At 50.1% G+C, this 143,782-nt stretch overlaps 1 protein-coding gene and 1 long non-coding RNA gene across 9 annotated transcripts; one reads left to right on the top strand and one right to left on the bottom strand.

The window, feature by feature from the left end:
* Positions 1-95,455: 95,455 nt before the first annotated feature.
* On the bottom strand, positions 95,456-112,784 carry LOC120404202. 6 transcript variants are annotated; one of them, XR_005597858.1, is made up of 9 exons: positions 112,500-112,784; positions 105,102-105,518; positions 102,867-103,036; positions 100,255-100,311; positions 100,069-100,158; positions 98,934-99,030; positions 98,058-98,182; positions 97,358-97,446; positions 95,456-95,977 (listed from the first exon to the last, which is right to left on the bottom strand). It is a non-coding gene; the product is annotated as an uncharacterized LOC120404202 (long non-coding RNA). The 6 variants fall into 6 exon arrangements; XR_005597861.1 differs by having other exon boundaries at positions 98,058-98,176; XR_005597859.1 differs by lacking the exon at positions 100,255-100,311.
* Positions 112,785-115,549: 2,765 nt separating this feature from the next.
* TAPBPL (TAP binding protein like) lies at positions 115,550-141,898 on the top strand. 3 transcript variants are annotated; one of them, XR_005597830.1, is made up of 8 exons: positions 115,550-115,702; positions 117,020-117,271; positions 127,475-127,750; positions 128,709-129,050; positions 129,252-129,581; positions 130,337-130,432; positions 131,500-131,755; positions 141,651-141,898. XR_005597830.1 is itself a non-coding variant. In XM_039536077.1 (7 exons), exons 1-7 carry the CDS (start codon positions 115,654-115,656, stop codon positions 131,538-131,540), a joined length of 1,386 nt encoding a protein of 461 aa, XP_039392011.1. In that variant the 5' UTR covers positions 115,550-115,653; the 3' UTR covers positions 131,541-133,459. The 3 variants fall into 3 exon arrangements, 2 of the variants coding, with proteins under 2 accessions (XP_039392011.1, XP_039392020.1); XM_039536077.1 differs by lacking the exon at positions 141,651-141,898 and having other exon boundaries at positions 131,500-133,459; XM_039536086.1 differs by lacking the exon at positions 141,651-141,898 and having other exon boundaries at positions 117,023-117,271; positions 131,500-133,458.
* Positions 141,899-143,782: the final 1,884 nt, after the last annotated feature.

Genomic DNA, 143,782 nt, shown 5'->3' with positions numbered 1-143,782 from the left:
CTAACCCTAGCTCCAGGGCCCCTACCCATAGGAACCTAACCCTAGCTCCAGGGCCCTACCCATAGGAACCTAACCCTAGCTCAAGGGCCCTACCCATAGGAACCTAACCCTAGCTCCAAGGGCCCTACCCATAGGAACCCTAACCCTAGCTCCAGGGCCCCTACCCATAGGAACCCTAACCTAGCTCAGGGCCCTACCCATAGGAACCTAACCCTAGCTCCAAGGGCCCTACCCATAGGAACCCTAACCCTAGCTCCAAGGGCCCTACCCATAGGAACCTAACCCTAGCTCAAGGGCCTACCCATAGGAACCCTAACCCTAGCTCCAAGGGCCCTACCCATAGGAACCTAACCCTAGCTCCAAGGGCCCTACCCATAGGAACCTAACCCTAGCTCCAAGGGCCCTACCCATAGGAACCTAACCCTAGCTCCAAGGCCCTACCCATAGGAACCTAACCCTAGCTCCAAGGGCCCTACCCATAGGAACCCTAACCTAGCTCCAAGGGCCCTACCCATAGGAACCTAACCCTAGCTCCAGGGCCCTACCCATAGGAACCTAACCCTAGCTCAAGGGCCCTACCCATAGGAACCTAACCCTAGCTCCAGGGCCCTACCCATAGGAACCCTAACCCTAGCTCCAAGGGCCCTACCCAGGAACCTAACCCTAGCTCAAGGGCCCTACCCATAGGAACCCTAACCTAGCTCCAAGGGCCCTACCCATAGGAACCTAACCCTAGCTCAAGGGCCTACCCATAGGAACCTAACCTAGCTCAAGGGCCCTACCCATAGGAACCCTAACCCTAGCTCAGGGCCCTACCCATAGGAACCTAACCCTAGCTCAAGGGCCCTACCCATAGGAACCCTAACCCTAGCTCAAGGGCCCTACCCATAGGAACCTAACCCTAGCTCAAGGGCCCTAACCATAGGAACCCTAACCCTAGCTCCAGGGCCCTACCCATAGGAACCCTAACCCTAGCTCCAAGGGCCCTACCCATAGGAACCTAACCTAGCTCAAGGGCCCTACCCATAGGAACCTAACCCTAGCTCCAGGGCCCATAGGAACCTAACCCTAGCTCCAAGGCCCTACCCATAGGAACCTAACCCTAGCTCCAAGGGCCCTACCCATAGGAACCTAACCCTAGCTCCAAGGGCCCTACCCATAGGAACCTAACCCTAGCTCCAAGGGCCCTAACCATAGGAACCCTAACCCTAGCTCCAGGGCCCTACCCATAGGAACCCTAACCCTAGCTCCAAGGGCCCTACCCATAGGAACCTAACCCTAGCTCCAAGGGCCCTACCCATAGGAACCTAACCCTAGCTCCAAGGGCCCTACCACCAGGAACCTAACCCTAGCTCCAAGGGCCCTACCCATAGGAACCTAACCCTAGCTCCAAGGGCCCTACCCATAGGAACCTAACCCTAGCTCAAGTGCCCTACCCATAGGAACCTAACCCTAGCTCCAAGGGCCCTACCCATAGGAACCTAACCCTAGCTCCAAGGGCCCTACCCATAGGAACCCTAACCTAGCTCCAGGGCCCTACCCATAGGAACCCTAACCCTAGCTCCAAGGCCCTACCCATAGGAACCTAACCCTAGCTCCAGGGCCCTACCCATAGGAACCCTAACCCTAGCTCCAAGGGCCCTACCCATAGGAACCTAACCCTAGCTCCAAGGGCCCTACCCATAGGAACCCTAACCCTAGCTCAAGGGCCCTACCCATAGGAACCTAACCCTAGCTCCAAGGGCCCTACCCATAGGAACCTAACCCTAGCTCCAGGGCCCTACCCATAGGAACCTAACCTAGCTCCAAGGGCCCTACCCATAGGAACCTAACCCTAGCTCCAAGGGCCCTACCCATAGGAACCTAACCCTAGCTCAAGGGCCCTACCCATAGGAACCCTAACCTAGCTCAGGGCCTACCCATAGGAACCTAACCCTAGCTCCAAGGGCCCTACCCATAGGAACCCTAACCCTAGCTCAAGGGCCCTACCCATAGGAACCTAACCTAGCTCCAAGGGCCCTACCCATAGGAACCCTAACCCTAGCTCCAAGGGCCCTACCCATAGGAACCTAACCCTAGCTCCAAGGGCCTACCCATAGGAACCTAACCCTAGCTCCAAGGGCCCTACCCATAGGAACCCTAACCCTAGCTCAAGGGCCCTACCCATAGGAACCCTAACCCTAGCTCCAAGGGCCCTACCCATAGGAACCTAACCCTAGCTCAGGGCCCTACCCATAGGAACCTAACCCTAGCTCCAAGGGCCCTACCCATAGGAACCCTAACCCTAGCTCCAAGGGCCCTACCCATAGGAACCTAACCCTAGCTCCAAGGGCCCTACCCATAGGAACCTAACCTAGCTCCAAGGGCCCTACCCATAGGAACCCTAACCCTAGCTCCAAGCCCTACCCATAGGAACCCTAACCCTAGCTCAGGGCCCTACCCATAGGAACCTAACCCTAGCTCCAAGGGCCCTACCCATAGGAACCTAACCTAGCTCCAAGGGCCCTACCCATAGGAACCCTAACCCTAGCTCCAAGGGCCCTACCCATAGGAACCCTAACCCTAGCTCCAAGGGCCCTACCCATAGGAACCTAACCCTAGCTCCAAGGGCCCTACCCATAGGAACCTAACCCTAGCTCCAAGGGCCCTACCCATAGGAACCCTAACCCTAGCTCAAGGGCCCTACCCATAGGAACCTAACCCTAGCTCCAAGGGCCCTACCCATAGGAACCTAACCCTAGCTCCAAGGGCCCTACCCATAGGAACCTAACCCTAGCTCCAAGGGCCCTACCCATAGGAACCCTAACCCTAGCTCCAAGGGCCCTACCCATAGGAACCCTAACCCTAGCTCCAAGGGCCCTACCCATAGGAACCCTAACCATAGGGCGGGAAGCCCTACCCATAGGAACCCTAACCCTAGCTCCAAGTGCCGTACCCATAGGAACCTAACCCTAGCTCCAAGGGCCCTACCCATAGGAACCTAACCCTAGCTCAAGGGCCCTACCCATAGGAACCTAACCTAGCTCCAAGGGCCCTACCCATAGGAACCCTAACCCTAGCTCCAAGGGCCCTACCCATAGGAACCCTGACCCTAGCTCCAAGGGCCCTCCCCATAGGAAGCCTAACCCTAGCTCCAAGGGCCCTACCCATAGGAACCCTAACCCTAGCTCCAAGGGCCCTACCCATAGGAACCCTAACCCTAGCTCCAAGTGCCCTACCCATAGGAAACCTAACCCTAGCTCCAAGGGCCCTACCCATAGGAACCCTAACCCTAGCTCCAAGGGCCCTACCCATAGGAACCCTAACCCTAGCTCCAAGGGCCCTACCCATAGGAACCCTAACCCTAGCTCCAAGGGCCCTACCCATAGGAACACTCACCCTAGCTCCAAGGGCGCTGCCCATAGGAACCTAACCCTAGCTCCAAGGGCCCTACCCATAGGAACCTAACCCTAGCTCCAAGGGCCCTACCCATAGGAACCTAACCCTAGCTCCAAGGGCCCTACCCATAGGAACCCTAACCCTAGCTCCAAGGGCCCTACCCATAGGAACCCTAACCCTAGCTCCAAGGGCCCTACCCATAGGAACCCTAACGCTAGCTCCATGGGCCCTACCCATAGGAACCCTAACCCTAGCTCCAAGGGCCCTACCCATAGGAACCCTAACCCTAGCTCCAAGGGCCCTACCCATAGGAACCCTAACCCTAGCTCCAAGGGCCCTACCCATAGGAACCCTAACCCTAGCTCCAAGGGCCCTACCCATAGGAACCCTAACCCTAGCTCCAAGGGCCCTACCCATAGGAACCCTAACCCTAGCTCCAAGGGCCCTACCCATAGGAACCCTAACGCTAGGGCGGGAAGCCCTACCCATAGGAACCCTAACCCTAGCTCCAAGGGCCCTACCCATAGGAACCCTAACCCTAGCTCCAAGGGCCCTACCCATAGGAACCCTAACCCTAGCTCCAAGGGCCCTACCCATAGGAACCCTAACCCAAGCTCCAAGAGCAACACCCATAGGAACCCTAACCCTAGCTCCAAGGACCCTACCCATAGGAACCCTAACCCTAGCTCCAAGGGCCCTACCCATAGGAACCCTAACCCTAGCTCCAAGGGCCCTACCCATAGGAACCCTAACGCTAGGGCGGGAAGCCCTACCCATAGGAACCCTAACCCTAGCTCCAAGGGCCCTACCCATAGGAACCCTAACCCTAGCTCCAAGGGCCCTACCCATAGGAACCCTAACCCTAGCTCCAAGGGCCCTACCCATAGGAACCCTAACCCTAGCTCCAAGGGCCCTACCCATAGGAACCCTAACGCTAGGGCGGGAAGCCCTACCCATTGGAACACTAACCCTAGCTCCAAGCGCCCTACCCATAGGAACCCTAACCCTAGCTCCAAGGGCCCTACCCATAGGAACCCTAACCCTAGCTCCAAGGGGCCTACCCATTGGAACCCTAACGCTAGGGCGGGAAGCCCTACACATAGGAACCCTAACCCTAGCTCCAAGGGCCCTACCCATAGGAACCCTAACCCTAGCTCCAAGGGCCCTACCCATGGGAACCCTAACCCTAGCTCCAAGGGCCCTACATATAGGAAACCTAACCCTAGCTCCAATGGCCCTACCCATAGGAACCCTAACCCTAGCTCCAAGGGCCCTACCCATAGGAACCCTAACCCTAGCTCCAAGGGCCCTACCCATAGGAACCCTAACGCTAGCTCCTAGGGCACTACCCATAGGAACCCTAACGCTAGGGAGGGAAGCCCTACCCATAGGAACCCTAACCCTAGCTCCAAGGGCCCTACCCATAGGAACCCTAACCCTAGCTCCAAGGGCACTACCCATAGGAACCCGAACTCTAGCTCCAAGTGCCCTACCCATAGGAACCCTAACCCTAGCTCCAAAGGCCCTACCCATAGGAACCCTAACCGTAGCTCCAAGGGCCCTACCCATAGGAACCCTAACCCTAGCTCCAAGTGCCCTACCCATAGGAACCCTAACCCTAGCTCCAAGTGCCCTACCCATTGGAACGCTAACACTAGGTCGTCTTGCACTACCCATAGGAACCCTAACCCTAGCTCCAAGTGCCCTACCAATAGGAACCCTAACCCTAGCTCCAAGGGCCCTACCCATAGGAACGCGAACGCTCGGTCCTGAAGCCCTACCCATAGGAACCCTAACCCTAGCTCCAAGGGCCCTACCCATAGGAACCCTAACGCTAGGGCGGAAAGCCCTACCCATAGGAACCCTAACCCTAGCTCCAAGGGCCCTACCCATAGGAACCCTAACCCTAGCTCCAAGGGCCCTACCCATAGGAACCCTAACCCTAGCTCCAAGTGCCCTACCCATAGAAACCCTAACCCTATCACCAAGAGCCCTACCCATAGGTACCCTAACCCTAGCTCCAAGGGCCCTACCCATAGGAACCCTAACGCTAGGGCGGGAAGCCCTACCCATAGGAACCCTAACCCTAGCTCCAAGGGCCCTACCCATAGGAAACCTAACCCTAGCTCCAAGGGCCCTACCCATAGGAACCCTAACCCTAGCTCCAAGGGCTCTACCCATAGGAACCCTAACGCTAGGGCGGGAAGCCCTACCCATAGGAACCCTAACCCTAGCTCCAAGGGCCCTACCCATAGGAACCCTAACGCTAGCTCGAGCGGCCCTACCCATAGGAACCCTAACGCTAGGGCAGAAGCCCTACCCATAGGAACCCTAACCCTAGCTCCAAGGGCCCTACCCATAGGAACCCTAACCCTAGCTCCAAGGGCCCTACCCATAGGAACCCTAACCCTAGCTCCAAGGGCCCTACCCATAGGAACCCTAACCCTAGCTCCAAGGCCCTACCCATAGGAACCCTAACCCTAGCTCCAAGGGCCCTACCCATAGGAACCCTAACCCTAGCTCCAAGTGCCCTACCCATAGGAACCCTAACCCTAGCTCCAAGGGCCCTACCCATAGGAACCCTAACGCTAGGGCGGGAAGCCCTACCCATAGGAACCCTAACCCTAGCTCCAAGGGCCCTACCCATAGGAACCCTAACCCTAGCTCCAAGGGCCCTACCCATAGGAACCCTAACCCTAGCTCCAAGGGCCCTACCCATAGGAACCCTAACCCTAGCTCCAAGGGCCCTACCCATAGGAACCCTAACGCTAGAGCGGGAAGCCCTACCCATAGGAACCCTAACCCTAGCTCCAAGGGCCCTACCCATAGGAACCCTAACCCTAGCTCCAAGGGCCCTACCCATAGGAACCCTAACCCTAGCTCCAAGTGCCCTACCCATAGAAACCCTAACCCTATCTCCAAGAGCCCTACCCATAGGAACCCTAACCCTAGCTCCAAGGGCCCTACCCATAGGAACCCTAACGCTAGGGCGGGAAGCCCTACCCATAGGAACCCTAACCCTAGCTCCAAGGGCCCTACCCATAGGAACCCTAACCCTAGCTCCAAGGGCCCTACCCATAGGAACCCTAACCCTAGCTCCAAGGGCCCTACCCATAGGAACCCTAACGCTAAGGCGGGAAGCCCTACCCATAGGAACCCTAACCGTAGCTCCAAGGGCCCTACCCATAGGAACCCTAACCCTAGCTCCAAGGGCCCAACCATAGGAACCGTAACCCTAGCTCCAAGGGCCCTACCCATAGGAACCCTAATGCTAGGGCGGGAAGCCCTACCCGTAGGAACCCTAACCCTAGCTCCAAAGGCCCTACCCATAGGAACCCTAACCCTAGCTCCAAGGGCCCTACCCATAGGAACCCTAACGCTACGGCAGAAGCCCTACCCATAGGAACCCTAACGCTAGCTCCAAGGGCCCTACCCATAGGCACCCTAACCCTAGCTCCAAGTGCCCTACCCATAGGAATCCTAACCTTAGCTCCAAGGGCCCTACCCATAGGAACCCTAACCCTAGCTCCAAGTGCCCTACCCATAGAAACCCTAACCCTAGCTCCAAGGGCCCTACCCATAGGAACCCTAACACTAGCTCCAAGGGCCCTACCCATAGGAACCCTAATGCTAGGGCGGGAAGCCCTACCCATAGGAACCATAACCCTAGCTCCAAGGGCCCTACCCATTGGAACCCAAACTCTAGCTCCAAGGGCCCTACCCATAGGAACCCTAACCCTAGCTCCAAAGGCCCTACCCATAGGAACCCTAACCCTAGCTCCAAGGGCCCTACCCATAGGAACCCTAACGCTACGGCAGAAGCCCTACCCATAGGAACCCTAACGCTAGCTCCAAGGGCCCTACCCATAGGCACCCTAACCCTAGCTCCAAGTGCCCTACCCATAGGAATCCTAACCTTAGCTCCAAGGGCCCTACACATAGGAACCCTAACCCTAGCTCCAAGGGCCCTGCCCATAGGAACCCTAACGCTAGGACGGGAAGCCCTACACATAGGAACCCTAACCCTAGCTCCAAGGGCCCTACCCATAGGAACCCTAACGCTAGGGCAGAAGCCCTACCCATAGGAACCCTAACCCTAGCTCCAAGGGCAATACCCATAGACACCCTAACCCTAGCTCCAAGGGCCCTACCCATAGGAACCCTAACCCTAGCTCCAAGGGCCCTACCCATAGGAATCCTAACCCTAGCTCCAAGGGTCCTACCCATAGGAACCCTAACGCTAGGGTGGGAAGCCCTACCCATAGGAACCCTAACCCTAGCTCCAAGGGCCCTACCCATAGGAACCCTAACCCTAGTTCCAAGGGCCCTACCCATAGGAACCCTAACCCTAGCTCCAAGGGCCCTACCCATAGGAACCCTAACCCTGGCTCCAAGGGCCCTACCCATAGGAACCCTAATCCTAGCTCCAAGGGCCCTACCTATAGGAACCCTAACCCTAGCTCCAAGGGCCCTACCCATAGGAACCCTAACGCTAGGGCGGGAAGCCCTACCCATAGGAACCCTAACCCTAGCTCCAAGGGCCCTACCCATAGGAACCCTAACCCTAGCTCCAAGGGCCCTACCCATAGGAACCCTAACGCTAGGGCGGGAAGCCCTACCCATAGGAACCCTAACCCTAGCTCCAAGCGCCCTACCCATAGGAACCCTAACCCTAGCTCCAAGTGCCCTACCCATAGAAACCCTAACCCTAGCTCCAAGGGCCCTACCCATAGGAACCCTAACGCTAGGACGTGAAGCCCTACCCATAGGAACCCAAACGCTAGCTCCAAGGGCCCTACCCATAGGAACCCTAACCCTAGCTCCAAGGGCCCTACCCATAGGAACCCTAACCCTAGCTCCAAGGGCCCTACCCATAGGAACCCTAACCCTAGCTCCAAGGGCCCTACCCATAGGAATCCTAACCCTAGCTCCAAGGGCCCTACCCATAGGAACCCTAACGCTAGGGCGGGAAGCCCTACCCATAGGAACCCTAACCCTAGTTCCAAGGGCCCTACCCATAGGAACCCTAACCCTAGCTCCAAGGGCCCTACCCATAGGAACCCTAACGCTAGGGCGGGAAGCCCTACCCATAGGAACCCTAACCCTAGCTCCAAGGGCCCTACCCATAGGAACCCTAACCCTAGCTTCAAGGGCCCTACCCATAGGAACCCTAACCCTAGCTCCAAGGGCCCTACCCATAGGAACCCTAACCCTAGTTCCAAGGGCCCTACCCATAGGAACCCTAACGCTAGGGCGGGAATCACTACCCATAGGAACCCTAACCCTAGCTCAAAGTGCCCTACCCATAGGATCCCTAACCCTAGCTCCAAGGGCCCTACCCATAGGAACCCTAACCCTAGCTCCAAGGGCCCTACCCATAGGAACCCTAACCCTAGCTGCAAGTGCCCTACCCATAGGAACCCTAACCCTAGCTCTAAGGGCCCTACCCATAGGAACCCTAACCCTAGCTCCAAGGGCCCTACCCATAGGAACCCTAACGCTAGGGCGGGAATCACTACCCATAGGAACCCTAACCCTAGCTCAAAGTGCCCTACCCATAGGAACCCTAACCCTAGCTCCAAGGGCCCTACCCATAGGAACCCTAACCCTAGCTCCAAGGGCCCTACCCATAGGAACCCTAACCCTAGCTCCAAGGGCGCTACCCATAGGAACCCTAACCCTAGCTCCAAGGGCACTACCCATAGGAACCCGAACTCTAGCTCCAAGTGCCCTACCCATAGGAACCCTAACGCTAGGGCGGGAAGCCCTACCCATAGGAACCCTAACCCTAGCTCCAAGGGCCCTACCCATAGGAACCCTAACCCTAGCTCCAAGGGCACTACCCATAGGAACCCGAACTCTAGCTCCAAGTGCCCTACCCATAGGAACCCTAACCCTAGCTCCAAAGGCCCTACCCATAGGAACCCTAACCGTAGCTCCAAGGGCCCTACCCATAGGAACCCTAACCCTAGCTCCAAGGGCCCTACCCATTGGAACGCTAACGCTAGGGCGGGAAGCCCTACCCATAGGAACCCCAACCCTAGCTCTAAGTGCCCTACCCATAGGAACGCTAACGCTAGGGCGGGAAGCCCTACCCATAGGAACCCTAACCCTAGTTCCAAGGGCCCTACCCATAGGAACCCTAACCCTAGCTCCAAGGGCCATACGCATAGGAACCCTAACCCTAGCTCGAAGGGCCCTACCCATAGGAACCCTAAACCTAGCCCCAAGGGCCCTACCCATAGGAACCCTAACCCTAGATCCAAGGGCCCTACCCATAGGAACCCTAACGCTAGGGCGGGAAGCCCTACCCATAGGAACCCTAACCCTAGTTCCAAGGGCCCTACCCATAGGAACCCTAACCCTAGCTCCAAGGGCCCCACCCATAGGAACCCTAACCCTAGTTCCAAGGGCCCTACCCATAGGAACCCTAACCCTAGCTCCAAGTGCCCTACCCATAGGAACCCTAACGCTAGGGCGGGAATCACTACCCATAGGAACCCTAACCCTAGCTCAAAGTGCCCTACCCATAGGAACCCTAACCCTAGCTCCAAGGGCCATACCCATAGGAACCCTAACCCTAGCTCCAAGTGCCCTACCCATAGGAACCCTAACGCTAGGGCGGGAATCACTACCCATAGGAACCCTAACCCTAGCTCAAAGTGCCCTACCCATAGGAACCCTAACCCTAGCTCCAAGGGCCATACCCATAGGAACCCTAACCCTAGCTCGAAGGGCCCTACCCAGAGGAACCCTAAACCTAGCCCCAAGGGCCCTACCCATAGGAACCCTAACCCTAGCTCCAAGGGCCCTACCCATAGGAACCCTAACGCTAGGGCGGGAAGCCCTACCCATAGGAACCCTAACCTTAGTTCCAAGGGCCCTACCCATAGGAACCCTAACCCTAGCTCCAAGGGCCCTACCCATAGGAACCCTAACACTAGGGCGGGAAGCCCTACCCATAGGAACCCTAACCCTAGCTCCAAGGGCCCTACCCATAGGAACCCTAACCCTAGCTTGAAGGGCCCTACCCATAGGAACCCTAACCCTAGCTCCAAGGGCCCTACCCATAGGAACCCTAACCCTAGCTCCAAGGGCCCTACCCATAGGAACCCTAACGCTAGGGCGGGAATCACTACCCATAGGAACCCTAACCCTAGCTCAAAGTGCCCTACCCATAGGAACCCTAACCCTAGCTCCAAGGGCCCTACCCATAGGAACCCTAACCCTAGCTCCAAGGGCCCTACCCATAGGAACCCTAACCCTAGCTGCAAGTGCCCTACCCATAGGAACCCTAACCCTAGCTCCAAGGGCCCTACCCATAGGAAACCTAACCCTAGCTCCAAGGGCCCTACCCATAGGAACCCTAACGCTAGGGCGGGAATCACTACCCATAGGAACCCTAACCCTAGCTCAAATTGCCCTACCCATAGGAACCCTAACCCTAGCTCCAAGGGCCCTACCCATAGGAAGCCTAACCCTAGCTCCAAGGGCCCTACCCATAGGAACCCTAACCCTAGCTGCAAGTGCCCTACCCATAGGAACCCTAACCCTAGCTCCAATGGCCCTACCCATAGGAACCCTAACGCTAGGGCGGGAAGCCCTACCCATAGGAACCCTAACCCTAGCTCCAAGGGCCCTACCCATAGGAACCCTAACGCTAGGGCGGGAAGCCCTACCCATAGGAACCCTAACCCTAGCTCCAAAGGCCCTAGCCATATGAACCCTAACCCTAGCTCCAAGGGCCCTACCCATAGGAACCCTAACCCTAGGGCGGGAAGCCCTACCCATAGGAAACCTAACCCTAGCTCGAAGAGCCCTACCCATAGGAACCCTAACCCTAGCTCCAAGGGCCCTACCCATAGGAACCCTAAAGCTAGGGTTGGAAGCCCTACCCATAGGAACCCTAACCCTATCTCCAAGGGCCCTACCCATAGGAACCCTAACCCTAGCTCCAAGGGACCTACCCATAGGAACCCTAACCCTAGCTCCAAGGGCGCTACCCATAGGAACCCTAACGCTAGGGCGGGAAGCCCTAAGCATAGGAACCCTAACCCTAGCTCCAAGGGCTCTACCCATAGGAACCCTAACCCTAGCTCCAAGTGCCCTACCCATAGGAACCCTAACCCTAGCTCCAAGTGCCCTACCCATAGAAACCCTAACCCTATCTCCAAGGGCCCTACCCATAGAAACCCTAACCCTAGCTCCAAGGGCCCTACCCATAGGAACCCTAACCCTAGCTCCAAGGGCCCTACCCATAAGAACCCTAACGCTAGGGCGGGAAGCCCTACCCATAGGAACCCTAACCCTAGCTCCAAGAGATCTACCCATAGGAACACTAACCCTAGCTCCAAGGTCCCTACCCATAGGAACCCTAACCCTAGCTCCAAGGGCCCTACCCATAGGAACCCTAACCTTAGCTCCAAGGGCCCTAACCATAGGAACCCTAACCCTAGCTCCAAGGGCCCGACCCATAGGTACCCTAACCCTAGCTCCAAGGGCCCTACCCATAGGATCCCTAACGCTAACTCCAAGGGCCCTACCCATAGGAACCCTAACCCTAGCTCCAAGGGCCCTACCCATAGGAACCCTAACGCTAGGGCGGGAAGCCCTACCCATAGGAACCCTAACCCTAGCTCCAAGGGCCCTACCCATAGGAACCCTAACCCTAGCTCCAAGGGCCCTTCCCATAGGAACCCTAACGCTAGCTCCAAGGGCCCTACCCATAGGAACCCTAACCCTAGCTCCAAGGGCCCTACCCATAGGAACCCTAACGCTAGCTCCTAGGGCACTACCCATAGGAACCCTAACGCTAGGGAGGGAAGCCCTACCCATAGGAACCCTAACCCTAGCTCCAAGTGCCCTACCCATAGGAACCCTAACCCTAGCTCCAAAGGCCCTACCCATAGGAACCCTAACCGTAGCTCCAAGGGCCCTACCCATAGGAACCCTAACCCTAGCTCCAAGTGCCCTACCCATAGGAACCCTAACCCTAGCTCCAAGTGCCCTACCCATTGGAACGCTAACACTAGGGCGGGAAGCCCTACCCATAGGAACCCCAACCCTAGCTCCAAGTGCCCTACCAATAGGAACCCTAACCCTAGCTCCAAGGGCCCTACCCATAGGAACGCTAACGCTAGGGCGGGAAGCCCTACCCATAGGAACCCTAACCCTAGCTCCAAGGGCCCTACCCATAGGAACCCTAACGCTAGGGCGGAAAGCCCTACCCATAGGAACCCTAACCCTAGCTCCAAGGGCCCTACCCATAGGAACCCTAACCCTAGCTCCAAGGGCCCTACCCATAGGAACCCTAACCCTAGCTCCAAGTGCCCTACCCATAGAAACCCTAACCCTATCACCAAGAGCCCTACCCATAGGTACCCTAACCCTAGCTCCAAGGGCCCTACCCATAGGAACCCTAACGCTAGGGCGGGAAGCTCTACCCATAGGAACCCTAACCCTAGCTCCAAGGGCCCTACCCATAAGAACCCTAACGCTAGGGCGGGAAGCCCTACCCATAGGAACCCTAACCCTAGCTCCAAGAGATCTACCCATAGGAACACTAACCCTAGCTCCAAGGTCCCTACCCATAGGAACCCTAACCTTAGCTCCAAGGGCCCTACCCATAGGAACCCTAACCTTAGCTCCAAGGGCCCTAACCATAGGAACCCTAACCCTAGCTCCAAGGGCCCGACCTATAGGTACCCTAACCCTAGCTCCAAGGGCCCTACCCATAGGATCCCTAACGCTAACTCCAAGGGCCCTACCCATAGGAACCCTAACCCTAGCTCCAAGGGCCCTACCCATAGGAACCCTAACGCTAGGGCGGGAAGCCCTACCCATAGGAACCCTAACCCTAGCTCCAAGGGCCCTACCCATAGGAACCCTAACCCTAGCTCCAAGGGCCCTTCCCATAGGAACCCTAACGCTAGCTCCAAGGGCCCTACCCATAGGAACCCTAACCCTAGCTCCAAGGGCCCTACCCATAGGAACCCTAACGCTAGCTCCTAGGGCACTACCCATAGGAACCCTAACGCTAGGGAGGGAAGCCCTACCCATAGGAACCCTAACCCTAGCTCCAAGTGCCCTACCCATAGGAACCCTAACCCTAGCTCCAAAGGCCCTACTCATAGGAACCCTAACCGTAGCTCCAAGGGCCCTACCCATAGGAACCCTAACCCTAGCTCCAAGTGCCCTACCCATAGGAACCCTAACCCTAGCTCCAAGTGCCCTACCCATTGGAACGCTAACACTAGGGCGGGAAGCCCTACCCATAGGAACCCCAACCCTAGCTCCAAGTGCCCTACCAATAGGAACCCTAACCCTAGCTCCAAGGGCCCTACCCATAGGAACGCTAACGCTAGGGCGGGAAGCCCTACCCATAGGAACCCTAACCCTAGCTCCAAGGGCCCTACCCATAGGAACCCTAACGCTAGCTCCTAGGGCCCTACCCATAGGAACCCTAACCCTAGCTCCAAGGGCCCTACCCATAGGAACCCAAACCCTAGCTCCAAGGGCCCTACCCATAGGAACCCTAACCCTAGCTCCAAGTGCCCTACCCATAGAAACCCTAACCCTATCACCAAGAGCCCTACCCATAGGTACCCTAACCCTAGCTCCAAGGGCCCTACCCATAGGAACCCTAACGCTAGGGCGGGAAGCTCTACCCATAGGAACCCTAACCCTAGCTCCAAGGGCCCTACCCATAGGAACCCTAACCCTAGCTACAAGTGCCCTACCCATAGAAACCCTAACCCTAGCTCCAAGGGCCCTACCCATAGGAACCCTGACCCTAGCTCCAAGGGCCCTACCCATAGGAACCCTAACGCTAGCTCCAAGGGCCCTACCCATAGGCACCCTAACCCTAGCTCCAAGTGCCCTACCCATAGGAATCCTAACCTTAGCTCCAAGGGCCCTACACATAGGAACCCTAACCCTAGCTCCAAGGGCCCTGCCCATAGGAACCCTAACGCTAGGGCGGGAAGCCCTACACATAGGAACCCTAACCCTAGCTCCAAGGGCCCTACCCATAGGAACCCTAACCCTAGCTCCAAGTGCCCTACCCATAGAAACCCTAACCCTAGCTCCAAGGGCCCTACCCATAGGAACCCTAACCCTAGCTCCAAGGGCCCTACCCATAGGAACCCTAATGCTAGGGCGGGAAGCCCTACCCATAGGAACCCTAACCCTAGCTCCAAGGGCCCTACCCATTGGAACCCAAACTCTAGCTCCAAGGGCCCTACCCATAGGAACCCTAACCCTAGCTCCAAGGGCCATACCCATAGGAACCCTAACGCTAGGGTGGGAAGCCCTACGCATAGGAACCCTAACCCTAGCTCCAAAGGCCCTACCCATAGGAACCCTAACCCTAGCTCCAAGGGCCCTACCCATAGGAACCCTAACGCTAGGGCAGAAGCCCTACCCATAGGAACCCTAACCCTAGCTCCAAGGGCAATACCCATAGACACCCTAACCCTAGCTCCAAGGGCCCTACCCATAGGAACCCTAACCCTAGCTCCAAGGGCCCTACCCATAGGAATCCTTACCCTAGCTCCAAGGGTCCTACCCATAGGAACCCTAACGCTAGGGCGGGAAGCCCTACCCATAGGAACCCTAACCCTAGCTCCAAGGGCCCTACCCATAGGAACCCTAACCCTAGTTCCAAGGGCCCTACCCATAGGAACCCTAACCCTAGCTCCAAGGGCCCTACCCATAGGAACCCTAACCCTGGCTCCAAGGGCCCTACCCATAGGAACCCTAATCCTAGCTCCAAGGGCCCTACCTATAGGAACCCTAACCCTAGCTCCAAGGGCCCTACCCATAGGAACCCTAACGCTAGGGCGGGAAGCCCTACCCATAGGAACCCTAACCCTAGCTCCAAGGGCCCTACCCATAGGAACCCTAACCCTAGCTCCAAGGGCCCTACCCATAGGAACCCTAACGCTAGGGTGGGAAGCCCTACCCATAGGAACCCTAACCCTAGCTCCAAGCGCCCTACCCATAGGAACCCTAACCCTAGCTCCAAGTGCCCTACTCATAGAAACCCTAACCCTAGCTCCAAGGGCCCTACCCATAGGAACCCTAACGCTAGGGCGTGAAGCCCTACCCATAGGAACCCAAACCCTAGCTCCAAGGGCCCTACCCATAGGAACCCTAACCCTAGCTCCAAAGGCCCTACCGATAGGAACCGTAACCCTAGCTCCAAGGGCCCTACCCATAGGAACCCTAACCCTAGCTCCAAGGGCCCTACCCATAGGAACCCTAACCCTAGCTCCAAGGGCCCTACCCATAGGAACCCTAACGCTAGGGCGGGAAGCCCTACCCATAGGAACCCTAACCCTAGTTCCAAGGGCCCTACCCATAGGAACCCTAACCCTAGCTCCAAGGGCCCTACCCATAGGAACCCTAACGCTAGGGCGGGAAGCCCTACCCATAGGAACCCTAACCCTAGCTCCAAGGGCCCTACCCATAGGAACCCTTACCCTAGCTTTAAGGGCCCTACCCATAGGAACCCTAACCCTAGCTCCAAGGGCCCTACCCATAGGAACCCTAACCCTAGCTCCAAGGGCCCTACCCATAGGAACCCTAACGCTAGGGCGGGAATCACTACCCATAGGAACCCTAACCCTAGCTCAAAGTGCCCTACCCATAGGATCCCTAACCCTAGCTCCAAGGGCCCTACCCATAGGAACCCTAACCCTAGCTCCAAGGGCCCTACCCATAGGAACCCTAACCCTAGTTGCAAGTGCCCTACCCATAGGAACCCTAACCCTAGCTCTAAGGGCCCTACCCATAGGAACCCTAACCCTAGCTCCAAGGGCCCTACCCATAGGAACCCTAACGCTAGGGCGGGAATCACTACCCATAGGAACCCTAAACCTAGCTCAAAGTGCCCTACCCATAGGAACCCTAACCCTAGCTCCAAGGGCCCTACCCATAGGAACCTAACCCTAGCTCCAAGGGCCCTACCCATAGGAACCCTAACCCTAGCTCCAAGGGCGCTACCCATAGGAACCCTAACCCTAGCTCCAAGGGCACTACCCATAGGAAGCCGAACTCTAGCTCCAAGTGCCCTACCCATAGGAACCCTAACGCTAGGGCGGGAAGCCCTACCCATAGGAAACCTAACCCTAGCTCGAAGAGCCCTACCCATAGGAACCCTAACCCTAGCTCCAAGGGCCCTACCCATAGGAACCCTAAAGCTAGGGCTGGAAGCCCTACCCATAGGAACCCTAACCCTATCTCCAAGGGCCCTACCCATAGGAACCCTAACCCTAGCTCCAAGGGACCTACCCATAGGAACCCTAACCCTAGCTCCAAGGGCCCTACCCATAGGAACCCTAACCCTAGCTCCAAGGGCCCTACCCATAGGAACCCTAACGCTAGGGCGGGAAGCCCTACCCATAGGAACCCTAACCCTAGTTCCAAGGGCCCTACCCATAGGAACCCTAACCCTAGCTCCAAGGGCCCTACCCATAGGAACCCTAACGCTAGGGCGCCAAGCCCTACCCATATTATCCCTAACCCTAGCTCCAAGGGCCCTACCCATAGGAACCCTTACCCTAGCTTTAAGGGCCCTACCCATAGGAACCCTAACCCTAGCTCCAAGTGCCCTACCCATAGGAACCCTAACCCTAGCTCCAAGGGCCCTACCCATAGGAACCCTAACGCTAGGGCGGGAATCACTACCCATAGGAACCCTAACCCTAGCTCAAAGTGCCCTACCCATAGGATCCCTAACCCTAGCTCCAAGGGCCCTACCCATAGGAACCCTAACCCTAGCTCCAAGGGCCCTACCCATAGGAACCCTAACCCTAGTTGCAAGTGCCCTACCCATAGGAACCCTAACCCTAGCTCTAAGGGCCCTACCCATAGGAACCCTAACCCTAGCTCCAAGGGCCCTACCCATAGGAACCCTAACGCTAGGGCGGGAATCACTACCCATAGGAACCCTAAACCTAGCTCAAAGTGCCCTACCCATAGGAACCCTAACCCTAGCTCCAAGGGCCCTACCCATAGGAACCCTAACCCTAGCTCCAAGGGCCCTACCCATAGGAACCCTAACCCTAGCTCCAAGGGCGCTACCCATAGGAACCCTAACCCTAGCTCCAAGGGCACTACCCATAGGAAGCCGAACTCTAGCTCCAAGTGCCCTACCCATAGGAACCCTAACGCTAGGGCGGGAAGCCCTACCCATAGGAAACCTAACCCTAGCTCGAAGAGCCCTACCCATAGGAACCCTAACCCTAGCTCCAAGGGCCCTACCCATAGGAACCCTAAAGCTAGGGCTGGAAGCCCTACCCATAGGAACCCTAACCCTATCTCCAAGGGCCCTACCCATAGGAACCCTAACCCTAGCTCCAAGGGACCTACCCATAGGAACCCTAACCCTAGCTCCAAGGGCGCTACCCATAGGAACCCTAACGCTAGGGCGGGAAGCCCTAAGCATAGGAACCCTAACCCTAGCTCCAAGGGCTCTACCCATAGGAACCCTAACCCTAGCTCCAAGTGCCCTACCCATAGGAACCCTTACCCTAGCTCCAAGTGCCCTAACCATAGAAACCCTAACCCTATCTCCAAGGGCCCTACCCATAGAAACCCTAACCCTAGCTCCAAGGGCCCTACCCATAGGAACCCTAACCCTAGCTCCAAGGGCGCTACCCATAGGAACCCTAACGCTAGCTCCAAGGGCCCTACCCATAGGAACCCTAACCCTAGCTCCAAGGGCCCTACCCATAGGAACCCTAACGCTAGGGCGGGAAGCCCTACCCATTGGAACACTAACCCTAGCTCCAAGCGCCCTACCCATAGGAACCCTAACCCTAGCGCCAAGGGCCCTTCCCATAGGAACCCTAACCCTAGCTCCAAGGGGCCTACCCATAGGAACCCTAACGCTAGGGCGGGAAGCCCTACACATAGGAACCCTAACCCTAGCTCCAAGGGCCCTACCCATAGGAACCCTAACCCTAGCTCCAAGGGCCCTACCCATAGGAACCCTAACCCTAGCTCCAAGGGCCCTACCCATAGGAAACCTAACCCTAGCTCCAATGGCCCTACCCATAGGAACCCTAACCCTAGCTCCAAGGGCCCTACCCATAGGAACCCTAACGCTAGAGCGGGAAGCCCTACCCATAGGAACCCTAACCCTAGCTCCAAGGGCCCTACTCATAGCAACCCTAACGCTAGCTCCTAGGGCACTACCCATAGGAACCCTAACGCTAGGGAGGGAAGCCCTACCCATAGGAACCGTAACCCTAGCTCCAAGGGCCCTACCCATAGGAACCCTAACCCTAGCTCCAAGGGCACTACCCATAGGAACCCGAACTCTAGCTCCAAGTGCCCTACCCATAGGAACCCTAACCCTAGCTCCAAAGGCCCTACCCATAGGAACCCTAACCGTAGCTCCAAGGGCCCTACCCATAGGAACCCTAACCCTAGCTCCAAGTGCCCTACCCATAGGAACCCTAACCCTAGCTCCAAGTGCCCTACCCATTGGAACGCTAACACTAGGGCGGGAAGCCCTACCCATAGGAACCCCAACCCTAGCTCCAAGTGCCCTACCAATAGGAACCCTAACCCTAGCTCCAAGGGCCCTACCCATAGGAACGCTAACGCTAGGGCGGGAAGCCCTACCCATAGGAACCCTAACCCTAGCTCCAAGGGCCCTACCCATAGGAACCCTAACGCTAGGGCGGAAAGCCCTACCCATAGGAACCCTAACCCTAGCTCCAAGGGCCCTACCCATAGGAACCCTAACCCTAGCTCCAAGGGCCCTACCAATAGGAACCCTAACCCTAGCTCCAAGTGCCCTACCCATAGAAACCCTAACCCTATCACCAAGAGCCCTACCCATAGGTACCCTAACCCTAGCTCCAAGGGCCCTACCCATAGGAACCCTAACGCTAGGGCGGGAAGCTCTACCCATAGGAACCCTAACCCTAGCTCCAAGGGCCCTACCCATAGGAACCCTAACCATAGCTCCAAGGGCCCTACCCATAGGAACCCTAACCCTAGCTCCAAGGGCCCTACCCATAGGAACCCTAACGCTACGGCAGAAGCCCTACCCATAGGAACCCTAACGCTAGCTCCAAGGGCCCTACCCATAGGCACCCTCACCCTAGCTCCAAGTGCCCTACCCATAGGAATCCTAACCTTAGCTCCAAGGGCCCTACACATAGGAACCCTAACCCTAGCTCAAAGGGCCCTGCCCATAGGAACCCTAACGCTAGGGCGGGAAGCCCTACCCATAGGAACCCTAACCCAAGCTCCAAGGGCCCTACCCATAGGAGCCCTAACCCTAGCTCCAAGGGCCCTACCCATAGGAACCCTAACCCTAGCTCCAAGTGCCTTACCCATAGAAACCCTAACCCTATCTCCAAGAGCCCTACCCATAGGAACCCTAACCCTAGCTCCAAGGGCCCTACCCATAGGAACCCTAACGCTAGGGCGGGAAGCTCTACCCATAGGAACCCTAAACCTAGCTCCAAGGGCCCTACCCATAGGAACCCTAACCCTAGCTCCAAGGGCCCTACCCATAGGAACCCTAACCCTAGCTCCAAGGGCCCTACCCATAGGAACCCTAACCCTAGCTCCAAGGGCCCTACCCATAGGAACCCTAACCCTAGCTCCAAGGGCCCTACCCATAGGAACCCTAACGCTAAGGCGGGAAGCCCTACCCATAGGAACCCTAACCGTAGCTCCAAGGGCCCTACTCATAGGAACCCTAACCCTAGCTCCAAGGGCCCAACCATAGGAACCCTAACCCTAGCTCCAAGGGCCCTACCCGTAGGAACCCTAATGCTAGGGCGGGAAGCCCTACCCATAGGAACCCTAACCCTAGCTCCAAAGGCCCTACCCATAGGAACCCTAACCCTAGCTCCAAGGGCCCTACCCATAGGAACCCTAACGCTACGGCAGAAGCCCTACCCATAGGAACCCTAACGCTAGCTCCAAGGGCCCTACCCATAGGCACCCTAACCCTAGCTCCAAGTGCCCTACCCATAGGAATCCTAACCTTAGCTCCAAGGGCCCTACACATAGGAACCCTAACCCTAGCTCCAAGGCCCTGCCCATAGGAAACCTAACGCTAGGGCGGGAAGCCCTACACATAGGAACCCTAACCCTAGCTCCAAGGGCCCTACCCATAGGAACCCTAACCCTAGCTACAAGTGCCCTACGCATAGAAACCCTAACCCTAGCTCCAAGGGCCCTACCCATAGGAACCCTGACCCTAGCTCCAAGGGCCCTACCCATAGGAACCCTAATGCTAGGGCGGGAAGCCCTACCCATAGGAACCCTAACCCTAGCTCCAAGGGCCCTACCCATTGGAACCCAAACTCTAGCTCCAAGGGCCCTACGCATAGGAACCCTAACCCTAGCTCCAAGGGCCATACCCATAGGAACCCTAACGCTAGGGTGGGAAGCCCTACGCATAGGAATCCTAATCCTAGCTCCAAAGGCCCTACCCATAGGAACCCTAACCCTAGCTCCAAGGGCCCTACCCGTAGGATCCCTAACGCTAGGGCAGAAGCCCTACCCATAGGAACCCTAACCCTAGCTCCAAGGGCAATACCCATAGACACCCTAACCCTAGCTCCAAGGGCCCTACCCATAGGAACCCTAACCCTAGCTCCAAGGGCCCTACCCATAGGAATCCTAACCCTAGCTCCAAGGGCCCTACCCATAGGAACCCTAACGCTACGGCGGGAAGCCCTACCCATAGGAACCCTAACCCTAGCTCCAAGGGCCCTACAAATAGGAACCCTAACCCTAGTTCCAAGGGCCCTACCCATAGGAACCCTAACCCTAGCTCCAAGGGCCCTACCCATAGGAACGCTAACCCTGGCTCCAAGGGCCCTACCCATAGGAACCCTAACCCTAGCTCCAAGGGCCCTACCTATAGGAACCCTAACCCTAGCTCCAAGGGCCCTACCCATAGGAACCCTAACGCTAGGGCGGGAAGCCCTACCCATAGGAACCCTAACCCTAGCTCCAAGGGCCCTACCCATAGGAACCCTAACCCTAGCTCCAAGGGCCCTACCCATAGGAACCCTAACCCTAGCTCCAAGGGCCCTACCCATAGGAACCCTAACCCTAGCTCCAAGGGCCCTACCCATAGGAACCCTAACGCTAGGGCGGGAAGACCTACCCATAGGAACCCTAACCCTAGCTCCAAGCGCCCCACCCATAGGAACCCTAACCCTAGCTCCAAGTGCCCTACCCATAGAAACCCTAACCCTAGCTCCAAGGGCCCTACCCATAGGAACCCTAACGCTAGGGCGGGAAGCCCTACCCATAGGAACCCAAACGCTAGCTCCAAGGGCCCTACCCATAGTAACCCTAACCCTAGCTCCAAGGGCCCTACCCATAGGAACCCTAACCCTAGCTCCAAGGGCCCTACCCATAGGAATCCTAACCCTAGCTCCAAGGGCCCTACCCATAGGAACCCTAACGCTAGGGCGGGAAGCTCTACCCATAGGAACCCTAACCCTAGTTCCAAGGGCCCTACCCATAGGAACCCTAACCCTAGCTCCAAGGGCCCTACCCATAGGAACCCTAACGTTAGGGCGCGAAGCCCTACCCATAGGAACCCTAACCCTAGCTCCAAGGGCCCTACCCATAGGAACCCTAACCCTAGCTTCAAGGGCCCTACCCATAGGAACCCTAACCCTAGCTCCAAGGGCCCTACCCATAGGAACCCTAACGCTAGGGCGGGAATCACTACCCATAGGAACCCTAACCCTAGCTCCAAGGGCCCTACCCATAGGAACCCTAACCCTAGCTCCAAGGGCCCTACCCATAGGAACCCTAACCCTAGCTGCAAGTGCCCTACCCATAGGAACCCTAACCCTAGCTCCAAGGGCCCTACCCATAGGAACCCTAACCCTAGCTCCAAGGGCCCTACCCATAGGAACCCTAACGCTAGGGCGGGAATCACTACCCATAGGAACCCTAACCCTAGCTCAAAGTGCCCTACCCATAGGAACCCTAACCCTAGCTCCAAGGGCCCTACCCATAGGAACCCTAACCCTAGCTGCAAGTGCCGTACCCATAGGAACCCTTACCCTAGCTCCAAAGGCCCTACCCATAGGAACCCTAACCCTAGCTCCAAGGGCCCTACCCATAGGAACCCTAACGCTAGGGCGGGAAGCCCTACCCATAGGAACGCTAACCCTAGCTCCAAAGGCCCTAGCTATATGAACCCTAACCCTAGCTCCAAGGGCCCTACCCATAGGAACCCTAACGCTGGGGCGGGAAGCCCTACCCATAGGAAACCCAACCCTAGCTCGAAGAGACCTACCCATAGGAACCCTAACCCTAGCTCCAAGGGCCCTACCCATAGGAACCCTAACCCTAGCTCTAAGTGCCCTACCCATAGGAACCCTAACCCTAGCTCCAAGGGCGCTACCCATAGGAACCCTAACGCTAGGGCGGGAAGCCCTACCCATAGGTACCCTAACCCTAGCTGCAAGGGCTCTACCCATAGGAACCCTAACCCTAGCTCCAAGTGCCCTACCCATAGGAACCCTAACCCTAGCTCCAAGGGCCCTACCCATAGGAACCCTAACCCTAGCTCCAAGGGCCCTACCCATAGGAACCCTAACGCTAGGGCGGGAAGCCCTACCCATAGGAACCCTAACCCTAGCTCCAAGTGCCCTACCCATAGGAACCCTAACCCTAGCTCCAAGGGCCCTACCCATAGGAACCCTAACCCTAGCTCCAAGTGCCCTACCCATAGAAACCCTAACCCTATCTCCAAGAGCCCTACCCATAAGAACCCTAACCCTAGGTCCAAGGGCCCTACCCATAGGAACCCTAACGCTAGGGCGGGAAGCTCTACCCATAGGAACCCTAACCCTAGCTCCAAGGGCCCTACCCATAGGAACCCTAACCCTAGCTCCAAGGGACCTACCCATAGGAACCCTAACGCTAGCTCCAAGGGCCCTACCCATAGGAACCCTAACGCTAAGGCGGGAAGCCCTACCCATAGGAACCCTAACCGTAGCTACAAGGGCCCTACCCATAGGAACCCTAACCCTAGCTCCAAGGGCCCAACCATAGGAACCCTAACCCTAGCTCCAAGGGCCCTACCCATAGGAACCCTAATGCTAGGGCGGGAAGCCCTTCCCATAGGAACCCTAACCCTAGCTCCAAAGGCCCTACCCATAGGAACCCTAACCCTAGCTCCAAGGGCCCTACCCATAGGAACCCTAACGCTACGGCAGAAGCCCTACCCATAGGAACCCTAACGCCAGCTCCAAGGGCCCTACCCATAGGCACCCTAACCCTAGCTCCAAGTGCCCTACCCATAGGAATCCTAACCTTAGCTCCAAGGGCCCTACACATAGGAACCCTAACCCTAGCTCCAAGGGCCCTGCCCATAGGAACCCTAACGCTAGGGCGGGAAGCCCTACCCATAGGAACCCTAACCCTAGCTCCAAGGGCCCTACCCATATGAACCCTAACCCTAGCTCCAAGTGCCCTACCCATAGAAACCCTAACCCTAGCTCCAAGGGCCCTACCCATAGGAACCCTAATGCTAGGGCGGGAAGCCCTACCCATAGGAACCCTAACCCTAGCTCCAAGGGCCCTACCCATAGGAACCCTAACCCTAGCTCCAAGGGCCCTACCCATAGGAACCCTAACCCTAGCTCCAAGGGCCCTACCCATAGGAACCCTAACGCTAGGGCGGGAAGCCCTACCCATAGGAACCCTAACCCTAGCTCCAAGCGCCCCACCCATAGGAACCCTAACCCTAGCTCCAAGTGCCCTACCCATAGAAACCCTAACCCTAGCTCCAAGGGCCCTACCCATAGGAACCCTAACGCTAGGGCGGGAAGCCCTACCCATAGGAACCCAAACGCTAGCTCCAAGGGCCCTACCCATAGGAACCCTAACCCTAGCTCCAAGGGCCCTACCCATAGGAACCCTAACCCTAGCACCAAGGGCCCTACCCCCCTAGCTCCAAGGGCCCTACCCATAGGAACCCTAACCCTAGCTCCAAGGGCCCTACCCATAGGAACCCTAACCCTAGCTGCAAGTGCCCTACCCATAGGAACCCTAACCCTAGCTCCAAGGGCCCTACCCATAGGAACCCTAACCCTAGCTCCAAGGGCCCTACCCATAGGAACCCTAACGCTAGGGCGGGAATCACTACCCATAGGAACCCTAACCCTAGCTCAAAGTGCCCTACCCATAGGAACCCTAACCCTAGCTCCAAGGGCCCTACCCATAGGAACCCTAACCCTAGCTGCAAGTGCCCTACCCATAGGAACCCTAACCCTAGCTCCAAAGGCCCTACCCATAGGAACCCTAACCCTAGCTCCAAGGGCCCTACCCATAGGAACCCTAACGCTAGGGCGGGAAGCCCTACCCATAGGAACGCTAACCCCAGCTCCAAAGGCCCTAGCTATATGAACCCTAACCCTAGCTCCAAGGGCCCTACCCATAGGAACCCTAACGCTGGGGCGGGAAGCCCTACCCATAGGAAACCTAACCCTAGCTCGAAGAGACCTACCCATAGGAACCCTAACCCTAGCTCTAAGGGCCCTACCCATAGGAACCCTAACCCTAGCTCTAAGTGCCCTACCCATAGGAACCCTAACCGTAGCTCCAAGGGCGCTACCCATAGGAACCCTAATGCTAGGGCGGGAAGCCCTACCCATAGGTACCCTAACCCTAGCTGCAAGGGCTCTACCCATAGGAACCCTAACCCTAGCTCCAAGTGCCCTACCCATAGGAACCCTAACCCTAGCTCCAAGGGCCCTACCCATAGGAACCCTAACCCTAGCTCCAAGGGCCCTACCCATAGGAACCCTAACGCTAGGGCGGGAAGCCCTACCCATAGGAACCCTAACCCTAGCTCCAAGGGCCCTACCCATAGGAACCCTAACCCTAGCTCCAAGGGCCCTACCCATAGGAACCCTAACCCTAGCTCCAAGTGCCCTACCCATAGAAACCCTAACCCTATCTCAAAGAGCCCTACCCATAAGAACCCTATCCCTAGCTCCAAGGGCCCTACCCATAGGAACCCTAACGCTAGGGCGGGAAGCTCTACCCATAGGAACCCTAACCCTAGCTCCAAGGGCCCTACCCATAGGAACCCTAACCCTAGCTCCAAGGGCCCTACCCATAGGAACCCTAACCCTAGCTCCAAGGGCCCTACCCATAGGAACCCTAACGCTAGGGCGGTAAGCCCTACCCATAGGAACCCTAACCCTAGCTGCAAGGGCCCTACCCATAGGAACCCTAACCCTAGCTCCAAGGGCCCTACCCATAGGAACCCTAACCCTAGCTCCAAGGGCCCTACCCATAGGAACCCTAACGCTAAGGCGGGAAGCCCTACCCATAGGAACCCTAACCGTAGCTCCAAGGGCCCTACCCATAGGAACCCTAACCCTAGCTCCAAGGGCCCAACCATAGGAACCCTAACCCTAGCTCCAAGGGCCCTACCCATAGGAACCCTAATGCTAGGGCGGGAAGCCCTACCCATAGGAACCCTAACCCTAGCTCCAAAGGCCCTACCCATAGGAACCCTAACCCTAGCTCCAAGGGCCCTACCCATAGGAACCCTAACGCTACGGCAGAAGCCCTACCCATAGGAACCCTAACGCCAGCTCCAAGGGCCCTACCCATAGGCACCCTAACCCTAGCTCCAAGTGCCCTACCCATAGGAATCCTAACCTTAGCTCCAAGGGCCCTACACATAGGAACCCTAACCCTAGCTCCAAGGGCCCTGCCCATAGGAACCCTAACGCTAGGGCGGGAAGCCCTACCCATAGGAACCCTAACCCTAGCTCCAAGGGCCCTACGCATATGAACCCTAACCCTAGCTCCAAGTGCCCTACCCATAGAAACCCTAACCCTAGCTCCAAGGGCCCTACCCATAGGAACCCTAACCCTAGCTCCAAGGGCCCTACCCATAGGAACCCTAATGCTAGGGCGGGAAGCCCTACCCATAGGAACCCTAACCCTAGCTCCAAGGGCCCTACCCATTGGAACCCAAACTCTAGCTCCAAGGGCCCTACCCATAGGAACCCTAACACTAGCTCCAAGTGCCCTACCTTTTCCTTTTTTCCTGGGTGAACTGTGCAGACGCCATTCCATGGCAAGCATGAACCCTTCTCAGCTCAAGACAGCAATCATAGACATTTTAAAAACCTCGCGCATTCTCGTGCACTCAATGCTGAACCGGGACCTGCAAAGCCAGGCGAGGAGGCGGTGACTACAGCAGCGCGGCGACGAGAGTGATGAGGACATGGACACAGAATTCTGTCAAACTGCGGGCCCCTGCACTTTGGAGATCCTGCTGGTAATGGGGCAGGTTCTAGCTATTGAATGCCGATTTTGAGCCCGGAAAACAAGCACAGACTGGTGGGACCGCATAGTTTTGCAGGTGTGGGATGATTCCCAGTGGCTGCAAAACTTTTGCATGTGGAATGGCACTTTCATGGAACTTTGTGACTTGCTTTCCCCTGCCCTGAAGCACCAGAATACAAAAATGAGAGCAGCCCTCACAGTTGAGAAGCGAGTGACAATAGCCCTCAGGAAGCTTGCAATGCCAGACAGCTACCGGTCAGTCGGGAATCAATTTGGAGTGGGAAAATCTACTGTGGGGGCTGCTGTGATGCAAGTAGCCAAAGCAATCACTAAGCTGCTGCTACGAAAGGTTGTGACTCTGGGAAATGTGCAGGTCATAGTGGATGGCTTTGCTGCAATGGGATTCCCTAACTGTGGTGGGGCGATAGATGGAACCCATATCCCTATCTTGGCACCGGAGCACCAGGCCACCCAGTACGTAAACCGCAAGGGGTACTTTTCAATGGTGCTGCAAGCACTGGTGGATCACAAGGGACATTTCACCAACATCCACGTGGGATGGCCGGGAAGGGTTCATGATGCTCGCGTCTTCAGGAACACTACTCTGTTTAAACGGCTGCAGCAAAGGAATTACTTCCCAGACCAGAAAATAACAGTTGGGGATGTTGAAATGCCTGTCGTTATCATGGGGGACCCAGCCTACCCCTTGATGCCATGGCTCATGAAGCCATACACAGGCAGCCTGGACAGTAGTCAGGAGCTGTTCAACTACAAGCTGAGCAAGTGCAGAATGGTGGTAGAATGTGCATTTGGCCCTTTAAAGGCGTGCTGGCGCACATTACTGACTCGCTCAGACCTCAGCCAAACCAATGTCCCCATTGTTATTGCTGCTTGCTGTGTGCTCCACAATCTCTGTGAGAGTAAGGGGGAGACCTTTATGGCAGGGTGGGAGGCTGAGGCAAATCACCTGGCCGCTGATTACGGACAGCCAGACACCAGGGCGATTAGAAGAGCACACCAGGAAGTGGTGCAAATTAGAGAAGCTTTGAAAACCAGTTTCACCACTGGCCAGGGTACAGTCTGACTGTTGTTTCGTTCTCCTTCATGAAACCCCCACCCTTGATTGACTCATTCACTTTAAGCCACCCCCCACCCCTACCCCCCTTCAATCACAGCTTGCTTTCTAAGGAAATAAAGTCACTCTCATTTAAAAATCATGTATTCTTTATTACTTAATTATAAAAAGAGGGAGAGAGCTGACAAGGTAGCCCGGGTGGGGTTTCGGAGGAGAATAGTAGGGAAGTAAAAGGCCACTATAAAAATTTCGTAATTTCATAATAATGAGAGCCTTTTGGTTGGGCTGTCCACTGGGGTGGAGTGGGCGGGTGCACGGAGCCTACCCCCACGAGTTCTTACTCATCTGGCTGGTGAGGAGGCTAAGGAACATGGTGAGGGGGGAGGGTGGTTATACAGTGGCTGCAGCGGCACTCTGTGATCCTGCTGCTGTTCCTGAAGCTCCACCATACGCCGGAGCATGTCAGTTTGATCACGCAGCAGCCCCAGAGTTGCATCCCACCACCACTGATCTTCCTGCCCCCACCTCTCATCTCGAGTATCTCTCTTCCCATCTCGAGCATCTCTCCTGTCCTCACGTTCGTCTCTCCTATCCTTACATTGGTCCCTCCTGTCCTCACGGTCACTGGCATCTTTCCTGTACTTTGCTACCACATCCTTCCACTCATTCAGATAATCTCTTTCATTGCGGGTCACTTCCATGATTTCCGAAAACATTTCTTCTTGCATTTTTTTTTCCACCACCTTATCTGAGGTAGCCTTCGGGATGAAGTAGGGAGGCTTGAAAAATTTGCAGCTGGAGGAGGGAGGGAAAAAAGGGAGAGAAGTATTTTAAAGATACATTTCAGAGAACAATGGTCATACTCTTTCACGGTGAACAACACTATTCACCTTACATAGCACATGTGTTTTCACTACAAGGTCGCATTTTGCAACTTAATATTGAGTGCCTGCGGTTTTGGTGTTACAGATCACAGACGCAGGTCCGGGCATCAGAATTCTGCTTGCATGCGGCCATGGTAAGCCATTGTCTTTCGTCTTCTGCAGCCTTCATCTATCCAGCGCCCTCCTTTCCCAAATAGCAAGCAAAGCCCGTTGAGTGCTGCTTCTTTCCTGTTAACATGCAGCAACAGAAACCACCCCATGGCTGGTATCATGGAAGATCTCTGCTAAACACCCCGCTTTTCCCCACCCCACCCCCCCAACCGTGTGCTGGTAGCAGAAAAGATCCCTGCTAGCCAAACGCGGAAAAGCTCAGCGCCAATCGCGCCCCCTCCCCTTCCCCCCGCTTGGCTACCTGCAGGGAAGGATTTCTTTTAAGCAATAGGCAAACAGCCCAGTAGGAATGGCCATCTCTGTCCCCTTACTTAAATTCCTGAATTTCAACCAGGTTACCATGAACGATATCACTCTCCTGAGGATAACACAGCGAGATAAAGAACGGATGTTGCTTGAATGTCAGCAAACACCGGGACCATACGCAGCTAGGCTTTGTCATACAATGATACCAAATTACTTGCTACATGCATGGCGTGGTCAAGTGTCCTACCATGGAGGACGGAATAAAGCAGCACTGCCCAGAAACCTTCTGCAAAGGCTTTTGGAGTACCTCCAGGAGAGCTTCATGGAGGTGTCCCTGGAGGATTTCCGCTCCATCCCCAGACATGTTAACAGACTTTTCCAGTAACTATACTGGCCGCGAATGCATCCCAAGTCCTCAGGGAAAATTAATCATTAAAAAACGCTTGCTTTTAAACCATGTCTTATATTTACAAGGTACACTCACCAGAGGTCACTTCAACGGCTTCATTGTCTGGAAAAGTTGCTTGGGAGGGTTGGGAGGGTAATTCTGTCAGGGTGAGAAAAAGCTCCTGGCTGTTGGGGAGAACGGAGTGCTGTGTGCTCTCTACAAGCTCGTCCTCCTCTTCCTCCTCATCTTCCTCGTCCGCAGAATCCTCAGGCATGGCTGCGATTACCACCCCCACCTTGGAATTCATGGACAGGGGTGGGGTAGTGGTGGCGGACCCCCCTAGAATTGCATGCAGCTCAGCGTAGAAGCGGCATGTTTTTGGCCCTGCCCTGGACCTTCTGTTTGCTTCTTTAGTTTTCTGGTAGGCTTGTCTGAGCTCTTTAACTTTCACACGGCACTGTACTGAGTCCCTGCTGTGGTCTCTCTGCATCATGGCCTTGGAAATTTTTTCATATGTATTTTCATTTCGTCTTTTGGAACGGAGTTCTGTTAGCACGGAATCCTCTCCCCAAATAGCGATCAGATCCAGTACCTCCCGTGCGGTCCATGCTGGAGCTCTTTTTCGATTCTCAGGAGACTGCATTGTTACCTGTGCTGATGAGCTCTGCGTGGTCACCTGTGCTGGTGAGCTCTCCACGCTGGCCAAACAGGAAATGAAATTCAAAAGTTCGCGGGGCTTTTCCTGTCTACCTGGCCAGTGCATCCGAGTTCAGATGGCTTTCCAGAGCGGTCACAATGGTGCACTGTGGGATAGCTCCCGGAGGCCAATACCGTCGATTTGCAGCCACACTAACCCTAATCCGACATGGCAATACCGATTTGAGCGCTACTCCCCTCGTCGGGGAGGAGTACAGATATCGGTATTAAGAGTCATTTATATCGATATAAATGGCTTCATTGTGTGGACGGGTGCAGCGTAAAATCGGTTTAACGCTGCTAAATTCGGTATAAACGCGTATTGTAGACCAGGCCTGAGGAGCAGGTGTCCTTAATCCAGCATCTCTCCTGCACTTACCTGAGCAAACCACACTGGCATCATTGTCATGTGAGCACTGAGAGGCGCCCAGAGCAGTAACAGGGCAATGGCCCAAACAGGGTTCAGTCCCTTTACAGTGAAATGTGTCAGTCTGGACAGAGCCAGTTCCCTTCCCCAAATACCCTCCTCCTGGGGCTGATTCAGCGAATCCGCAGTCGAGCTGTCGACAGAGAACATTGGTGTCCGGTAAATCCCAGCGCGAGTCACAGAGCGTTCCCCAGGCACCAAGAACGTGGATCTCCACCCTTCCCGTGCACGCTGTGCTGCCGTTCACCAGCCGGAGCCCTGTGTGCCCAGGGGAGAAGAGAGAAGGGGTTTAGCGAGGGAGGCTAGGAGCTATTTTATACCAAATAGTTAAAGGAAGGAAAGTCAGGGGGCATTTGATCGCTTTCTAATTATCTTGGCTTGTTTGGGGTTTTGATCGAACTCTATTAAACCCAGCTCCCTACACAGTGAGATCAGTACATTGCTTCACCCTAATCTAGAATACACAGAACTGGGATTTTAAAGACATTGTGCTGAATTCTTACGTGAGCATATGACACCAGCATCATTTGTGTGTGAGCATCTCTGATTCACTTCTGATATCCTGGGACAGGAGAACAGGAGAGACTCATTCCCCACACACTGGAATTCTTCAGTCAAGATCTCGCCTTGTCCTTCTCCAAAGTGTCCTCCTCCTGGGATAGATACAGCCATTCCACACTGTAGTTCATTACAGACAACGTTGGCAACTTTGAGATCAAAGTGTGCATCACAGACTGTGGTCCATGTGTTTCCACGTTGTATCTCCACAAGTCCTGAGCAGGCACTGTCTCCTCCAACCAGCTGGGGCTTAATATGTCCTAGAAAGTCAATGAAGGCTGAAAATTATAAAGCAGGCTTTGGGAGCTGCGGAGTTCCACTGGTATAAAACTTTGCCTAAAAGCTCATTCTGGGTCAGTGGCAAAATGAAGGCAGCAATAGAAATAAAAAGGGACTATATTTTAAAAATGGTAAAAGTGGGAATTAGAGCAAATCATATACATTAAAAGTTATTATATAAAGAAAACTGATAAGGGAAGGTAAAGACATCAGGGTAAAATCTGTGACTGGGAGGACTATGAAAAATAAGGAGTTTTTTAAGTATAGTAGGAACAAACAAACAAATCCTAACAATGCTATAGACCCATTAGAAATGAAGATGGTAAAATTGTTAATAATGACGCAGAAAAGGCAGAGGTGTTCAATACACATTTCTGGTTTTGGACAGCAGCAGGATGTCTATTCATATCCTGTGAAGAGGATGTAAAAGCAGCAAAGAGTCCTGTGGCACCTTATAGACTAACAGGATGAATCTCTCTCCAATCTATTGATACCTAAGTGTAGCCTGACCCAAAGTTGGATATATATAATTGTAACTTGAGGATTAACAAGTTTTTGTCCCAAGATCAGGGCCCCGGCTCTGACTGTGGCCCGCTGGGCGGCACAGCTCGGGCCCAGCCCCTGGGCCCGGGCACGGGCCTGACCCCGACCCCGGCCAGCGCATGGCCGGCCCAGGCAGCGCAGCTCTGGCCTGGCCATGCGCTGGCCGGGGTCGGGATCAGGCCCAGGCCCAGGGGCTGGGACGATGCTGCGCCGCCCGGTGGGCCACAGTCAGAGCTGCGGCCGGGCCAGACATGCACCAGCCGGGGTGGGGGTCAGACCCGGGCCCAGGAGCCGGGCCGGAGCCATGCCGCCCGGCTGAGATCGGGGCTGGGCCCAGAGGCCGGGCTGGAGCTGCGCTGCCCAGCGAGCCGCAGTCAGAGCCGGGGCTGGGCCGGACACGTGCCGGCCAGGGTCAGGGTCAGGCCTGGGCCGGAGCCACGCCACCCTGGGACGGGGTCGGAGTCCAGGCCGGAGCCGTGCGGCACCTGGAGCCCTCCTCGCGCCCCCGCCCCCTGCCCCAGCTCACCTGCGGGAAAAGACGGTTACTCACCGTAGTAACTGTTGTTCTTCGAGATGTGTTGCTCCTATCCATTCCAGTCAGGTGTGCACGCCGCACGTGCACGGCTCCTCGGAACATTTTTACCCTAGCAACTCCGGCGGGCCGGCTGGCGCCCCCTGGAGTGGCGTCGCTATGGCGCCTGTTATATACCCCAGCCGGCCCGTCCGCTCCTCAGTTCCTTCTTGCCGGCTACTCCGACAGTGGAGAAGGAGGGCGGGTCTTGAATGGATAGGAGCAACACATCTCGAAGAACAACAGTTACTACGGTGAGTAACCGTCTTTTCTTCTTCGAGTGATTGCTCCTATGCATTCCAGTCAGGTGATTCCCAAGCCTTACCTAGGTGGTGGGGTCGGAGTGAGACGTGGCGGCGTGTAAAACCGCGGAGCCGAAGGCCGCGTCGTCTCGTGACTGCTGTACCAACGCGTAGTGGGAGGCGAAGGTGTGGACAGAAGACCAGGTAGCCGCTCTACAGATGTCCTGGATGGGGACATGGGCCAGGAAGGCAGCCGACGAGGCTTGCGCCCTCGTGGAGTGAGCGGTGAGGCGGCATGCTGGCACGCGAGCAAGCTCGTAGCATGTGCGGATACATGCCGTCACCCAGGAGGAAATCCTTTGTGAGGAGACCGGCTCACCCTTCATGCGGTCGGCGACTGCGATAAACAGCTGGGTCGAATGTCGAATGGGTGGGGGGGAAACTCCCACCTCTGGAAGATTGTGTGCACGACATCAGGACGGAGAGACCACTCGTGGGAGAGGAACGACCTGCTGAGACGGTCGGCCAGCGTGTTCTGCACTCCCGGAAGAAAGGACGCTTCCAGGTGAATCGAGTGGGTCACGCAGAAGTCCCACAGGAGCATCGCTTCCTTGCAGAGGAGGGAGGAGCGGGCTCCGCCCTGCTTGTTCACGTAGAACATCGCCGTCGTGTTGTCCGTGAACACCGTGAATCGTCCGCTCGATGTAAAAGGCAAGCACCCTGCGGACGTCCAGGGTGTGTAGCTGTTGCTCACGAAGTGAGGCGTGCGGCTTCGGGAAGAAAACCGGGAGGAAAATGTCCTGGTTGAGGTGGAAGGCCGACACCACCTTAGGGAGGAAGGCCGGATGTGGTCGAAGCTGCACCTTGTCTCCATGGAAGACGGTGTATGGTGGACCAACCGTTAGAGCACGGAGCTCAGAGACTCGTCTCGCTGATGTAATTGCGACGAGGAAGGCTGTCTTCCAGGAGAGCTAGAGCAGAGAGCACGTGGCCAGAGGCTCGAAGGGCGGACCCATAAGCTTGGCCAGGACGAGGTTCAAATCCCAGGCTGGGGCAGGACGCCGCACCGGCAGGTACAAGTGGTCCAGGCCTTTGAGGAAGCGGGAAACCATCTGGTTGGAGAAGATGGACCGACCTTCCACAGATGGACGAAAGGCGGACACTGCTGCCAGGTGTACCCTCAGGGAGGAGACCGCAAGACCTTGCTCCTTAAGGTACCAGAGGTAGTCCAGGATGGTAGGGACAGGGACTATGAATGGATTGAGTCCTCGTTGGTCACACCAGAGCGCGAATCGCTTCCATTTTGCAAGGTAGGTGGAGCGAGTGGAAGGCTTTCTGCTCTCTAGCAGGACGTGCTGTACTGCCGCCAAACAGCCCCGCTCTGCGTGGGTCAACCACGCAGGTACCAGGCTGTAAGATGGAGGGACTGCAGGTTCGGATGGTGGAGTCTGCCGAAGTCCTGTGTGATGAGGTCCGGCCACAACGGAAGGGGGATGGGATCCCGAACGGAGAGCTCTAGCAGCAGGGTGTACCAGTGCTGCCTCGGCCAGGCCGGAGCTACGAGTATGACGTGGGCTCTGTCCCTCCGCAGCTTCTGTAGCACTCGGTGTACGAGCGGGAACGGAGGGAAGGCGTAGAGGAGGTGATCCTTCCAGGAGTAAAGGAAGGCGTCCGACAGGGAGCCCAGCGAGTGACCCCGGAACGAGCAAAACAGGTGGCACTTCCTGTTCTCCTTGGACGTGAATAGGTCTACTTGGGGAAACCCCCACCTCTGGAAGATTGTGTGCACGACATCAGGACGGAGAGACCACTCGTGGGAGAGGAACGACCTGCTGAGACGGTCGGCCAGCGTGTTCTGCACTCCCGGAAGAAAGGACGCTTCCAGGTGAATCGAGTGGGTCACGCAGAAGTCCCACAGGAGCATCGCTTCCTTGCAGAGGAGGGAGGAGCGGGCTCCGCCCTGCTTGTTCACGTAGAACATCGCCGTCGTGTTGTCCGTGAACACTGTCACGCAGCGGCCTTGCAGGCGGGTGCGGAAGGTGTGACACGCCAAACGGATCGCTCGCAGCTCGCGGATGTTGATGTGTAGCGCGAGCTCTTGGGGTGACCAAAGGCCTTGGGTGTGTAGGTCGCCCAGGTGAGCTCCCCAGCCGAGCGCTGAGGCATCCGTGGTCAGAGTGGCGGATGGGCGAGGAGGGTGGAACGGGACTCCCGCTCACACGACCTCTGGGTCTAGCCACCAGCTGAGGGACTCAAGGGTTGGCTTGGTGACTGTGACCACCATGTCGATGGGATCTCGATGCGGCCGGTACACCGACGCTAGCCAGGACTGGAACGGGCGTAGGCGGAGCCACGCGTACGCGGTGACATACGTACAGGATGCCATGTGGCCCAGGAGTCGGAGGCAGGATCGCACCATCGTGGTAGGGAAGGTGACGAGGTCTCTGATGATGGAGACCATTGTCTGGTGCCGCGATCGTGGCAGGCAGGCCCTGGCCAACGTGGAGTCGAGAACCGCTCCAATGAACTCCACCCGCTGCGACGGAATCAATGAGGACTTCTCGGCATTGATGAGAAGACCGAGTCGTTGAAAGAGGAACAGGATTTCTGTCATCTGGTCCATTACCAGCCGCCGAGACTTTCCGCGAATCAGCCAGTCGTCGAGATACGGGTAGACGTGTATCTGACGACGGCGGAGGGCTGCGGCAACCACCGCCATCCACCACCCTCGGTGCGGTGGATAGGCCGAATGGTAGCACTGCGAACTGGTAGTGAACGTTGTTGACTACGAACCGCAGGTAGCGTCGATGGGGAGGGTAGATCGCGACATGGAAGTACGCGTCCTTCATGTCGAGGGCAGCAAACCAGTCTCCCAGATCCAGAGAGGGAATGATGGTCCCCAGGGTTACCATGCGGAACTTGGGCTTGAGCAGATACTTGTTTAGCTCTCAACGGTCCAGTATAGGACGTAGCCCTCCTTTCGCTTTGGGGATGAGAAAATATCGGGAATAGAATCCCCTGCCCCGCCTGTCTTGAGGCACTGCCTCTATGGCACCCACGCTCAACAGAGTCTGGACCTCTTGTAAGAGGAATTGCTCGTGAGAGGGGTCCCTGAAGAGGGACAGGGAGGGTGGGTGGGAAGAGGGGGGCGAAACAAACTGAAGGCGGTATCCCGACTGGATTGTTTGGAGCACCCAGTTGTCCGTAGTTATATGGGACCACGCCGAAAAGAAATGGGAGAGGCGGTTGCAAAACAAAAGGGTAGGATCCGGTGGAGAGACTGATGGGCCGTCCTCGGGCGTCCCATCAAAAGGCCTGCTTGGAGCCTTGTGGGGCCTTGGAAGGGGCCTGGGTCTGGTTGCGCCTGTTGCCGGATGGACGCCGGCGATTTTGGCCCGGTCGCCTGCTGTTGTAAGGGCGATACCGATGCTGAGAGAAAGGCCATGAGGGTTGCTGCCTGAAGGACCGGCGCTGTGAAGCCGGTGTGTGCATCCCGAGGGTGCGGATCGCTACGCGGCCGTCCTTCAGGGTCTGGATCCGGGCATCAGTTTTCTCGGAAAAGAGACCCTGGGTGTCAAATGGCAGGTCCTGCAATGTGTACTGCACCTCCGGTGGCAGTGTGGAGGACTGCAGCCAAGAGATGTGCCGCATCGTCACTCCTGAGGCTAGGGTCCGAGCTCCCGAGTCCGCGGAGTCAAGGGAGGCCTGGATGGAGGACCTGGAAGATTTCTTCCCGTCATCCAACAACGCCGAGAACTCTTGGCGGGATGCTGTTGGGAGCAGCTCTGTAAACTTCGCCAGGGACACCATGATGTCATACGTGTACCTGGCGAGGAGGGCCATCTGGTTGGCGATGCGAAGTTGCAGGCCTCCGGCCGAGTAGACCTTGCGGCCTAACAGGTCCATTCGCCGCGCCTCCTTTGACTTTGGTGCAGGGGCGGGTTGACCATGCCTCTCCCTGTCGTTGACCGACTGCACGACCAACGAGTCTGGGGTCGGGTGAGTATACAAATACTTATAGCCCGTAAGGGGGACTGAGTACTTGCGCTCGACCCCGAAGGCCGTAGGAGGGATGGATGCCGGCGACTGCCAGAGCGTGGTGGCATTCTTCTGGATTGTCCAAATGAACGGTAAGGCCATCCGTACTGGAGCCTCCGCTCCAATGACGTTCGTGACGGGGTCCTCATCCTCCTGGACCTCTGCTACGGGGAGATCTATGGCCTTCACCATGCGGCGAAGGAGGTCTTGGTGAGCCCTCAGGTCTATCGGTGGAGGGTCCTTGGCAGATGTTCCGGCCACCGCCTCGTCTGGTGACGACGACGAGGACAAGCCCTGGATGACAGCCTCCGTGGATGGATCTTCCAGCGGTTGATCAGCTGGCTCGGGCTGAGGATGCCTCTGAGGGTCAGGCGGTACCGAAACCGAACCCGGTGGCGAAGGGGGCGGTCGGCTGACGGTGGCCTCCGGTACCCTGCGCTCGGAGGCAGGGGCTCTTGGAGGAAAGGGTACCCCTTGAGAGTCGTATTGGGCCCAGGGGACCCAGAAGCCCCACTGTTGTGCACCCTGAGGCTGGCTCTGCGGAGTAGGTGGCAGGTGCCCGTTGCTGTCTGCCCCGGAAGCGACCGACGCGGGGCGCGATGGCCATGGGGGTGCAGAGCCGCTGACGGACTGCGCCGTGGAAAGAGGCAGTCTGGCCCCGGACGGTGCCGAGGATCGGTGCCGGGCATCACGGTATCGGGATGGTGACCGAGACCAACGACCGCCGCGGTGCCGGGAGCTCGACCGGTGCCGGGAGCTCGACCGGGATCCGGACCTGCGGTGCCGGGAGCGGCTGCGCGAGTCACGGTGCCAGGAACGGTGCCGGGAAGCAGACCTCCGTCGGTACCGGCGCGAAGGCGATCGGGACCTGGAGCGACGCCGGGAGTGCGACCGGTACCGCGATGTTGAACGGTACTGGGACTGCGACCGGCGTCGGGACGGCGACCGGTACCGCGACGGTGAGCGGCGCCGGGATCTTGAGCGGCGGGACGGTGACCTGCGTCGGGACCGTGAACGAGACCGGGACCGGGAGCGCCGTCTGTGTCGTCCATCCGGAGAGGGGGGCCGGATCATCATTGCCGGCTTTCCCGCCAATACAACAGCCCGCACTGGCGGTGCTGGGGGCCGGAGGCTCGGAGCCTCTGTGAGCTCTATGAGCTCGCGCGCTGTAGAGAAAGTCTCAGGCGTGGATGGCAGCCGAAGCTCAACCGCGGTCGGTGCCGGGGAGCATGGCGGTGCCGGACTCGACGGCCCTCACGGCGCCGGAGTCAACGGCCCGGTGCACGTCCTGTGCACGACCACAGCGGAGACCGCAGGTGGCGTAATTGACTTGGCTGCTGGGCCCTCAGCGTGGGACTTGGCAGCTGCCTTCGCCGGCTTGCGCTTCTTTGATGGCGACAGGGAGCGGTGCCGGGCCTTCGGTGCGGCTGGCTGAGGTCGCGGAACCTCGGTGCCGGAGCGGCTCGGGGCCGCCGGTGCGCTCCGCACCGATGTAGTCTTCGGTGACGGCGCAGATGGTGCCGGGGGCAGGAGCGACGCTTCCATTAGGAGCTGCTTTAACCTAATGTCCCGCTCCTTACGCGTCCGGGGTTTGAAAGCGGAGCAGATAGGGCACTTATCTGTCCTGTGACTCTCCCCGAGGCAACGGAGGCAGGAGTCGTGAGGATCCCCGACAGGAATAGGCTGCTGGCAAGATGTGCAGGGCTTAAAGCCCGGTGCCTTGGGCATGAGCCCGCACCGGGAGAGGAAAGGGAGGGGGAACCCCCCTTATCCTTATCCTAAAACTAACTAACTAACTAACAGAACTATCTACACTAAGTAATGAAAGAACTATATACAGGAAAAGGTAGCGAGAGCTAGGGTAGTGGAGGACAGAGATCACTCCACAGTTCCAACTGGCCGTCACGGGCGGTAAAAAGGAACTGAGGAGTGGACGGGCCGGCTGGAGTATATAACAGGCGCCATAGCGGCGCCACTCCAGGGGGCGCCAGCCGGCCCGCCAGAGTTGCTAGGGTAAAAATGTTCCGAGGAGCCTTGCACGCGCGGCGCGCACACCTGACTGGAATGCATAGGAGCAATCACTCAAAGAAGAAGCTGCTGCTTCTTTCTCAGCCCTCTCAGGCTTCCTGTGCGAACAGCTGATTAGCGGGAAGCCAGGGAGAGGGAGGAGAAGCTGGGGGAGCATTCAGGGGAGGAGGCAGAGGTGGAGTGAGGTGAGCTGGGGCCGGGGGAAGGGCAGGGAGCTGCTGGAACTTTTGTTAAATTTAAAAGCCCTTTTTGAACCAGTTGTCCCTCACAGGACAACCGGTTCTAAAAGGGCTTCTAAATTTAACAACCGGTTCCAGCTCACCACTGCCTATATCTTATGAGTTACTTAAGTTTATCTATACCAAAGGTTATAGGCCTCAACCCTCATACTATCTACTAAAGCCAAATGTTGCAGAATAAAAACATGTAGGTTCCTTTCATTACTACTAAATATAATATAGCAGAATAACAAAGCAATTAATATAATACAGGTAAGCTGGCCCACTGGGCTACCTAAGGAGCATGTTAAATGGCATTTATCAGAGATCAAAATTTTTTTTATATTAGCAGGCCTGAATAGCTGATAAAACCACAGAATAATAGAATTTGGGGTTGGAAGGAACCTCAAGAGAACATAGAGTCCATCTCCTCAAACCAAGGGAGGTTTAAGTATACCTAGGCCACCCCGACAGATGTCTGTCTAACTTGTTGTGCAAAGTCACCAACGATGGAGATTAACTAACCTTCTTACAAACCCTGTTCCAGTACTTAATTATCGTTATAGTTAGAAAGTTTTTCCTAATATCTAATCTGAATCTAATTTGCTGCAATCTAAGATGATTATGTCTAGTCCTACCCTCGGTGGATATGGACAACAATTGAAAAACAATATTTCAATTATTTGAAGACTGTTATCAGTTCACCTCTCAGACATCTCTTCTCTAAACTGAAAATATCCAGTTCTTTCAACATTTCCTCATAGATCATGTTTTCTAAATGTCTTATTCTGTTTGTTGCTCTCCTCTGGACATAGAATCATAGAATATCAGGGCTGGAAGGGACCTCAAGAGGTCATCTAGTCCAACCCCCTGCTCAAAGCAGGACCAATCCCCAACTAAATCATCCCAGCCAGGGCTTTGTCAAGCCTGACCTTAAAAACCTCTAAGGATGGAGATTCCACCACCTCCCTAGGTAACCCATTCCAGTGCTTCACCACCCTCCCAGTGAAACAGTTTTTTCCTAATATCCAATCTAAACCTCCCCCACTGCAACTTGAGACCATTACTCCTTGTTCTGTCATCTGCTACAACTGAGAACAGTCTAGATCAATCCTCTTTGGAACCCCCTTTCAGGTAATTGAAAGCAGCTATCAAATCCCCCCTCATTCTTCTCTTCTGCAGACTAAATAATTCCAGTCCCCTCAGCCTCTCCTCGTAAGTCGTGTGCTCCAGCCCCGTAATCATTTTTGTTGCCCTCCGATTCTGGGGATTGTGTTTCAGTCTGTCTCCCTGCAGACCCTGCCTCACCCCTTCTGTTCATCAGGGCTCCCCTGTTAAGAATTCCCAAGCTCTCTGTTTGAGATTTTTCACATCAGGGGCCCATCCCAAGAAAGGGGACTTGTGCTCAGCTTGGCCAGATGCAAAAATTCAAAAGCCCTGACACCTGTATTGACAGTTAAGTACCAGTAACTGGGTTCTATGAAACCATTGTCTGCCATCCTGGGACATGTGGGGAGCTCAGATGGGGATTACCCTTTGAACCCTTGTTGGAAATGTGAAAATAGCAGTAAAAGGGACTGAGGTGCACATAACATTCACAGAAATACAGATATTTCCCATGTTCTTTTCAGAGGTCATAGTAGACAAAAAACTGAACGTGAGCTCCCAGTGTGATGCTGCTGCAAAACCAACTACCGTGATCCTTGGATGTGTAAACAGGGGAGCAATGAGTATAGCTGGCTGAAATGCAGGGTTTCCAGTGCACAGAAATTTCACTCTTTTAAAATTTCCTGTCAATTGGAAATCCTGCTAAAATTTTGTTTTGGAAACTCCAGCCCATGGTGTATCCAACTTGAATTTTGCTCCCAGGAACCCCAACAGATGCGGAGTGACACTGACATTCTTGTCAGTTTCACCACTGTTAACATCAGGACAAGCATGTCAGTTTCTCACTGCCACTGCTGGGGCTCTGAGGCAGCCTCATCATGTGGCCTGCCCTGGACCGGAGACCCCTGGGCTTCCAGACTCGTTGGCCAGCAGGCAGCCTAAATAGGAAAATAACCCAATCCAGGACATTCTGTGAGGCAGGGCTGCCCCAGAGCCACAGACCCTGGAACACCAGAATCCATCCCAGGAATTCCAGGATCCCTGATATAGACCCTGGAGCTGAGCCTTGGATAGAGCTGGGGCTCCCAGGGGTTTCAGGTTCCTATCGCATGGCAGAGAGCCTGAAAGCATTGGCAGGGCTGCCCTGGAGGTACAGACCCTAGAAAGCCCAGGGTCTCCAATTCTGGGGCAATGTGTATGGTGGGGCTGCCCCAGAACTGCAGATCTTAAAAGACTGGGGTACCCAGTCCCGGGACAATCTGCATGGCAGGACTAACAGGAGCCATCAGGGAACCTGGCAGGGAACCATAGACATTTCCACCAGACCCTGCTTGCGGTTTCGAGAAAGTTTCTTGAACCCCATTCTCTTTCATGACAAATGTTGAGTTCAACAAACTGGCATTTTCCAATGAAACTCTGGTTTGCTAGATAATTTCCAACCAGTCTAGTAGGGAGGTGATTTTTAATCTGTGTACAGCACTCAGGAGATGGATACTGCATCTACTTTTAGTGTCCACATTGGAAGAAGGATGTTAAAAAATTGGAATGGGCACAGAGAAGATCCATAATAATGATTCCAGGGCTTGAAAATGTGCCCTGCAGTGAGAGATTTAAGGAGGTCAATCTGTTTAGTTTATCAAAAAGATGACCTAGATGTGTCTTGATTTCAGTGTATAAATACCTTCCCAAGGACAAAACACTGCATACTAAAGGCCTCTTAATGTAGTGGAGAAAGGCATAAGAACCAATGGATGGAAGTTAATGCCAGATAAATTCCTAGTAGAGGTAAGGCAGACATTTTTCACAGTAATACTGGTGAAACATTGGAACAAACTACCAAGGGAAGCAGAAGATTCTCCACCTCCTGAAATATTCAGAACAAAATTGGATGCCTTTCTGGAAGATATGAAATCCCCAGATGAAGTACAGGAGTAATTGGTTTAAATTCTATACTCTTTGTTAACCAGGAGGTCAGACTAGTTGTAAAGCTCCCTTATGGCCCTAACATCTATACAGCTATGAATCAAAAAGAAAGTTAAATTTTGCAAAGTGAAGCACTCAAACATTCAGAACGCCAGATTGTATTTGCCTGTGAAACCTTCATTAGTCCTTTTTGTGACTATAGAATCATAGAATATCAGGCTTGGAAGGGACCTCAGGAGGTCATCTAGTCCAACCCCCTGCTCAAAGCAGGACCAATCCCCAACTAAATCATCCCAGCCAGGGCTTTGTCAAGCCTGACCTTAAAAACCTCTAAGGATAGAGATTCCACCACCTCTCTAGGTAACCCATTCCAGTACTTTACCACCTTTCTAGTGAAAAACTTTTTTCTAATATCCAACCGAAACCTCCCTCACTGCAACTTGAGACCATTACTCCTTGTTCTATCATCTGCTACCACTAAGAACAGTCTAGATCCATCCTCTTTGGAACCCTCTTTCAGGTAGTTGAAAGCAGCTATCAGATCCCCCCTCGTTCTTCTCTTCTGCAGACTAAATAATGCCAGTTCCCTCAGCCTCTCCTCATAAGTCATGTGCTCCAGCCCCCTAATCATTTTTGTTGCCCTCTGCTGGACTCTTTCCAATTTTTCCACAACCTTCTTCTAGTTTGGAGCTCAAAACTGGACACAGTACTCCAGATGAGGCCTCACCGACGTCGAATCGAGGGGAATGATCATGTCTCTTGATCTGCCGGCAATGCCCCTACTTATACAGCACAAAATACCATTAGTCTTCTTGACAACAAGGGCACACTTTTGACTCATATCCAGCTTCTCTTCCACTGTAACCCCTAGGTCCTTTTCTGCAGAACTGCTGTCTAGCCATTTGGTCCCTAGTCTTTAACAGTGAATGGGATTCTTCCGTCCTAAGTGCAGGACTCTGCACTTGTCCTTGTTGAACCTCATCAGATTTATTTTGGTCCAATCCTCCAATTTGCTTAGGTCCCTCTGTATCCTATCTCTACCCTCCAGCGTATCTACCACTCCTCCCAGTTTAGTGTCATCTGCAAACTTGCTGAGGGTGCAATCCGCGCCATCCTCCAGTTCATTAATGAAGATATTGAACAAAACCGGCCCCAGGACCGACCCTTGGGGCACTCTGCTTGATACCAGCTGCCAACTAGACATGGAGCCATTGATCACTAACCATTGAGCCTGGCGATCTAGCCAGCTTTCTATCTACCTTATAGTCCACTTGCTCTAACTTGCTGGCAAGAATACTGTGGGAGACCATATCAAAAGCTTTGCTAAAGTCAAGGAATAACACATCCACTGCTTTCCCCTCATCCACAGAGCCAGTTATCTCATCATAGAAGGCAATTAGGTTAGTCAGGCATGACTTGCCCTTGATGAATCCATGCTGACTGTTCCTGATCACTTTCCTCTCCTCTAAGTGCTTCAGAATTGATTCTTTGAGGACCTGCTCCATGATTTTTCCAGGACTGAGGTGAGGCTGACTGGCCTGTAGTTCCCTGGATCCTCCTTCTTCCCTTTTTTAAAAAGATGGGCACTACATTAGCCTTTTTCCAGTCATCCGGGACCTCTCCAGATCACCATGAGTTTTCAAAGATAATGGCCAATGGCTCTGCAATCACATCTGCCAACTCCTTTAGCACCCTTGGATGCAGTGCTTCCAGCCCCATGGACTTGGGCTCGTCCAGCTTTTCTAAATAGTCCTGAACCACTTCTTTCTCCAGAGAGGGCTGGTCACCTCTTCCCTATGCTGTGCTGCCCAGTGCAGTAGTCTGGGAGCTGACCTTGTTCGTGAAGACAGAGGCAAAAAAAGCATTGAGTACATTAGCTTTTTCCACATCTTCTGTCACTAGGTTGCCTCTCTCATTCAATAAGGGACCTACACTTTCCTTGACTTTCCTCTTGTTGCTAACATACCTGAAGAAACCCTTCTTGTTAGTCTTAACATCCGTTGCTAGCTGCAACTCCAAGTGTGATTTGGCCTTCTTGATTTCACTCCTGCATGCCTGAGTGATATTTTTGTACTCCTCCCTGGTCATTTGTCCAATCTTGCACTTCTTAAACACAAAAAAGAAACTTACAAGATCAGCAAGATCACTGTTAAGCCAAGCTGGTCGACTGCCATATTTACTATTCTTTCTACACATTGGGATGGTTTGTTCCTGCAACTTCAATAAGGATTCTTTAAAATACAGCCAGCTCTCCTGGACTGCTTTCCCCCTAATGTTATTCTCCCAGGGGATGCTGCCCATAAGTTCCCTGAGGGAGTCAAAGTCTGCTTTTCTGAAGTCCAGGGTCCATATTCTGCTGCTGTCCTTTCTTCCTTGTGTCAGGATCCTGAACTCGACCATCTCACGGTCACTTCCTCCAAGGTTCCCATCCACTTTGGCTTCCCCTACTAATTTTTCTATGCTTGCAGGTTCATTGTCCAGAACATGAACCTAGCAAAAACATGGCTGGTGTTGCAAAAACATACTCATGAGAAGTGCTAGGCACTGGCACTCGCATAAACACAGTCCAGAAAGGTAATACCAAATACCAGTTTATGGTGTTAACACAATCCCCGATGATGATACAGGTACACACTGACTGCTCCTAGAGATAAGGTGAGGATGACAGGGTGATGACAGAGATGTTTTGATCCAACCAAAACGTACAAGGGGAAGGGCGGTAATTAACCATGTCAGAGGGGCAATGTGTAACTTGTTTGTATCAGAGTATAAAAGACAGGTCACAGAGGGGTGTCTTTTTCTGGCCTCGGGTTGAGGAGGGGGAGTGGAAAGTCTTGCCATTCACTGAACCAAGTCCACTGTAAGGGGCAAAGATGTGCCAGTGTAACTGTGGACATTGATCCGGAGAACTAGTACCGTGCTTTGTCAGCAATAAACCTGAATGAACGCCTTTGCCACTGAACCGAGTCTGTGGTCTTCTTGGGTCGTTTGATTAAAGCCCACTGGGTCAGCTATCTGTGCAGAGCTGGTGCAACAGACAGAGAGAAAACACTCACAGCCAATAACTGACAATACCTGGGAGGTAGGGAAGTGTAATTATCTCCATTTTACACAAGGAGAAACAAAGCCCAGAGACACTATGGACAAAATTATCAAAAGCATCCACTGATTTTGGGTGCCCAACTTGAGATACCCACATCCTGTTTTTTTCAGAGTACTTAGGCTTGTGTGGCACAGCTCCCACTGACTTCAGTTTACAGCATCATGTGCTCAGCACTTCTGCAAATCATTCACTCATAGTCTCAAGGGGGCCACGGCCACCCATAAAATGAGGAACACATAATTGATGACCACCTGTGAAACATTTGGTTTAAGTGACTTGACAAGCATAACATAGGAACTCTGTGGCAGAGCCAGGGATAGAGTCCAATTCCCAAGGGCAGCATTCAGCTACCTTAACAAGAGACCCTCCTTTCTCTTTCTGCAATCCCCTGCCTCGTACACTGCACACTCTGCAGTTTCTGCAACCACTGAGGCAGGAATCCTATAGACAACAGCCTCCTTCACTCCACAACCCCGATTCAGAGCACTGTCAATTCTGTGTGCTGTATGAAGCAGGGGTCCTGTGGCGAAAATAGCAAGTTATCATGTAATGAAAGACTATATCCTAATGCATATGTAAAGACGGGCCAAAATAGAGTTGTAAAGACAAATTTAATTCTGCCATTTCCTTATTTTTCCAGCTCAACGTTTGCAAACAATGTTCCTTATAAGTACAATTTTGTGCATAATTTCCTAGGTTTTTAAAAAAAATAGAAGTTCCTGGATGCGGAATCATGTTGACACCCACATGGGCCATCAACAGCTTTTGAGCCTTTATATCCGCCACAAAAATGTCTGCCACTTGAGCTAATGGAGTAACTGACAGCAGTAGTAGGTTGTCATCCTCTTTGTGGACCAGCACTAGAGGGGAATCAGAAGATTTTGTTGTGGGGTTTGACAGATATTTGCTGACAGCAGGGGAAAGGCAAAACTCAGGGATACTGCGATCCATTCCAGGATCCGGAGAGATGTGTGTTCTAGTGGTCACAGACTCTTCTTCCCCTGTTCCCCTAAGACTAACCTCTTCACTCCCCTCCCCTCCAACCTGTCCCTTTTCCTGTCCCAGTCCTTTCTCTTCCCCATCCCTTGCTCTACAACCCAGTCCCATTCTCCTTGTCTACCTAGTTCCAGTCTCCACTCCTCAATCTTCTCATCTCCAGTGCCAGTCTCCTTGCCAAGCCAGTCCTAGACTTCACCTCTGGGTTCCCCAGCCAAGTCCCAGTTTCCCCCAATCAGGGTCCCCTCCCCACTCTGAACTTTTGGGTACAGACGTGGGGACCTGCATGAAGGATCCCCTAAGCTTATTTCTACCAGTTTAGGTTAAAAACTCCCCAAGGCACAAATCCTTCCTTGTACCTTGGGTTAAGTAATGCTGCCACCACCAAGTGATTTACACAAACGTTTAGGGAGGGCCAATTGGAGCCCTACCTTCCCCAACTATCCCCTCCAAGCCTCTACACCTCTTTTTCTGGGCAGGCTTGAGAATAATATCCTCACCAATTGGTACATGTGAACACAGACCCGAACCCTTGGATCTTAAAACAATGAAAAATCAATCAGGTTCTTAAAAGAAGAATTTTAATTAAAGAAAAGGTAAAAGAATTACCTCTGTAAAATCGGGATGGTAAGTACTTTACAGAATAACAAAAGATTCAAGAATACAGAGGATTTCTCCTCTAGGCAAAACCTTAAAGTTACAAAGCCAGGTATAAACCTTCCGCTTAGACAAAGGAAATCACAAGCCAAAATAAAAGTAAGCTAACACATTCCTTCGCTAGTACTTACTAATACTAATGCAGTTAGATTGCTTGCTTTCTTGATCTGTCTCCGGTAAGCACACAGAACAGACAGACAAAGAACAGACAAAACAAAGCTTTTCCCCCCTCCCCAGATTTGAAAGTATCTTGTCCCCTTATTGGTCCTTTTGGTCAGGTGCCAGCTGAGCTTCTTAACCCTTTACAGGTAAAAAGATTTTGTGCCTCTGGCCAGGAGGGATTTTATAGTATTGTATACAGAAAGGTGGTTACCCTTCCCTTTATATTTATGACACCCCCTCTTCTCTGTGCTGTTCCTCCCCTCTGGGGTCCTCAGCTGATCTGTTTCACACTCTTATCCTTGCCTTGGGTTGTCCTGTCTGCCCCAATCCTGTCTGCCTCATCCAGTCTCAGGGTTTCTCTACACACACACTTAGTTTGTGGCAATATTTAATCTGCACTAGTCTGCTGCACACTGAGTGTCTGTGTGGAACCTGCTGCTGCACACTAACATTTTCCTAGTGCTTTGAAATGGGAGTAGATCTGTTCCCTAGGGAACTATTAGGACTTGTCTTCTCTACCGTGCTGTATCAGTGCCAGTGCATCAATGCAGTGGTGACAATTTAGCACGTCTGATGAGGTGGGCTGTGGAGCAAAGAGCTATGCACCATGTGGGAGTTTCCTGCCTGACCCTGCGGGGAGATTCGGGGAAGAAGGGGGCCGTGTGGTGCAGTGTAGCCAGTTTTTGCCCCTGCACCTACCCCCAGCTGTTTTGGCCCCTCCCCCTTACCATGGTCAGGCTCAGGGCTCCTCCCCTGCTGCCTCAGGGAACTCTGGGGAAAGCTCCACAGCACTCGCCCCCGACTCCTGTCCCAGCTCCAGCAGCCACAGGCAGGTCACATCTGCTGCTTCTGCCCAGGGGAGACACTGGGCTGCTGTACACAGGCACCTACCAGCACAGACCTGCTAATGGGGCCACCCAATCCCACCCTTAACCCCCAACAGCTGCACCGCCTGCCCCCTGTCGCAGCCTGCTCGTCCCCACTCTGCCCAGGGGAGCTCAGGGAGAGACTGGTCAGTTCCACCCTAGAACATAAGAACATAAGAGAGGCCGTACCAGTCAGACCAAAGGTCCATCTAGCCCAGTATCTGTCTACCGACAGTGGCCAATGACAGGTGCCCCAGAGGGAGTGAATCTAACAGGCAATGATCAAGTGATCTCTCTCCTGCCATCCATCTCCATCCTCTGACGAACAGAGGCTAGGGACACCATTCTTACCCATTCTGGCTAATAGCCATTTATGGACTTAGCCACCATGAATTTATCCAGTCCCCTTTTAAACATTGTTATAGTCCTAGCCTTCACAACCTCCTCAGGTAAGGAGTTCCACAAGTTGACTGTGCGCTGCGTGAAGAAGAACTTCCTTTTATTTGTTTTAAACCTGCTGCCTATTAATTTCATTTGGTGACCCCTAGTTCTTGTATTATGGGAATAAGTAAATAACTTTTCCTTATCCACTTTCTCAACATCACTCATGATTTTATATACCTCTATCATGTCCCCCCTTAGTCTTCTCTTTTCCAAGCTGAAGAGTCCTAGCCTCTTTAATCTTTCCTCGTATGGGACCCTCTCTAAACCCCTAATCATTTTAGTTGCCCTTTTCTGAACCTTTTCTAGTGCTAGAATATCTTTTTTGAGGTGAGGAGACCACATCTGTACACAGTATTCGAGATGTGGGCGTACCATGGATTTATATAAGGGCAATAATATATTCTCAGTCTTATTCTCTATCCCCTTTTTAATGATTCCTAACATCCTATTTGCTTTTTTGACCGCCTCTGCACACTGCGTGGACATCTTCAGAGAACTATCCACGATGACGCCAAGATCTTTTTCCTGACTCGTTGTAGCTAAGTTAGCCCCCATCATGTTGTATGTATAGTTGGGGTTATTTTTTCCAATGTGCATTACTTTACATTTATCCACATTAAATTTCATTTGCCATTTTATTGCCCAATCACTTAGTTTTGTGAGATCTTTTTGAAGTTCTTCACAATCTGCTTTGGTCTCAACTATCTTGAGAAGTTTAGTATCATCTGCAAACTTGGCCACCTCACTGTTTACCCCTTTCTCCAGATCATTTATGAATAAATTGAATAGGATTGGTCCTAGGACTGACCCTTGGGGAACACCACTAGTTACACCTCTCCATTCTGAGAATTTACCATTAATTCCTACCCTTTGTTCCCTGTCCTTTAACCAGTTCTCAATCCATGAAAGGACCTTCCCTTTTATCCCATGACAGCTTAATTTACGTAAGAGCCTTTGGTGAGGGACCTTGTCAAAGGCTTTCTGGAAATCCAAGTACACTATGTCCACCGGATCCCCCTTGTCCACATGTTTGTTGACACCTTCAAAGAATTCTAATAGATTAGTAAGACACGATTTCCCTTTACAGAAACCATGTTGACTATTGCTCAACAGTTTATGTTTATCTATGTGTCTGACAATTTTATTCTTTACTATTGTTTCAACTAATTTGCCCGGTACCGACGTTAGACTTACCGGTCTGTAATTGCCGGGATCACCCCTACAGCCCTTTTTAAATATTGGCGTTACATTAGCTAACTTCCAGTCATTGGGTACCGAAGCCGATTTAAAGGACAGGTTACAAACCTTAGTTAATAGTTCCGCAACTTCACATTTGAGTTCTTTCAGAACTCTTGGGTGAATGCCATCTGGTCCCGGTGACTTGTTAATGTTGAGTTTATCAATTAATTCCAAAACCTCCTCTAGTGACACTTCAATCTGTGACAGTTCCTCAGATTTGTCACCTACAAAAGCCAGCTCAGGTTTGGGAATCTCCCTAACATCCTCAGCCGTGAAGACTGAAGCAAAGAATCCATTTAGTTTCTCCGCAATGACTTTATCGTCTTTAAGCGCTCCTTTTGTATTTTGATCGTCAAGGGGCCCCACTGGTTGTTTAGCAGGCTTCCTGCTTCTGATGTACTTAAAAACATTTTGTTATTACTTTTGGAGTTTTTAGCTAGCCGTTCTTCAAACTCCTCTTTGGCTTTTCTTATTACACTCTTGCATTTAAGTTGGCAGTGTTTGTGCTCCTTTCTATTTGCCTCACTAGGATTTGACTTCCACTTTTTAAAGGAAGTCTTTTTATCTCTCACTGCTTCTTTTACATGGTTGTTAAGCCACGGTGGCTCTTTTTTAGTTCTTTTACTGTTTTTCTTAATTTGGGGTATACATTGAAGTTGGGCCTCTATTATGGTGTCTTTAAAAAGGGCCCATGCAACTTGCAGGGATTTCACTTTAGTCACTGTACCTTTTAACTTTTGTCTAACTAACCCCCTCATTTTTGTATAGTTCCCCCTTTTGAAATTAAATGCCACACTGTTGGGCAGTTGTGTTCTTCCCACCACAGGGATGTTGAATGCTATTGTATTATAGTCACTATTTCCAAGCGGTCCTGCTATAGTTACCTCTTGGACCAGCTCCTGCGCTCCACTCAGGATTAAATCTAGAGTTGCCTCTCCCCTTGTGGGTTCCCGTACCAGCTGCTCCATGAAGCAGTCATTTAAAGTATCTAGAAATTTTATCTCTGCATTTCGTCCTGAAGTGAAATGTTCCCAGTCAATATGGGGATAATTGAAATCCCCCACTATTATTGGGTTCTTAATTTTGATAGCCTCTCTAATTTCCCTTAGCATTTCATCATCACTATTACTGTCCTGGTCAGGTGGTCGATAATAGATCCCTAATGTTATATTTTTACTAGAGCATGAAATTTCTATCCATAGAGACTCTATGGAACATGTGGATTCGCTTAAGATTTTTACTTCATTTGAATCTACACTTTCTTTCACATATAGTGCCACTCCTCCCCCTGCACGACCTGTTCTGTCCTTCCGATATATTTTGTACCCCGGAATGATTGTGTCCCATTGGTTGCTCTCAGTCCACCAGGTTTCTGTGATGCCTATTATATCTATATCCTCCTTTATCACAAGGCACTCTAGTTCACCCATCTTATTATTTAGACTTCTGGGATTTGTGTACAAGCACTTTAAAAACTTGTCCCTGTTTATTAGCCTGCCTTTTTCTGATGTGCCAGATTCTGTTTTATGTGACTGTTTATCATCTGATCCGGCCCTTACATTATACTTTTCAGTCCTCTGCTCCTGACTATAACCTGGAGATTCTCTATCATCAGACTCTCCCCTAAGAGAAGTCAGTGTCCGATCCACACGCTCCTCTGCAGCAGTTGGCTTTCCCCCATCTCCTAGTTTAAAAACTGCTCTACAACCTTTTTAATGTTTAGCGCCAGCAGTCTGGTTCCACTTTGGTTTAGGTGGAGCCCATCTCTCCTGTATAGACTCCTCCCATCCCAGAAGTTTCCCCAGTTCCTAATGAACGTGAACCCCTCCTCTCTACACTATCGTCTCATCCACGCGTTGAGACTCTGAAGCTCTGCCTGCCTACCTGGCCCTGCGCATGGAACTGGGAGCATTTCTGAAAATGCCACCATAGAGGTCCTGGATTTCAATCTCTTCCCTAGCAGCCTAAATTTGGCTTCCAGGACATCTCTCCTACCCTTCCCTATGTCATTGGTACCTACATGTACCACGACCACCGGCTCCTCCCCAGCACTACACATAAGTCTATCTAGATGCCTGACCCCAGTGCAGGGTACAGTCCAGCTCTGAGTCACCAGGAATGTCACAAATAGGATCAGTCCCATTTCACTCATGGGGAGTATCCTACCGAAGCAGGTTGGCCCAGTTCTTACCTGAGCAGATCACTCCAGTATCAGCAAAATGAGAGCAGGTGTTTGCACTCCATACTCCATGACTGCAGTCCCAGAGAGCTGACTCGTCACCATCACAATCAACTCGATACAGCCAAGTCGGTCCAGATCCTTCTCCAAAATGAGCCCAGCCGGGGGCACTGACAGCAGCTCCACATCCCAGCTACTTACAGACAACTCCAGCATCTGCCATGTCCCAGCTGTTATCACATACCATCCCCCTAATGATCCTGGTGTTTTAACCTCCACTCTCCCGGCACAGGGGCTGCCTCAGCTCATCAGCACCTTCAAAGAGAGACACAGAGCAGGGTCAGAGCGAGCAGGGAGCCCCTCCCCAGCGTTATCACAGCAGAGTCTGCGCCCGGCAGCAGGGGATCCGTGCCCAGAGCCAGGAGAATGGGACATGCGCAGAGCTGCCTCATGTCGCTAATTTCTCACATCTCAGGGCCTCACACTTGGGTCTGTCAGTGCTGCAGCTCTCACCATTTTATCCCCACTCTGGCGATTTGGGGTGTTTTCATCTGTCCCATGGGAACACGATAAAAGTTGCCAACTCATGGAGCTTCCCTTATTCCAAATGTCGCCATCTCCTGTCACTGTCACTGGGGCTGAAGCCAGCGAGATGCCGCCATCTCCCTGCAGTCTGTCGGCAGGTGGGAGTGAGGCTGCCCTGAGTATAGTTGGCTGCCACCTCTCACTGTTTTCAATGAGACTGAAGCCCACAGCAACATGGCTGCCCCTGTATGGCTCAGGGGGCTGGAGAGCACCCAGAGGGCTACAGAGACCCTGTGCAAGGAGGAGGGGGAGGGGAGAAGGGTCCTGTGGGGCAGGAGGAAGATTAAGAGGTTGCAAGGAAATGGGATGCAGGTGCTGTGTGGGTAGGAGTGACAAGAGTAGGGTGGGCGTCTGGAGTAGGGGCATGAGGAAGGGATGGGGAGGTTAGGGAAGGTGGCTCTGGAAAGGTGGGTTAGCAAGAAAGGAAAGGAGTGGTCTACTGTGTGGGTCAGGAGGCAAGGGAGGGGAGGAGGGTGTAGATTGGGGGAGGAGGGAGAGCTGGGGATGGAGCAGAGGGGTCTGGAGAAGGACTCAGGAAGGAGGGAGGCAAGGAGTTTGGAAGAGCAGGGAGGTGCGAGTCTGGAGCAGAAGTTCATAAGGGTGTAGTAGGGAGGGGAATGGGGTCTGCAATATGGGAGGCAGGAGGGAGAGTGAGAAGGGGAGTTGCCTCTAGATTGTGGGATGTGCTTCACAGTCTCAGGCAGAGAAGTTGCAGGGTGGGATGGGGTGAGCCAGGGAAGTGTTGCTGTTTGCAAAAGGCTAAATCAATCTGGCTGAGTTATGGTGACATTATAGCTGATGTCAGTGTGAAGGTCTCCAATATCTCTAACTCACCCCTGAACAGTAGCAAAAGTTCTGTGTGGAGTGTGAACCACGCTGCATGAATTAGCTCAGTGGATCTCAAACTATATCCCAGGCAGTCCTTCGTCTCTCAGAGGAACTGAACCAGGAGGGAAGAGTGAAGACAGTACTGGGCAATGGACGGTGGTTTCCCGTCTCAGGGGTGAGGGGAGGATAAGTGCAGTTTGAGTGCATTAAAAGTCTGCAGTTTTCACCGCCACTCAGGCAGAGGAGTGGAAGGGAGTTAAAAAATTAAAGACAGACTGAATAACATGACTGGCTGGTTTTAACGGTATCACGATTTTTGCTCTGTCCTTGATATTTTTTCATTTCTTTTCCTGGACCCCACATAATTTTACACATTTGTTTGTTTGCACAGTTGAAAAAGGTCGATACTTGTGAAATACGATCTTCTGGCAAAGACTGACCTGGCCTCTATTCAGGGCTCATGGAGGGGGATTGGAGCATTGAGAGAAAGGGAAAAGTAGCTACATTATGATCTCCCCTACATGGTATACTCCCCTGCACCACTCTTCCTGCATTATGTGAAGCAAAGTCAATTTCCCATAGAAAATAAAAATATTCAGGGCATGATGCACATTTGCTCATAAATCCAACAAAATAACATTCAATTGAACATGTTTTTGGCATCGCTATATGACACTATCCCACAAATAATTGAGCTGTAATTTATTCCCAAAGGAAAAGTCACAACCTCCGAGCCAAATGCAGATGGTAAAAAACTGACTGTAAAATTTACCACCCTAGTTCCAGTTAACCCAGCTCCCCTGGTGAAACACAGAGGAGACTTACCAGCTACGTCCTGAACTGTGAGGAGAAGAAGCCACAGCACCGGAGTGGAGAGATGTCCCTTCATTGCCAGCCTGACTTGCTGTCCCCTCCTCACACTGCACTGGCTGCACATAAGCACCTCCCAGGGCTCCTCTGTGTCTGACAAGTGATAACAAAGCAGCGGAAGGGAAATATATAGATTCAGAGGCTGGCATCAGCTGCTGGAAGGAACCAATAGCAAACCCATCTGCCTTTTCAGTTATTATCAGTGGTTTTATCTGTGACTTTATGCAGCTAAAACATCCAATAAAACTCAAAAGCAACAAACATCACCATATATGAGTGATGAGCCCCCTCCTGATGTCAGGCTTACCACAGCCTCAGATCATCGGGTAACCCCCATCTCTGGTGTGGGAGAGAAAAGTTCTGCACAAACTGTATCCGTGCTGTTTCTCACCACAATAGATTCTATATCGTACTAAACATGAATTGGGAGTCACTGGAGGCTGGTAATTTTTTAAACTAGGGAAAAAATTCCCCGTGACAAAGGTGATCATTACAAGACCAGATTCCCTGTGTAGGGCGCACCCTATTGTAGACAAGAACAAGTCACTAGAACTAGATTGTGCCACTCAGATCAGCTGTTGTAGAAGCAGAATTACCTCAGCGCCACCTGTAATATTGATAATTCGTAGTGCTCTCTGCAGAGTCCATGGCCATCGATGGTAGCTATAGTCTTTGGGGCTCCTGCAATGACTATGATCACTAGTGATAGAGGCACAGCTTAGAGTTTCTTGAGTAGGCCATGATCCTCTCTTGTAGTAGAAGGATGTATAGGGTTGCAAACTGTCTAATCACACAAACCCAAACACCCATGCCCTGCCCCTGCCACGGCCCCGCTGACTCCATCCCCTCTCTCTCCATCGCTCACTTTCCCCCACCCTCACTCACTTTCACCAGGCTGGGGCAGGAGGCTGTGGTGTGGGAGGGAGTGTGGAGTGCGGGGTTTGGGCTCTGGGAGGGAGTTTGAGTGCAGGGTGCAGGCTCTGGGCTGGGACAGGGGGTTGGGGTGCAGGAGGTGGTGAGGTGTGCAAGCTCCAGCTGGGCAGCACTTATCTCAGGCAGCTCCCAAAAATGACTGGCACATCCCTCTGGTAGCAGCTCCTAGGGGGAACAAGGGGAACTCTGTGCACTGCCCCGGCAGCTCCCATTGACTGCAGTTCCTGGCCAATGGGAGTTGCAGAGTCAGCACTCGCGGCAAGGGCAGCTCGTGGAGAACACCTGCCCCACCCCACCCCCAGAGACCGTAGGGATGTGCTGCCCGCTTCTGGGAGCGGCATGTGGCCAGGGCAGGCAGGGAGCATGCTTTAGCCTCACACTGTGCTGTCTGACTTTTAGTGCCTAAAATCTCCCATATTGGCTGGAGTAGCCTCCGGGAGATAGAGCCCAATTACAGGAGACTCACAGCGAAACCGGGAGGGTTGACAACCCTAAGGATGTCCTGCACACACCCCATGCTCATCAGTGCTGTCAGTAGTAGGAGGGCTTCTTGGAAACAAGTTTACTTGACTCGTGAGTCAGACAATAAAGGAACAGACACAAGGCAAGGGGCAGTAAGGACAGAGTGATGATTGACTGGTAACACCTACCTCAGGCTCTTCTTTAAAGAAAACTGTTACAAATACTTGGATTAAAGGAAATGTCTTTAATTCTTTACCTTTGCTTTGTCTCTGTTAAGGCTGATTCCCCACTCTGGCACTTTGAGTGCAGAAAGTGGGGGCCGACAAGGATTCTAAAATAATTAATACTGGCCACTCTAGGCTGGTATTAAACTCCCAAGGTTACAGCTTTTCTTTGACCTTGGATTGGTAGATGCTGCCACCACTCAAGTGCAAACCTCCGCCCCCTTTGAGAACTCAGGAAGGAGCACTTGGCAATTCCTTCCTGTGAGGTACCCTCAAGCCCTTTCACACACACACCCCACAACTGGGGAAGAGCTGAGAAAGAAAACAAAGGAAATCAGCTGTTGCCACCAGCTAATTAAACATATGCACAAACTTCTTAGGACACAAAAAAACCAATCCTGTTCTTAAAAAAGGTAAATTTTATTAAAAACAAACAAACAAAAAGAAAATACATCTGGAACTTTGGCTATTGCTAGATTTAAAAAGAGAAAATATAATTAAGTATCAAGAATGGTTTTCTTGAGGTCCAGCTTAAAGGTTACAAGAAAACAAAAGCACCTGGTGTTAGCACAGAGTCCTCAAATCTTAAAGAAATAAAAGAAAAAAACCTAATTGTGTGTTCCTAGACATTTCCTGATCTACTTACATATCCGGGGTTCCAGATAAGTAGGTTCCAGGTATGATTTGATGATTTTTTCATACCTGGTTTTTAAAGCATATTACAGCATTGTTATTCACCGGAGAGAGGAGACACAGAGCAGCAAGACAGACAAAAAGGGAGTTTCGTTTCAATTTTAAAAAGTTCTAGCCTTCCCATTAGCTCTTTTTGCCAGGTGCCCACTCACTTCCCTTTACCTATGCATCACAGTGAGACTTTTTAACCCTTTACGGGTAAAGCAAGAGGAGAACAGGGGGGATTTGATAGCTGCTTTCAACTACCTGAAAAGGGGTTCCAAAGAGGATGGATCTAGACTGTTCTCAGTGGTAGAAGATGACAGAACAAGGAGTAATGGTCTCAAGTTGCAGAGGGGGAGGTTTAGGTTGGATATTAGGAAAAAACTTTTTCACTAGGGTGGTGAAGAACTGGAATGGGTTACCTAGGGAGGTAGTGGAATCTCCTTCCTTAGAGGTTTTTAAGGTCAGGCTTGACAAAGCCCTGGCTGGGATGATTTAGTTGGGTTTGGTCCTGCTTTGAGCAGGGGGTTGGACTAGATGACCTCCTGAGGTCCCTTCCAACCCTGAGATTCTATGATTCTATGATTCTATGAACAGGTACCAAGAAGGATTTTATAGCTAACTGGCTGGCTGGATGTCTATAAAAGGGAGCTATCCCACCCATCATTTATCACAGTCTCCCACACTGCTCTTACAGTATGTTTGCAGCCTCTACCTAATCCTCCTTAAAATCCCCCTTCAGACTCAGCTCAGTTGTGATCCTTGCAAAATTACTCCACAAAGAGCAATTTGGCAGGTAATAGGGTGCAACTGTGCCTCTTCTTTCCCTCTCCTTCTTTTTACCCTCCTCCTTGGCCCAGTCCTGCCATTCTCCCTCACTCTGCCCTCCTCCTACTTAAAAATAAAAACAACAAAATGTCTGAATTAGCTGGGGGTTCGTTCAAGCTTGGTATTGAGTGAGGAAAAGACAGGCAGGACCAGGGTAACACTGAAAAGCCAAGTGGCTGCGTTTATTTAGGGATTTCTTTACACCTTGGGCCGGGGGAGGAGGCAATTCCCAACTGGGACTCAGATAAACAATGCAAGCAAATTCAAACCAATAACAATGTACTGTATACTGCTCACCACACCACCAAATAGGCAGGCACACCAATCTCTCAAGGTAGGAATCGGGTTCGTCAGGGCGATGCCCGGTGCAACACAGAAAAGAGACCCACGGGCCACTGCCTCAGCCACCCTTGCGTTCACACAGAGGATAAATCCATAGTGTAGTGCGGCTGCAGCTGGGCAGATTCCACTCACTCAGACCGCGGGGACTGGACCCCCTTGGTTAGCTACTCTCTAAGTAGAGGCAGCTTCCAAGTTTAAACACACACACACTGGACACAGACAGAGCAGTGATTCATTCACATAAACAGTTTGCAATTAACAATTCAATAACAATTAGAATGATTAAACAAGCTAGCTAGGCAAATGTGCAAATGTACAAGTGGGCAAATGTGCAATTGTTTGGGGCTGGTACCAATTTGGGAAAGGGAAAATGAGAGGCTAACTAAACTAACTGCCAGAAATTAAAAGACAAATACCGCACTCCAGGAGCAGCTGACCAGCAGAACAGACACCAGGAGCATGATGAGCCGACCGGGACCAAGTCCAAAGCGAAAAATCCAAAAACCAAAAAATAGATCCAAAAGATAAATCCACAAGATGAAGTTAAACGACATGACACGAGAGCTCTATACCGGGAAGAGACCCTGGCTGAAAGGTTGATCAGACCCTCAGCTAACACGCGGATACTCCACCAAAGAAGACGATGGACAAGACAAGATTTTCTGGGGGGAAACCTAGTTTTATTGAAAAGTCTCATTCCCTTGTGTCGGTCTCTGATTGGCTCCCTGGTTCCCCCTCCCTCCAGGTTACGAGCTGTTGCCACCCCACGCCAGCAGGATTTGCACACGGCACACTGGGGTAGTTGAGTAAACAAGTTTAACCCTTAGATAACCGGGCCCAAAAAGAGCGGGAAAAATGCACACAGCACCAAAATGTTGCACACGACATCACAAGTTGCTGGTCAGGATCAGGTCTCTGCACACGGCACTAGCCTGACCCTTAGATGACCCAGTAAAAAAAAAGGATGCATACACAACCAGTGTTGCTGGGCAGGATAGCATCTCTGCCCTTTATAAAGAACTTGGTCCAACATGGAGGCTGTCTTGTTCTTTGAGCAGGTTCAAGATGGCCGTGGACCGACAAGTGGCCATACATAGCCATAACTGTGCAACGGATTGCGACACAAAATAGGAAATTGCACCCATCATCACCATGTTAATTTGCTTCTATGTTATATCTCCCATCTTCAATCCTGCATTTGTTCTTGAGACTTTTAGACAGTAAGTTTTCAGGAGCTGGGAGTTTGTCTGTATCTATGACCTGAACTGGACTTTGTGTGCTACATTAATATAAATGTAATAACAATATAAATAACAGGGAACTGAGGCAGCCGCCTCAGGTGCCAGACTGTGGGGGCGGGGCGCGCCATGAGGACCAGAGTGAGGCAAATTGTGTCTGCTGCGGGTGCATATGTATCTCTCTGCTCTAGATGCACAGAGATGGTGGAGTGCTGTGCTGTGCAGGAGAAAAGGTGAGAGGAAATAACAGAAAGCAGCAGGAGCTGCAGAGAGAGAGAGGAGGAGGAGCCTCTTATGTACCTCTCCAGCACTCCCAGGAGCCTGGACTGATTAACTAATTAGCTTCTCAGGGAGCTTCCTGTTTCCTGCTGCTTCCTGAACCCACTTGAGGAGAACAGGCAGTCAACTGAAGTAGTAGGAGCCATCTTCCCTCACTCAGGCCCTGCTACCAGCCTGCTCATTTGTCCCCTTCAATTGAGTGTTGAGAACCACTCTAGCTGGCACAGAACAGCAGTCATGAGTGGAAGAAGAAAACGCCCCTCTGGGGCAGCATTCAGAAAAGGAAAGAAAGCAAAGGAAGCTTTTCTAGCTAAGCAGGAAGGAGCTGTCCTGAGATACATAGACACAAATGTTCATGGTGAGCCTTCTGGCCTCAGTGAGGAAGTGAGTGGTGAGGAGATGCCTGATCGTCCAGTTAGCCAGAGTGCAGGTGACCTGGCAGCTACTGCAGCATCCATCTCCATCTCAGATAGATGTAACCATGCACATTCCTGAAGAAAACTGTAGATCAGAGAAGCGTGTGGTGGAGGCACAAGAAACAGCTGTTGCTGAGTTTAGTTCCTTAAGTCTAGATGATCCAGGACTGTGGACCCACTTGAGCAGTAGCCTGAGGGACTTCCTTGTACTGCATGGGCCAGAGCAAGTGAAAAACTTCATGTTCCCCAAAGACAATGAAAACAGAAGTTTCCATCCAACACATTCCTGGCATGAAATCCCCAATGGTGACAAAGTGGAGAGGCCATGGCTTATGTACTCAAAAACTCAGAATGCTGCATACTGTTTTTGTTGCAAACTCTTCCAGTCTAATGTTCCAGCCACATTGGGTTCTACAGGAACAAAGGACTGGAAAAATCTGGCTAGAAATCTGGCATACCATGAGAAGGCAGCAAATCACCAGAGAACATTCCATAGGTGGAAAGAGCTTGAGATGAGACTAAGATGATCAGCATCACCACAGATGATCAGCATCAAGAGAATATTGCATCGGAGTCACTTTAATGGCAAAATGTTCTGAAAAGGCTCATTGCCATTGTGAGAATGCTTGCTACGCAAAACCTAATACTGTGTGGCACTTCAGATCAGCTATATATGCCAAGTAATGGAAACTTCCTTAAAATTGTGGAGCTGATGGCTGAGTTTGATGCTGTACTCCAGGAACATCTAAGAAGAGTCACCACCCATGAAATGTACACACACCACTACCTTGGAAAAACAATTCAAAATGAGATCATATGGTTAGTGGCAACAAAATTCAAATAGAAAGATTGTGGCAGATCTGAAGTCAGCAAGATATTACTCTGTTATTCTGGACTGCACAATTGACATGAGCCATACAGAATACATTACTCTAATGGTGCATTTTGTAACAACAACAGAATCTAGGGAAAATGTCCCTGCAATGGTGACTGTCAAAGCATTTTCTAGAATTTATTGACATTGATGATACTACAGGAGCTAGTATAACAAATGTGCTTCTTAAAAAGCTGGAAGATACAGGAATTACAATAGCTGACATGAGAGATCAGGGCTACAATAATGGTGCCAACATGAGAGGAAAGAACAGAGTAGTGCAGACATGGATCTGAGAGTTAAACCCTCGAGCTTTTTTTGTCCCTCGCAGTTCTCATTCATTGAACTTGGTGGTCAGTGATGTAGCATCAGCTTCTAGTGAGGCTGCTGAATTTTTTAATGTAATTCGAAGCATCTATGTATTTTTCTCTGAATCAACTCATCGATGGTAAATTTTGAAGCAACATCTGAAACATCCTCTCTGACACTGAAACCACTGAATGTCGCATGATAGAAAAGTCGAGTGGAGGCGATAAAGGCTATCAAACACCAAATTAGGAAGATAGATGATGCCATAGTTGCCATTATGGAGGATAATGCTATGACAGGAACTGTTTGCGAGAGAACAATGGCAGAGGGAAACGGAATCACCAGAAACATATATAACTTCAAATTTCTGTGTGGCTTAGTGTTGTGGCATGACATACTGTTTGAAATAAATGTTGTTAGCGAGAAACTCCAAGGTGTTGACCTTGGTATATCTGGAGCAATGGAACAACTGGACAGTCTTATTGGACAAATGAGGAATTTCAAAACCTTCTGAAGAGTGCACGGAAGTTGGCAGAGGAACTTCACACAACAATTCAAAGTTGAATTCTTTAACCAGGTGCTAGATTGTGCAATACAGTCAGTTGAAGAACTTTTCATGCAGCTCAAGGAACTCAGCAGTATATTTGGGATGTTGTATGATATTCCAAAACTCCTCACTATACCTGAAGACCTACACCAGCAATGCAGGGCACTAGAGATAGCATTGATACGTGATCACATGTGTGATATTGATGTGAGCGATTTAGGTGATGAACTGAAAGCTCTTTCAAGATATATTTGAGCAGGATCAACTCCAAAGGCTGTTCTGGAATATATGTGCACAATAAGATGACCACCTGCTGCCCATATTTGTCATTCTGGGGCCCATAATTTAGGTTCCGCTTGCTAGCATAAGCTCTTTGTGTCATTCTTTTTCAAATGGTTTCAATACATAAATGTGGTTTCTCTATGTAACAAAACCCCACAAATCCCCTAGAAATCCACTATTTCCAGCTTCTGAGGTGTCCTTGTCTAGCCCAAACTACATATTGCAAACTATTGTTAAATCTTATAATGTTAGCTTAAACAGTCATGCTGACTCCTTTGCTACATAGGCTATTATAGCTATGAGCTGACCTACTGGGCCTCAGCTTATTGTCAACCTACCTTAATTGTTACACAGGTTCTTCTGTAAACCTACTTGTACATCTTGCATTACAGCTCTAATAGCTTCTATTTTACTATCTTCAAGGATTTTAAAATGCCTTAATACATGAGATGCAATCTAATCTTGCACAGTCAGATCAGGTTGGGGTTACAGGTCAACACAGATCTCAAAATGTAACTGTAAACAGGGATTTAGCATGGAGTGGGTGTGTTTCTAGTGGGGCTCTGCAGGGATCAGTTTTCGCCTTATGATATTTAACCTTTTTTTATCAATGACCTGGAAGAAAACATAAACTCATCAGTGATAAAATTTGCAAATGACAAAAGATTGGGGAGTGGTAAATAATGAAAACGACAGGTCACTGGTACAGAATGATCTGGATCGCTTGGAAAACTAGACTTAAGCAAATAGAGTGCGTTTAAACACAACCAAATTTGAAGTTATACATCTAAGAATGAAGAACGTAGGCTATACTTACAGGATGGGGGACCTTATCTTGGGAAGCACTGACCCTGAAAAACACTTGGAGCTCAAGGTAGATAATCAACAGAACATGAGCTCCCAGAGCGATGCTGTGGTCAAAAGAATTGCTGAAATCCTTGTCAGTATAAAGAAGGGAATGTCAAGTAGGAGCAGGGAGGTTATATTACTTCTGTACTTGGCACTGATACAACTGGTACTCAAATGCAGTGTCTAGCTCTGGTGTCCAATATATAAGAAAGATTATCAAAGAGAAGGTTGGGGGTGACTTGATCACAGTCTAAAAGCAGGGCCGCCCAGAGGGGGGGCAAATGGGGCAGTTTGCCCCAGACCCTGGGCTCCACAGGGTCCCTCACAAGAATGGCTGAGGCTCCCTCCCCAGCCCGACCTGACCCCGTCTCCGCCCCTCTCCCGGAGCCTCAGCCCATCCAGGAGCGTCCCTGGACAACGGCGCAGCATGGCTCCGGCGGGGCCCCTGAGCTCCTCCCTGCTCAGAGCCGCGTGGTAAGGGGGCAGGGCTGAGAGCTCCAGGCTAAGCTCAGCTCTCTTTGCTCGGCCCAGAGCTCGCAGCCCTGCCCCCTTACCATGCAGCTCTGAGCTGGAAGGGGCTCAGGCCCCGCCGGAGCCATGCTGCAGCTGTCCAGGGATGCTCCTGAATGCTCTGTGGCTCTGGGTGAGGAGGGAGCTGGGGGTAAGGGGCCAGGGCCGGGGGGGTTGGCTAAAGGGGCAGGAGGTCCCAGGGACAGTCATGGGACAGGGAGGGGGCAGATGTTGGGGGTAGTCAGGGGACAGGGAACAGGGGAGTTGGATTGTGGGCATTCCAGGGGGTCTGTCAGGACTCAGCGGGGGGTGGAGAGGTCAGGGTAGTCAGGGGACAGGGAGCAGGGGTGGAGTCCTGGGGGGTGGTGGTAGGGTCTCTGGGGGATGGTGAGGGGAAAAGGAGCAGGATGGGTTGGGGATTCTGAGGGGGGGTGGGCAGTCGGGGGGCAGGAAGTGGGTGGGGGTTGGATAGGGGGCAGGGCTAGGCTGTTTGGGAAGCACAGCCTTCCCTATCCTAAAGCTCATTCAGCAGTTTGAGGCTTGCAGAAGAGCCAAGCTGTCAGCTTTTCCATTTGGGCTACCATCCCTTTCACTTCTCAAATGACAAATTATAGTTTATATGTAATTTCAGTGCCATAGGGAGATTCATGTCAGGGGAGGGTAGCTTCATTTAAAATTAGCCACTGGGGGAGGGATCACATGAGAAGAGCAATATCCTTCCCAACCCTACCAAGGGAGATCCCCCCACTCCTGCATGCCCTGAGGCTTCAGAGGGGTTAATTCAGTGGTTCTCAAACTTTTATACTGCTGACCCCTTTCACATAGCAAACCTCTGAGTGCGACCCCCCCTTTATAAATTAAAAACACTTTTTATATATTTAACACTATTATAAATGCTGAAGGCAGGGTTTGAGGTGGAGGCTGACAGCTCGCCACCCCCAGTAATAACCTCATGACCCCCTGAGGGGTCCTGACCCCTAGTTTGAGAACCCCTGGGTTAATTTAATTTGAGCACCCTATGTCCATTCACATGCATGTGCTATTTTGAGCATTTCTGTTTTCACAACATAGGCTAATCCCAGATTCTGGAACAAGCTCAAATGCTCAGTTCGTGGAGTATGTACATAAGCTATACTAAAGACAAACCCACAGTAACCGCCTCCAGTTTGTGAGGGACTCCATGAAGCCAGTCTCTAGGAAACAGATACATTCATGGAGGTTACGTCCATTAATGACTATTAGCCAGGATGGGTAACGAATGGTGTCCCTAGCCTCTGTTTGTCAGAGGGTGGAGATGGATGGCAGGAGAGAGATCACTTGATCATTACCTGTTAGGTTTACTCTCTCTGGGGCACCTGGCATTGGCCAGTGTCGGTAGATAGGATACTGGGCTGGATGGACCTTTGATTTGATCCAGTATGGCTGTTCTTATGTTCTAACCTAAATGAACCCTAAGTTAGGAGACAGATATGAGTCAAGGAAGCTGGCAGAGTATCAGAAACCTGGAAAAATCTCTGACTGGATGGGCTCAGGCGTTTGGACACAAGCTGAGATGGTTCAAAAGTTTTGGATTTTTTTTAAGCAGAATTTTTTGATTGTTTCTTTAAACAATCAAACACAGCAAGCAGCAGATATTTGGCCACACACTTCTGAAACCCCAAACCATATTCAGGTTTTGGCAGACAAATTTCAGCTTTTTAATTAAAAAAACCACAACAAATTTTGAAGGAAAACAGACATTGTCTGTGATTTTTTTCTGCTTTTTAAACCCCCCTAGTTTTCGATCCAGAAAAAGTTTTGACGGAAAATATTTGTCCAACCCTTTTAATGCACTTTAGTGCCTTTTAGCACTAGCTGATGCTGAGAACCAGTGATACTTTGTAAAGAAGTTTTCTCAAAACTGAATTTGTGCCGAGACGCAGGTGGTTTATTTTTCCCAGGGCCGCCCGTGTGGGGAGGGGGGAGCAAGTGGGGCAATTTGCCCCGGGCTCCATAGTGGTCCCCACGAGAATATAATATTGCATTTTTTTTATGGAAGGGGCCCCCGAAATTGCTTTGCCCCAGGCCCCCTGAATCCTCTGGGCGGCCCTGTCTAAAAGAACGCAGATGAAGAATAAAACTTCGATAAGGGGCTCTTAAATTTTGCAGACAAAGTATAACAAGATCCAATGGCTGGAAGCTGAAGGTAGATAAATTCAGGCTAGAAACAGGACACATTTTTTTAACAGTGAGAGTAATTAAGCACTGGAGCAACCTTCAGAGGGCTGTGATGAATTCTCCATCATTAGCAATTTTAAAATCAAGATTGGATGTTTTTCTGAAAGTGATGCTCTATTCAAACAGGATTCAGGGGAGTCCTGTGGCCTGTGTTAGATTGGTCAGGCTAGATGATCACAATGTTCCTTGCTGGGCTTCTAATCTGATTATATGTGTTGTGGGCCAGCCATCATCCCACATGATTAATGGAATTTTACTCCACTTTTGCTTCCCTATAGATCAATGTCTCTAATCAGTGAGGTTCTAGGGTCAAAGATGCATGCCATATTTCCTACCTCCTTTGCTTATGACGTTGACTCCATAATGCTTTATAGAAATATGCTTATGAGTGTAAATATGACAAAACTGGAATATGTTTTATGCTAGATATGCCATGTAATATTTCTTTGCAATATATTCATCCTATTTGTATGTGTGTATCATTTTTATATCTGAAGTTATGAGCGTTGCCTCTATGCTTGTATCTAAAGTGTTTGCTGTAGGAAGCACATAAAACAGATTTGGTCAATATACTGTGAAGGGGTTATTCAAGTAATTGGGAGTCCTTCACTAACAATGCACTTTGAGAGACACCAATCCACATCTGAGCTTTCCTAGGAATGTTAAAACTAACATGTAAACAATGGCATTGGCCTGCAAAAAGCTGAATCATTCATAGACGTGACTAACAGTGAAATCCTTGCTCGTCTTAAACACAAAAAAACAGCTTACAAGAAGTGGAAGATTGGACAAATAACCAAGGAGGAGTATAAAAGTATTGCTCAGGCATGCAGGAGTGAAATTAGGAAGGCCAAATCACACTTGGAGTTGCAGCTAGCCGGAGATGTTAGGAGTAACAAGAAGGGTTTCTTCAGATATGTTAGCAACAAGAAGAAAGTCAAAGAAAGTGTGGGCCCCTTACTGAATGAGGAAGGGAACCTAGTGACAGAGGATGTGGAGAAAGCTAGTGTACTCAATGCTTTCTTTGCCTCTGTCTTCACAGACAAGGTCAGCTCCCAGACAGCTGCACTCTGCAGCACGGTATGGGGAGGAGGTGACCAGCTCTCTGTAGGGAAAGAAGTAGTTCGGGACTATTTAGAAAAGCTGGACGAGCACAAGTCCATGGGGCCGGATGCGCTGTATCCGAGGGTGCTAAAGGAGTTGGCCGATGAGATTGCAGAGCCATTGGCCATTATCTTTGAAAAATCATGGCGATCGGGGAAGGTCCCGGATGACTGGAAAAAGGCTAATGTAGTGCCCATCTTTAAAAAAGGGAAGAAGGAAGATCCAGGGAACTACAGGCCAGTCAGTCTCACCTCAGTCCCTGGAAAAATCATGGAACAGGTCCTCAAGGAATCAATCCTGAACCACTTAAAGGAGGGGAAAGTTATCAGGAACAGTCAGCATGGATTCACCAAGGGCAAGTTATGCCTGACTATCCTAATTGCCTTCTATGATGAGATAACCGGCTCTGTGGATGAGGGGAAAGCAGTGGATGTGCTATTTCTGGACTTTAGCAAAGCTTTTGATACAGTCTCCCACAGTATTCTTGCCAGCAAGTTAAAGAAGTCTGGGCTGGATGAATGGACGGTAAGGTGGATAGAAAACTGGCTAGATGGTCGGGCTCAACGGGGAGTGATCAATGGTTCCATGCCTAGTTGGCAGCCGGTATCAAGTGGGGTGCCCCAAGGGTCGGTGCTGGGGCCGGTTTTATTCAATATCTTCATTAACGATCTGGAGGATGGTGTGGACTGCACCCTTAGCAAGTTTGCAGATGACACTAAACTGGGAGGAGTGGTTGATACGCTGGAGGGTAGGGATAGGATACACGAGGGACCTAGACAAATTAGAGGATTGGGCCAAAAGAAATATGATGAGGTTCAACAAGGACAAGTGCAGAGTCCTGCACTTAGGACAGAACAATCCCATGCACTGTTACAGACTAGGGACCGAATGGCTGGGCAGCAGTTCTGCAGAAAAGGACCTAGGGATTACGGTAGACGAAAAGCTGGATATGAGTCAACAGTGTGCCCTTGTTGCCAAGAAGGCTAATGGCATTTTGGGTTCTATAAGTAGGGGCATTTCCAGCAGATCGAGGGATGTGATCATTCCCCTCTATTCAGTACTAGTGAGGCCTCATCTGGAGTACTGTGTCCAGTTTTGGGCCCCACACTACAAGAAGGATGTGGATAAATTGGAGAGAGTCCAGCGGAGGGTAACAAAAATGATTAGGGGGCTGGAGCACATGACTTATGAGGAGAGGCTGAGGGAACTGGGATTGTTTAGCCTGCAGAAGAGAAGAATGAGGGGGGATTTGATAGCTGCTTTCAACTACCTGAAAGGGGGTTCCAAAGAGGATGGATCTAGACTGTTCTCAGTGGTAGAAGATGACAGAACAAGGAGTAATGGTCTCAAGTTGCAGAGGGGGAGGTTTAGGTTGGATATTAGGAAAAACGTTTTCACTAGTAGGGTGGTGAAGAACTGGAATGGGTTACCTAGGGAGGTGGTGGAATCTCCTTCCTTAGAGGTTTTTAAGGTCAGGCTTGACAAAGCCCTGGCTGGGATGATTTAGTTGGGTTTGGTCCTGCTTTGAGCAGGAGGTTGGACTAGATGACCTCCTGAGGTCCCTTCCAACCCTGAGATTCTATGATTCTATGACTTCCCCAGTGGCTAGAGACCCCATCTTGTGGCTGTGATGTTGCACAAGAGAAAAACTATATAAAGCCCTGGAAGCCCCACCACCAATTTGTCTTCAGCTAGCTCAGGCGGTCTAGTACATTTTTGTCAATTATTTTGATCTTCCTACTCACAAATGATGTCAGTTAAGCTGGGCCAGCACTATGCCTAATGTGATTCATACAACCCATGTGGTCCCCAGGAGTTTTTGGCACACCATAATTGAAAACTTGCTACATGTTATGAACACCCAGTCCTTGGGCTATCTGTGGGGTGGCCAGTGAGGTCAGGCTGTGACTCTGGTTGAACTTGTGTAAAGCTGTTTTCAACTCTTTGGGGAAGAGCCTGTCAGGAACTCAACTGCCTCTGGGCTGAGTTGCCCAGCAACCCAATGAGCTCAGCTTGGCACAATATACCTGCACTAAGTGACCGTGCTACCTGACTGGTCAGAACATAGTGCTGCAATGCCATGAGCCAGGCTGAAATCTATGGAGTTCAATTAACCTAGTTGGCACCTGATCAGAATAACCAATGGAGAAAGAAGATATTTTCAAATCTGGAGGTGAGGTGGAGGGGAAGGATTTTTTTGTGTGCTCTCTTTGTGTGTTCCCTCTTGGGATAGAGAGAGAGACCAAGCAGGTAACGTAGCTCCTACTGAAATGATACATCTACAATTACAGAAATTGTAAGTAATAGCAAGGAAATGTGCCAGATTATCTTTTGTTTTAGCTTGTGAATTTTCCCTATGGTAAGAGAGAGGTTTATTCCTGTTTTTTGTAACTTTGAAGTTGAGCCTAGAGGGGAATCCTCTGTGTTTTAAATCTTTTTATTATCCTGTAAAATTACCTTCCATCCTGATTTTACAGAGGTGCTTCTTTTACTTTTTTCTTTATAATAAAGTTCTTCTTTTAAGAACCTGTTTGGTTTTTAGTGTCCTAAAAACCCAAGGGTCTGGTCTGTGCTCACTTTGTTAACCTATTGGTTGGTATATTTTCTCAAGCCTTCCCAGGAAAGGGGGTGAAAGGGCTTGGGGGGATATTTTGGGGAAATAGGAGCTCCAGGTGGTCCTTTTCCTAAATCTTTGTCTAAATTTCATGGTGGCAGCAATACCATCCAAGGACAAGGAAAGGATTTATGCCTTGGGGAAGTTTTTAACCTAAGCTAGTAGAAATATGCTTGGAGGGGTCTTTCATGCAGGTCCCCACATCTGTACCCCAGAGTTCAGAGTGGGGAGGGAACACTGACATCATTCATTTGGCAGAGAACCTCTTTACCCCTTATGACATTTTCCCTTTGGAGTGTTCAGAGGCAGATGATTTGCTGAGCAATACTTGATTGAAACAAAAGCCTCCTAAACCTAGGTGTGATGAAAGCCGTCACTATGCACGTTCTCTCTTTGATGTTCTGGACCAGTCCAGATGCCTGATTTCTCCAAGGAGACAGAGTAATCAGACTTCCAATGGCTCAAAACATCTCACACAGGATTGTAACCATCTCTCAGCTTTTAGCTGTTCAGGGTAAAGAACACTGTCCTGAGCAGGCAGTTGCTGGAGGAGAGAAGGTAGAACCAGGCCTCGGAGGCCTACAGGAAGCCCTGGGAATACACTGTGGTATGCAGCTGCTCTAGTAGGACAACCCCTGTGGGCATGATGTGCAGCTCAAGATCATCTGGGACGAGTGTCTCTCTTGCCAACCTCAATAGTTGAAACAACGTGAATCAGGTCCCAGAGTCATGAGACTGGCTTTAAAATCATGCAGTGTTTTAAAGCAATACGTTTGGGTTCTTGTCTTTTGCCTGCTGTGTCAGAGTCTTTCGTGGGCCCTCTGTTTTCAAGCTTTTGTCTACAACCACGAGGGTTTGAACATCTCTGTGTTTAATGAAGGCTGAGACTCTCATGCAATCTCTGGGCTCCAGGAGCTGGGGCTTTAGAAACTCCTAATACAATTGTGGGCTTTGGCAATGGTGCAACATTTCCTTTCCCCTCACACTCACTGCGTGCCAGGACACAGGAGCTACACTAACAGCAGGGGGTTCTCCTGGGAAAGGATCCACCCCCACATTAGGGAGCAGGAAGCCAGGACTGCTCAGGCCACAGCTTCCATGAGAGTCAGCTCCCCTGTGTGTGCCCCGTCTCACAGCGTGGTCTGGGGGAGAGAGGAGAAGCTGCTCCAGCTACTCGGGCAGATCCTAGAGTGCAGCTCACCTGCCCCCTGGAACATGCCCAGTGGGACTCAGGGACATCTCAACCCAAGCTCTGTCTGCAGACACTGATGGGGCTGGGTCAGATCAGAGCCCCTGACTCTGGAGATTAGGGGACAAAGAGCAGCCTCCTTGACAGTTAATCCAGAGAGTGGAGAGGGGAGGACAAAGGAAAGGATGTCATGTGCTCAGCTCTTCCACTGATCAAACCAACTCAAGCTGCATGGGGCTGCTCCCACCTCCCGCACCCAGACATGGCGAAATGAAACATGTGCTGTGATGGCGGAATCCCCTGCTGATGGAGTCTGTCTTCAGGAGAGACACTAATGGTGACTCTGAACCTTAAAGACTATAGACAGTCTTCTTGGGAAAACAGGAAGGCCTTATTTCCTGTGAGCAGAGGAGAGCATGTCCAAAAACTCTGTGTGCGTGTGTGTGTGTGTGTGTGTGTGTGTGTGTGTGTGTGTGTGTGTGTGTGTGTGTGTGTGTGTGTGTGTGTGTGTGTGTGTGTGTGTGTGTGTGTGTTTTAAATGTCTCATAAACACTTTTTGTTTTTCAATTGAAATCTAAACCGAAAACTCCAACATTGAGAAACCTGTTGTCCCCTTACTAAAACTCAGTGGTGGTGTTTTGGTTGACTAGCTCCCAGTACCAAAAGGAAGGGGAAGGGTCAATGGAAGAATCAGAACCCTGAGACTGACAGTCCCCAGGAACAATGGGGAGAGGCCAATGCTCCAGGTCAGCCTGATTGACAGGGCGGGCAGGCTAATCAGGCAGTCAGGAGGTCAGGGGGGATCCTGTCCTCTGTGTGAGCTGGATTTGCCTGGGTCAGACAGTGGGGCTGAGCTAAGGTGAAAGCAGGGGCCCAAGCTGAGGTGGGGAGCAGAGCCACACCAGCCACAGGGGCCAGAAAAGCAGCCAAGGAAGCAGGTCAGTGCTGGGAGCAGAGTCACAGAAGCGGCCTACAGAGCAGACCTGTGCTAGGAGAAGAACTGTAGCAACCAGAGCCAGAGGGAAGAAGGGTCCTGCCACCTAGAGCCTAAGAGGTCTGGCCAACACCAGAGCAAGTGTCTGACCTGCAGCATCCCTGCAGCACAGCCAGGGCCTGAGAAGGAGGCCTGGGATGTGTGAGGAACAGACTGAACTTTCCTTACATGCCGGAGATGCTGGTTATGATGTCCCCATGCCACATAGTGGGGTGACGTGTTTTCCTTTAACGTTTACCATTTTTTCCTTGTTTTTTTCAAATTGATTGCTGTTTAATAAAGTGTGTTTGCTTTGAACTGTATGTAAGGGAAGCATCCAGTGCAGAAAGAGCACCCCAGAGTGGGGATACCCTAGCCCCTGCCCTAAGTGACCATGACAAGGTTGCGGGTTGAGCCCCCCAGGAATCCTGGGCCCAGCCTTGTTGGCATTATGAGGACTCTGTCACACAGGAGTGTGGAAGGGGAGCTCCCAAGGTCAAGCAGGCCTCTGGATAGAGGAAGTGGGAGCAAAGACTCAAATCTTTTTACTAGCCCACTTCACCGGGGTAGTGTATAAGTCAGGAATGTTCCCCACAACATCAGGACCATTCCCTTGTTTACATATGTTTGAGACTGTGTGTCACGGAGTGTTGGAGAGTTAGGCCCTGCACCCCCAGGCTCCCTGCCCATTCACCAGGACTCTCAGCCAGCCAGTGATGCAGAAGGTTTATTTAGACGACAGGAACACAGTCCAACACAGGTTTTGCAGGCACAGTTAACAGGATCCCCCCGGTTAGGTCCATTTTGGGGGCCTCACAGCCCCCCTTGGGGATCAGAGCCCTCTCTCCCTGCTTCCCTTCTTTTTCCAGCCAACTCCAGTCTACCCAACCCCCTCCGGCCCCTCCTCTCTCCTCCACTTCTTTCCCCGGCCAGGAGGTCACCTGACCCCTTTGTCTCCTACACCTTTAGCCAGCACCTCTGCAGGGAGGGGCCGGGTCATCAGTTGCTAGGCGACAGAGTGTCAGGCGTTTGTGCTGCTAGAAACTTAGGCGTTTGTGCTGCTAGAAACTTAGGATCTGTACCCAGCCCCCAGTAAGACCAGTCCCACTTCGTCACACCTCTCCCCCCTTCGAGACCGAACTGAGCGGGGTCACTCCAGCCAGTGCCCTGGGGAAGTTCGAACCCACCTACATTCTCATGGCTGCCCCAGAACATTCCAGTTTCCTGCCCCCCTGTAGGTCGGGGGGACTCGAGGGCACTTGCAGATTGCAGGGGGGAAGCCTTATACCGCCCGCGCCCTTTCCCCACCCCAATACCCCTGGGGTGCACGCGGGGCTGGGGCCTTCTCCCCACATTCCAATCTGGGGGGCTGTGATTCGGGCTCTCTCAGTTCAGAGCCCCCCTTTTGACCCTGGCCCCCCTCTGGACAGGCTCCTCGGGGCGGGGCAAGGGCCTTACAGCCATCTTCTCCCTGTCCCGGGCCTTCCTCCCCCTCTGGCAGAAGTCACAGGAGCGGCAGTGCTGCCGGACATGGGCAAAGACCCCAGGCCAGTAATAGTTCTGTAGCAGCTTCTGCTGGGTACGCCAGGCTCCCTGGTGCCCTGAGGGGGGAATGTCATGGGCCCGGCACAGCAGCTGGTGGCGATACTCCTGGGGTACCACCAGCTGCCTCCTGATCCCCCCTGACTCCATCTTCCCTGGGGGAGCCCATTCTCGGTACAGGAACCCCTTCTCCCACAGGAACCTTTTCCGGCCACCTCGTCCCATGGTCGGTCCCCCCCCACCCCGAGGCTGGCCAGGTCCCCTATCCTCCGCAAGGAGGGGTCTTCCCGCACCGTGGCCTGGTACTCAGCCGCTGGGGCAGGGACGGGGATCTGGTCTCTCTCACCGGCTGGGTCTGAGGCCACCGCCTCTCCGAGCCCTATCCCTGGGCGTTCCCTCCCCACCGGGTCAGGGTCCGGTGTCCCGGGCAGAGTGCCTGCTCCGGTGTCAGGGTGCAGAGCCCTGCGCCAACTCTGACTACGGTTCACAGCCAGGGCACCCCGGGTGTCACTTGGCCAGTCCTCGAGATCCCCCCCCATTAACACCTCCGTGGGCAAATGTGGCAAAAATCGAAGCTCTTTGTAGGCTTGGGCCCCCCATCACTCACCGCAGCCGGGGCCTTACTGTTGTTCAGCTGGGCCATGGCCAGCTCATGTCTGCGCTGCTGCTCCTTCTCCCTCTCCTCATATTCGCGTTGTTTCTGCTTCTCCTCCAGCTCACGCTGGCTTTGTCTCTCCTCACGTTCCCTCTGTCTCTCCTCACGTTCCCTCTGTCTTTCCTCATATTCCCTCTGTTCCTTACGCTCCTCCATCTCTTTCAGTTTTATCTCTCTCTCCAAGTCCAGCCGCCTGTGCTCCATGGAGGCCGAGCGTCGCCGGGACGATCCCCGGCTGGGGGGTGAGCTTCGCCGGGCCGATCCCCTGTTGGCCGGGGGGGGGGTCACGATGCCCTCGGCAGCTGGGCTCCTCCTCCCCCTCCCCCTAGGCCTAGGGGTGGGAGGTCTCGGGAAGCCCTCAGCAGCCGGCTGACCACTCCCAGCGGGGACAGACACTGGTGCCTGCGCTGCATCTGCCCGGCTGCTTCCCTCAGTGACAGGGACCGGTTCATTCCTGCGATCTCCCTCCTCCAGCCGGGCAATCAGCTGGGCCTTGGTGAGCTTCCCACAGTGCAGCCCCCTCTGCTTGCACAGCTCCACCAGTTCACACTTGCGCCGTTTGGCATACATCTTCCTGCTGGCCGCTCACAGGCCGGGGTGCTCGGCGCTCCCCACGGGTTCCAGGGGGACCCCTAGTGTGCCAGTCCTTGAGGTCACCACCTCTTTGCCAGGGTCGAGCTGCAGACTCCTCCGCCCCTGGGATCGCTCGCTGTGATCCCCCGGGGGACCCTGTTACTGCAAAGTCCTTCTCTCTGGTCACGCTCTCCCAGGGGTTAATCGCCCCTTTGTTTTACTGCTCCCCAGTCACTTACTGCAGGAAGCGCCGTCTGCGGGGTGCAGTCCAACCCACCGCTGCCACCAGTTGTCACGGAGTGTTGGAGAGTTAGGCCCTGCACCCCCAGGCTCCCTGCCCATTCACCAGGACTCTCAGCCAGCCAGTGAAGCAGAAGGTTTATTTAGACGACAGGAACACAGTCCAACACAGGTTTTGCAGGCACAGATAACAGGATCCCCCCGGTTAGGTCCATTTTGGGGGCCTCACAGCCCCCCTTGGGGATCAGAGCCCTCTCTCCCTGCTTCCCTTCTTTTTCCAGCCAACTCCAGTCTACCCAACCCCCTCCGGCCCCTCCTCTCTCCTCCGCTTCTTTCCCGGGCCAGGAGGTCACCTGACCCCTTTGTCTCCTACACCTTTAGCCAGCACCTCTGCACGGAGGGGCCGGGTCATCAGTTGCTAGGCGACAGAGTGTCAGGCGTTTGTGCTGCTAGAAACTTAGGATCTGTACCCAGCCCCCAGTAAGACCAGTCCCACTTCGTCACACTGTGACAAATCTGCTAAGAAGGAGACTACAACACCCATCAGTCCCTTCTCCACAGCACATCCCTTTCCTCTGGCTGGATAAGGGGAAGACTCCTGAACCAGGAAGTGACTGGGCTGTTGTAGTAAGAAGTAGCTGTAAGGCAAGTGAGGAGCTGCAGAGAGCTGGATGCAGAGGGCAATCCCCAGGAACCACATGCAGAGCCACATGTGGAACAGGCTGTGACTGCTGGAGGTTACGTCTGGGTGCAGGTCTGAGAAAGGTTTACGTGGGATCAGCTGTGACTGAGCAGGGAGACAGTGCAAGGCGGCCCCAATGAGAGACATTAAGTGAACCTGGCCTGGAAACCTGCAAACTCCTATTTGTTTGGATAGAAAATGGATTGGAGAGGGCACCCCAGGCACTTGGCCTGAAGAACCCTGACTCTCGACTGGACAGCCCCAGAGACCCAAACATTTACCACTGATCCTTGCTATGAACTCTAACTACTGAAGCCTCTGTATTTACGGAATCTGAACCTTTCCCCTTTCCTGCCAGCTCTAGTAAAATACCCTTTCCCTTAGCCAGGTGTTGAGCAGTTATTGGGACCCTGCACCTGCAAGGCCTAGCTAATGAAGCACCTACAGTGCTTGCCTCCGAGTCGTGGTACACCTGGCACAGCACTGGCACCTGAGGGGGTTGGTATACTCTGGCATTGAGCTGCTCCAATAATTACAGGACAGTGGTAATTATTTCTAATGGGTTAAAGCAGAACTTGTGCTGAGATTAACATGTCTGGATGACTGGAAAAAAGCTAATGTAGTGCCCATCTTTTAAAAAGGGAAGAAGGAAGATCCAGGGAACTACAGGCCAGTCAGTCTCACCTCAGTCCCTGGAAAAATCATGGAACAGGTCCTCAAGGAATCAATTCTGAGCCACTTAAAGGAGGGGAAAGTGATCAGGAACAGTCAGCATGGATTCACCAAGGGCAAGTCATGCCTGACTAACCTAATTGCCTTCTATGATGAGATAACCGGCTCTGTAGATGAGGGGAAAGGAGTGGATGTGCTATTTCTTGACTTTAGCAAAGCTTTTGATACAGTCTCCCACAGTATTCTTGCCAGCAAGTTAAAGAAGTCTGGGCTGGATGAATGGACGGTAAGGTGGATAGAAAACTGGCTAGATGGTCGGGCTCAACGGGTAGTGATCAATGGTTCCATGTCTAGTTGGCAGCCGGTATCCAGTGGAGTGCCCCAAGGGTCGGTGCTGGGGCCGGTTTTGTTCAATATCTTCATTAACGATCTGGAGGATGGTGTGGACTGCACCCTTAGCAAGTTTGCAGATGACACTAAACTGGGAGGAGTGGTTGATACGCTGGAGGGTAGGGATAGGATACAGAGGGACCTAGACAAATTAGAGGATTGGGCCAAAAGAAATATGATGAGGTTCAACAAGGACAAGTGCAGAGTCCTGCATTTAGGACGGAAGAATCCCATGCACTGCTATAGACTAGGGACCGAATGGCTGGGCAGCAGTTCCGCAGAAAGGGACCTAGGGGTTACGGTGGACGAAAAGCTGAATATGAGTCAACAGTGTGCCCTTGTTGCCAAGAAGGCTAATGGCATTTTGGGTTGTATAAGTAGGGGCATTTCCAGCAGATCGAGGGATGTGATCATTCCCCTCTATTCAGCACTGGTGAGGCCTCATTTGGAGTACTGTGTCCAGTTTTGGGCCGCACACTACAAGAAAGATGTGGATAAATTGGAGATAGTCCAGCGGAGGGCAACAAAAATGATTAGGGGGCTGGAGCACATGACTTATGAGGAGAGGCTGAGGGAACTGGGATTGTTTAGCCTGCAGAAGAGAAGAATGAGGGGGGATTTGATAGCTGCTTTCAACTACCTGAAAGGGGGTTCCAAAGAGGATGGATCTAGACTGTTCTCAGTGGTAGAAGATGACAGAACAAGGAGTAATGGTCTCAAGTTGCAGAAGGGGAGGTTTAGGTTGGACATTAGTAAAAACTTTTTCACTAGTAGAGTGGTGAAGCACTGGAATGGGTTACGTAGGGAGGTGGTGGAATCTCCTTCCTTAGAGGTTTTTAAGGTCAGGCTTGACAAAGCCCTGGCTGGGATGATTTAGTTGGGGATTGGTCCTGCTTTGAGCAGGGGGTTGGACTAGATGACCTCCTGAGGTCCCTTCCAACCCTGAGATTCAATGATTCTTGGTGTTTTTACAGTGCTAACAGTGTGAACTTGCTCTGCTTGTGTGTCCAATGCATGTGTTTGAGCTGGTACACCCACACCAACATGGCTGGAATATGCAACTTCCCCTCCTGGGTGTTTCCATCCCCACTCATTCCTTCCACTGAGGGTACTGGAATGTCTCCTGTATGGCCAGAGACCCTGATGTGCAGCAGTCAGGGGAGTTGAAAGAGGTTTAGTTTTCTGTGGCTAGTAACTGCCCCAAAGTTACTCCCACCAGCCCCCCTATTGCCTTTCGCTGCAGCTGCCATTTCCTGAGTACTAGGAGGTGACTCTGTTGGAAGGAGGGGGCCCCTGTGTGACACTCTGTGCCTCGGGGGAACACTCTGCTCTCCCACGTTCATCCTTATAATATAATTGTGTGGTATCCAATGCAATGTTTGTCATGTCAGGTGTCTTCAGAAGGCTTGTGATGCACTGAGCATTGTTGTTATAGTAATGCTATAGGTTGTAATTTCATGTATATAGTTATGAGGCTGAAAATGTGTCCTCATGGCTTAAAATAAGCCCACGCAAAACTCTCCAGAAGCAAAGGTGCAGTTCACACCTCATCAGGGCATGTATGGGACAAACCCAGCCCAGACTCACAGGAACAAAGGACACTGGCCTAGGCAGCAACAAAGGATATGTTGGACTCTTGAGTGAGTCAACCCCCTTCCCTTGGCCAGTTTGGGACTACAATCAGGTAATGTTCACCTGACTCTGAAGAGATGGGGCAAAGCCAAGAGGGAAGAAGGAACATGATAAAAAGGAGATATATTTTCCCATGCTTTTTGTCTCTTCCACCTCCATCGACAGACATCACCACCAAGTGACTAAAGCGTTGATCAAAGTGGGGAACCTGGCTGAAGGGCAACCAGCCAGCCTGTGCTGAGAAACATCTCAGTTTGTAAGGGCACTGAAAGTGTTAAGATCAGCTTAGAATGCATTTTGCTTTTATTTCATTTGACCAAATCTGACCAATTCATAGATTCATAGATTCTAGGACTGGAAGGGAGCTCGAGAGGTCATTGAGTCCAGTCCCCTGCTCTCATGGCAGGACCAAATACTGTCTAGACCATCCCTGATAAACATTTATCTAACCTACTCTTAAATATCGCCAGAGATGGAGATTCCACAACCTCCCTAGGCAGTTTATTCCACCCTGACAGTTAGGAACTTTTTCCTAATGTCCAACCTAAACCTCCCTTGCTGCAGTTTAAGCCCATTGCTTCTTGTTCTATCCTTAGAGGCTAAGGTGAGCAAGTTTTCTCCCTCCTCCTGATGACACCCTTTTAGATACCTGAAAACTGCTATCGTGTCCCCTCTCAGTCTTCTCTTTTCCAAACTAAACAAACCCAATTCTTTCACCCTTCCTTCATAGGCCATGTTCTCAAGACCTTTAATCATTCTTGTTGCTCTTCTCTGGACCCTCTCCAATTTCTCCAAATCTTTCTTGAAATGCAGTGCCCAGAACTGGACACAATACTCCAGCTGAGGCCTAACCAGTGCAGAGTAGAGCAGAAGAATGACTTCACAAGTCTTGCTCACAACACACCTGTTAATGCATCCCAGAATCATGTTTGCTTTTTTTGCAACAGCATCACACTATTGACTCATATTTAGCTTGTGGTCCACTATAACCCCTAGATCTCTTTCTGCCGTACTCCTTCCTAGACAGTCTCTGCCCATTTGGTATGTGTGAAACTGATTTTTCCTTCTTAAGTGGAGCACTTTGCATTTGTCTTTGTTAAACTTCATCCTATTTACCTCAGATCATTTCTCTAATTTGTCCAGAGCATTTTGAATTATGACCCTGTCCTCCAAAGCAGTTGCAATCCCTCCCAGTTTGGTATCATCTGCAAACTTAATAAGCATACTTTCTATGCCAATATCTAAGTTGTTGATGAAGATATTGAACAGAGCCGGTCCCAAGACACCCCTGCGGAACCCCACTTGTTATACCTTTCCAGCAGGATTGGGAACCATTAATAACTACTCTCAGAGTACTACCTTATAGTAGCCCCATCTAAATTGTATTTACCTAGTTTATCAATAAGAATATCATGCGAGACCATATCAAATGCTTTACTAAAGTCTAGGTATACCACATCCACCGCTTCTCCCTTATCCACAAGACTCATTATCCTATCAAAGAAAGCTATCAGATTGGTTTGACACAATTTGTTCTTTACAAATCCATGCTGGCTATTCCCTATCACCTTACATCACTGGTCCAGATAACACCAGGGGAATGTCACAACCTGTGAATCAGGGCAGCCCCAGGTCAGAAACTGCAGCACTGTAGTCATAACATAGATCAGTGGTGGGCAACCTGCATCCCGTGTGTCACATGTGGCCTGTCAGGGTAATTGGCTGGTGGGCCGCAAGACAGTTTGTTTACATTGACCGTCCACAGGCACGGCCACCAGCAGCTCCCAGTGGCCACGGTTCGCCATTCCCGGCCAATGAACTGTCTAAATAATCCAATCTAACCCCTGTACACATCACTGGCCACCAAAGTCTTCAGTGCACAGAGCCCACCAACCTGAAATAGACCAAAGTGTTACAGTTCTCAGGAGAATAAACTATTGTGTGCCACATGCAGAGATTCGGAGGGACTGAGGGGCACCAATATCTGAGACCTCCACAATGGCAGAGAATTGATTTGGTGAGATATACCCAGATCCTGCCCTCAGGGAACCGATGGGCAGGATCCCCTGGGAGGCTAATATGAGGGGGAAAGGAGTCCAGGAGAGCTGGCTGTATTTCAAAGAAGCCTTATTGAGGGTGCAGGAACAAAGTATCCCAATGTGCAGAAATATAGATCACATGCCCTGGTTCCCATGGGAGACTTTAATCACCCTGATATCAGCTGGGAGAGCAATACAGAGGTGCACAGACAATCCAGGAAGTTTTTGAAAAGTGTAAGGGACAATTTCCTGGTCCAAGTGCTGGAGGAACCAACTAGGGGCAGAGCTCTTCTTGACCTGCTGCTCACAAACAGAGAAGAGTTAGTAGGGGAAGCAAAAGTGGATGGGAACCTGGGAGGCAGTGACCATGTCCTTTAAATCGGCTTCGGTACCCAATGACTGGAAGTTAGCTAATGTAACGCAAATATTTGAAAAGGGCTCTAGGGGTGATCCCGGCAATTACAGACCGGTAAGTCTAACGTCGGTACCGGGCAAATTAGTTGAAACAATAGTAAAGAATAAAATTGTCAGACACATAGAAAAACATAAACTCTTGAGCAATAGTCAACATGGTTTCTGTAAAGGGAAATCATGTCTTACTAATCTATTAGAGTTCTTTGAAGGGGTCAACAAACATGTGGACAAGGGGGATCCGGTGGACATAGTATACTTAGATTTCCAGAAAGCCTTTGACAAGGTCCCTCACCAAAGGCTCTTACGTAAATTAAGCTGTCATGGGATAAAAGGGAAGGTCCTTTCATGGACTGAGAACTGGTTAAAGGACAGGGAACAAAGGGTAGGAATTAATGGTAAATTCTCAGAATGGAGAGGGGTAACTAGTGGTGTTCCCCAAGGGTCAGTCCTAGGACCAATCCTATTCAATTTATTCATAAATGATCTGGAGAAAGGGGTAAACAGTGAGGTGGCAAAATTTGCAGATGATACTAAACTACTCAAGATAGTTAAGACCAAAGCAGATTGTGAAGAACTTCAAAAAGATCTCACAAAACTAAGTGACTGGGCAACAAAATGGCAAATGAAATTTAATGTGGATAAATGTAAAGTAATGCACATTGGAAAAAATAACCCCAACTATACATACAAAATGATGGGGGCTAATTTAGCTACAACGAATCAGGAAAAAGATCTTGGTGTCATCGTGGATAGTTCTCTAAAGATGTCCACGCAGTGTGCGGAGGCGGTCAAAAAAGCAAACAGGATGTTAGGAATCATTAAAAAGGGGATAGAAAATAAGACTGAGAATATATTATTGCCCTTATATAAATCCATGGTACGCCCACATCTCGAATACTGTGTACAGATGTGGTCTCCTCACCTCAAAAAAGATATTCTAGCACTAGAAAAGGTTCAGAAAAGGGCAACTAAAATGATTAGGGGTTTAGAGAGGGTCCCATACGAGGAAAGATTAAAGAGGCTAGGACTCTTCAGCTTGGAAAAGAGAAGACTAAGGGGGGACATGATAGAGGTATATAAAATCATGAGTGATGTGGAGAAAGTGGATAAGGAAGTTATTTACTTATTCCCATAATACAAGAACTAGGGGTCACCAAATGAAATTAATAGGCAGCAGGTTTAAAACAAATAAAAGGAAGTTCTTCACGCAGCGCACAGTCAACTTGTGGAACTCCTTACCTGAGAGGTTGTGAAGGCTAGGACTATAACAATGTTTAAAAGGGGACTGGATAAATTCATGGTGGCTAAGTCCATAAACGGCTATTAGCCAGGATGGGTAAGAATGGTGTCCCTAGCCTCTGTTCGTCAGAGGATGGAGATGGATGGCAGGAGAGAGATCACTTGATCATTGCCTGTTAGGTTCACTCCCTCTGGGGCACCTGTCATTGGCCACTGTCGGTAGACAGATACTGGGCTAGATGGACCTTTGGTCTGACCCAGTACAGCCTTTCTTATGTTCTTATGTTCTTATGAGATGGTCGAGTTCAGGATCCTGACACAGGGAAAAAAGGAGAGTGGCAGAATATGGACCCTGAACTTCAGAAAAGCAGACTTTGACTCCCTCAGGGAGCTGATGGGCAGTACCCCGTGGGAAAATAACATGAGGGGGAAAGGAGTCCAGTAGAGCTGGCTGTATTTTAAAGACTCCTTATTGAGGTTACAGGAAAAAAACATTCCGATGTGTAGGAAGAATAGTAAATACGGCAGTCGACCAGCTTGGCTTAACAGTGAAATCCTTGCTGATCTTAAACGCAAAAAAGAAGCTTACGAGAAGTGGAAGATTGGACAAATGACCAGGGAGGAGTATAAAAATATTGCTCAGGCATGCAGGAGTGAAATCAAGAAGGCCAAATCACACTTGGAGTTGCAGCTAGCAAGAGATGTTAAGAGTAACAAGAAGGGTTTCTTCAGGTATGTTAGCAACAAGAAGAAAGTCAAGGAAAGTGTGGGGCCCTTACTGAATGAGGGAGGCAACCTAGTGACAGGGGATGTGGAAAAAGCTAATGTACTCAATGATTTTTTTGCCTCTGTCTTCACAAAAAAGGTCAGCTCCCAGACTGCTGCACTGGGCAGCACAGTATGGGGAGAAGGTGACCAGCCCTCTCTGGAGAAAGAAGTGGTTCGGGACTATTTAGAAAAACTGGACGAGCACAAGTCCATGGGGCCGGATGCTCTGCATCCAAGGGTGCTAACGGAGTTGGCGGATGTGATTGCAGAGCCATTGGCCATTATCTTTGAAAACTCATGGCGAACGGGGGAGGTCCCGGATGAATGGAAAAGAGCTACTGTAGTGCCCATCTTTAAAAAAGGGAAGAAGGAGGATCTGGGAAACTACAGGCCAGTCAGCCTCACCTCAGTCCCTCAAAAAATCATGTAGCAGGTTCTCAAGGAATCAATTCTGAAGCACTTAGAGGAGAGGAAAGTGATCAGGAACAGTCAGCACGGATTCACCAAGGGCAAGTCATGCCTGACTAACCTAATTGCCTTCTATGAGGAGATAACTGGGTCTGTGGATGAGGGGAAAGCAGTGGATGTGTTATTCCTTGACTTTAGCAAAGCTTTTGATATAGTCTCTGTAAGGATCCGCCGTTAGGGGAGGGTCTCTTCGTCCTCCGGGGCGGCGGGGTACCAGGCCGCCTCACTACACAGGGGTGACACCACCAGCTCAGGATTCAGGCCCTTCCAGCAAGGGCTGAGCAAGCAGTTCCATCTATAAAGCCCAGGCCCTGGATCAGGGTGGGGCAACAAACACGGGTGCAGGGCTCAGGCCCTCAGGTAGGGGCTGAGCAAGCAGTTCAGTCTATACAGCCCAGGTCAGGGCGTCGGGGCGAGGGGGAGACTGCCACACATGGGAGATAATACCGTAATGCCTCACAAGCCCATTTTACAGCGAGGGCCTCCTCTTCCACTACCGCGTAGTTTTTCTCTCGGGGGAACAGTTTCCTGCTGATATAGATGACCGGGTGTTCTTCTCCATCAACCTCTTGGGAGAGGACAGCGCCGAGTCCCGCCTCTGAGGCATCTGTCTGAAGGACGAATGGCTGGTCGAAATCAGGGCTATAGAGGACCGGTTCGCGGCAGAGACTTGCCTTGAGTGTCTGGAAGGCCTCGTCGCATTCTCAGGTCCATCTTACTTGTTGCGGGCTGTCCTTGGTCAATAAACCAGTCAAAGGGGCTGCGATAGCCGCAAATTGGGGGATGAAGCACCGGTAGTAGCCGGCCAATCCCAGAAACTTGCATACCTGGCGCTTGGTGGCCGGCGGAGGGCAGGTTGCAATGGCCTGAACCTTTCCCACGAGGGGTTTTACTTGTCCATTCCCGATGGTATATCCCAGGTAGGTCGTTTCTTGCCAACCAATATGGCATTTCTTTGGGTTGGCAGTCAACCCAGCAGCCCGCAGGGACCTCAGGACTGTGGCTACCCGCTCGAGGTGGTTCTCCCATTGGCGACTATAAATAACCACGTCATCAAGGTAGGTGGCCGCGTAGTCCTGATGGGGCTGGAGGAGGCGGTCCATCAGCCGCTGAAACATGGCCGGGGCCCCATGGAGGCCGAAGGGCATCTGGGTGAACTGGTACAGACCCGTAGGGGTGGCGGAGGCGGTCTTCTCCCGGGAGGCCGGCTCGAGGGGGATCTGCCAATACCCCTTGCTCAGATCAAGGGTGGTGATGTAACGGGCCTCTCCCAACCGGCTGAGTAGCTCATCTACCCGGGGCATCGGGTATGCGTCGAACTTCGAGATGGCGTTGACGCGTCTGAAGTCGATGCAGAATCAACGGGTGCCATCCGGCTTCGGTACCAGGACTACTGGGCTGTGCCATTTGCTTTGTGCCGTCTCGATGACTCCCAAGTCCAGCATGGCCCGTACTTCTTCCTCGACAACTTGCCGTACGTTACGGCAAGGGCCTGGTCGCACCACGGACCACCATGCCAGGCTCAGTCTGAATGGTGTGATGGACGAGACTGGTGCATCCCGGTTGGGTTGTGAAGGTGCGAGGGAACACCTGTAGAAGAGAATGGGTTTGTTTAAGTTGTTCCGCCGTCAGCGTCTCCCCCAGCTGGGGACCTTCGGGGGCCTCTGGGCCTGTTACCTGGGGGCCCAGCTCGGGTTCTGGTGGGAAGGGGGTGATCAGCAGCCCTTCTTGCTCCCGCCACGGTTTGAGGAGGTTCACGTGGTAGCGTTGCCTTTTCTTGCGCCAGTCAGGCTGGTAGATCTTGTACGTAACAGGCCCGATCTTTCGGACCACCTCATAAGGTCCTTGTCACTGGGCCAGAAGCTTTGATTCACTGGAGGGGAGGAGGAGTAGAACCCGGTCTCCGGATTGGAAGTCGCGAGTCCACACCCCGCGGTTGTAGGTCTGGGCCTGAGTCTCCTGGGCGGCCTTCAAATTCTCGCGCACCAGGGTCCCAGCTTGCACAAGGTGCTCCTGGAGCTGGAGCACGTATTTTAAGAGGCCCTGGGCAGGTGATGGGGCTTGCACCCATGTGTCTCGCATTAGGTCCAAGAGGCCCTGTGGGCGTCAACCATACAGTAGCTCAAACGGGGAGAACTTTGTGGATGACTGTGGAACCTCCCAAACCGCCAGGAGCAAGGGTGGAAGTAACTGGTCCCAGCAGCAGAAATCGTCTTGGGGGATCTTGCGTAGCATGTTCTTAAGCGTCCGATTAAATCATTCAACCAACCCGTCGGTCTGAGGATGGTAGACCGACGTGCGTAGCTGCTTGATGCCCAAGACTTCACACACCTGCTGCAATAGCCGAGAGGTAAAGTTGGTGCCCTGGTCCATAAGGATCTCCCGGGGCAAGCCTACGCGGGCGAAGACCTTCACGAGCTCGCCTGCAATGCTGCGGGCCATGATGCTTCGGAGGGGTATGGCCTCAGGGAACCGGGTAGCATAATCCACCATGACCAGTATATACTGGAACCCTGCAAAGCTTTTGGGGAGTGGGCCCACCAGGTCCATGGCCACGCGCTCGAAGGGGGCTTCGATTAAGGGCATGGGGATCAGGGGCACCTTGGGGATCTGGGCCAGAGCAGCCAACTGGCAGTCGGGGCAGGACTTACAGTAGTTCCTCACCTCTTGGTGTATGCCCGGCCAGAAGAAGCACGTCAGAATCCGGGACAAAGTCTTCTCGTGGCCGAGGTGTCCAGCGGCCAGGACATCATGGGCTAGTTTCATGACGGCTCGCCGATGACGCTGGGGCACAAGGAGTTGGGTCTGGGACTCCCCCGTACGGGGGTCCCTCTCGACCCAGTAAAGGCGTTCCTGCCGCAGTTAGAAGTGTGGCCACTGGACCACGAGGTGGGGATCCACGGCGGTACCATCGACAGCGGCCACTTGTTCGTACACCCGCTTGAGTGTCGGATCGGCTCGTTGATCGCGGCAAAAGTCAGTCTGAAGCAGGGACTCCTCAACCGCTTCCGAGGGAGAGTCCTCTGATTCTCTCGTCAGTTCGGGGGGGTCGGGTGTTTCCCCTTCCCCGGCCCCAGTCTCAGAGGTATCTCCTTCCAAGGCTGGCGTGACCTGCGGATGTTCCCCAGTGTTGCAGCGGAAGATGTCTGCGAACTCTGGCCAGTCCCACCCCAGGATCACCGGATATGTGAGGCGCGGGGCTAAACCCACCACCATCGGTCGGGTGACCCCCTCTTCTGTTAGCTGGGCCCGAGTGCTGGGATAGGGCCGAATGTCCCCATGGATACACTGCAACCTGATCATACCCAGGCGGGTGTCAGCCTGGGGGCCAAAGTATTGGCGGACCAGGGTCTGGCCACAGCCTGAATCAATGGGTGACCCTCCACGACCACGGGCACTGTGATCTTGGCAGCATGGGGATGTCGGGCGCGGGCTTCCCCGGAGCAGACCTGGCCAAAGTTGCACTCCATCGCTGGGCAGTCCCATCGTAGATGGCCGTACTCCCCGCAGGAGAAACAGGGCCCAAGGTCCGCCCGTCCCGGCCGGGGACGTGATCCTGGGGCTCCCCGGGGAGGGCTCTGAGTGGCCCCCCATGCCCCTGGGGAAGGGGCTAGAGGTTGTTGCACCGTGGCCTCCGTGGGTCGGGGTCGGGGCTCAGGACCCTGGTAGGAAACCTGAGAGTCAGCCCGGGCGGGAGCCCCCCTCCTCTCGGGGTTGGGGCGCCCCACCCCAGGGTTGGCTACTCGAATAGTCGGACCCACCGGTCTCTCCGCAGCCAGAAAGTTCTCCATCAGTGTGATGGCAACGGCTAGCGTCGTGGGCCAATGGCGGAGGACTCAGGCCTTGCCTCGCAGCGGGAGGATGTGGACAAATTGTTCCAACACGATCTGCTCCGTGAGCTCCTCTGGCATTCGGGTTTCGGTCTGCAACCACTGCTTGCACGTTTCTCTTAGTTCCTGGGCCACCATCCAGGGCTGGGCCCCGGTGGGGTAGGCCAGGCTCCAAACCGCTGGCGGAAAGTCTCCAGACTTACGTCCAGGGCGTCCAAAATTGCCGCCTTTACTTGGTTGTAGTCCTGGGCCGCCTCCGCAGACAGGCCTCGGTAGACCGTCTAGGTGGTCCCTGTCAGGTACGGGGCCAAGAGGGAAGCCCACTGGTTCTGGGCCTACCCCGCAACGACCGCTATCCGCTCAAATGTTACGAGGAAGGCTTCGGGATCATCGCTGGGGCTCATCTTCATCAGCCGTGTTGGTGGGTTCGGCCGCGGGGACCCCTCTGGGGCTCCCGGCTGGCGTTCCGCTGGTCGGGATAGCGCCACCGCGAACTGCTGGAGGCATTGTCACTGGAAGTCCTTATGCAGTGTGGCCAGATCCTGAACCAGCTGGTGCTGCAGGGCTCCTATCTGTTCGACTAGCTGCTGTTGTTGCTGGAGCTGGGCGGCCTGTTGCTCTTGCTGCTGCTGCAGCTGGGCTGCCTGCTGTCGCTCCTGGCTCTCTGTCAAGAAGGCGAAGAGCTGGGACACATCCATGTCTTGGGGAGGGATCCTGTCCCCCCCCCCCAGCCCCTCTTTCACCGCGGTCGAGGGCCCATGCCCACATTTCTGGGCAGAGGGTCCCTGGTCAGGTGCCACGTGTAAGGATCCGCCGTTAGGGGAGGGGCTCTTCATCCTCCGGGACAGCGGGGTACCAGGCCGCCTCACTACACAGGGGTGACACCACCGGCTCAGGATTCAGGCCCTTCCAGCGAGGGCCGAGCAAGCAGTTCCATCTATAAAGCCCAGGCCCTGGATCAGGGTGGGGCAACAAACACGGGTGCAGGACTCAGGCCCTCAGGCAGGGGCTGAGCAAGCAGTCAGTCTATAAAGCCCAGCCCTGGATCAGGGCGGGGCAAAAAACACTGGTGCAGGGCTCAGGCCCTCAGGCAGGGGCTGAGCAAGCAGTTCAGTCTATACAGCCCAGGGTCAGGGCGTCAGGGCAAGGGGGAGACTGCCAGCTGTGAGTGGGGTGGCAGGGGGGACGCAGGCCCGCCCATTCCTCTGCGTCCTGGCCTGGGGCCCTAACAGCGGCAAGCAAGCTGCTGCTGTGTCAGTGGGGATCCTGGCCGCAACACACTGACATTGGCTTGGGGTCTGCTGCTGTCAGACTAGGGTCGGCTGCCCCCGGGCCACTTCCAACCCCCCCCTGGGGGCCTACCTGGATCCTGGGGTCGTCCTCCACCGGGTCCAGGTGCATGGGTTCGTCACAGCCGGGGCTGGGTGGCAGGTCCAGCAACTCCTCCGGAACGGCGGTCCAGCAGGGCTCCGGTGACTCTTCTGGGTAGTAGGTGCGGGGGAGCTCCGGCAGCTCCTCGGGGTAGCGAGCCCGGGGGAGCTCTGGCAGCTCCTCGGGGTAGCGAGCCCGGGGGAGCTCCGGCAGCTCCTCCGGGTAGCGAGCCCGGGGGAGCTCCGGCAGCTCCTCGGGGTAGTGAGAACGGGGGAGCTCCGGCAGCTCCTCAGGGTAGCGAGCACAGGGAAGGGTAGAAGCCTCCCGGCGCCAAGCTCGCGGAAGAACGTCCGCTCGCTGCCCTCCCACTGAGCCCAGAAGGCCCGCCTTTATACTTCCGGGTCGGTGCTTGACCCTTTGCGGGGCGGGCTCAGCTCAGCCTCCGGCTGGGCTCTTCGTCCTCCAGGGCGGCGGGGTACCAGGCCACCTCACTACAGTCTCCCACAATATTCTTGCCAGCAAGTTAAAGTATGGGCTGGATGATTGGACTATAAGATGGATAGAAAGCTGGCTATATCGTCGAGCCCAGCGGGTAGTGATCAATGGCTCCATGTCTAGTTGGCAGCCGGTTTCAAGTGGAGTGCCCCAAGGGTCGGTCCTTGGGCCAGTTTTGTTCAATATCTTCATTAATAATCTGGAGGATGGCGTAGACTGCACTCTCAGCAAGTTTGCAGATGACACTAAACTGGGAGGAGTGGTAGATATGATGGAGGGTAGGGATAGGATACAGAGGGCCCTAGACAAATGAGAGGACTGGGCCAAAAGAAACCTGATGAGGTTCAACAAGGACAAGTGCAGAGTCCTGCACTTAGGATGGAAGAATCCCATTCACTGTTACAGACTAGGGACCGAATGGCTAGGAAGCAGTTCTGCAGAAAAGGACCTAGGGGTTACAGTGGACGAGAAGCTGGATATGAGTCAACAGTGTACCCTTGTTGCCAAGAAGGCTAATGGCATTTTGTGCTGTATAAGTAGGGGCATTGCCGGCAGATCGAGGGATGTGATCATTCCCCTCTATTCGACATTGGTGAGGCTTCATCTGGAGTACTGTGTCCAGTTTTGGGCCGCACACTACAAGAAGGATGTGGAAAAATTGGAAAGAGTCCAGCGGAGGGCAACAAAAATGATTAGGGGGTTGGAGCACATGACTTATGAGGAGAGGCTGAGGGAACTGGGATTGTTTAGTCTGCGGAAGAGAAGAATGAGGGGGGATTTTTAACTGCTTTCAACTACCTGAAAGGGGGTTCCAAAGAGGATGGATCTAGACTGTTCTCAGTGGTACCTGATGACAGAACAAGGAGTAATGGTCTCAAGTTGCAGTGGGGGAGGTTTAGGTTGGATATTAGGAAAAACTTTTTCACTCAGAGAGTGGTGAAGCACTAGAATGGGTTACCTAGGGAGGTGGTGGAATCTCCTTCCTTAGAGGTTTTTAAGGTCAGACTTGACAGAGCCCTGGCTGGGATGATTTAGTTGGGAATTGGTCCTGCTTTGAGCAGGGGGTTGGACTAGATGATCTCCTGAGGTCCCTTCCAACCCTGATATTCTGGGATTCTATGAATAGCAAATATGGCAGGTGACCAGCTTGGCTTAACAGAGCAATCTTTGGTGATCTTAAAGGAAGCTTACAAGAAGTGGAAATTTGGACAGATGACTAGGGAGGAGTATAAAAATATTGCTCAAGCATGGAGAGGTGTAATCAGGAAGGCCAAAGCACAATTATAGTTGCAGCTAGCAAGGGATGTGAAGGGTAACAAGAAGGGTTTCTAGTGGTATGTTAACAATTAGAAGAAGGTCAAGTAAAGGATGGGACACTTACTGAATGGGAGAGGCAACCAGTGACAGATGAGATGGAAAAAGCTAATGTACTCAATGCTTTTTTTGCCTCAGTCTTCACAGACAAGATTAGCTCCCGAACTGCTGCACCGGGCAGCAAAGTATGGGGAGAAAGTGAGCAGCCCTCAGTGGTGAAAGAACAGGTTAAGGACTATTTAGAAAAGCTGGACATACACAAGTCCATGGAGCTGGATGCTATGCATCCAAAGATGCTGAGGGAGTTGGCTGATGTGATTGCAGAGCCATTGGCCATTATCTTTGATAACTCTTGGTGATCGGGGGGAAAGGCAAATATAGTGCCCATCTTTAAAAAATGGAAGAAAAGAATCCGGAGAACTACAGACCGGTCAGCCTCACCTCAGTCCCTGGAAAAATCATGGAGCAGGTCCTCAAGGAATCCATTTTGAAGGACTTGGAGGAGAAGAAGGTGATCAGAAACAGTCAACATGGATTCACCAAGGGCAAGTCATGTCTGACCAACTTTATTGCCTTCTATGAGGAGATAACTGGCTCTGTGGATATGGGGATAGTGGTGGACATGATATATCTTGTCTTTAGCACTGCTTTTGATACGGTCTCCCACAGTATTCTTGCCAGCAAGTTAAAGAAGTATGGATTGGATGAATGGACTATAATGTGGATAAAAAGCTGGCTAGATTGTTGGGTTCAATGGGTAGTGATCAACGGTTCAATGTCTAGTTGGCAGCCGTTATCAAGCCGAATGCCCAAAGAGTTGATCCTGAGGCTGTTTTTGTTCAATATCTTCATTAATGATCTGGATGATGAGATGGATTGCACCCTCAGCAAGTTCGCAAATGACAGTAAACTGGGAGGGGAGGTAGTTATGCTGGAGGGTAGGGATAGAGTCCAGAGTGAGCTAGACAAATTGGAGGATTGGGCCAAAATAAATCTGATGAGGTTCAACAAGGACTAGTGCAGAGTTCTTCATTTAGGATGGAAGAATCCCATGCACTACTACAGGCTGGGGACCAACTCCCTAACTGGCAGTTCTGCAGAAAAGGAGATGAGGGTTACAGTGGATGAGAAGCTGGATATGAGTTGACAGTGTGCCCTTGTTACTAAGAAGGCTAAGGGCATATTGGGCTGCATTAGTAGGAGGGTTGGCAGCACATCAAATGACGCAATCATTCCCCTCTGTTCAGCATTGGTGAGGCCTCATTTGGAGTACTGTGTCCAGTTTTTGGCCGCACACTACAAGAAGGATGTGGAAAAATTGGAAAGAGTCCAGCGGAGGGCAACAAAAATGATTAGGGGGCTGCAGCACATGATTTATGAGGAGAGGCTGAGGGAACTGGGATTATTTAGTCTTCAGAAGAGAAGAATGAGGGGGGATTTGATAGCTGCTTTCAATTACCTGAAAGGGGGTTCCAAAGAGGATGGATCTAGGCTGTTTTCAGTGGTACCAGATGATAAACAAGGAGTAATGGTCTCAAGTTGCAGTGTGGGAGATTTAGATTGGATATTAGGAAAAACTTTTCCACTAGGAGGGTGGTGAAGCACTGGAATGGGTTACCTAGGGAGGTGGTGGAATCTCCTTCCTTAGCACAGACAAAATCTTTTTAGAGAATTGGCCTAGCACTGAGAATTTTAAAAATGGACTTTGCTAATGACCTATTAATACAGTAGTACAAATAATTACAAATAATGTTACTGTTCAGAAGCCCTCGGTCAGGATTAGGGTCCCACTGTACACTGAGGACTGCACAGACATATATGTTAAAAGATATTCCCTGCCCTGCAAACTTTTACAGTTTAAAAATATATAGGAGTGAGGGAGAGCACACACTCTCCAAGAGCCAAATTACCGGGGTTTCACAGTTCTGTTTACAGCTGTGTGTTTGTATGACTGCACATGTGTGATTTTCAGCTGCTGTTATCTCTTATAAGGATGTTTATGTAAGAGATGGAGCCAATAGCAGGGAGGAAGGAGCAACATACTTGAGGGGAAATGAGTGGTGGGAAAGAAACCACTTTCTTCCTCACTCAGGCCTTGAGGGAGTTTGAGACTTGTGTAGATGAGGTTCTGTGGTTTCTGCAGTTCAGTCTGAGTTTTATAAGGATTAATCTCTGTATCTCACATGAGAGACTGTTGGGACCCTTTTTTTAAACACACACCTGAGACAAATCTCTCTGGATCAGGATATGTGTGTGTGCCTTCCTGTATACACCAGCCTGTTTCAAAAGCTTCCTCTGCTAGTCAGAAATGTACTAACTCCTGCAAGAGCCAAGCATGTCATGGGAAAGCTGATGAAAAAATTTTCTAATGAAAAATTATTGATCACAGTTCCTGTTTTGAAGACTACAAATGCCAAAGATATTTCCTTTTTGTGAAAAAAATCAATTAGAAAAATGTTTTTTTAATTATTTTCAAATATTTTATTTTTTTAATTCGCACTTTAATTTTTATTTTTTGTCTCCTTTTTCCTTCTGTGTGGTGACTGAACTTTGTCCCATGCTGCTAGGTGGTGTTTCTTGATCAGTGAGCGTGCCCCCACCTACTGGGAGAGTGTGGGATCAGCTCAGCTGATCTGCAGCACACACAGGGTGAACTGCTGCTGCTCTGGCTGTGATGAGCATTGGGGCTAGGCCAACACACAGTAAATGACTGACCATCTGCTGGTGGGTTTCCCTAGAGGGCAGCTGAGCCACACTCCCTCCAATCTTTGGAGCAAAGGAAAAGTTTGGGGGCTAGTGATTGTCTCACTCTTTGCAGCTGCTTGGCCCAGGGTTTCCATTACACAGGTCTGGATTCTGGACAGGCCTTAAACATTGTGGAGCTGGGCAACTGCTAGCAGGGTTCCCCGCTGAGCTGTGCCCCTTCCGCATCCTCTCACATCAGCCTCCCCCTCTTCCTTCTCTCCCACCCTCGTGCCCTGTTCCCACCCTTTCACCCTCTATAGCTGTGACATTTTCAGTATTGCCAACCCAAAAGTTAAAAAATCATGAGTCAGGGCTCAAAAATCATGGCATTGGCCCCAAACCAAGTTTTTTAAAAAAAGATTGTATTGCATTTTTGGCCTAACTTTTGATTGTTGAACGCCCCCTGCTTATAACCAGTGGGTCTGGGTCCGTTAGGGTGACCAGATGTCCCAATTTTATAGGGAGAGTCCTGATATTTGGGACATTGTCTTATATAGGTGCCTATTACCTCCTACCGCATGTCCCGATTTTTCACATTTGCTGTCTGGTCACCCTAGTGTCCGTCATGTCCGTATGACAATTAGTGTAGCCCCCTCACCTAAATTTATTAAGGTGATTTTTGGCCCCTGCTATGAGAACTCTCACCCCCACATCAGCCTGTCCCCTGCCCAGCAATTAATTCTGCTTTTCAACCCTGCTTCAATCCTGCCCCCACATCAGTTCTGCCCTCCCACCTAACCTTTGCTCCTCCTGCAGCTCCAGCCTGAAGTTGTCCCACTGGAACAATCTCAGGCTTAAGAATAGTCTGATATTGCATCCAATTCTATCTTCCAGGAATAATGAAGAACTTGGGAAACACACGAGCATGCCATTAAAACAGCTGTTCTAATCAGATCCTTTCATTGCCTTCTACGGCAGCTTTATTCTGAGCTTCCACCCTGTAGGCAAGGTAGAGGCATCTTGAAGGTCTAGAAGATGCCCCCCAGCATCCACACCAGGATTTTGTGATTCCCTCAGGTGAAATCTACTCCCAGTACAACATCACTAGAAATGTTGGTCACCACAATAAAAGCCCATTTAGTAGAGTGGCCCTACTGCTGCAGCAACTTCTAATTTCCCTGGGTGTGGCTTCCCACTGTTGGGCAATTTCATCTCCCAAGGTCTTTGCCTCTGCATCACCCGCAAATGTCATCTGGCCTGGGACCCACTCGGAAAACAGTCTCTCTCTGACCCACCAGATGACCGTGCACAGCTTCCCCCTGGGCCTCCTCCATTTTTTTAGCCATTTCCCTCACAATCTTTTCTAGAGTTGCTGCACAGGGGTCACACTGGGCCTGGGAATTAACAGCTGATCCCTTTAAGGAAACATCACTTTCTGCTTCCACATTTGTAACTCTGTGTATAATCTGGCCCTTAGGTTTTTCCAGTATGTGATCTTTCTTCACCATCAGCTTATGAAGATCCTGTGTTGAACAGTTTATAAATGGGATTCTCTCACAGCTCGCCACTAGGCATAGGCCCCCTCTCTGCATTGCCAGTTCCAGATTCAGTGCAACAGATTCTGCTTCATTTAAGCCATCTCCCAGGCAAGATAGTGCAGAGAAAATCCTTTTGAACAGTGTCTGCAATGCACACAAATACCTACATAGATGTTCCCCTCCCTGCCACTTCCTGGCTTGCCATTCCGTCCAGTATTTCAAAATGATGAATCTCCCCCCATAGTGGCTATACAAATGTTCGTGTAAGTGTCTATAAAAACCATGATCCACAAAGGGAAGGTGCTGGTAAAATTAGTTGGAGTCACCATCCAAACACACTGCTAGGTATGTGCTGCTTTTTCACCAGACCACTCATTAACAGAGAGCAACAGCTTAAACTCTGCCAACTATTCACAGACTCCAGTCTCGTCTGCAAGATCAGTTCATTTCTTCTCAGGCAAAACTGTTTTTGCCATCTTGAAGCTGGTGCCACCAGTTGTAATACTTGCTTGTAGAACCCAAAGTATTTATTGAGACATTGCAAGTAATAACTCCAGCACCACAGGCAGGACTGAACTCCCAGCTAAACTCCCCACACCGGATACACCACCACACAAGACAACTTAACACTAAGCTAAAGATACAGCACCATCTATTGGTGGAAATGCTGTCTACACTAATCATTACTTATTTTCAATATTTTTTTCTCTAAGGGCTTGCTACATGGCCGTGCAATTTGAACTAGAGGGGTGCAAACTGCGCTGTGCGCTTTTATTCTTTGCTGTAACTGCCCCATATAAACCCCGCAGGTGCAAATAAAAGGTACAAAATTTGCATTGCCATACTCCTGAAACATTAATGCAAACTACCTAATTTTTAGTTTGCGCTCACAGAGTCTACACCAGGGGCGGGCAAACTTTTTGGCCTGAAGGCCACATCGGGTTTTGGAAATTGTATGGGGGGGGCCAGTTAGGGAAGGGGGTCATGGCCCACCCTCCCCATCCCATCCACCCCCCCGGGGACTCCTGCCCCTGACTGCCCCCCGCTGCCCCATCCAACCCCATCTCCTTCCTGACTGCCCCCACTGTGACCCTTATCCCATCCAACCACCCTTTCTCTGTCCCAATTTCCTCCAGAACCCCTGCCCCTGAATGACCCCCACCACCCCATCCAACCACTCCTCTCATTCCTGACTGCCCACTTCCCCCATTCAACCCCCCCTGTTCCCTGTCCTCTGACCAACCTGACCCCTATCTACGCCCCCACCCCAACCACACCCCCGAACTCCCCTGCCCTCTATCCAACCGCCCCGCTCCCTGCCTCCTTACTGCGCTGCCTGGAGCACCAGTGGCTGGCGGCGCTACAGCCGTGCTGCCCAGCTGAGGCCAGGCCACGCTGCCGCCACCGCGCAGTGCAGCACAGAGCATCAGGTCAGGGAGGACAGCGGAGGAAGGGCCGGGACTAGCCTCCCGGGCCAGGAGCTCAGGGGCCAGGCGGGAGGCCGGACTGGCTTTAGTTGCCCACCCCACTCTACAGAGTGCAGTTTTAGCGTAGCACATTAGCGTGCACTGCTGTTTACACCACTGTAGTTCAAACTGCAGGGCCACGTAGGCATGCTCTTAAGAGACAACTAGGATTGGAATAGCAGGGGATTGCAGGGCAGGACTATGGGGCATTGGCAGAGCTGTGTGGGGAGCCCAGGACTGGAATAGCAGGGGCTGCAGCGAAGGACTGAGGGCCACTGGCAGAGCTGTGAAATAGATACTTTGCCTTGCCCACAATATTCCTGATGGCTCACCCAAGAGTCATGCATAACTCCATTGCCCTTTTGTTACTGTCTTTTTGGGATTGCCTCTCACTCTAATTAGAAATTGCACACATCATTGGTTACATAGGCCTAGCAATCCACCTAATGGAGAGACAGCAGCATATTAAACAGCAGCTTGTGATTTGTGTAGGCAGCAGCAGGGGGCACCAGAGATTTCTTTGCCTGCAGCAAATGCATATGTTGTAGGCCTGACTTTAAATTACACATGCACCAGTAGAAATCAGGCTTTTCCAGTTATCCATGTTTCTTCAAAATCTGCAGGATTCTGCCCACTGATGCCTAGAACATTCCCTGAAATTTTGGAATTGGTCAGCTGGGGTGTTCATAAGTTTTTATTGCACTACAAAAGGGAAATGCCATTGAGTTTACTAACAGCAAGTGTTCTTCAGTTTCATGCCACTAAAGTGTGTGGAGAGAACAAGATAACCAGGACCCAGGCATGTGGAATTTGAGAAGTTTATTATGGGGAATGTTACATGCTTTGACCAACTACAGTTCTCAGTCTGAGTGTGGAACCAGGGTCATGTGTGGTCTTATAGATCTAGAGGGAGTTTATGGAGGGGATATACACACTAGGGTTGAATCTAGCCAAGTTACCTACTGCACAGTCACAGCATGCAGTCAGCCAGATTGTAAGTGTAACATTTACTAACAGTCTATAGTCAGAGGGAAATAAACTGTCCAGCTTCTTTCCTCAGTTCGCATTCCATATTTGTCCTGTGAAGAATTAAAAACACAGAATAAAAACCATGAGTGATTGTAACAGGGTGATGCTCTGTCCATCCTCTGCTGCTCCAGAAACTGCTCAGACCCACTTCCTTTTAGTGTTCAGTCTGTATTTTATTCCAAACCCTTCCACCAACACCAGTACAGGGCAACATCACAGTTTTTAATCCTACATCTTTCAATCCATCTTTACCAGGGCCCTAGGAGGAAAAGAGATTTCCCTCTCTTGGGAACTCCTTCAGTCTGGACTCAGCTAGCCAAGTCATCCTTTCCTTGTAGCACTTCCTTCCTGGCTTCTCAGGTTAGCCAGCTGAGGTCTAATTTGTTTCTTACCCCCCAAGCCTCTCCTTCTGATTACCTAATTGCTCTAGCAGCTGTCCCTGGGGGAACTAATTGAGGCTAAAGCCATGAGGCTGCTGTCCTACCTGTCAGGCCTCAGCACTCTGTCACAGCAATGGAAAGGGGGAGTCTGCACCAAAAAAAAGAGCCCAAATTTTCTCCCCAGAAAATAATGTCATTCTGTACAGCTAAACAGGCCAGTCCTGAAATGGGGGGGCGGGGTTTCTATTAATTACATGAAACATCAGCCTGTTTGGGCCCCATGCAGAGCAATCCTACATCCTCACCCATTGGGCCCCACCCATGCTCTCTCCTTCACTGTTGTAACTCTGTGGACTTTGTGGGAGTTACTCTTGATTTATGCTGGAGCAAGAGAGATCAAAATCTCCCCAAGTGGCTTTAATGGGAATTCTGGTTGTGCCAGGAGGGAAAAATCCACACTTAATCCCACTTTTTTGTTTCCTGCTCTACAAATCACAGCAGCTGCATGAAACTGCAGCTGTAGAATTCAGCGGAGAAATTTGCACCGTGTTTTAGGCAATTTCATGCCCTGAATGTTTCATTTTCCCATGAAGCTCCCTGAAGTGGCTGTTACAGGATCAGCACCGTGAGACGTTTCAAATCCTGAATATGCAAGAGTTCCGATCCCAGAGTCACCTTCAGCTGATGTGTGGGATTTTCAAAAGTGCCTCAGGACTACACTGCCCACTGACTTTCAATACCACATGTGCTCCTAAGTCAGTTAGTTGCTTTTGAAAATCCCACCTGATGGGCCCATTTTCTGCTCTGGAATAGGTTTATTTTCACTGTAAAAAAGGATTCATTTCCAAGCCCAACATCTACAAAATCTTGTATATTTTTCCAGTGACAGGAGCTCATTTTCAAATACCTTACAAAATGCTTCAAGAGCATTTTGGATTTGGAACAGCTCTTCCTTTCATTTAACTACATCTCTGCATGCCACCCACTCTCTCCTCCCCACACCTTCCCCTCTCCCCATTCTTATCACTCTCTATGTAGAGTATCACTCACACGTTACTCTAATCGCTGCAGACTTGCAGCTGCTTTCCGGGTGAGATGTCTGACCACAGGCTGTGCTGTACTCAGCAAGACGTGTTTGCCTGGAAAAGAAAAAACCCAAATGTCACATTCTCTCAAACCACTGCTGTAACCTCCACATAACTGTCCCCTGCCCCAATTAGAGAGTATTCCCAACTCACAAACACCTTTCAGAAGTTTAAGCCTGTGTGATGATTCCTAGGGGTATCCATGCACATGAGAGACCTTGCTACCCCCAACCCTGAGTATGAGGAAGCCTTGTCTGTACCTGCTGTGGGTTGGTTCCCCAACACCACCAGCCTGTGGCAAGACAAGCACTACCTTCCAGGCCTCACACTCTGTACTGATACACTCCAACCTCTAAGCCCTCCCAAGCATCCACCTGCAATGCTAAGCCCCTGATCCACTGGACACTCATCTTCTCCAAATCTGCCGTTCCCAATGAGCAGTACAGCACAGCTGATCACTTATACCATACTACACAGCTCTGCTTTACACACAGCACTTAGATTTGTTTACAGAGTTGGGGTTTTTTTTGTTTTTTTTTTAAAGCAGAGATTCAAGTGATAAAAAAAATCAAATTTTGGAAACAGTGTTACATATAAAATAAAATCATAACATGCATTCTAGAGCCTACACTTTACTTGTCATGTCAGCCAGAGCAAAAACTCACCCCAAATCCTTCCAGTGTATTACAACCAACCTAGGCTGTGATCTTCCATTCATGATACAAGTACATGGACCTCTTGCCTCCTCAGTGGAAAGATGCAGAATTTGTTTCTGTCCCTACAGCTGCAGCTAATAAATAAATAAATAAATAAATAAAAATTCCATTGTCTTCATGGAAACTTTGCAATCACTTGATTAGCATTTTGCTCAGACTGCAAATAGGTGTTCATTCTGAAGTATACAATACCCAATTTAAATGCAGACAGACCAATAGATAAACATTTTCTGTCTGAAAGAAACTTGCTTATTCCCTGCTGGTAGGTGCACCCAACTCAAACATAATTTTCATTATATATGCATAGCTCCTTACATAGTAACTACACATACATTTTGCAATGATTATGATGGCCAGTGTGACAGAAGGTTTCAGTAGAGACCTTGCATCAGACTCTGACAAAGTACTATGTAAATACCAGGCCCAGCGGGATCCCTGTAATACTTATGCATCCCTGTGTCTTCCACCAATTGGCACCAAGAGTTCCCCTGGCTCACAGCCTCCCTTGTTTCAGAATGACCTGTCTTCACAGCTGATCTATAAACTCATGGGCAGAATCTGACATGTTCAGAAAGTCACTAAATATTTGATGAAATGCTCTTGAAATTTCCCCATTTTGGATTGATCCCTTCCCAAGGCAGAGCTACAACATACACGCAGTGCCTGGTGAGTTCCAGTGAGTCCACTGGCCGCATCTGGGAGGGACATGGGGCTAACATCCAACAAACAGGCTGGTTGTGACCCTTTGTCAATTGTGGTATGGTACCAAGAGCAAAGTGCAAAAAAACATCACCCAGTTTAGTGGATCTCAGCCAGACCTCCTACCTCTTTCATATTAACCGTAGATCAGCACTGAAGCCAGTTTGATATTGGACACAGGAAGTTCTTGCTCAGCTAAGAAACTGATATTCTTCTGAGAGACCTGGGAATGGGAGGATAGAGGACGGCATTAGATGTTTTCTTTTAATATCAATTTCTCTTCAGCAAAGACCTACTGATGTGGATTCCAAATACATGGGGCTCTCATTTTGCATGGCACCATCACCCCAGACAGTCCCTGTTCACCTGATCAGTTTCTTTACAGTTGTCTTGTTAAGATTTTTGGCCCTGAGACAAAAATTTTCAAAAGGCAGCTGTTTAAAGCTTGTAGACATATATAACAACAGGGGGAAAAAATCTCTCTTTGAATTTATGTTCTCCATGTAGAAGGGGACACAGTTGTTCTTGGTTTCCACCTGCATCATCACACAATCATCCTTAAGCTTTAAACAAAGAAATGGGAAAGAGGATCCATTATTAACAAGCATTAAACATAAGAGGCGTCCCAGATCCTGCAGAAATGCCCATGTGAATGGCACTGGAATGGGTTACCTAGGGAGGTGGTGGAATCTCTTTCCTTAGAGGTTTTTAAGGTCAGGCTTGACAAAGCCGTGGCTGGGATGATTTAGTTGGGGATTGGTCCTGCTTTGAGCAGGGGGTGGGACTAGATGACCTCCTGAGGTCCCTTCCAACCCTGATATTCTATGTGATGATATTATGATTCACCACTTCTATTCCTGTGAAACAACAGTGGCATCTAGTGGTCAAAGTGGAAACTGCAAAATAATCAGTGGAGGCAAATTTTCAAACGTATTTTAATACTTAGATACCTATAAAATCTGTCTCTAGGTTGTGTGTGTGTGTGTGCGCGCGCGCGCGCGCTAAGCTAGTCTGCAGCAGTTTGACAGGAAATCCACACACACCTTGAGTTTAATGTTTGTTTCATTAAGTGGGTTACTGGTTGTATGGAATGAAGGGGATGGCAAAGTGTCCTGAGCCAAGTGGACTCCAGTGCATGCCCACATGGCTCAGAATGCTGGTTGGCTGGCCTGGTCCTCTCTCTTTATCCAGCCCAGGGTATAACAGCCTGTAGCCCACTCTGCCCATGGGGTGGTTTATTCACATCACTCCCATCCTTTACCTTCTACCAGGATGATATGAAGAGATGAAGCCTGAGAGCATCCTGCCATCAACAATGGCCACCCTGGAGCTATTGCATGTCCTGGCATAACTGAAATGAGAGAGACTGGATCAGTCTGGACCACAAATGAAGAGGAAATGTTCTGCTCCAGAGCACGAATAGCCTGTGAAGACCTTTCTGATTTACCTGTTGCACTGTGATAACTTAATGACATCGAGGAGAGAGAGGGTAGCGAAGGGTCCCCTGGAGGGAGAGGGCATGAGAGAAGGCTTATTAATACAGTGCCTGGTTTCTATGGTGCTGGTGCTCTATAAACACCTAGAGACAGAAAGGGTGTTGCCATGAGGCACAGTAGCTCCCTCACCCTGCATGGAACTTAATGTTCTAAGTGTTTCATTAGGACCATAGTACAGGGACGTGATCCAAAATTACTGGACTTTGTTACCTGGGGGCTTGTGATGGGGTGGACTAGGCCCAAAGGGCAACTGCTTGGAGGCCTCAGGGTTTGCCACACCCACCCCAAGCAAGGAGCTGTGGAGAGATCCTCCAAGCAGCCTAGAGTGGTTGTGCGGAAGCAACCAATCAGAGGAGCTGCTGGAACAGCCAGTCAGGGGCCAGGAGGGCCATATAAAAGGAGCTGCAGAACAACTCAGCAGTTAGTTCCTGTTTGGAGCTGGAGAAGAAGGGACTGTGTGCCTGGCTGAAGACCAGCAGGCGCACAGACAGCTAAGTGGCGGCAGGGACTGGGGCAGTGAGAGGATCCTAGCTGGCTGCTAGGACTGAGCCAAAGACAATTTGCTAGTAGGGACCAGGGGAGCAAAGAAGGAGCTCTGGGCTGGATGCTGGGACTGAGCTGGCCTTAGGAAGGTTGTGTCTCTAGGGAGGAAGCCCTGGGGATATGGCCCATACCAGGGCTGGGACTACTTAACGACTGAGCCCAGGGAGGGCTAAAGGGGTGCAGGGAGTAAAGGTGAATCATCCCCATTATAAAACAGCACTAACATTGTACCCAGCTATTTAGTATACATTTGCACTGCAGGGCATTGTTGGATGAATCAGAAATGCTTAGTTGTGTATCATAGGCTCTATACTGCTAACATATAGTGGAGAATCCCCTTTTGCTCCAGTCATTGAGGCCCAAGTTTTTGAGGCAGGAGAAGCCAAGTCCTATGCACACAGTCACAGTGCAGCCCTGAGGGGCCATGCAGTTCAGCAGAGTGACAACACGGAAGTCCTTGGGTGCCCCAGATTTGTAACAATATTTATAATCAGTCATCCTGTTTTAAACCCTCCTCTCCCCTGTTTCCCTGTTGGCTGGTTCTTGTCATTCAGGGAGCTGAGGCAACGGTGGGAAGTGACCTGTCTGAAAGGAGCAGATCAAACTTTGCTGCAAGGCTGCTGTGCAGGAAGCATTCACTGTCTGCAGAGAGAGATTGAACCCAGATGTCTTTTGGGGCACAAGGATCTTGTATCTCAGGATTGTCTATAACAAAGGGAAACTAATCCTGACAATAAAACCCTAATCTCTGCCATCCTGCATTTAACACTGTGGCAGTTCTCAAACACCTTTCTGACAGATCTGCTTCTATCCTCTTTTCCACATCATTAAGTTCAGATCCAGATTCAATTTTGACTCATACAACAGCACAGAGACTCCTCCTGGAAGATGACTGTATCTGCAATGGAGACACAATCCATTGCAGTTAATGTCCCCCAGAAACCTCACTGCCTGGGAAAGAAGAAAACCAAAAAGAACGCAATAGGAGTAATTGGCATAAATTTCACTTGGAAATACATCTACTTCTCTGAGCAGGATGATTGAAAATAATGCAGCCATCATGGAGACAACTTACAATGGAGTGACTCAACTTGCTCTGGACAGACAGCAGTGGGAAAAATGGGTTGCCTCATGTGCCACTTGGATATTCTAAAGCTAAAAAAATAAATCTATTTTTCTGGGTGCAGAATTGATCTGAAGAAGCTTAAGAAAAAGTTTCTTCAAAACAGTGAAGGAAACACAGGAACAGGATACATGAAAGAGAAAGAAGGAACTAGAGAGACAGTGAATAAAGAATGAAACAAAAAGCGTAAGAAACAATGAAACAAAAAACAAAAGAAACACAGGAAGAATGAATGTACCAAAGAACAAAAGAGGCAAACACAAGAATGGTTCATTACTGGGTGGAGTGGTCCCACCGTGAGGAGCAGTGGGCTGGGGATCTTTGAGCTGCACATAGGGGTTGGCTACACTTATATTTTATAGTGCTCTAACTTGCTGGCTCAGGGGAGTGGGAGCACGTGGAGGTGGATTACCAGGAGTGCTAGGACAGCTTTCTCCCAGCACTCGCGCACAACCACACTCGCGCTTCAAAGCGCTGCCCCAGGAGTGTTCCCATGACAGTGCTTTGAAGTTTCCAGTGTAGGCCATAGACACAGCCATTGCCATTCACATACATGAACCATCAGGCAGGGCAGTCTGCGGAAGCAGCAGGCAGTTCTTTCTGTCCACTTGCAAACTCCTTTTGAAGGATTTGCTGGAGTGGATTTTGATGGAGTTTTGGCTGTCCTTGGTCCTTAGTGTGGATGTAATATTAGGAGCAGTGCAATGTAACAGGCATTCACAGTGTTTTGAGAGAGTCCTAGCTACCAGTTCACACCCAAGGGTTTGTTTTACGTGGCTGTATCTGAGTGTACCATGTTAGCTGGGAACTGAGGGAGACACTGTAGATTCCCTCCCTTTGCTGCCCTCCCTGCTGGTTCTAGTCTCAGGAGTGCAGAATTTGGAGAGAGGCCCTTACCTTTTGTGCAGATGAGGGAGCTCTGGGTCACCTCCTTTTGAATGCCTTCAGGCTGCTCAGCACAAAGGCGGGGTGGGAGAGATACAAGCAGATGTGACTTCATGAAATGCTAAACATGGTGTTCTGGTCTGCCTTGGCCTTGATGCCCCCTATGGGGGAGATACAGTAACCTGCAGATTACACGCACAGCAAGTGGCATTATGGTGGGGGAGGGGACTAGAACAACTGGCTGAGAGGAACATTTGCCCATAGCTTAGCAGGCAGGAGTCAGGCATGCCCATTCTTCTGATGCCAACCCCACCACTGCTCCATGACTGGAGCCTGCAAGTTCCCCTATCGACCATGTTTGTCACATTTACCAAGCACTGGGTCTCCTCAGGAGTCGTCGTCTTGGGGTCTACCTTAAACCCCAGCTTTATTTGTCCCCAGCTAAGCAGATTTCAGCATAGGTAGGAACTGCACACAGGGATACTGCTGTGTGCAAGGTCTTGTGCTAGGCCAGAGGGGTTAAGCCCAACTCTGACCTGTCCTCTCTCATGGCCTCACCAGAGCAAAATAAACATCCCCTGGCAGTTCTCAGAGATAACCTAGTGTCCTGGCCTTAATCTGGCCACATGTGTGTGTGCGCACCCTAGCAAGGAAGCAATTGGGAATGGCTGGCAGAGCAAAAATGTCCTGATTGCAGGATAAGACATGGTGGAGCAAGATATACAAAGGGTATTTTTTTCTTTTTTGAGTGGCTGAGTAGTTACAGTTTCAGAAGCCGTAGATTAGCTGGGTATTTACAGGATAAAAGTCACACAATGACTTGGGGGTATCTACAGGGACAAATTCAGTGGGATAGCAATGTCAGGGTTAAATGTCAAGAAGTTGCAAGGGCCCAGGTCCACAAGGGTATTTAGGCACCTTTAAGGATCTGAGTAAAGCATTTTATAGGAGCAAGTGCTGGGTGGTGACTGGGAATTTAACAGGGATGGGAGTGGCTGAGTGGTTATACCCATGAGAGATACATGATCATTGCTTCTTCCTCTACTAAGTGCCACTGCAGTGTAACCTGAATAAAGCCCCAACAGCATGAGCCATTTATAACTCAGACTGGACAGAGCCCTGGAGTATAGAGCTGAGCCAATGATTTATATTTTGGTTCAGTGACCAAACCGAAAATCTGGGGGAAAAAAATTAGTTTCAAACTGAACCAGGAGTTTTGTTTTTTCTCTATGAAATGAAAAACTCAAAATGACACATCAAAATGAAATGGTGACATTTTCTAAACAAAATGTCAATGCAAAACTACATTTTCAAAATAAAACTTCTAAGCAGTTCAGTTCAAACATGTTGGAACCACAACTTTTGACATTTCCAAATTTTTTGCTTGGCTGAAACTACTCGCCGAATTTGATCTGAAGTCAGAAACTGATCCGAACAATGCTTTTTTAGCAGATTTTCAGCAGTATAGACAAACACTCTCTCTGACCTTGGGGCAGCTGTGAGGAAGTAGCCATTTTGTGTTTCAGTTCAGATGCAGAATGTTAGCTAGCAAGTCACTGCACTGTACTCTCTCTCTCTTATCCTGAAATAAAAGTTTTACTCTTCCACTGGGGTTTTCAAAGGGGCTCAAGGGAGTTAGCAGTGTCAACTTGCATGATTTTATTGTGATTCTTGTAATATTTAGTGTTCCTTAGATTCATGCATGTTTCCTGGCTAGTTTGGTCTCCTCAACTCATCACATAGTCCTCTGGCTCAACAGACAAGATGTCACGTGAAAAAGCTCGACCTGTGGCTAGTTAGCCAGGAAGCAGCTGACAATGTAGGTTTTCTCTATTAGCTCTTTAGAGTAGAAGTAACTGTTTTTACAAATGTAACTCTTCTGTCAGGTAGGGTTCGGTTCAATGTTTAGGGATCCCTCTTAACAATATAACCCAGAAGCGGCTTGAGTCACCATCAGCAATCTGGGAAAAATTACACTGCCCTTGGGGACCTCTAAGAGGCATTACTTCCCCTCTGGCTAGCACTGAGTCTGAGTATAGAAAAGAAACCTTTCAATAAAAAGGGGAAAGGAAGCTAGCATTAATTTGGGGAAATGCCGCAAGCATGTGACCATGAGCCAAACACCCATCTCACAGCACACTGGGCAGTGTTCTTTGCCTTAGGTTCTCACCTTGCAGTGTGAAAGTCTGACTAACAAATGTTCTTTTAACATGCCACTCCCCTCTCCCTCTACTACATTGCACTCACAGTTGTACTTGGTCAGCAAAGATGCAAAATTCAGAGGTGCATTCTGGTGAGTTCGCCTCACACCTTAGTGGGTATGGAGGAGAGGCCGAGAAATGGCTCTGCTGCTGCACCGTTCATGCTGTATTGCTGCCTGCTGCCGCCACTTGTTCATCGTGTCACTGGCTGCTTCATTGTCAGTCACTAGGCTGCTGGCCTCTGCCTGCATCATTGTTCATGCCACCACTGTGCCACTTTACTGCAACTTCTGCAATGCCTTGATGTTCCACCACTTAACATAGCTCTCAGTGATTTCAGCCGTTAGAAGAGCCGCCTTGCACTAAAGCAGACTGGTCAATCTCTTGTACTGGAGATACTGCCCCACAGCAAATCTAAACTTAGGATACACACCTGGGTATCGGCAACTTCAGCTCTACTGATCTGTAACAAAACAAAACACTCCCACATGAGTACACTTGGCTTAGTTATTAAACAGGAGAGCGCAAAAGAGTCAGAATAATGTCTATGACTCTTTGAGTAGAACCTATACCACCCCACACAGGCCAGTCACTCACTGACTGACTGACTGACTGACTGACTGACTCACCCTCACTGCTCCTCTCCACTAGCCTTTGGCATCCTTCCACTGCTTAGTGAGTGCAGTTTAGCTGAGGGTGACCCCTCTCAATCAGGGCAGGCCAAGCACAGTTCTGCTGCCCCCACTTACACAACAAGGACAACAACCTTTCCTCACCTTTGCACCCAACACCAAAGTAACCTGCAATCCAACACCAGCCAAAAGTGGTCATTTGGGCAGCCGCTCCATCATGCTGCACATCTTGGGACAACAGGTATGTCTATGCAAACAAGGTTGGTTCCTGAAGTCTCTTCCCCCAGCTCATCACTAGATGTCAGTGAAGAGCTCATTCAGACCCTGTTTCAATCAACTTCAGGAACCACATCTTGTAATTGTACCAAGCCTTTATCTGGTAATAGTTTATCTATATGCCTCTTCATTATCACCCCCCTTTTACCTCTACCAGATGTGTCTCTGATCCCAATACCTGCTTTACCGCACCTTCTTCCCACTTCATCCTCCCTTGTAATTTCATACCAATACTCTCTACCCTAGACAGAAAAACCTGGGGGAGGGGCTGTCAGGAAACCAGTAAAGGCTGTAACACAATATGGACTAAAAGCTAAAATCCAGATAAGGCTAGTTCTGCTGGACTCAGGCTTCAGACATCTTTCCCTCCTCATTCCCTGCTTCTTATGGAAACGTCATTACTGCCTTACAAAGGACTAGGGTTGCCAGCTTTCTAATTACACAATACAGGCAAGTCTTATCTTACGCGGGGGTTCGGTTCTGCGGTTAACGCGTAAAGCGAAAACCGCATATACTCAAAATTACATCCCCAAGCCCTTTAAATCCCACCCGCAGCTCCAGGCCAGGGCGGCATGTAAAGGGCTCCTCCGGGCTCCCCGCGACAGCGAGGAGCCTGGAAGAGCCCTTTAAATGCCACCTCGGCCCGGCCACTGGAGCTGCGGGCGGGATTTAAAGGGCTCCACTGGGCTTCCCGCCACGGTGGGGAGCCCGGAGGAGCCCTTTAAATCCTGCCCGCAGCTTTGGCAGCCAGGCTGGGACTGGCATTTAAAGGGCCCGGAGCTCCATAGTGGCTGGAGCCTTAGGCCCTTTAGTTCGCCCCAGAGGCTACCAGCCACCTCTGCAACTGGGAGCCCCCTGGGTGATTTAAAGGCCCTGGGACTCCCAGCCACAGCTGACCTTTAAATCTTGAGGCCACGCCTCTTCTGCTTGAGGCCATGCCCCCCCAGATTCCAGCCCTAGAGCGTAAAGCTGAAATCGCGCATGTTAAATGCACATAAGTTGCGACAGACCTGTACAGAACACCCTTACCCCATCCTTCTCTGAGGTCCCACCCCCCACTCACTCCATTCCCCCCTCCCTCCATCACTTGCTCTCCCCCACTTTCACTCACAAACTCATTTTCACCAGGCTAGGGCAGGGGGTTGGGGTGCAAGAGGGGTTGAGAGATCCGGCTGGGGGTGCAAGCTCTGGGATGGGGCTGGATATGATGGGTTTGGGGGGCAGGAGGCGGCTCTAGGCTGGGGGTTGGAGCAGAGGGGTTTGGAGTGTGGGAGGGGGCTCCAGGCTGGGGCAGGGTGTGGGAGCGGTTATCAGCTCTGGGCTGGTTGTGCAGGCTCTACAGAAATGAGAAGTTTGGGGCACAGGAGGGCGCTCCGAGCTGGGGCAGGGGTTCGGGAGGGAGTTTGGGCACAGGAGGGAGCTCAGGGATGGGGCAAGGAGTTGGGGTATGAGAGGGAGTTTGGGATGTGGGCTTTGGGCAGCACTCAGCTCAGGCAGTTCCCAGAAGTGGCGACATCTCCCTCTGGCTCCTAGGCAGAGGTGCAGCAATGCAGCTCCGTGCTCTGCCTCCAGGCACCACCCCCACAGCTCTGATTAGCTGGGGTTCCTGGCCAATTGGAGCTGCAGAGCCAGCGCTTGGGGCAGGGGCAGCGTGCAGAGCCCCCATAGCTGCCCCTATGCCTTGGAGCCAGACAGACATGCTGGCAGCTTCCCAGGAGCTGCACAGATCCAGGCAGGCACCCTGCCTGCCCTGCTGTGAGCGGCCAACTGGAATTTTAAAGGCCTGGTAAGCGGTGCTGAGCAGAGCCACCAGGGTCACTTTTCGACTGGGCATTCCGGTCGAAAACTGGACACCTAGCATCCCTAGTCCCCATGGTAAACAACCATCCTACAGGGATAACTCCAGTTTCCATAAATAGTAAGGGCTAAGTTGTTCTGTTATATGATTTGGCCTCCCTGACAGTTCATAGTGCATCACCTTAACCAAAATGGGATCTTTTCTTATTTCCAGAGCAATTTCATTAGCTGTAATAGGAAGGTCATCTAGGAAAGAGACTCTGTATGCAGAGTTTTCCTCACTCTTTTCCTGTGTAAAGGGGCAAATAGGAGAGTGCTTCTGCAGTAGCATGTTTTTCTGATGGTCTATAAAAAATGTCATATGGGTAGGCAGCTAAGATCAAATCTCATTTCTTCAGCCATGCTGCCACTAGTGGTGGAACGCCTTTGGGCCCAGTATTTTTACCAGTGGATTATACTTCCTAATGGTAATAACAATACGACAATGGAACAGGCTGCCTCGGGAGGTTGTGGAAGCTTCTCCACTGGAGGTTTTCAAAAGGAGGCTGGACAGCATCTGTTTTGGATGGTTTAGAAACAACAAATCCCGCATCTTAGTAGGGGGTTAGACTGGATGACCCTTGTGGTCCCATCTAACCCTATGATTCTATATCAGTGATTACGGTCAATTGTTTCCCAAACAGGTATTCATGGAATTTCATAACTTCCCAAATGATGCTAACATTTCTTTTTTAGTTTGTGAGTCTTATCTCTCAGCCTTTGATAATGTTCTGCAAGCAAATGCTATGGATTTTTCACTCCCATCCTTACAAATGTGTGAAATGACAGGCCCAATTCCTACAGGAGAGGCGTCACAGGTTAGGTTATGGGTAGGGTCCTGAAAAAAATCTTGGGTTTTTTTGTTTTTTCTTTTTTAAATAACAACACTGTCACAGGTAAAGTAGCAAATTTCACAGGATATACATAGAATGCCATCAGTGAAAGGTCACTACTGCATTCCTTTGTATAAAAACAGACACTGAATCACCCCAAACTGCTGTGATTTCCCCTACAACGGAATGACAGAAGCAGGCATCCATGGGCAGTGTTACATCGAAGCAGAAGTTCATGTGAGGCTACAGATTTCCCCGAACATGAGACCAGACGTTACAGGTGCTCACTTTTACTTCCCTGCTGTAGGAAAAACTGCAGTACTAGGCTAATTCCACAATTTCTGCATAGTCGCGATTTTCTCAGGGGCCTAGTTATGGAAAGCTCAGGATTACAATGTACCAATAGGCTGGAACTAGTTTCCTTTTCACTATCTCAAAAGTTTTATGTTTCTTTTCTGTCCAGACCCACTTTATAGTTTCTGCAATTAATGTTGGTAAATTTGGAATGAATCTTCCATAATAATTTAACACAGTCAGAAACAATCTAAGCTCTGAGACCGTCTATAGCACTGGAGTGTTCTCAACCGATTTTATATTCTCCTTTAATAGGTAAACCTTTTCTGCATCTACACAACGCCTCAAACAAGTAACCTGATTTTGAAAAACAAAAAAAACCCACTCATCTCTGTTAACTTTAAAACATATTTTTGTAATTTCTTAGTGTCCCCTCTACATATTTTAAATGTTCCTCTGAAGTCCTCCTGGTTATTAATAAATCATCTAAATAACAAAACACCACTATTTACCTCCTGCAGTGCCTGATCTGTTATTCACTGAAACAGAATAGGGTAATCTTTCATACATAAATACCCCTTTTGTGGACAGAAATTTTTTTTGCATCCGGCTACATTGCCATCTACTGGTATGCTTGGGACAAGTCTAGTTTACTCAACTTCATTTCCTCTGTCAGTTTTGCAAATAAATCTTGTGGTTTAGGAAGTAGATACTTGTCCATCTCCAGCCAGGAGTTTATAGTGACTTTATAATCCCTAGAAATTCGTACACTACCATCACCTTTTGGGATACACACAATTGGTGCAGTTCTTTCACAGGACTCCATAGAGAAATTATACTCTGCTTTTGAAAGTCATCCAGTTGCTTTTCCATAGGCTCTCACAGAGCATATGTCACAAGTATAGCCTTCAGAAATTTAGGAATGGCCTTGGCTTTGCTGGTGTATGTCTTTAACCAAATCCATATCTGTACTAATGACAGCTTTATAATGGTCTTTCAGTGCCCCCACTCTGTCTGGCAGATGATGTACCACAATCCAATTTAATCTTGCATAACCAATCTCTGCCCATTATTGGGGGGCCATTTCCTTCCATTACAACTAATTCTAACGGTGAACAGACACCTTCATAAGTTACTGTGACAGGGAGACAGCTTAATACCCCTCTCTGCCCTTATTGCAAGTTACTCTGCCCTCTTTTGAGTGATACTCCAACATGCCAATAACACACTGCCCTTACAGATACTACAGATGCTCTGGGAATAGAGCACATAAGCACTGTAGGGCAAAGTCTAGCACATACCCTTTGCTAAGGCAAAACTCAAGTTTAGATCAGGCATAGCAAACAGCAGCTACCTACACACAAATACTGACCACCCTAGATTTGCTAAATGTTACCATCTCTTCACCCTTGCCCTGAGGATTCCTTCTGAGCCATTGCCTTCACTGACTCCTCACTAAGGACTGGAGACTAGTCATGCAGACCACCAGATGGATGACAATCCCTATGGCAAGACACCCCCTCCCCAGTACCCGCTACAGACAAAGCCTACAGAACTCAATACTGAAATGAGGAATACTTGATCCCTCAAAGTACAGATGTAACTCTCCTCACACCACAGTGACAGCACAGCCAATTTGCTCCAACTGCTCCACCATTCAATACAGTTACACCTAACACCTAAGACAGCTGGTGTGCAGGCAGATAAATGGTGCAACTCAAACCACTGGAACAACACAACACAATGGCATGTTCTCTTAGTCATTCCTTGTGTCTATTTATTATGGCATTATCTTTACTGAACCACCTTATCTCTTATTCCAAAAGGTAAACAGAGAAATTTGTTAGTCTGTATCCACAAAAAGAACAGGAGTACTCGTGGCACCTTAGAGACAAACAAATTTATTTGAGCATAAGCTTTCGTGGGCTACAGCCCACTTCATCGGATGCATGCAGTGGAAAATACAGAGAAACTTGTATCTGTCCCAGAGTGTATTAAAAGTGCAAAATTCAAATGACTCATCTAAGGTGGCCTACTAATATCCATCTTTCTTATCTAGCCTAATGAATATGCTTTCACCAGCTCGTCAGCAACAGACATCTACTGGTGAGGGGACGGAGTAATGCTGTCTCGATATAGTTTTATTAAGGCATCAGGGATCCAAACAAATCCTAATCTTCCCATATTTTGTCTCAGTTATGATTAAACTGCTAACCCATGGAGTGGGTGAGTTCACTTTGGCTATGACTCTTTCCTTTTCTAACTGTCTGAGTGAATTTCTGAGTCTCTGTCACTGCAGAAGGTGTAGTTCTGCAGCCATGCATGCCAATGGTGGACTGATGGATCTATATATATATATATATATATGTGTGTGTGTGATGCTTCCCACAGAACTCTCCTAGTCCCCTGAAGAATTCCAGGTATTGTGCAATCAATTCTTCTTTAGTGCTGGGTGCTCTGGTATGCAGCATACCCACATACATAGTAGGTGTATCTGTATGCAAGCTTCTCTGCCTATCAGTAGTGTTGTAAATGCCTTAAGGATTAAGTCTTCATCACTAAAGTGAAGTCTTCAATTGAAGACTGACCTTAGCTTTAACCGTTGCCACTGTTAAGGTGACTTCTCCTTCAGAGTATATTCTCGAATCACCATATGCTATAAGCACAACTATTTTATCTGGATGGGACCTGCTACCTTTCTCAAACGGTGAATTGGAAAACATTTAGCTTCCACTCCAATATTAAGATTAAACTCTGCAAACAGAATAGTGACTTAATTTTCCACATTTGGGACATGTTTTTCCATAGGCTAGGTTTGTCTTACTACAGTGTATACAGAGTTTGTGTGTGAGTGGTTGGTGTGTCTGCTTTGCTCTGACTCCCCAGCAGCGGGGCCCTCCCCATGATGCCCTGTGTATTCTTTTGTGTAACAGCCTCTACAAACTTGTCAGTAGGTGGCCCAGATGGGATCTCTATTTTGTGGCTTCTGAGGCTCTGCAAATGCCTATGGCTTTCTGCAAGCCCAAATCAGGTTTCCACTTTCCTCAACAACCTTTCCTTTTGCCCTTTATCAAGGACACTGATCACAGTCCTGTATCTGAGAATATCATTTTCAGTATTTTCAAACTCTCATTTCTTGCTTTTTGCCTCAGCTCTATGACATACTTGTCTATCTGCTCTTCCCCCTAAGTGTAGGCGAGAACACTACAGAACTGGTACCGTTCAAACACAAAATTTTTCTTATGGTTACCATAGTTCCTAAGCATTGTTAAGATCCCATCCAAAACAGAAGCATTTTCAGCTGGCTGCTGTAAGAACGTTATAAACTTCCAGAGCTTCCTCTCCCACTATGTGCAGTAAAATGGCTACGTTTATGCCCTGTTCTTTTTTATCTGCTCCTGAGGTTTTCATATAGATCTGGAAGGTTTGTTCCCATCTCCTTCAGTTTTTAGCAAGTTTACAAAAGAAAGATAAAGGTGGGGCTGGCTTGCGATCCTCCCGGTTCAGGATCTTTTTTAAATACTATTGTCTAGTTTAACTGCTTTAATTTTGCCTTCACGTCTGTGTACTCACTGTGTCTTTATTGTCTGTGGCTTCTGTTTGGTTTCTGCTGGTCTGTGCATTGCAGCTTCTTGTCTGTGTGTGTGGGGGGGGGGGGGGTGGCAGTTTGCACCATTTACTGGCACGCTGTGTCCTGGCAAAACCAGCTACTTCCTGCAGCCTGGGGTCACTGCTAACGCCAGACAGCGTCTTTGTGAGCGCGCTGCAACCCGGGTAGTGCAGGAAGCCAGAGCGAGACCAGACCCATGACAATAGCAAGATGGCTCCTGCAGCCGCCGAGTGCCTCTGCCTCGCCTGAGAGCTCCCTGGCAAGGGGAGGACTTGGCAGCATGACCCGTTTTAAAGAGACAGCACCACAATTTACAGCAGCCCCAGGTCTCGTTCACACACACAGCTGTGGGCACAGACTGCAGAACTGTCACCATGAAATACGATTTTGAACACGCACCAGAGAGGAAGGATTTCACAGCAAACACTGTATATACTCCACCACTGGCCAAAGGAGATTGCACCCAGCCCCAGTGACTGGATGGTTCCCCTCTCAGCCACTCTTAGCTGTACCGGGTTGGGAGGTGGGGGCTAGGAGGGCTGATGTTTCTGCTTCAGACACTTCAACCTCTCTAACCACTCAGTGGCAATTTGAAGGTGGCAATTTTGCAACAAAAAAAAATTCAAAAACAGATTCCAAAGAGAGACTGCTGAACTGGAATTAATATGCAAATTAAATACAAAACCTAAGTCTAAACAGAGACTGGGAATGGTTGGGTCATTACACTAATTGAATCTATTGCCTCATGTTAAATATCCTCACACCTATGGGTCATCTTGATTATTGCTTCAAAGGTTTGGGTGGGTTTTTTTTTCCCTCCTGCTGATGATAGCTTATCTCAATTGATTAGCCTTTTACAGTTGGTATGTCTACTTCCACCTTTTCATGTTCTCTGTATGCATAAATATCTTTCTATGTGTTCCATTCTACACATCCAATGAAGTGGGCTGTAGCCCACAAAAGCTTATGCTCAAATAAATGTGTTAGTCTCTAAGGTGCCACAAGTACTCCTGTTCTTTTTGCAGATACAGACTAACATAGCTGCTACTCTGAATCCAGAGATAATGGTAGGGTGGGACTCGACGAGATGGTTGGGGTGTCTTTTTCAATTGGCTGTAATAACAGCTCCACTCACTACAGAGGGGAAATAACAGTACTTGACTACAGAGTGTCAGGTCAGGGAGAAAAGGATATGTTGCACTACTTTCAGAAGAAAGGGCAATGTGGAGAGACATGGAGCAGAGCTGGCAGTTGGGTTCAGGAAGGAAGGAATGCATTTCAACTGGGTGGGAGGAGGGCCAGAGCATTCAGAAGCTGTGTGTTAAAGGACATGTGACATCTTTTAGGCAGGATGCATGGAGGTGCAGCAAATTCTGGGACACAAGGTATAATTTCAGCATGACTCCCAGTGCTTTCAGAGATAAAATGGGTTCATAGTAATGTGGGAGGTTTAATTCTGAGGCTTTTTCTAGCAATCCAGAGTTACACCAAGGCAGGAAAGCTATGCACCATTTTGCTTCTCTGACAAAGCCTGGTAGATTTCACACGCTAACCTCTCTCTTTCAACTCATCTTGCTACAGAAGACTGTAACATCTAATCTGCCTTTGAAACCATGTGTCATGACTCATCCTGTGTAAGAGTCAGTTTAGGGTGAGGAATGGATGTAGGCAGGTTCTGCTTGTGGAGGGGAGTAAGAGAGAAGGAAACATGGCAGATTCAGAAAAAGATGCAGGATCCTTGGAATTCAAAGAAAGAACAGGAGTACTTGTGGCACCGTAGAAACTAACCAATTTATTTGAGCATAAGCTTTTGTGGGTTACAGCCCACTTCATCGGATGCATAGAATGGAATGAAGTGGGCTGTAGCCCACAAAAGCTTATGCTCAAATAAATGTTAGTCTCTAAGGTGCCACAAGTGCTCCTGTTCTTTTTGGGGCTAGCACAGCTGCTACTCTGAAACCTGGAATTCAAGGGGTTAATTCGAACACTCCCAAGGTATAGGTGGGTTTGTGGCAATATTGGGATGGAAGGCCATTCCACTGGATTTTTTGGGGGGGAAAGAGGAACACTGTAAAACCTTAAACCCATTCAGATCCTCATGAGAGTCACAGCTCCAGCATGAAGGGGGCCATGACTGAGAGGCTACCTGTGGAGCAGTTTAGTGTATACAGGAAGCCCTCCTACAGATGCACCTCAATCATACCCCCTTCACTACCCCCAATTCTTCCCAAAACAAGTGAAATTCACATGCAAAACCCTTTACAGCCTCAAAAGAAGAAAAGAAAACCAAAAACCAGCCACAAACAAACAAAAACAAACAACAAACATAAGGCAAGGAAAAGCAAAGTTACACTTCCAACACAGCATAGCTGTACACCTGTAAATCTGTGTGAAGATAATAGTATGCTCCTCCCTAATTAAAAAAAAAGCCATTTTCTTGCCGTATATGTGAGAGAGACAGAGAAACTTAGTCAACCTTTGGTATATCAGAAATACTCAGCCTCTTTCTCACTCATCTCTGTTGAGTTGCTGGATTTTTTCCTTCACTTTCTAAATCTAGATTATTATTTTTCTTCATTCTGAGAACAATCTTTCCTTGTTTCTGGAATTCATGTCACAACCACTGAACTCAGATAGGTTTTTTTACATGTAACTCATAGGAGACAACTTTCAAGCACTTCTATTCAGCTGAAGAATGATTAGCAAAAACTATTTTGTGAGCACAAATCTTTTAAAAATGCATCTGAACACAGATTCAAATAACTCCACACAGGCTTGGGGATCTCAAAAAAAGAAAATGTGGCCCAAAATGGGTTTTGGAAGAGACTGAACAGGAGAGTTTTATCTAAAACAGCAATTCAGAGAGTTAAACAGCCAGCTTTGCTGATGCCCCTCAATCCTAACCTGCAATTTCCAGTTATCTGGTTTCCAAGAGTCTCAGGCTATCCGGCTCCTCTCTTAGGTAAGGAAGGAGTTAATATTCTCGAATCTGTTTTTGGTTGTCAGAGTGAAACTGAAAGCAAAGGCACTGGCAGGCTGAAGGCTCATTCAGAGTTTGATTCTAGCACAGACGCCTGATGTTTTAGGGTGTCTGGAACCCCTTGCTTGGGGGACAAAATGAATCTAGGGCTCATCCTCATCTGTGGAGTGCTGGCTCTGAAGGCTGGTGAGTTTAGGAGGTGTCAGCTGTGGGATTCTGGCTGGTCTACGGGGATGCCTCTTTTAGAAGGCCCATTATAGCAGGGGTGGCCAAGCCCTCCCAGCCACATAGCACAATCCTAAGAAGTTCCAGACCCAGGGCGCACCTGCCAGGGCTCCGCTTGGTGCTGCAGCCCTGCTCCCGCTGAAGCCCCGAGACCCCGCTTCCCTCTGGGCAGAAGCCCCTACCTCACCACGCTGCTCCAGTCTGTTAGGTGGAGAATGGGGGGAAGGGGAGGGGCTTTTGTGAGCCACACTTTAAGGGTAAAAGGGCCGCATGTGGCTCATGAGCCACAGTTTGGCCACCCCTGCATTATAGGCTCAGGGAACAAGATGGGGAACAGTTTGATTAGCAGCTTGTGTGCCAGAAGGGATTAGACAAATGGGCCCCCATGCCCGCCCCCGAGAGATGGATGGACCTTATGGTGGTGACACCAGAGGGAGGTATGATAGTATAAATTGATAATCATGGGGGAGTGCCTAGGGCAGTGGTCCTCAATGTGGTGGCCGCGGGCACCATGGCACCCGCAGGGGCATTTATGTGCGCCCGCCTAGTGCCCAGCAGGGGAGAGAAGCACCTGATGGGGACAGAGAACTCAGGCTGCGAGCACGATGTTCTCTGTTCTCAGCAGACGCGGGGGCCTGCCTAGTGCCCAGCAGGGGAGACAAGCCACGCCTGCCGGGGACAGAGAACTCCGGGGCTGCAGGCTGTGGGCGCCGGTGTTCTCAGTCCCTGGCAGGTGTGGGGCCGTGGCATAAGCCAGAGAGAAGCTGCGGCCCCACGCCGGCCAGGGACAGAGAACTCCGGGGCTGCAGGTGCCGGTGTTCTCTGTCCTCGCAGCTTCTCTCCGGCTTCTCTGTTGTCTCTGGATTCATATATTATGTTATATTAAATATGATGTTTTTCATATTATTTAATGTACAAATACAAAATAAGCCTTGAAAAACTGTTGGTGCCCGTCACACTCTTCTAAAAACATGAATGTGCTACTGGCCACAAAAAGGTTGGGGACCACTGGCCTAGGGTCTTCCAAAAGGATGATGACAGTGGGGGATGGGGAAGTAATACCAAACTGGGAAGAGGTACTTCAGGGTAGGTGTTCCAGGGAAGGAGGGGAATTGTATGGTGGTGGTGTGCCACAGGGCTCACCTGGATCATCCCCTTTTCTATAGGGCTGCCCCTGCAAAGGGCAAGATGTCAGTGCCAAATGTCTTGTCCCAATGGGACAGCAGGTATGTGTATGTGTGTGCACCCCACCTCTCAGCTGGTTCTTTTCCTTCTCAGCAGAGCTGCCACTGGAACTGGCCCCGAGGTCCCAATTACGCTCTGTGGATGTGGTCTTGGACTGTCATTATATAGAGGAAGCTGTGGGTGGATTTCCGGGTGCCTTTGCTGGATCATTCTCCTCAGACCCCGCCACCCTAGTGCTGAGAGGTATCAGCATTGCTGATGATGGAAGCTTGGACAGTGTCACCAATTATGAGGCGCCAGGCACAAGTACTGACTCCACTTTTCCCATCGTCTTTGAAGTCTCAGGTGAGTGAGGAGCTGGGGATAGGAGAATTGCCATGCCAGCCACAGTAATCTATGAGTTAACTGAAATCTGCACAGACTCAAAACACAGAGCCCTGCCCCAGGGGCTCGCAGGTGATGTGTTGGACAAAAGGATAGCAGGGTGAAAGGCGCTGTGTAAATAGACAGAGTCACTATCTGTCAAAAGCAACAAAGAATCCTGTGGCACCTTATAGACTAACAGACGTTTTGCAGCATGAGCTTTCGTGGGTGAATACCCACTTCTTCGGATTCTTCTTGCATCCGAAGAAGTGGGTATTCACCCACGAAAGCTCATGCTGCAAAACGTCTGTTAGTCTATAAGGTGCCACAGGATTCTTTGTTGCTTTTACAGATCCAGACTAACACGGCTACCCCTCTGATACTATCTGTCAACTTACTTACTTTAGACGGACAAGGTGAGTGAGGTAAAATCTTTTATTGGAGCAACTTCTGTTGGTGAGAGAGACAAGCTTTTGACTTACACAGAGCTAGCTCTCATTCAGCCCTTCTTGAGATCCCAAGAAGAGCTCTGCGTAGCTTGAAAGCTTGTCTCTTTCACCAACGGAAGTTGCTCCAATAAAAGATATTATCTCAACCACTTTGTCGCTCTAAAATCCTGGGACCAGTATGGTTACAACAACACTATTTACCCACATGACTCCCCCCCCACACACACACAATATCTGAGCACTGCATACTGATTAATGAATTACCATCACAGTCCTCTTCTGAGATAACTGCATTGGTACTCCTAGTGAAAAAAGGCAAAGCCATTATTTTCACTGATGGAGACTGAAACCCGAGTAAACTGCCCTGGTGATAACTGGGCTGCACTAGTATAAATCGTATCATACAGAAGGGAGTTTGCACTGTGGCTGAAATGCCAGTTATATCAGCAGCTAAAGTCCCAATATAGACAAGGCCATAGACCAGGATATTCACAGATTTTAACTAATATATTCATCTATTTTAAGGCGAGAAGGGACCATTAGATAATCTAGTTCAGGGGTTCCAAACTTCAATGCACCGTGACCCCCTTTTGACAACAAAAATTACTACATGACCCCAGGAGGGGGGACCAAAGCCTGAGTCTGCATGATTCCCACTGTCCCAGGTGGGGAGCCAAATCCTGAGCCACGCTTCCCCGGAAAGAGTAGGGGTCAAGGCCGAAGCCCAAGTGTTCAGCCCCAGCCAGAGGACCTGTAACCTGAGTCCCGCTGCCCAGGGCTGAATGCCTCATGCACGGCTTCAGCTTCGGCCCCGGGCAGTGGGGCTCAGGCTTCATCCCCAAGCCCTGGCAAGTCTAAGCCAGCTCTGGCAACCCCATTAAAATGGGGTTGCAACCCACTTTGGGATCCTGGCCCACAGTTTGCGAACTGCTGATCTAGTTTAACATCCTGTATAATATAGGCCATTACATTTCTCCTCTTTATCCCTGTATTGAGCCCAATCACTGATGTTTGTCCAGAAAGGCATCCAGTCTTGATCTGAAGACTTAAAGAGATGGTAGTTGTTCCAAGACCTAATCACCCTCTCTGTTAGAAAATCTGTCTTATTTTTCATTTGAATTTGGTTGGCTTCAACTTCCAGCCATTAGTTCTTTGTTAGGCCTTTCTCACTAGATCAGGGGTAGGCAACCTATGGCACATGAGCCGAAGGCGGCACGCGAGCTGATTTTCAGTGGCACTCACACTGCCTGGGTCCTGGCCATGGTCCAGGGGGCTCTGCATTTTAATTTAATTTTAAATGAAGCTTCTTAAACATTTAAAAAACCTTATTTACTTTACATACAACAATAGTTTAGTTATATATTATAGACTTATAGAAAGAGACCTTCTAAAAACATTAAAATGTATTACTGGCACGCGAAACCTTAAATAAGAGTGAATAAATGAAGACTTGGCACACCACTTCTGAAAGGTTGCCGACCCCTGCTCTAGATTAAAGAGCTCTCTCACACCTGGTATTTTCTCCCCGTGGAGGCCCTTATACACAGGAATCAAGTAACCTCTCAGTCTTCTTTTTGATAAACTAAGCAGATTGAGCTCTTTAACCCTCTCATTGTAAACATTTTTTCCAGCCTTCAAATAATTTTTGTGGTTGTTCTCTGAATCTTCTGCAAAATTTTCAACGTTTTGTTTAAAATGTGGACATCGCATCTGTACAAGTATTCCATTATCAGTTTAATCAGGGGCATACACACTACACTCCTGTTTATATGTTCAAGGATCACATTAACCCTGTTTGCCACAGCATCACACTGGAAACTCATATTGAATGTTTGTCCACTATAGCCCCTAAATCTGTTGGATGGTCACTATTTTCAGGATATAGCCTCAATTTTATAACTAGGGCTTGCATCTCCTGTTTCTAGATGTACAGTTTTGCATTTGGCTGTATTCAAATGCAAATTGTTTGAATGCGCCCAGGTGTAACAGTGCCTTTGTGGGTCACAACTGAGAATACCAAATTCAGGACAAACTGCTGAGAAATAGGGCAGACATACCCCAAACTAGTGATTATTCTCCCATGAGATATACCAAACCAGCAAGAAAATAAACTTCTGTTTCACCACACTGGCTAACAAGAAGTCATAAAAGCAGTTTCCTTAGGCATTCCAGTCCGAGCCCGAAAACGCTAGACTTAGATGAGTGGTTCTTTATAACCAATTTAATCAAACAGAAGGTTCTTCTGATCCCAAAGGACCAGCCACACACCCAGGTCAATATATTACTCAGATCTTACCCAAAATCATGCTGTTGCCTATCCTTTAGTAGCTACTATATAAAGGTTTATTTATAAAAGGAAAGAAAGAAAGGTGAAAGTTAAAATTGGTTAAAGGAATCAGGTACATACAATAATTGCAAAGTTCTTGGTTCAGGCTTGTAGCAGTGATAGAATAAACTGCTGGCTTTAGTCAAGTCTATGGTTGCTTCCAAATCAATGGAAGGCCCTCGATCCCTTGGTTAGAATGCTCCCATTGATATAATTCCATAGTCCAGAGGCTTGAGCAGGAAAGAGCTGGAGCAGGAAAGAGGCAAAATGGAGGTGTTTCCAGGGACTTTTATAGCTTCTGCCATGTGGAGGGAAACCCATTGTTTCAAACAAAGCCCTCAGCACAGCTAGCGGAAAATCCTAGTTGACGAGATAATGTTTGGAGTCACATAGGCAAGTCACATGTCCGTGCATGATAAGACACAGTAGAAGCCATTACCTGTACCTCAAACAGCACGTTCACAGGAAAGTCCATTTAGGGTAGATGGGCATCTTCCATTGTGAGTTAAATATTCTTTTGATGGGCCAGTCAATTTCAACAGTTCCTCCAAGATATGCTGGCTAACTACCTTGTCAGCGCTACTGCAGGCAAAGACATTTGAATCCAGGTATAGAACTCATAACTTCAGATACAAAATGTTACATGCATATAAATAGCATAATCATATTCAGCAAATCATAACCTTTCCATAGACACCTTACTTGACGACCTGTGTACAATATTTGTTGTGATTATATAACAATGGTAGCAACAATGATCTGCATCAGAGGTGGGCAAACTTTTTGGCCCGAGGGCCACATCTGGGTGGGGAAATTGAATGCAGGGCCATGAATGTAAGGCTGGGGCAGGGGGTTGGGGTGCGGGAGGGAGTGCAGGGTTTGGGAGGGGGTGTGGTGTGTAGGAAGGGGTTCAGGGCAGGGGGTTGGGGCAGAGGAGGGGTGCGGAGTGTACGAGGGGGCTCAGGGAAGGGGGTTGGGGTGCAGGAGGGGGTGCAGAGTGTGGGGGGCTCAGGGAGGAGTGTGGGAGGGAGCTCAGGGTAGGGGTTTGGGGTACAGGAGGGGTGCGGGGTGCGGCAGGGATGCAGGCAGGGTGTGGCAGGTGGCTCAGGGCAGGGAGTTGGGGTGCAGGGTGCAAGAGGGGTTTGGGGTGTGGGCTCCGACCTGGCGCCTCTTACCTGGAGTGACTCTGGGCTGGCAGTGGGGTGCAGCAGGGCCAGGGCAGGCTCCTTGCCTGCCTGCCCTGTCCGTGCTGTGCCATGGGGGTGGCAATCCCGCAGGCCGGATCCAAGCCCTGACCAGCGAGATCCAAAGCCCTGATGGGCCAGATCCAGCCTGCAGGAAGTAGTTTGCCCACCTCGATCTACATGATCATATTTTAGTCAGATAATGTCACCCCAGGTTACCAACTGGTCCAGTTCCTTCTGTATGATTGCCCCATCCTCATTGCTATTTACCACTCTGCCAGTCTTTGTGTCATCTGAAAATTTTATCAGCAGTGATTTTATATTTACTTCCATATCATTGACAAAAATGTTCTTAATCCATTTAACATGTGCCGTACTGATATTGTGTCAATGCTAATTTTTAAAATCACATTGGCATGCAGTACTGAGTCAAACACCTTACAAAAGTCTGTGTCTTACATCTGCTTTTATCAACTGAACTTGCAGTCACATCAAAGAATGAATTCAGGTTTGTTTGACAAAATCTATTTAAAATAAAAGCATGTAGAGAGGCATTAATTATATTCTGTCATTTAAATTTTTTATTAATTGAATCCTGTATCAGCTAGTCTATTATTTTGCCGGGGATTGATATCAAGCTAACTGCCCTACAGTTACCTGTGTCATCCTACTTGCTGTTTTTGAAACGTGGCACAACATTAGCACTCTTCCAGTCTTCTGGAATTTCCCATGTGACAGGATGTACCTGGCCCTTCAAGGCCCCTTGCTGGAGGCCTTGTGGTCCTACCTCACCTTGCCCCAGGAAAGGAGCAGTGAAGATGGGTTCTCCAGGCCTGCTTAGAAGGGTTGCATAGAAGCAGCCAGTCAGAGCCCAGGAGGATCAAATAAAAGCTGCTGCTGGGCCTGAGCAGGTCAGTTCCTGGCTGAGCCCAGAGGAACATGGCAGGCTGCTCCTCGCTGGTCACAGGAGCTTGAGAGAGAACTAGAGGGAGGGTTCTGGTGGTACTTGTGTGCCGTGAGGAAGAAGAAGATCTGAGAACTTCAGCCCTGAGGGAAGGGTGAAGAGAAGGGAGCTATGTGGGAAAAGGCCCATGGAATAGCAGCAAACCAGAGGCAGCAGTGTCTTGGTGCGGTTTATAGGATTCCTGGGTTGGGACCTGGAGTAGTGGGTGGGCCTGTGTTCCCCCACTGGCCACTAGCAAAGTGACCTAAGCCCCAAGAAGAGGACAAGTTTCCTTTAGAAGCCTGAGTGAAGGGACCGGATTTAAAGGTCCCAGAGATGGGGCTGAAGACCCTCATGTGGGCCAATAGTTTGTTGGACTTTGCTACCCTGGAAGGTGTTCATCTATTGAGGACAGTGAGTTGGCCAGATGGCTGAGCCTCTGAAGACCTGCCTAGCGAGGTTGACAACTACAGAGGGTACCATGAGTGGGGAAAAGAGGATTGCAGTACTGCATCCAGCCAGTAGGAGGTACTCAGGAGGTGAGTGCCCTATCACACCCCAGTATTTCAAGGTTTATTTAAAATGAACATCAGCGGGCCAGAGATCTCCTCAGCCAACATGTTTTTATGACTCTTGAGTGCCAGTTATCCAGGGACATGGTGATTTAAATTATTTTGTGCTTGATAGATATTGGTTAACATACTCCCTAGTTACTGAGTTCTTGAAAATACTGTACTTTATCATCCTCATGTGATATGAGTATGTCAGCCTGCTTCTTTTCAATTACAGAACAGAAATATTTATTGAACTCTCCTGCCTTTTCAGCATCATTATAGCTCAGTGGTTTGAGCATTGGCCTGCTAAACCCAGGGTTATGAGTTCAATCCTTGAGGGGGCCATTTAGGGAACTGCGGTAAAAAAATCTGTCTGGAGATTGGTCCTGCTTTGAGCAGGGGGTTGAACTAGATGACTTCCTGAGGTCCCTTCCAACCCTGATATTCTATGATTCTAATGTTACTGTCTCCATCTAGTAATGAGCCTATACAATTGCTAGGATTTCTTTTGTTCTTCATATACTTAAAAAGTTCCTTATTGTCCTTGCCTCTGCCAGCCATGGGTTTTTTCTTGATGTCTTTAACTTTCTTTATCAATTTTCTACACTTCATAACTTCAAAGCTGGAGCCCTTCTGAGTTTCAAAATATGCCCTTGACTGGGAATTGCTCCTCTCAGCACCAGACCCAATGCTGGTACAGGCATCAACATTGATATTGGCACCATCAGCCCTACCATTGGAGCCATTGTCACAACTATTAGCATTGCCGTTTCCTGAGAGCTACTTTTCATCTCTGTCACCAATATACTCCTTCTCTACCACACTGAGCAGGGACTCTCACCCGAGGAGCGAGGTCGATACCGCCAAGGGTACTCTGAAGCATGCAGTACTGAGTCCTGGTGCAGAACTAGCACTGGAAGGGGCATGTTATGCCAGTATCAGTACAACCTGCCACCATGGCCTCATTGGCCTGCCCTCCCATAGATCTTGAAGCAGGGTCCCCTCCAATGTCTCAGCAAAGAGGAGAAGATTTCAGTTGCCTCTGGTGTTGCTGACCAGAGCACCCTCCCCAGAACTGGAGGGAGCCTCTGAAGATGTGATAGAAGCAGTGAGGGAAATGCCCCAGCTGCCTTCACCACCAAAGGAATCTTCTTTGTCCCTGGACAAAACAGTTACAGTGGCTCTGACACCAGCTGTTGATGACTTCAGCTGGATATCCCAGGAGCTACTCTTGAGGACAGTGGATACAGGACACTGTGGTCCAGGAAAACACACACAAGGTATTCAACATCCTCAGCACCTTGAAGAATTGCTCTCCTGATCAGTGAGGGCATCTCTGATCCAGCCAAGATCTGCTGCATACTCCCAGCCTCACCCCCTCTCAGTGCAGTGGGTGAGCTGTCTTCACCCAAATTCCTTTACTTAAGGCAAGGACAGCAAACCAGCAGCCTGCAGCACTGGCTTCCTCAAGGGGTTAATATTGGTCTGTCAATCACCTTGCTTCCTTTCCTGATTGACTAAATCTGTCCCGATGTTATTAGGCCTTAGACCCTTCCTGAAAGGTTGCTAGGCCGGATAGCAATGAGGGCAGGGTCAGCCTGCCTGATATTTCCATTGGTGTCTGTTTGTGATTGGCCACACATTCCGTATTGCTGGGTAGAAAAAAACACTCCTTCTCTGACTCTGTAATTAGGAGAGGAGGATGAGCTTGGATCCTAATGATTGGCCAGGGCAACATCATATTTTGATTGGCTGCTGCCCTGCCCACCTCAATTTTGTATTGGTGGGTGGGACCTGTTGCTAGGCCGAGTAGCTGGCACTGAGACTTTCCAAGGGTAATACGGGATTGCGGGAGAACTTTAAAAATGAGGGCCAGATGTGGGGCATTTTGGTATGGATGTTTTTGCACACCCTGCCCCAGGTGGTCCTGCCAGTGCAAGTCAGTGCTTATCCGGACCTGGTTTCTGTGGGTGCACTTGCACCCCTGGACCTCAGTTGAAGCTGCTACTGCGTGGCAGTTTTGCAGTGTGCAACCCTGGTCTCCTGAACTCTAGTCCACCACTGTCATAACCACATGGACACCTTCCTTCCTCCTTAGATAAAGACAGAGAGAGAGAGAGTGCAAAGTTGCATGGTGGAGTTGATAGTAGAGAAGTAGACAGCAGGGAAGGTGTGAGGTGAAGGTAAGGAAGATGGTGGGAATGAGGAAGGGTAGGAAGGGAGAGAGTGGGGCAAAGGAGAATATGATGAAGGGGGACACACTTGGATGGGATGTGGGGCTGCTGAAATGGTTAGAGGAGGAAAGCTACAGATGAGAGATTTCAGCTTTGGTGATAGTGAAAAAGGAGGAGAAGATAGCAAAGGGGAAGGAAAGAGCGGTCTTTTCTAATCTTGCCGAAAAAATCAGCAAGATTTTTAGTGGAAAAGTGGAAATGACAAGAGAGGGGAGAGTTTAAGGCTGGACATGAAAAAGTGGCTGGGGATTTGAGGATGGTCTGCAATGAGAGTGCAGAAGTGCTGTTTGACTAGGGAGAATGTAGGAGGAGAGAGCCTGAGAATCCTGACACCCACAGTTCTATGCTGTCAAGCTAGCAAAGTGTGTCACACGACCCTCCAGTGCCTGGTTCGTAGGCTCCACAGGATACTTCTGCTACCACTTACTACTTCCTTGGGTATGTCTACACTGCAATTAAAAACCTGTGGCTGGCCCGTGCCAGCTGACTGGGCCTCGGGGACTCGGGCAGCAGGGCTTTTTAATTGCAGTGTAGACTTCTGTGCTTGGGCTGAAGCCCAGGCTCTATGTCCCTGCAACCTCACAGTGTCCTGGAGCCTGGGCTCCAGCCCAAGCCCGGACATCTACACTGCAATTAAACAGCCCTGCAGCCTGAGCCCCATGAGCCTGAGTCAGCTGGCGTAGGCCAGCTATGGGTGTCTACTTGTAGTGTAGACATATCCGGTGATATCAAATGATATATGCTGAGAAAAATCATGTGTGATAATGTAATTTTAAAATGTAGTCATATCATAATGAATATGCATCAAATTATCAGCAGAATTACAGCTACCCTGCTCACCGGGCTCTGCAAGCACCTTCCTCACTGTGCACCTTTCAAACTGGCTGCATGTTATACATTTAGACTACCTCTGAAATATTTCGGTATGCTCATGCTCTATTCTATATATTTCCTTGCCGTCATGTCCCACCTAGACGCCAAGCCGCAGAACCTGCTGCCTTCAACTGAGGACAGAGTTCCCCCGTGGAAGAACGTACACTTCACCTTGGGTCTGCAACTCACCAGGGGTATAAGGGTGGGGTACAAGGAGAGGAGAGGGTGCAAGAAGGGGAGTATCACAGCTACAGGGCTAGCTGCACTTGAGTCCCCTTTCTAGTCTCTCTCAGAGAACCCAAATCAGGTCTTGGGCCTCTTGCCCTTGTCTGTTTTGGGATGGAATCTTGTGATTCTTCCATACTTGGATCAGGGCTGGGACCAGTGCCCCATGCATGACAGCTGCTTATCACTGTGCAGGTCCAGCTAGGTTTTGGTCACCTGTGTTTCCTTCCCTTGGGAACCTGTGACCAGTGATAATGACCAACAAAATAATCAAATATTTTAAAACAAAATATTTTTACTTAGCGGTTGAAACAAAATTTTTCTGCTCAATCACGATGGTTAGAAACTTACTTTTTAAATCAAAGCTGAAATTCTCATGCAATTGTTTGATTTCAGCAGGGGCTATAAGAAAAAGCTGGCAAAGCTGTTACAGGATCATCTTGAGCCATCTTCTCCTATCTGCCTGGATCATCCCAGATGGTCACCTGTTGGGAAGCCCTTAATCGAAGACATTTTCACAAAAACCACCTCACCAGAGTCAGGCCAATATACAGTATTAACAAATTATTAAAAGCACTCCCATATTTTGTCACGGGGAGTATAGGTGAAGAGAGTGCAGGCAACAAGAAAGATTGGCATGTGCTTCAGTAACAATCATTGATTTGGCAGATAGATTTTCTCTTTGACAGACACACATCTCGAGCTGTTGCTGTGCCCTCAATACCTCTTCCTTTTTCAGGCTGGGACCTTTAATGTTTCAGCATCCCCTTTGCTCCAAGGTTTAGGCTTGGGAAGAATAAACCTTGCTAGCATGGTTGGTATGTAGGCAGGTATCAAGTATCAGAGGGGTAGCCGTGTTAGTCTGGATCTGTAAAAGCAGCAAAGAGTCCTGTGGCACCTTATAGACTAACAGACATTTTGGATCATGAGCTTTCGTGGGTGAATACCCACTTCGTCGGATGCATAAGGTGTCACAGGACTCTTTGCTGCTTTTGTAGGCAGGTAGGTATTTCCCAAATTATAGCTCTTCCTATTGTTCCCTTAAGGTATCGTCTGTCTGTTATTGTTTTGTTCCCTGTTGTTTTCCTCCAACAGCCTTTGAGATTATCCAGTCTGGCTGCAAAGTTAAAGCAAACAGGTAAACTGAGGAATATATGGTATTCATAAAAAATAATACATATGACTCCTTCATTCACCACAAGAACTTCTTTAAATAAGCTGGGAGACCAATGTTACATGCTAAGGCTCTTGTGTTTCCGTAGCAGCAGCCTTACCCCATTTTACACTAGGTGTAGACGCAGCCCTTGGTGTCTCACTAGATTAGGCCCCTACTGAAACTTGATCCTGTTTTTCCTGTTCCATTCATCAAACTACGTGTCTTCTCTTTCTCATTACAGCAAGTTTGGTACCCGTCCCATATGCAGAATCCCTGCTGCATGCAGACTGTGCTGGGGAGGAAGTGACCTGTGAGATCTCTCCATACAGCCTACACTTGGCAGATGAGGGGCCCAGCCAGGCCTCCTGGTTCATGGGGACCCTGAAGTTATCCAGTGGGATCAGCATAGCCCTGGTGCTGAAGGTCAGCAGTGACAGTGAGGAAGATGACAGAATGGCTGTGCTGCACCCAAGGCTGAAGGTCCCTGTAAGCAAGGAGGGCACAGTGCTGACCACAGGTAAAGAAAGTGGCAAATGAGGGGAAAAGACCTTAGTGCTGGAATGCACCTACTGCACCAGAGTGCACTAGGGGAGCCAGATACTCCAGGGCTGAAGCCTCCACACCAAGGAGTGCTAGGGGAACTAGAGACGCCAGGAATACCACCCCACGCTGTAGTCCGGGACTTAAGGGAACTAGCGAAAGGGACTGCACATGCTGTGAGTCAGCGGGATAGATAATCCTTCCCTTCTTGAGGGAAGCTCAAATGTACAGGGCCCTCTGGGCCTTCTGCTATCTGCAGGATGTAACCGCTGGACCACCAATGTGCCCCCTTGATCACTCTGCCCTTGCATTTCTGTGCCCCTTGACTCCCCAATTCCGGCCCCACTGTTCTCCCCACCACTGTTACTATAAGACTATAACAGGGTTTGAAAAAGGACTAGATAAGTTCATGGAGGTTAGGTTCATCAATGGCTATTAGCCAGGATGGGCATGGATGGTGTCTCTAGCCTCTGTTTGCCAGAAGCTGGGAATGGGCAACAGGGGATGGATCACTTGATGATTCCCTGTTCTGTTCATTCCTTCTGGGGCACCTGGCATTGGCCACTGTCAGAAGACAGGATACTGGGCTTGATGGACCTTTGGTCTGACCCAGTATGGCCGTTCTTATGTTCATTATTTTCCACACCACTATGACCCTTGGCAAGTCTGCTCTTCAAGAATTTGGTGTAGCAAGAAGAGCAGTATGCACTTACTCCCCGTACCCTGCTAATAGCGCTTCAGCCTGCAGGATGGGATCTTCTTGGGGGAGACACAACTCCAACTTTTCAACCCAGCATGGCCAGTCTGTCCACAGCATGCTTCCTCCAGGTGGGTGGAACTGTGACCCAGTCCCTGATGTCCTGCCAGGGGGAGTCTTCCATAACCACATATATTTAATACTGTCTCAGTCTATTTCTCCTTCTCTTTGTTCCTAGTTGAATTCCAGTTGTCATCTCACACCCCTACTTTGCGTACCCGATTTGGCACCTCCGTCACCCTGGACTGCAGCTTTGCCTTGGCTTCCAGCTCTCCTCTGGCCTCGCTGGAGTGGAGGTTGCAGCACCGAGGCAGCGGGCATAGAGTTTTCCACTACCAGGCAGGGGACATGGCACAAGCAGAACAGTCAACGGCCCACGTGGATGTGGTACAGATGCTGGAGACTGGAGATGCATCACTTAGCCTGCATGGAGTGGGTGTGGGGGATGAAGGGACATACATCTGTTTAGTGTCCACCCCACAGCACCAGGCCCAGAACATCATCCAGCTGCAGTTGGTCGGTGAGGCAATCCCCTAGTCAGGGGGCAATAGGGGAGACAGGCCCCATTCACCAGAACCTCACCCTTCCCCCTATCTCTCTGCCCCCCTCCTTGCTTCCCCAGCCCCACCCAGTGGGGATGAGGGACTCCTCTGTACTACTCCATCCCCTCAAACACAGTTTATCACCAGCTGGATTTAATTTCCTGTTTACCCCCCTCCAGAGCCCCCAAGAGTCCGTTTGTTCCCAGAGTTGGTGTCACGTGAGGGGGATGGAGCCACTACCCTGACCTGTGAGATCTCTGGCTATTATCCCCTGGATGTGTCGGTGAAGTGGACACGGGAGGCCCCTGACGACAAGGACAAGGTCCCTATCTCAGACTCAAGCACATACTTCTCCAGCCATAGGCAAGCCCAGGATGGCACCTACAGCATCAATTCATACCTGAGTATCAACACAGCCACAGAGCTGGGACCTGTCACCTACAGCTGCCATGTCTCGCATCTGGCCCTTGAAGAGGCAATCACAGCTAGTGCCCAGCTCAGAGCACCAGGTAAACAGGGGGAAAGGAGGATGAGTGCTCCTTATTGCCCCTGTCTCTCAACTTTTGCTTCAACCTTCTGATCTAGCTCCAGCTCTTCCCTCACCTATCAATTAGCGGGTACTATAACCCCATCCCATTTGGAGCACCCTCCAATTTCTCCCAATTTCCCTGTCTGCCCTCATTCCCCATCCCTTCTTTCCTCTCCTGGCTTCTCAGTCACACTTCCTCAGCTCTTATTACATCCTCTAAAGCTCTTTGTAAAGCATGTTCTCTGCATCGTGCAGCACCTTACACTGTTACGGGAGCAGTAGTTTCAAGGGAACAAAAAGGCAGCACTTGGACCCTGATCCTGCTCAGTGGACTCCTTGTGGGGAACCCAACCATGCCCCAAGGATCCCAGGACATTGTTGTCTCCAAGGGAACCAGGACCTTCTTTGCCCCCACCTCCTTCCTTCCCCAATAGGAACTCAGCATAGTCCCTGCTCCCTGTGGCACTGTTCTACCCAATAAGAAGCCAGCTTTGCCTGAAAGCATACTTTGCCCTCCCCCCACCACATACTTCTCCCTCTGGTGGGACCTGATGCTGCCCTACGGACTGTCACTTCTCTCTAATGAGATCCTAATCTTTCCCCAGGAACCTTCCACATCTCTCCTCCAATAGGATCCCAGCCCTGCCCTGTGTGTGATCCGTGTGAAGAATTTTAGCTCTCTGAAACAGACTCAGATGAGCTTCACATCACTGACTCCCCTTCTTTCTCCAACAGAGCAAAAAACATCTAAAGGGCTTGTGGGAGCCTTGATTGCTACGTTCATCTTCTTTGCTGCTCTCGTTGGCCTCTTGCTCAGGACAAGAAAAACAGGTAAGAGTGTAAAGCACTTCAGCCCTCTCATTAGCCTGAGGTTCCACAGTCAGAGCTCCTGTCTGGCTCCCTACGGTGCCGCTGGCTGTGAGAGGCAGAGACTGGAGTAGCTCGGAGCACCTGCTACAGCTAGTGCTCCTGCCACTCTAATTACAGTGCTTCCTGTAGGGAGTAGCATACCTGGAAGCTCCCTCACAGCCAGCTCTTCTGCCTCCTTCCCTACAGCAGCCTTGCTGGGAGAAGCCCGGACTGGAGTATTTGGGAGATCCCCATATACCTCATGCTCCTACCTCCTTTCCATTGTGCCTCCTTGAGGGAGAAGCTGGAAATGGAGTAACCGGGAAATCATTCCGTAGCTAGTGCTCCTGCTTCTCTTCTTGCAGTGTCTCTTGCTGGGAAGGAGAGGGGGTAGCTCTTAGGAGTGTTAGTGATGATAATGTAGTACACAGGCCTGTATATTTGCCTGGGACAGAATTTTGGGTCTTGTTTGCCCATTTGACTTTTGATATTTTTATATTCTTACTAATATGTATGAACAAAGAATAAAGACACTGTGTGTTACACCTGCCCACAAGCAGATCAGGTGAAAAGAGAGAAGAGATAGAGCTAAAGTGTTGCTGGGCAGAATGAGTGTGTAATATACGAGCAGACACTTGAAGGACAGTCCTGCCTCAACTCCTCTCCCGAGATAAGGTCAAGCAGCCAGTTGGGAGGGGCAAGAGGAATGGGGGTGAAAGTATAAGAAACACTAAAAGCCAAAGAAATCCCTGTCCCTGACTGGAGCACAACCTCACTTCTTACTCCTCCCATGGGATACAGAAGAGGTGGTACTGAAGCCCCCAGACCCCAAACCCTCCAAAATGACCATAAATTATAAGGGGTAGGATCAAAGGTGCACTACTTCTGGTCTTCTATTTTCTGTCTACATGATAAGAACCAGGGCAGGGGGAAGGGAAAGCCCTTAATATATAGCCTACCATCGCCCTGGTAGCCGCAGAACATGGAAGAGAATGACATTTTACTGATTGTTTTTGTCACCCTGAATCTCATTATTTTTCTCTTTTCAGTTGATCCAAAGTCTGAGAAATCTCTGGAGACTTCAGGGTAAAAGGGACAGTTAACTCAGTTACCCTTATTCCTGCGCCCCCTCTGACAGACCCCATACCAGAGGAACACCCAACCGCTCTGAAATTAACCTCTCATATTACATGAATGGGGTTGTCACCTTTGCCAGGGACTCTCTTGCAGCTCTGTAGGAAGGGATTGGAGGACCCTTGTGACCCTGGAAAGGTGGAATCAGAGAAAAGGGGGTTTCTCCATCATGTAAGTGGGAGTAATATCATTAACCTCCTTGTAACACTGTTCTTCTCACACTTTCAGGTACACAGAGCTAGATCCACAAAGGGATGTAGGCATTTTAGGTGTCTTAAGTCCAACATTTAGGCACCACTGAGATCCTCAAACCTCTGCTCAGCTGGTGCCTAACCCTTTAGCTGCCTAAATTCCTAAGGCACCTAAGGTTCTGCTGGAAAAGTCCCCTAAGCACCTTCGTTTCTGCCTGTGGACATACACAAAATCACCTAATTCCTGATGCCACTGAGCTGCTTGGTTCCCTAGCTCATGCATAACCCCTAGTAGGATTGTCAACCTAAGCAATACCCTGCCTTTGTCACCTCCAGGCCTGGTCCCAGAGGCATGCTCAGAGCATGCCTATCAGATCACGCCTTCAACAAAGACAGCTAGGAGCAAGCAGGTCAGAAATTTGGTGGGTGTATGTATACACATATGTGTGTACGTGTACACCATCACTTTGCCCATGTCATCCTTAGCTTTTAATCCTTCCACTGGCTCTCCCTTCTCTATCACATCAAATATAAGATGCTTGTGTTCACCTTCTAGCCCCTTCTTGGCCATTTCTCACCCTACCTATCATCTCTCATTTGCTATTGAACTGTTGCTGCTCATCTCTGATGGGCCCATCGTGCTAGTCTCCAGTGGCTGTGGGTTACATTTTCAGACAAGCATCTTTCTACTTTCTCCCATGCTGTTCAGCACACTTGGGAGGGGCTCCCTGAAAACATCCACAAAGCATCCACCTTCAAATACATCCGCAAAACTCTCCTTTGCCATGATGCCTGTAATATATTGACAATGGTTAGAATGCCGATCAGCCTGACCATTATTGTCTCATTGTTTCCTTTTATTTCCCTACAGATCTCTTGCATTACGCTTAGACTGTAAGCTCTTTTGCGCAGGAACTGTCCTTTTGTTCTATTGGTACAGTGCCTAGCACAATGGGGTCCTGGTCACAACTAGGGATCTTATGTGCTACAATAATGCAACTAATAACATTATTAGCTTAGTGGGTAGAGCACTCCCCTATAATGTAAGAGGCCCAGGTTTGTATCCCTGTTCTGTCTGAGTTGGAGCAGGGACTTGAAGTCAGTTCTCCCACGTCCCAGGTGAGTGCTCTAACCACTGAGTTGTTGAGTATTCTGGGGTGGTTCTGTCTCAGTGTCCCCTGCTGAAGCTATTCCACTTGATATAAATGAAATCTTTTTGGAGCCAGGCCTCTCCCACATCTCAGGGGATTGCCCTGACCACTGAGCTACAAACTCCTGCTTTGTCTCCTCTTTCTTGCCCAATGAATATTTAATTATTTATATGAAGAGGTTCTTCAGCAGGAGAGATTGAGAGCCAGTTACATCTCTTGTTAGTATCTTGCTGAAATGCTGTATTTGGGAAGCTCAGGGTGGAGAGGGCATGGGCAAGGAGTGGGGCTCACTCTGTAACTGGCTCAAACAAGATACGGTATTCACTGCACTTTGTGCTAGTTTGAATTTGACTTCTGAATAAAACCCAGTTATTTTTCTAACACATTTCCACTTTAACTCCAAACTCTTCTGAATTGGAAGGTCTGGGGAGGGAGAATCATCATGCCACCACCACTCAGGAGGGGTGGAAGGGTGAAATTGCAAAGTGACTGTCAAGGTTTCCTCTCCACTTTGAAGTTTAGCGTCCAAAAGGTGGGGACCTGCATGTACCCTCCTAAGCTTAATTCCTAGCTTAGATCTGATAGCGCTGCCACCAACCAAAAATATAGTGTTTTGGTACACTTTCCGTTCCCCCCAAACCTTCCCTGGGGAACCCAAGACCCAAACCCCTTGGGTCTTAACACAAGGAGAAATTAACCATTCCCGCCTCCTTTCCCCCCCCCCCCGACTTTCCCCTCCCTGGGTTGCCTTGAGAGGCTTTACACAGAGCCAAACTCCTTGGATCTTAAAACAAAGAGGAATTAACCATCCCCCCTCCTTTTCCCCCCACCAACTCCTGGTGAGTCCAGACCCAACTCCTTGGATCTTAAAACAAAGAAAAATCAATCAGGTTCTTAAAAAGAAAGCTTTTAATTAAAGAAAAAGAAAAGGTAAAAATTATCTCTGTAAAATCAGGATGAAAAATGCTTACAGGGTATTTAAATTATATAGCCAGAGAAATCCCCCCTAGCCTCAGGTTCAAAGTTACAGCAAACAGAGGTAAAAATCCTTCCAGCAAAAGAAACATTTACAGGTTGAGAAAACAAACAGAAGACTAACACGCCTTCTTGACAAGGTACTTAAAAATTTGAAACATGAGACTGATTCAGAAAGATTTGGAGAGCCTGGATGGACATCTGGTCCCTCTCATGTCCCGAGAGCGAACAAAACCCAAAACAAAGAACACAAACAAAGACTTCCCTCCACCAAGATTTGAAAGTATCTTGTCCCCTTATTGGTCCTCAGGTCAGGTGTCAGCCAGGTTTTTACTGAGTTTCTTAACCCTTTACAGGTAAAAGAGACATTAACCCTTAACTATCTGTTTATGACAGTGACAGATCACAGTAGAGGTTTACTGGTTATTATACAATTCTCTTTGTTGTCCTTTTCTGCAAACGTAATAAGGTAAAAATGAAGTATTTAATTCCCAGCCTCATTCTGTAAGGAGCAATGTTTAGAGGGCTTATTCCTTCACCCTCCCACTTCCCTGGTCCTTCTCGCATGAACAGAGAGCAACAATACCTGAAGTCTGGAGGTGTAAACAATTCAATGTTTATTGGGGTGAACTTCCAGCAAGCATAAATCAAAGTTCCTTTTTCCTTATTTTCAGTAGGAAATAGGCCTGAATATCTATATCCTAACAAGCAATATGAAGTGTAACCAATAGGAAACAAACGGGCCTAAAGGGGCTGTCTCAGTAATGATCCCCATCCCCATGCAGGAGTTTCAACCACGGCAGCAGAAAGAAAACTCAGCAAAAAGAAATGGGGTGGGGAGACTTCAGGACCAGATTATATTTGCATACACACACCTAGGTGTTCAGCAGACAGAGCTACATTGCCAAAGCGATCCATTTTGGCTGGTTTGGGGATATAAATCACTTTGAATGCAGGGGTAATGAAATGTTGTCATCCTTACAGTATGAATAAAGGGCAGCAGAACTGTGCTCAGCATGCCCTGATTGAAGGGGTCACCCTAACCTCAAACCCGCTTGCAAAGCAATGGGTAGGGATGTCACAGCCCAGTGAAAGTCAGAGGGGTTAGGGAAAGGTGGTCTTATCTAGGGGTGTGCTTTGCTTTAAAGGGTCCTAGATACTATTTGGGTTTTTTTTTTTTTTTTTTTTTTTTAGTGTTCAAAGGAAGAGTTGAGTAAACTCAATTAAAAGTTCTTGTTTCTGTTGAGTAATTACTGGAGCTGAAATCACTGATGAGCAGCTCTAAGCCTTCAGCCTGGTGCGAGGACAGTGTTGCAATGAAAGGCAAGAGGCAGCAGTAGACGGTTCTGTTTTATATTGGTAAGAGGAACCCATAGACATTGAGCCCCAGCCCTTGTTGCTGCCTGCTCCATCTGGCAGATATGTCTATGGAAAAAAGTGAGGCAGATGGCAAACAATATACATTAGAGGTTATGAAGTGTAGGAAATTGATAAGGAAACTAAAGACATCCAGAAAAAAAATCCATGGCTGCAGAACTAAGGACAATTAGGAGAGATTTTTAAGTATACCAGGAACAAAAGAAATCTCAATAATGGGACAGGCCCATTACTAGGTGTAAATGGTAAAATTGTTAATAAAATGATACAGTAAAGGCAGAAGTGTTTAATACATATTTCTGTTCTATATTTGGAAGGAAGCCAACTGATGTATTGGGATTGCATGAGGATGATGAACTGCTCCCCATCTATTAGTAACTAAGGGGGATGTTAAAACAGCATCTACTAGGGATAACTGTTCTAAACGCATCAGGACCAGATAACAAGATCCCTAAAAGAGTTGGCTCGTGAAATCTAGACAATATCAATAAAGCTCATGCTATATGGACAGATATAACTGACAGATTTCAAAAAGGAATGATCAGTGGGAATAATCTTTGAATGGAGGTGTTTCTAGTGGAGTTCTACAAGGCGGATGATATTTAATATTTTTACCAAAGGTCTGGAAGTAAATATAAAATCACCGCTGATGAGATTGGCAGATGACACAGAGATTAGCAGAGTGGTAAATGAGGACAAGGCAGTCATCCAGATGGTCTGGACTTCTCAGTAAATTGAGCTCATTCAAGCAGAATGCATTTTAATACAGAAACAGTTTAAGTCATATATCTAAGAAGAAAGAATGCAACCAAATGAGATCTCCTGGAAAACACTGGCTCTGAAAAGGATGTAGGGATCATGAGATCCCAAAGCAATGCTGTGGTAAAAAGTACCTTGGAGGGGAGTAATGAGTAGTACTAGGGAAGTGTATACTGGTAGACTTCATTGGTAAAACTGCTCCTAAAATACTGCTATGAAGAAACTGGGAGATATCTGTATTAATTTTATGAAAGTTATCTCCATGGATTTGGTGGTTGGTGTACTGCAGGCTAAAAGGTAACTGAGGGCATGTCTATACTTCAAAGTTAAGTCAATTTAAGGTAAGTTTACATCCAGTAATTAAATTGGTTGTGTGTGTGTCCTCACTAGCAACACGTGTATTGATGCACAAAGCAGTGCACTATGGGTAGCTATCCCACAGTGCAACTAGCCACAGCGGGTTTTGGGAAGAGCTTACAACACCTCATGGGACCGAAACATTGATGCAGGGGGGAATGGGAACATGGCTTTGGCTTTCCATGATGCAGTTTCCTCCCTCCCTCCTTACCCTGATATCAATGGCACTTTCTCATGCCTTTTTTTCAAAAGCCTAGCTTAGCCGTGTGTATGCCATACCCCAAGAAGTATGGATCCCACTCAGCTGTGCACTGTTGTGAGCATTAGAAACAACTTTTGCCTTATCCTGCAGTATTTCCAGTGCTGAGAAAGGCACCGCCACGTGGAACATTGCCATGTCATGCAAGCAGCCCTACTGCCAGCCATAGGATGAAAAAATTCCTGGTTGCTGCCGGCAGTCATGCAGCAGCTGAAAAGGCTGGAGCACTATTTCTGGTCCTGGGAAACCAGCACAGAGTGATGGGATTGCATTGTTATGCAGCTATGGGATGACAAGCAGTGGCTACAGAACTTTTGAATCCATAAGTCCACTTTCCAGGAACTATGTGCAGAGCTTTTCCCAGCCCTGAAGCGCAGCAACACTAACATGAGACTTGCTCTGACTATGGAGAAGCAAGTGTTGATTGCTCTGTGGAAGCTTGCAATGCCAGACTGCTACCGTTCAGTGGGAATCAATTTAGAGTTGGTAAATCCACCATGGGCTCTATTGTGATCCAAGCATGCAGGGGCATTAATTGACTTCTGCTAAGAAGGGTAGTGACTCTGGGCAATGTGTGGGACATAGTGGATGGTTTTGCCACAATGGGGTTCCCTAACAGGGGTGAGGTGATAGATGGCATGCATATGCCTATCTTGGCAGCAGACCACCTTGCCAAAGAGTACATAAACCGTAAGGCATAATTTTCAATGGTGTTGCAAGCACTAGTGGATCATAGGGGGCATTTCACCAACATCAACGTGGAAGGGTCAGGAAAGATGTGTGATGCGCACATCTTTAGGAACACAGGTCTGTTCAGAAAGCTGCAATCAGGGACTTTTTCCAAATCGCAAAATAAGCACTGACGATGTTGACATGCCAGTCGTGAACCTGGGAGACCCAGCCTACTGCTTGCTCCTGTGGCTCATGAAGCCAAACATCAGCCACCTGGACAGCAGTAAGGAGCATTTCAACAACAGGTTGAGCAAGTGCAAAATGGTGTTGGAATGTGCCTTTGGACGTTTAAAGGGTTGCTGACACAATTTGCTTACTAGGTTGGATTTCAGTGAAAGCAATATCCCCATTGTTATCATTGCCTGCCGTGTGCTCCATAATATCTGTGAGGCAAAGGGAGAGAAGTTTCTGCAGGGGTTGGGTGTGGAGGCAGATTGATTGGCAGCTAATTTTGAGCAAGCAGATACCAGGGCAATAAGAAGAGCCCAGCAAGGAGCTCTGCATCTCCTGGATGCTTTGAAAACCGCTTATCTGTGTTGCTCCTTTCCCTACCATCCCCTCCATCACACCAATTTCTCTGTAACTCCTCCACACGCACACACACCCCTCAACGATTGGAATAAATAAAGAGCATTTCATTCTAGAAACAAATACTTTTATTGCACACACATACATTACTTTCCTGTTCTTTCTGTTTCTTTAACCTTGGGCAAATGGTGGAATAATATTGGGAGGGGAGAAACCAAGTTTGTCTGTGAAAGCACAGAAGTCTTGCCCATCAAAGGGCTTTGAATGGCTGCCTTTTGTTCTTAGTACTCGCCTCAGTGTTGAGTGGAAGAGATACTGCACACCCCACCCCAGCTCCTGGAACGTTTTGGGGAAGGGAATTGGGAACAGGGCAGTGCTTGCAGGCAGTTCTGCAGGAGCTGCAGAGCGAGTTTAGCCTCAAGCTGCTTTTCCTGAAGCTCAACCGGATGCCTCAACATGTCTGATTGGTTCTTCATAATCTCATCCTGCATGACATGCTCATGCTCCTGGAATGCTCTCCTGCTTTCCATGTCTATGCCCAGTTTTTCAGATAATGAAATCCTCCAAGCTCTTAGCCCTGTCTCAGCTGTCCCAGAAGCCTTATTGTCTTTCTAAACATGTCATCACACTGTAATGGGATCCCTGGGGTGCCTGGGACTATGGGACCACTGTGCCCCCTGAATCTCCAGCCTGAGCTATCTTTACAATGCTTTGCTAGTGACAAGCAGCAAACTCCTGCAGATGCTGTTATCACTCAGCACAACAGCATGTGGGGTCCCACAGCCAGCTATATTGCATGAATGCTCCCAGAGACACTCATGAATCACACAGGGAAAAGCACCAGCCAAATCCCCCCAGTTCCCAGCCTTGTAACTCAGGAATATACTGTCTGATGAGCAGTACAAGTTTATTAATTGGTTCATCGCTTCATCAATGGAAAGTGGCTACACACCAGCCTTTGTAAACCTGTGCAGATTTACCAAACACATCAGGCAAACTCACTGGTAAAGATAAACAGTAAAACAAGTTTATTGACTACATAAGATAGTTTTTAAGCAATTATAAGGGATAGGCAAAAAGTCAGAATACCAAAATAAAATAAAATATAAGCATGAAGTCTAAACTTTCAACCCTATTAGACTGGGCAACATCTAGATTAAGCAGTTTTTCTCACCGCAGTAGATATTGTAGTTCATAGTACACAGGTTTCATCCTTGAAACCTGGGCCAGTCTCCTCTATTGGAGTCTTCAGTCTTCTCAGTGTCCTTGTTGCTTGCAGCATAGGTGAGAGGAGGTAAAAAAGGCGAAGTATGGGGGCACTGTGGTCTGTTTTATATCCTTAGTCCCACCATGTGCTTGGAGAACACAAGTCCAAGCATGTCTGGTGGTCATTGCTGAGTCACCAGGCAAGGTTGAGCAATTCCTCTGGTGCGGCCTTGTGCAGCTGAGTCATTGCATTGTAGCTCCCTTGCTTGGACAATGGCTGTTGAGGGTTGTTTGACACCCACCTGGGCGTTGGTTATCCCCCTGGTTATTGTCTTTGGTGAGCACTTCCCAAACCCACAGCATATTTTTGTGACAGTCATACAACACAATTTGCATAACTTCATTTTCATTAATGATATGCAGATGTAAGTAGAGTCAGGATGAGCTCTACCCTGATATCTAGTGGTGAATTGTGGTGAGTTGTGGAAAAGAACTTCAGGGGCTGGTCTTGTTTGTATAGGCATACCCACCCCGCCTAGCATGAGCCACAGCTGCCCAAATGGTCACTTTGACTGTTGTGGGATGCCCAGTTTCTCTGCTATTGGGGCAGGAAGAATAAAGTGTTGTTACCCTGATTATGTGAATCAAGGCCAGTGGAACTGTTTTATGACAGAAGGACTCACCATCAACTAAGTAGCACTTGCTAGACAAGGGACCTGGGTTCCAAAACCCAATGACAGAAGAGATGCTGGTGGTAGGTATTAGAGAGCATGGGCTTTTTGGAGGACCTGAAACACCAATTACATCCTCTCTCTCCACTGTTGAATAGTAATGCTAATTTTGATTTTTTAAAGAGTTTAATTACAGGTTGCTGTCTTGAATTCATTTTGGGCTGATGGCTCACCAGCAGTGGGGCTTCCCTACTACAAGCTGAAATTACTAAAGAGTTGAGATCACTGAGTGCTGTGTTAACTAGTGGAGGAGCCTGAAGATATTTTGCTTAGCTGCTGGCAGAGCAGTGTAGTTTGTGGGATGGTTGGAGCAGACTATGGGATGGCAAGTGGAGTGAAGCAGAGTGGAGCTGAGCAATTTGTGGTGGAGTGGCCTGTGGGACAGTGAAGTGAGTGGACTGGGGCGGGGTGGAGCGGAGCAGTTCATGGGATGGTTGGAGCGGCTCACAGGATGGCGAGTGGAGTGAAGCGGGACAAAGCAGAGCAGTTTGTGGGACGGCTGGTGGAGTGGAGCGGCTGGTGGAGTGGAGTGGCTCATGGTGAAGGCTGCAGCAGAACCCCACAGAGAGGCAGGACAGTCAGCCTTGGACCATGTAAGGTGCCCCTTAACACCTCGTGCGCCCCTTCCCCCCCATTTCCACCCAGGCTGGGTGGGTAAAACTCTGCAGATAAACTTTTGAACTCTGGGGCTGCACTGAGCAGGGACAGAGATTTTTGTGGTGTTGGACTTTTGGGTGATTTTTGGGTTGCTGGACTCAAGAGACTTTTGGGGTGTTGGACTTTTGGGACTTTGGGGTAATCTTTTGGGTGGTTGGATTTAAGACCTTGAGGGGAAAAGGATACTGCTAAACTTACTTGGGGGTGCGTCTTTTGCCCATGGTTTGTGTTATGAATCCTGTTTGTGGTGTTTCTGCAACATAATGTCACATTGTTTCCCTTCTTTATTAAAAAGATTTTGCTACACTCAGACTCTGTGCTTGCAAGAGTGGAAGTATTGCCTCCTAGAGGCGCCCGGGGGGTGGTATGTAATTGTCCCAGGTCACTGGGTTGGGGCTCGAGCCGGTTTTGCATTGCATTATTGAAATGGAACCCCTGGATACTGAACCCGGCCCTTGTTGCCGCCAACTCAGATGGGCAGAAGGGTTAAACATATTTAGATGGAACAGTGGGTTTGAGCAGATCATAATCTTTACTATGATACCTCACATGGTATGCTTTGCATGAAATATCACAATTGTATACAAATGATGAATATGAAGGTTAAAGGGCATTTCCCTGGGTTGTAGAGCATCACACACACATCCTCTTTTCCCCCCTTCTAATTAGAGCCCTGTGCAGATACAAATTTATACCTGTGGATGCGGATATCTGCAGATATAAATCGATATCTGCAGAACCTGCAGGGCTCTCTTGGGAAATGCAGCAGCAAAAGGAGCAGAACATGGAGCCGCCACTCTCAGGAGCCAGCGCCCCACGCTGGCAGCTCCTCTGGCGCCGCTGTACTGACCCCAGCCCTTTCCTCTGTTGGGGCTGTACAGACCCCAGACAGGAGACACAATCACACAGACAGCTGCATGGAAAGGACAGGGGTGGGGCTAGGGACGGTACAGCCATGCCAGACGTAGTAGTCACCCTAGACTGGCAGAATCAGAGGTCAATGCCAATCCCTGCCAACCAAACCACCCACGTGTTAGGGAAAACATGGTGGAGGGACCCTGAAATCACTTTGGGTGGTGGATCACATGCTCTGTTGTTTGCGGTATGAGCACTTGTAATGAAAACTTCCCCCATTTCCCCTAGGTGACCCTGTGTGATATCAATCTTCTGAGGGTAGCAGAGATGGCAAGGGAGCGGATGCTGCAAGCGTCTGGATACAGACCTGGTCCTTATGTTGCTCTGCTGTGTACCACGGTGATGCCAGGAGAGTTAATACTGGAGTGGCATGGGAAAGTGGTCCTGTCATGGTGGAAGAAATAAAGCAGCCCTCCTCAGAAACCTTCTGCAAAGGTGTCATAAATAGATAGTTAAGGGTTAAGGTCTCTTTTACCTGTAAGGGGTTAACATGCAGTACCTGATGACCACCTGACCAGAGGACCAATCAGAGACAAGATTTTTTCAAATCTCTGTGGAGGGAAGCCTTTGTCTGTGTTCTTTGTTAGAGAGCTCTTTTTGGATCTAAGAGAGGACAATCATGTCTCCAAGTTCTCCTGGAGTAGTTTCTACTATTTAATAGTGAGTATTAATTAGAAAGGCGAATTAGTCTTTTGAGTTGCTTTCTATATTTGCAATTGTGTGTTTGCTAAAGGAAATTCTTTATTCCTGTTTGCTGATATTGCTTTTACTGAGAAAGAAGGGAGGGGGGATTCTCTCCAGAGATTGATAAGTTTAGACCCTGTATTGTTCTATCTTGAATTACAGAGACAAGTTACTTTCTTTTTATTCTTTAATAAATTCTTTTCTATTAAGGACTTGTTTGGTCTTTCTTTGGGTGGATTCTCAGGGAAAGAAAAGGGGGAGGTATCCCTCTGTAGTTAGATCCCGGTATCTCTCCTAGGAAAAGGGAGGGGAGAGGAAGCAGGGGAAATGGTTTATTTCTCCTGGGTGTAAGAACTCCATGGATTTGGGGCTCTTGGAATCCCCTAGGATTTTGGGGAAGGACTGTGTCTCAATCCACATTTCCTGACTGAGTGGTGGCAGCTTACTAGATCTAAACTAGGATTTTAGTTTAGAGGGAAACCAAGTCAGGTCCCCACATTGGAGCCCAACAGTTCCAAGTGGGGGTGAGACCTATGACATGGTGGCAGCAAAGGGGAGACCTACCCTAGGATTTTGGGGTGGGGGAAGACATGCGGGTCCTCACTTTGAAACCCCCCAGTTTCAAGTGACGGTAGACTCTGACAAAAGGATTGCAGAGTACCTCCATGAAAGTTTCCTAAAGATCTCCACTGAGGATTCCTGGGCATCCCTATGCACATAAACGGTCTTTTCAAGGGGGCCACCCTCTGCGTAGCCAGAGCAGCCATTGGGAAGCAGATACTCACTACACTTCACTTTTTCTTTACATTAAACATAAAATATAAGAGTATGTAACCCCTACAGTTAGATTGGAATTGCATACCTACCAGAGGTGCCTTCCCCAGCATCATGCTCAGCCACCATGCTGTCCTGCAAACAGTTGGACTTTAGGGTTAAAAATAGTTCCTGGCTCTTGGGGTGAATAGATCCCCAGCTCACTTGTCTCCCATTCTCCTCCTCTTCCTCATCTAGAATGTTCTCCTCATTGTTTCCTGAGGTAGCCTGAGACTCAGACTCCTGGGATGTGTCCATGCTGTATTTGGAGGTAGTGGTGGGATCGCTGCCAAGAATCACATGCAGCTCATTGTAAAGCAGCATGTTTGTGGTGCAGAACCAGAATGACTGTTTGCCTTCCTTGTCTTCTGGTTCGCCTGCCGAAGTTCTTTGATTTTCACATGGTACTGCTGCGTATCCCTGCTGTAGCCCTTCTCTCCTATGCAATCTTTTCATAAATCTCTAGTTTATTGTGCTGCATTGGAGCTGTGCCTGCACAGACTCTTCTCCCCACAGAACAATAAGTCCCATCATCTCCTGTGTACTCCAGGTTGGAGCATATTTGGGGTGTTGAGTCACCGTGATCACCTGGACTGGTGAGCTCTCCATGCTGATCAAATAGGAAATGGGAATTCAAAGTTTCTGGGGCTTTAACAGGGGAGGGGCTGTTTCCTGTGTACCTGGCTTCTGTGCAGCGGAGTTGAAAACGATGTCCAGAGAAGACACAGTGGAGCATTGTGGGACACCTCCTGGATGCCAATTAGGTGTTTTTATTCTAAGTAGCCTCAGTGAAGCATTTGGTCAGCTTCTTGAGAAGGGATTATTCTCAGTAAGTGCCCAGTCAAGAAACACTTAACTGACCC

Source organism: Mauremys reevesii, linkage group 1 (genome assembly GCF_016161935.1).
Source record: "Mauremys reevesii isolate NIE-2019 linkage group 1, ASM1616193v1, whole genome shotgun sequence".
Taxonomy (NCBI): domain Eukaryota; kingdom Metazoa; phylum Chordata; order Testudines; family Geoemydidae; genus Mauremys; species Mauremys reevesii.
The sequence above is the reverse complement of the archived record's forward strand: the minus strand, read 5'-3'. Positions and strand labels throughout refer to the sequence as shown.

Excerpts from the sequence above, each read along its gene's own strand:
- TAPBPL (XM_039536077.1), top strand. The coding sequence starts at position 115,654 with ATGAATCTAGGGCTCATCCTCATCTGTGGAGTGCTGGCTCTGAAGGCT. Across the intron at positions 127,751-128,708 it reads GGGCACAGTGCTGACCACAG|TTGAATTCCAGTTGTCATCT; the intron begins GTAAAGAAAGTG and ends CTTTGTTCCTAG. Across the intron at positions 129,051-129,251 it reads CATCCAGCTGCAGTTGGTCG|AGCCCCCAAGAGTCCGTTTG; the intron begins GTGAGGCAATCC and ends ACCCCCCTCCAG.